Genomic DNA, 144,179 nt, shown 5'->3' on the forward strand with positions numbered 1-144,179 from the left:
TAAGAGAAAAGTGCTGTGTGAGCATATAAAGCTGGTATAACTAGACCACATTCTGTCATCCTTACAGGACCATGTGTTGTTCTTTTCTTTATACATATATTTTGTCAGAGGAATCAAGTGTTAGTAGTTAGGTGGTCTGTTTTTGTAATTGTGTTAAATCCTTTTTATATATTACTAGAATTCAAATCATTTGTTGAAAACTATACAGTCACCCATAGTTGTTAACTTGTACATCTTTTGTCGCTGGTTGAGAGTTGTCTCATTGGCAATCATACTACATCTTCTTATTTCTATATTTGGTCAAATTCGTTGGATTTAAGTGATTCCCTTGACCCTGGAATCTACAAAAAGACTACAGAGGCAGACACAAATAAAAGAGGATCAGTAACTAGTTATATGGTACACTTTTATTACAATGTGTGACAGAAGGTACATCAGTAACAACATGATGAATGAATTCTGATATTTATACCAGCTTGAATGTTGATAGATGGTTGTATTTTATCAGTTAAAACACAAATTATCAAATCCAAGGGTAAGAGCATAACATCAAAATGACATTTTCTCTTTTACACTACCTTCATTCAGATTGGTTTTGAATTTAAGGAGATAAAGGGTATATGTCATAACGCAACAAAGCAATTTAACAAAAAGACATACAGAATTTAATTATCATGATTTTTAATTTCAACAAAATATATGAATGATATAAAAATGACCCTAACAAAAAAGTCTTATAGTCATTAACAGTACTTGAGTGATGATAAAATAAAATGTCTTTTTATTATCAAAATCAATAATAAACAAGAATGTGTCCACAGTACACGGATGCCCCACTCGCACCATCATTTTCTATGTTTAAAGGACTGTGAAATTGGAATAAATTCTCTAATTTGGCATTAAAATTAGAATGATCTTATCAAAGGGAACATGTATACTAAGTTTCAAGTTGATTGGACTTCTACTTTATCAAAAACTACCTTGACCAAAAACTTTAACCTGAAATTTGCACTATCATTTTCTATGTTCAGTGAACCGTAAAATTGGGGTCAAAACTCTAATTTGGCATTTAAATTAGAAAGATCATACCATAGGGCACATGTATACTAAGTTTCAAGTTGATTGGACTTCAACTTCATCAAAAACTACCTTGACCAAAAACTTTAACCTGAAATTTGCACTATCATTTTCTATGTTCAGTGAACCGTAAAATTGGGGTCAAAACTCTAATTTGGCATTTAAATTAGAAAGATCATATCATAGGGCACATGTATACTAAGTTTCAAGTTGATTGGACTTCAACTTCATCAAAAACTACCTTGACCAAAAACTTTAACCTGAAGCGGGACAGACGGACGGACGGACGGACGGACGAACGAACGGACGCACAGACCAGAAAACATAATGCCCTCTACTATCGTAAGTGGGGCATAAAAAGTGATCATAGTTCTATGCCCCAATATAAACTTTGATGTTCATCCATTCAAAACAATTTTGTCTTCTTTGAACTTCACAAAATCTGTGAAGTTTCATTCATAAAATGTGTGTATTGTTAGTGCAAATATTGCACATTTTCAATTAAAACAGTTTTTAAAAATTTTATTGTTTTTTAATGTCCTCGCCCCCCTCTGAATCCTCCCCCTCCTCCTCGTCCTCTGAATCCACCACCACCACCTCCTCTTCCTCCACGGAATCCTCCTCCACGGCCGCCACCAAAACCACCACCACCACGGCCACCACCAAAACCACCACGCCCACCTCCTCCTCTTCCTCCTCTGAAACCACCACCACCTCGGCCACCTGTAAAAGAAAACATGGTTAAATATAAATATCAGTTGATTTTTCTAAAATCAAAAATCATGAACAAATCATTAAATGTAACATCCAGTCAACTGCACTTTATTTTGGCTTTTACAATTTGAGTTCCTTTCTCATGTATTTCATTAAGGCCAAATAAAAATATATGTGTGGTTCCAGTTACCCGACTGTCAATGACTGTCCCTAGTTGAAACCTAGACCCTAGAACCTTTTTTTTTCATTTCTGAAAAATAAATTTTCAAACGATCAAATTTTGAGGATTGTGAATTTAAATAATTAATTTACAAGATTGCTGTCATCTGAATTTCCATCAGAAGTATCCATTATGTGTAAATGCAACAAATTCATAACAGAATGAAACAAAATTGACTAAAAAAGGAACATGACTGTTTATTTAACAACCAAACTCATTTTATTGAAACAAATGTAACTGGAACCACACTTATATTTTTATTTGGCCTAAATATAATGCATTATTTATAATTTAGTTTTGGCAAAAATATAAAGTTCCATTTTCCACCTCCCAACCAACTTGATTGTGCCAAAAAAATCATATATTTTAGGTTAATCATAAGATAAAGTCCTGAACCTTGCCATTTACTGAATGTCAAATATTTCAAAATATAAAATAATTTTCCTACATGTAGTGTACCTTCCTTACTTTCTAACAAATGGCAGTAAACAAACTTTTACTTTTTTGGGTCTTCAAAATGGAACCTTTTTTAAATCAATTTCAAAGCAAATAACATATTCCATTTTGATGGCCCAAAAAAGTAAAAGTTTGTGCATTAACTTTTTTTTAACATAATCTTCAAACATATAGCCATGCCACTTTTATCTCATTAACTATACATATCAATCAGTTTAACTGAGGTCTGAAACTGGCATGTCAGTAACTGCTGCTAGTAGTCATTTGTTAATTGACGCATCATTGTCATTTTGTTTATTTTCTTTTATCACCTATTCTGATATTGGACTCAAGACTTCTTTTTAAATAAGTTTTACTGTGTGTATTGCTGTGTTTTTGTTTTTTATACATTAGCTAGAGGTATAGGGGAAGGATTGAGATCTTTGTGCCTGTCCCAAGTCAGGAGCCTCTGGCCTTTGTTAGTCTTGTATATTCTAATTTTAGTTTATTTATATATTTAAGGTTTAGTATTGTGTCCATTATAACAGAACTAGTACACATTTTTGTTTAGGGGCCACCTGAATCATGCCACCGGGTGTGGGATTTTCTAGAACCATTGGTGGACTTCGCCTATTTCTGCTGTCTAGTCAGGTGGTTGTTATTTGTTCTCAATTTTATATCATCAATGTTACAGAAAGAACGATATATGGGAGACAACTCTTACCTCCTCGACCACCACCACCTCTTGTTTTCCCTGCTGAGCCTGGAGGTTTAGGTAAAAATCTTTGTAAAGGTAATAACTTGGCTGGATCTATAAAAAACTGTAAATAGAACAAAGTCAAAATAAATTGTTTTGAAAAGGAATTATAAAGAAAGCCTTTTACAATATGACATCATAATAGAATTCTAAATGTACAAATTTCACATAGAAATGCATGTCATAATACTATTAAGATAGAAATATTTTTTCTGGCACTTTCCTTTACAATTTATGGAGCTATGACTCCTTAAATAAACATAATTTGTATTTAAAGGTAAATCTTAGTATTTTTTTTCCATAATTTTAATTGTTTTTGGCATAAATAACCTTGGCTGCCATCTATGATCCAAAAAGTTTTTATATTGATGAAATCTATATCAAAATTGGAATCTTTTGGTTACATCATATTTTGGATCGTAGGTGGCGGCCAAAGTGTTTCTAAAGCTTTTAGGTCTGAAAAATGCACAAAATCCTCATATTTTGACAAAATGTCCAAAATGGGCTTACTTTGGAGAATATTGTGTACTCTTATGAAAAGAACTGATATATTTAGCATTTAAACATTTGAAATAGACCCATTCACGAATCAAATTGAGACCTTTTTGGTGTTTTATGACAAAGTTGATATTTTAAGCCATTTTTTTCCATAAGTCCTTTCAATTTATATTTGCGTAATTTTTTGTAGAAATCATTGAATATAGCACACATAAGTAGTTGTGATTAAAATCACTCTTGTTTGTGTCAAGTGATTCATTATAAAACATGGTGAGTGCTGCTGACAAGACTCTGGTTTATGACCATTATAATATAGTTCCAATGGAATATATATACAATATGATATATTTACGAGTGAACAACTTTTAAGATTTCTAAGTTCAATATATCATCCTTTTGAAAAATCACCACATGAGTTGAGTTATTTAAAGTAATCTTAAAAATAATATGCAGTAATAAACTTACCTTAGATAACTTTGCAAAAGATTTTGCCTTCATATCATCTGATAATTTTACTGAAAAATACTTCAAATCAGTTAAGGAAATTATATCATGCATAACAGCTTCTTTGCTTCATAGTAAAATATTAAATTGTGTACACGTTTGATAACATTTGGTTAGAATTAAAATCAAATTAGAAAACGGACAATGGTTTAACTTATTTTGTACATAAATTAGGCTGAAAGTTTTCTCTTTTGAATTGTTTATCATTTGTCATTTCAGGGCCTTTTATAGCGGACTATGCCTAAAAACTAGCACTTATATACTGGGATTTAATTTTGTAATAATTATTGGTGTACTTATTGTCAAATAGTTAAGCACATACATGACATAGGTGAACCAATCATTTAACTGTTCAGTAAAATTGAAGTTTTCAGTATGCTTGTATGCAAAATTTGTATTTAACCATAAAATCAATTAGTCACTAGATTTTTTTTCCTTAATCAAATTTATTACTCATGATAATAACCTAGCTACAGTTAACTCTTGTTGTCTCGAACTCGGTTGACTCGAAATTTCGGATGAGTCGAAGTTTTCATGTGGTTCCGAACTTTATTCCATACAAAAGTATGTAAATTTACGGTCCCAAGGTTAACAAAAGCATTCAAAATTCATTGTTTTATCTCAAACTAATACACATATGTCAAAACATGACTCCCGAGATTTAAATGGATTGAAGAGTTAATCTGACAATACACGTGTAATTAAATTTCCGGTCACTGACCATTGTATTGATTTATGACATGCTATTTCCATGAGTGTTTACCTAAGATTATCTTTTATAGAATTTTTATATATGATTAGTGATACATTGTTAATGTTCATGAAAAAGTATTTAAAATGTTTACAAAACAATTAATTTGTGATTTACACTAATGAGCTTGGGTGTGTATAAAGTGAGGATTATGGCTTCCGTTGATGATCACCTAAAAACTACTCAAACGGCATCTTTAATCTTGTTATATTTTCTTTTGAAAAGAAAGAGTGAGATAAAACAAAATGAATAGAAATCAAAATTTTCCTAAATCTCTTGTAACCAGGAATAAACAATTTTGTCAGCTATAACCGACCTGAATAACGAAGCTATCGATTGGAAATTACTCTCTTGGAAAAGCTATAGGATTTTTTTTAATTGAAACAATTGAATAAGTAAAAATAATGCCATTATAATAATAAAAGACTGTGACATACAAATACATCAATCTGATACTAGAATATCGATCCCCTTGCCATATTCACCCAGATTTATTTTAGCTTTACCAAGCTAAGCAACAGTTGCGTCCATTAGATTGTCGAACTTCCGGTGTTTGTTTGAGTCGAACTACGTGTATCTCGAAATAATTTTCTGGTCTGGCTGACTTCGACATAACGAGAGTCAACTGTAATTGTATTTAGTGCAAAAATTGCTAAAGGATACAGATTCTGTAATGGAGCCAAATATTTCATCTACTTTGCCAATTTGTTGTTTGTTCTCTAGATACACTGGTGCATTGAAATATGGTACTTTCTCGTTGGTATTTAGGCATACCAGGTCATCCTCACATGTGTGTTCCATTGTGCCAATCTCTAAAATTGATAAATGTATAACCTGAATTATATATGTGAACTTAATTTGGCATTAATATATGAATATAATTATTTTCTGTGACTGTATCTTACATTAATTTGTAGGATCCTTTACTATAGATAATTTAGCTGATCTGTAACAATAACATCTTCATGCCTTATATATCATGTACTGTAGTACGCCGCTAGATTAAAACTGACGTGGAAAGGTAACACATGCCCACCGAAAGCTCTTTTTTTGAGAGCCCAGGTGGTCGTGTGGTCTAGCGGGACGGCTGCAGTGCAGGCGATTTGGTGTCACGATATCACAGTAGCATGGGTTCGAATCCCGGCGAGGGAAGAACCAAAAATTTGCGAAAGCAAATTTACAGATCTAACATTGTTGGGTTGATGTTTAGACGAGTTGTATATACATTATGTACACAGCCATGTATCACCATCATTGATGGCGATCCGATGGATACATCTGTTGTAGGGTTGTCACTGACTCAGACGTACTTATGAATATAATTATTTTCTGTGACTGTATCTTACATTAATTTGTAGGATCCTTTACTATAGATAATTTAGCTGATCTGTAACAATAACATCTTCATGCCTTATATATCATGTACTGTAGTACGCCGCTAGATTAAAACTGACGTGGAAAGGTAACACATGCCCACCGAAAGCTCTTTTTTTGAGAGCCCAGGTGGTCGTGTGGTCATGTATGTGAAGTTAGCAGCCGGTTCGTTATTCGTTATTCGATATTCAATATCCAACCGGCTGCTAGCAGCCAGTTTGATATTCAAAATTTAATGAAAAATCATAAGAAAATTAAATACTGGAAATCATTAAAAGCACGATTTCCATAGTCAAAAGGACTGATAAGATACGTAGGAATCATTAAATGACCTTTTCAAGCTGTCGCAATTTCTCGTTGTCCTCGAATATAAACCCTTTTCCGTGCGACTTATTTGTCTGTATGTAATATAGAGTTTTGTCATAAAAACGACTTCAAAGATGTACTTTTGTGTATAATGTTTCTTACGACAAAAAGAAAAAACAATAACTCAAGAATTTTTTTTAACTATAAATAGAAATATCTACGGAGGGCTAAGATTGTCACTTTTCAGTCAAAAAATGTCCAAATTTTAGGACAAAGGGCACAGGGTGATGGTGAGAGCCCCCTGATCTCTCAATCTTTCTAATATTTAACAGACATTTAGTCAATAGGTAGATACAAACGTGAGTAAAAGGACTTTGGGTACACTTCCTGTCTTCTATGTTTACGGAGCGGCCAAAGTGCCAGTTGGATATTCAAAATATATAGCGAAAACCTACCCGAGACCGCTTAAATGAGGTTGAGACCCCCCTGGTCTTTCAATGTCCATAAAATTCAACCAAATCATTGACTCTGTATATATAAAGATTGTATTAGATGGATTTTCCAGAAAAACGTCATCTTCAATACCTACGGAGGGCTAAGATTGTCACTTTTCAGTCAAAAAATGTCCAAATTTTAGGACAAAGGGCACAGGGTGATGGTGAGAGCCCCCTGATCTCTCAATCTTTCTAATATTTAACAGACATTTAGTCAATAGGTAGATACAAACGTGAGTAAAAGGACTTTGGGTACACTTCCTGTCTTCTATGTTTACGGAGCGGCCAAAGTGCCAGTTGGATATTCAAAATATATAGCGAAAACCTACCCGAGACCGCTTAAATGAGGTTGAGACCCCCCTGGTCTTTCAATGTCCATAAAATTCAACCAAATCATTGACTCTGTATATATAAAGATTGTATTAGATGGATTTTCCAGAAAAACGTCATCTTCAATACCTACGGAGGGCTAAGATTGTCACTTTTCAGTCAAAAAATGTCCAAATTTTAGGACAAAGGGCACAGGGTGATGGTGAGAGCCCCCTGATCTCTCAATCTTTCTAATATTTAACAGACATTTAGTCAATAGGTAGATACAAACGTGAGTAAAAGGACTTTGGGTACACTTCCTGTCTTCTATGTTTACGGAGCGGCCAAAGTGCCAGTTGGATATTCAAAATATATAGCGAAAACCTACCCGAGACCGCTTAAATGAGGTTGAGACCCCCCTGGTCTTTCAATGTCCATAAAATTCAACCAAATCATTGACTCTGTATATATAAAGATTGTATTAGATGGATTTTCCAGAAAAACGTCATCTTCAATACCTACGGAGGGCTAAGATTGTCACTTTTCAGTCAAAAAATGTCCAAATTTTAGGACAAAGGGCACAGGGTGATGGTGAGAGCCCCCTGATCTCTCAATCTTTCTAATATTTAACAGACATTTAGTCAATAGGTAGATACAAACGTGAGTAAAAGGACTTTGGGTACACTTCCTGTCTTCTATGTTTACGGAGCGGCCAAAGTGCCAGTTGGATATTCAAAATATATAGCGAAAACCTACCCGAGACCGCTTAAATGAGGTTGAGACCCCCCTGGTCTTTCAATGTCCATAAAATTCAACCAAATCATTGACTCTGTATATATAAAGATTGTATTAGATGGATTTTCCAGAAAAACGTCATCTTCAATACCTACGGAGGGCTAAGATTGTCACTTTTCAGTCAAAAAATGTCCAAATTTTAGGACAAAGGGCACAGGGTGATGGTGAGAGCCCCCTGATCTCTCAATCTTTCTAATATTTAACAGACATTTAGTCAATAGGTAGATACAAACGTGAGTAAAAGGACTTTGGGTACACTTCCTGTCTTCTATGTTTACGGAGCGGCCAAAGTGCCAGTTGGATATTCAAAATATATAGCGAAAACCTACCCGAGACCGCTTAAATGAGGTTGAGACCCCCCTGGTCTTTCAATGTCCATAAAATTCAACCAAATCATTGACTCTGTATATATAAAGATTGTATTAGATGGATTTTCCAGAAAAACGTCATCTTCAATACCTACGGAGGGCTAAGATTGTCACTTTTCAGTCAAAAAATGTCCAAATTTTAGGACAAAGGGCACAGGGTGATGGTGAGAGCCCCCTGATCTCTCAATCTTTCTAATATTTAACAGACATTTAGTCAATAGGTAGATACAAACGTGAGTAAAAGGACTTTGGGTACACTTCCTGTCTTCTATGTTTACGGAGCGGCCAAAGTGCCAGTTGGATATTCAAAATATATAGCGAAAACCTACCCGAGACCGCTTAAATGAGGTTGAGACCCCCCTGGTCTTTCAATGTCCATAAAATTCAACCAAATCATTGACTCTGTATATATAAAGATTGTATTAGATGGATTTTCCAGAAAAACGTCATCTTCAATACCTACGGAGGGCTAAGATTGTCACTTTTCAGTCAAAAAATGTCCAAATTTTAGGACAAAGGGCACAGGGTGATGGTGAGAGCCCCCTGATCTCTCAATCTTTCTAATATTTAACAGACATTTAGTCAATAGGTAGATACAAACGTGAGTAAAAGGACTTTGGGTACACTTCCTGTCTTCTATGTTTACGGAGCGGCCAAAGTGCCAGTTGGATATTCAAAATATATAGCGAAAACCTACCCGAGACCGCTTAAATGAGGTTGAGACCCCCCTGGTCTTTCAATGTCCATAAAATTCAACCAAATCATTGACTCTGTATATATAAAGATTGTATTAGATGGATTTTCCAGAAAAACGTCATCTTCAATACCTACGGAGGGCTAAGATTGTCACTTTTCAGTCAAAAAATGTCCAAATTTTAGGACAAAGGGCACAGGGTGATGGTGAGAGCCCCCTGATCTCTCAATCTTTCTAATATTTAACAGACATTTAGTCAATAGGTAGATACAAACGTGAGTAAAAGGACTTTGGGTACACTTCCTGTCTTCTATGTTTACGGAGCGGCCAAAGTGCCAGTTGGATATTCAAAATATATAGCGAAAACCTACCCGAGACCGCTTAAATGAGGTTGAGACCCCCCTGGTCTTTCAATGTCCATAAAATTCAACCAAATCATTGACTCTGTATATATAAAGATTGTATTAGATGGATTTTCCAGAAAAACGTCATCTTCAATACCTACGGAGGGCTAAGATTGTCACTTTTCAGTCAAAAAATGTCCAAATTTTAGGACAAAGGGCACAGGGTGATGGTGAGAGCCCCCTGATCTCTCAATCTTTCTAATATTTAACAGACATTTAGTCAATAGGTAGATACAAACGTGAGTAAAAGGACTTTGGGTACACTTCCTGTCTTCTATGTTTACGGAGCGGCCAAAGTGCCAGTTGGATATTCAAAATATATAGCGAAAACCTACCCGAGACCGCTTAAATGAGGTTGAGACCCCCCTGGTCTTTCAATGTCCATAAAATTCAACCAAATCATTGACTCTGTATATATAAAGATTGTATTAGATGGATTTTCCAGAAAAACGTCATCTTCAATACCTACGGAGGGCTAAGATTGTCACTTTTCAGTCAAAAAATGTCCAAATTTTAGGACAAAGGGCACAGGGTGATGGTGAGAGCCCCCTGATCTCTCAATCTTTCTAATATTTAACAGACATTTAGTCAATAGGTAGATACAAACGTGAGTAAAAGGACTTTGGGTACACTTCCTGTCTTCTATGTTTACGGAGCGGCCAAAGTGCCAGTTGGATATTCAAAATATATAGCGAAAACCTACCCGAGACCGCTTAAATGAGGTTGAGACCCCCCTGGTCTTTCAATGTCCATAAAATTCAACCAAATCATTGACTCTGTATATATAAAGATTGTATTAGATGGATTTTCCAGAAAAACGTCATCTTCAATACCTACGGAGGGCTAAGATTGTCACTTTTCAGTCAAAAAATGTCCAAATTTTAGGACAAAGGGCACAGGGTGATGGTGAGAGCCCCCTGATCTCTCAATCTTTCTAATATTTAACAGACATTTAGTCAATAGGTAGATACAAACGTGAGTAAAAGGACTTTGGGTACACTTCCTGTCTTCTATGTTTACGGAGCGGCCAAAGTGCCAGTTGGATATTCAAAATATATAGCGAAAACCTACCCGAGACCGCTTAAATGAGGTTGAGACCCCCCTGGTCTTTCAATGTCCATAAAATTCAACCAAATCATTGACTCTGTATATATAAAGATTGTATTAGATGGATTTTCCAGAAAAACGTCATCTTCAATACCTACGGAGGGCTAAGATTGTCACTTTTCAGTCAAAAAATGTCCAAATTTTAGGACAAAGGGCACAGGGTGATGGTGAGAGCCCCCTGATCTCTCAATCTTTCTAATATTTAACAGACATTTAGTCAATAGGTAGATACAAACGTGAGTAAAAGGACTTTGGGTACACTTCCTGTCTTCTATGTTTACGGAGCGGCCAAAGTGCCAGTTGGATATTCAAAATATATAGCGAAAACCTACCCGAGACCGCTTAAATGAGGTTGAGACCCCCCTGGTCTTTCAATGTCCATAAAATTCAACCAAATCATTGACTCTGTATATATAAAGATTGTATTAGATGGATTTTCCAGAAAAACGTCATCTTCAATACCTACGGAGGGCTAAGATTGTCACTTTTCAGTCAAAAAATGTCCAAATTTTAGGACAAAGGGCACAGGGTGATGGTGAGAGCCCCCTGATCTCTCAATCTTTCTAATATTTAACAGACATTTAGTCAATAGGTAGATACAAACGTGAGTAAAAGGACTTTGGGTACACTTCCTGTCTTCTATGTTTACGGAGCGGCCAAAGTGCCAGTTGGATATTCAAAATATATAGCGAAAACCTACCCGAGACCGCTTAAATGAGGTTGAGACCCCCCTGGTCTTTCAATGTCCATAAAATTCAACCAAATCATTGACTCTGTATATATAAAGATTGTATTAGATGGATTTTCCAGAAAAACGTCATCTTCAATACCTACGGAGGGCTAAGATTGTCACTTTTCAGTCAAAAAATGTCCAAATTTTAGGACAAAGGGCACAGGGTGATGGTGAGAGCCCCCTGATCTCTCAATCTTTCTAATATTTAACAGACATTTAGTCAATAGGTAGATACAAACGTGAGTAAAAGGACTTTGGGTACACTTCCTGTCTTCTATGTTTACGGAGCGGCCAAAGTGCCAGTTGGATATTCAAAATATATAGCGAAAACCTACCCGAGACCGCTTAAATGAGGTTGAGACCCCCCTGGTCTTTCAATGTCCATAAAATTCAACCAAATCATTGACTCTGTATATATAAAGATTGTATTAGATGGATTTTCCAGAAAAACGTCATCTTCAATACCTACGGAGGGCTAAGATTGTCACTTTTCAGTCAAAAAATGTCCAAATTTTAGGACAAAGGGCACAGGGTGATGGTGAGAGCCCCCTGATCTCTCAATCTTTCTAATATTTAACAGACATTTAGTCAATAGGTAGATACAAACGTGAGTAAAAGGACTTTGGGTACACTTCCTGTCTTCTATGTTTACGGAGCGGCCAAAGTGCCAGTTGGATATTCAAAATATATAGCGAAAACCTACCCGAGACCGCTTAAATGAGGTTGAGACCCCCCTGGTCTTTCAATGTCCATAAAATTCAACCAAATCATTGACTCTGTATATATAAAGATTGTATTAGATGGATTTTCCAGAAAAACGTCATCTTCAATACCTACGGAGGGCTAAGATTGTCACTTTTCAGTCAAAAAATGTCCAAATTTTAGGACAAAGGGCACAGGGTGATGGTGAGAGCCCCCTGATCTCTCAATCTTTCTAATATTTAACAGACATTTAGTCAATAGGTAGATACAAACGTGAGTAAAAGGACTTTGGGTACACTTCCTGTCTTCTATGTTTACGGAGCGGCCAAAGTGCCAGTTGGATATTCAAAATATATAGCGAAAACCTACCCGAGACCGCTTAAATGAGGTTGAGACCCCCCTGGTCTTTCAATGTCCATAAAATTCAACCAAATCATTGACTCTGTATATATAAAGATTGTATTAGATGGATTTTCCAGAAAAACGTCATCTTCAATACCTACGGAGGGCTAAGATTGTCACTTTTCAGTCAAAAAATGTCCAAATTTTAGGACAAAGGGCACAGGGTGATGGTGAGAGCCCCCTGATCTCTCAATCTTTCTAATATTTAACAGACATTTAGTCAATAGGTAGATACAAACGTGAGTAAAAGGACTTTGGGTACACTTCCTGTCTTCTATGTTTACGGAGCGGCCAAAGTGCCAGTTGGATATTCAAAATATATAGCGAAAACCTACCCGAGACCGCTTAAATGAGGTTGAGACCCCCCTGGTCTTTCAATGTCCATAAAATTCAACCAAATCATTGACTCTGTATATATAAAGATTGTATTAGATGGATTTTCCAGAAAAACGTCATCTTCAATACCTACGGAGGGCTAAGATTGTCACTTTTCAGTCAAAAAATGTCCAAATTTTAGGACAAAGGGCACAGGGTGATGGTGAGAGCCCCCTGATCTCTCAATCTTTCTAATATTTAACAGACATTTAGTCAATAGGTAGATACAAACGTGAGTAAAAGGACTTTGGGTACACTTCCTGTCTTCTATGTTTACGGAGCGGCCAAAGTGCCAGTTGGATATTCAAAATATATAGCGAAAACCTACCCGAGACCGCTTAAATGAGGTTGAGACCCCCCTGGTCTTTCAATGTCCATAAAATTCAACCAAATCATTGACTCTGTATATATAAAGATTGTATTAGATGGATTTTCCAGAAAAACGTCATCTTCAATACCTACGGAGGGCTAAGATTGTCACTTTTCAGTCAAAAAATGTCCAAATTTTAGGACAAAGGGCACAGGGTGATGGTGAGAGCCCCCTGATCTCTCAATCTTTCTAATATTTAACAGACATTTAGTCAATAGGTAGATACAAACGTGAGTAAAAGGACTTTGGGTACACTTCCTGTCTTCTATGTTTACGGAGCGGCCAAAGTGCCAGTTGGATATTCAAAATATATAGCGAAAACCTACCCGAGACCGCTTAAATGAGGTTGAGACCCCCCTGGTCTTTCAATGTCCATAAAATTCAACCAAATCATTGACTCTGTATATATAAAGATTGTATTAGATGGATTTTCCAGAAAAACGTCATCTTCAATACCTACGGAGGGCTAAGATTGTCACTTTTCAGTCAAAAAATGTCCAAATTTTAGGACAAAGGGCACAGGGTGATGGTGAGAGCCCCCTGATCTCTCAATCTTTCTAATATTTAACAGACATTTAGTCAATAGGTAGATACAAACGTGAGTAAAAGGACTTTGGGTACACTTCCTGTCTTCTATGTTTACGGAGCGGCCAAAGTGCCAGTTGGATATTCAAAATATATAGCGAAAACCTACCCGAGACCGCTTAAATGAGGTTGAGACCCCCCTGGTCTTTCAATGTCCATAAAATTCAACCAAATCATTGACTCTGTATATATAAAGATTGTATTAGATGGATTTTCCAGAAAAACGTCATCTTCAATACCTACGGAGGGCTAAGATTGTCACTTTTCAGTCAAAAAATGTCCAAATTTTAGGACAAAGGGCACAGGGTGATGGTGAGAGCCCCCTGATCTCTCAATCTTTCTAATATTTAACAGACATTTAGTCAATAGGTAGATACAAACGTGAGTAAAAGGACTTTGGGTACACTTCCTGTCTTCTATGTTTACGGAGCGGCCAAAGTGCCAGTTGGATATTCAAAATATATAGCGAAAACCTACCCGAGACCGCTTAAATGAGGTTGAGACCCCCCTGGTCTTTCAATTGACTAAATGTCTGTTAAATATTAGAAAGATTGAGAGATCAGGGGGCTCTCACCATCACCCTGTGCCCATTGTCCTAAAATTTGGACATTTTTTGACTGAAAAGTGACAATCTTAGCCCTCCGTAGGTATTGAAGATGACGTTTTTCTGGAAAATCCATCTAATACAATCTTTATATATACAGAGTCAATGATTTGGTTGAATTTTATGGACATTGAAAGACCAGGGGGGTCTCAACCTCATTTAAGCGGTCTCGGGTAGGTTTTCGCTATATATTTTGAATATCCAACTGGCACTTTGGCCGCTCCGTAAACATAGAAGACAGGAAGTGTACCCAAAGTCCTTTTACTCACGTTTGTATCTACCTATTGACTAAATGTCTGTTAAATATTAGAAAGATTGAGAGATCAGGGGGCTCTCACCATCACCCTGTGCCCTTTGTCCTAAAATTTGGACATTTTTTGACTGAAAAGTGACAATCTTAGCCCTCCGTAGGTATTGAAGATGACGTTTTTCTGGAAAATCCATCTAATACAATCTTCATATATACAGAGTCAATGATTTGGTTGAATTTTATGGACATTGAAAGACCAGGGGGGTCTCAACCTCATTTAAGCGGTCTCGGGTAGGTTTTCGCTATATATTTTGAATATCCAACTGGCACTTTGGCCGCTCCGTAAACATAGAAGACAGGAAGTGTACCCAAAGTCCTTTTACTCACGTTTGTATCTACCTATTGACTAAATGTCTGTTAAATATTAGAAAGATTGAGAGATCAGGGGGCTCTCACCATCACCCTGTGCCCTTTGTCCTAAAATTTGGACATTTTTTGACTGAAAAGTGACAATCTTAGCCCTCCGTAGGTATTGAAGATGACGTTTTTCTGGAAAATCCATCTAATACAATCTTTATATATACAGAGTCAATGATTTGGTTGAATTTTATGGACATTGAAAGACCAGGGGGGTCTCAACCTCATTTAAGCGGTCTCGGGTAGGTTTTCGCTATATATTTTGAATATCCAACTGGCACTTTGGCCGCTCCGTAAACATAGAAGACAGGAAGTGTACCCAAAGTCCTTTTACTCACGTTTGTATCTACCTATTGACTAAATGTCTGTTAAATATTAGAAAGATTGAGAGATCAGGGGGCTCTCACCATCACCCTGTGCCCTTTGTCCTAAAATTTGGACATTTTTTGACTGAAAAGTGACAATCTTAGCCCTCCGTAGGTATTGAAGATGACGTTTTTCTGGAAAATCCATCTAATACAATCTTTATATATACAGAGTCAATGATTTGGTTGAATTTTATGGACATTGAAAGACCAGGGGGGTCTCAACCTCATTTAAGCGGTCTCGGGTAGGTTTTCGCTATATATTTTGAATATCCAACTGGCACTTTGGCCGCTCCGTAAACATAGAAGACAGGAAGTGTACCCAAAGTCCTTTTACTCACGTTTGTATCTACCTATTGACTAAATGTCTGTTAAATATTAGAAAGATTGAGAGATCAGGGGGCTCTCACCATCACCCTGTGCCCTTTGTCCTAAAATTTGGACATTTTTTGACTGAAAAGTGACAATCTTAGCCCTCCGTAGGTATTGAAGATGACGTTTTTCTGGAAAATCCATCTAATACAATCTTTATATATACAGAGTCAATGATTTGGTTGAATTTTATGGACATTGAAAGACCAGGGGGGTCTCAACCTCATTTAAGCGGTCTCGGGTAGGTTTTCGCTATATATTTTGAATATCCAACTGGCACTTTGGCCGCTCCGTAAACATAGAAGACAGGAAGTGTACCCAAAGTCCTTTTACTCACGTTTGTATCTACCTATTGACTAAATGTCTGTTAAATATTAGAAAGATTGAGAGATCAGGGGGCTCTCACCATCACCCTGTGCCCTTTGTCCTAAAATTTGGACATTTTTTGACTGAAAAGTGACAATCTTAGCCCTCCGTAGGTATTGAAGATGACGTTTTTCTGGAAAATCCATCTAATACAATCTTTATATATACAGAGTCAATGATTTGGTTGAATTTTATGGACATTGAAAGACCAGGGGGGTCTCAACCTCATTTAAGCGGTCTCGGGTAGGTTTTCGCTATATATTTTGAATATCCAACTGGCACTTTGGCCGCTCCGTAAACATAGAAGACAGGAAGTGTACCCAAAGTCCTTTTACTCACGTTTGTATCTACCTATTGACTAAATGTCTGTTAAATATTAGAAAGATTGAGAGATCAGGGGGCTCTCACCATCACCCTGTGCCCTTTGTCCTAAAATTTGGACATTTTTTGACTGAAAAGTGACAATCTTAGCCCTCCGTAGGTATTGAAGATGACGTTTTTCTGGAAAATCCATCTAATACAATCTTTATATATACAGAGTCAATGATTTGGTTGAATTTTATGGACATTGAAAGACCAGGGGGGTCTCAACCTCATTTAAGCGGTCTCGGGTAGGTTTTCGCTATATATTTTGAATATCCAACTGGCACTTTGGCCGCTCCGTAAACATAGAAGACAGGAAGTGTACCCAAAGTCCTTTTACTCACGTTTGTATCTACCTATTGACTAAATGTCTGTTAAATATTAGAAAGATTGAGAGATCAGGGGGCTCTCACCATCACCCTGTGCCCTTTGTCCTAAAATTTGGACATTTTTTGACTGAAAAGTGACAATCTTAGCCCTCCGTAGGTATTGAAGATGACGTTTTTCTGGAAAATCCATCTAATACAATCTTTATATATACAGAGTCAATGATTTGGTTGAATTTTATGGACATTGAAAGACCAGGGGGGTCTCAACCTCATTTAAGCGGTCTCGGGTAGGTTTTCGCTATATATTTTGAATATCCAACTGGCACTTTGGCCGCTCCGTAAACATAGAAGACAGGAAGTGTACCCAAAGTCCTTTTACTCACGTTTGTATCTACCTATTGACTAAATGTCTGTTAAATATTAGAAAGATTGAGAGATCAGGGGGCTCTCACCATCACCCTGTGCCCTTTGTCCTAAAATTTGGACATTTTTTGACTGAAAAGTGACAATCTTAGCCCTCCGTAGGTATTGAAGATGACGTTTTTCTGGAAAATCCATCTAATACAATCTTTATATATACAGAGTCAATGATTTGGTTGAATTTTATGGACATTGAAAGACCAGGGGGGTCTCAACCTCATTTAAGCGGTCTCGGGTAGGTTTTCGCTATATATTTTGAATATCCAACTGGCACTTTGGCCGCTCCGTAAACATAGAAGACAGGAAGTGTACCCAAAGTCCTTTTACTCACGTTTGTATCTACCTATTGACTAAATGTCTGTTAAATATTAGAAAGATTGAGAGATCAGGGGGCTCTCACCATCACCCTGTGCCCTTTGTCCTAAAATTTGGACATTTTTTGACTGAAAAGTGACAATCTTAGCCCTCCGTAGGTATTGAAGATGACGTTTTTCTGGAAAATCCATCTAATACAATCTTTATATATACAGAGTCAATGATTTGGTTGAATTTTATGGACATTGAAAGACCAGGGGGGTCTCAACCTCATTTAAGCGGTCTCGGGTAGGTTTTCGCTATATATTTTGAATATCCAACTGGCACTTTGGCCGCTCCGTAAACATAGAAGACAGGAAGTGTACCCAAAGTCCTTTTACTCACGTTTGTATCTACCTATTGACTAAATGTCTGTTAAATATTAGAAAGATTGAGAGATCAGGGGGCTCTCACCATCACCCTGTGCCCTTTGTCCTAAAATTTGGACATTTTTTGACTGAAAAGTGACAATCTTAGCCCTCCGTAGGTATTGAAGATGACGTTTTTCTGGAAAATCCATCTAATACAATCTTTATATATACAGAGTCAATGATTTGGTTGAATTTTATGGACATTGAAAGACCAGGGGGGTCTCAACCTCATTTAAGCGGTCTCGGGTAGGTTTTCGCTATATATTTTGAATATCCAACTGGCACTTTGGCCGCTCCGTAAACATAGAAGACAGGAAGTGTACCCAAAGTCCTTTTACTCACGTTTGTATCTACCTATTGACTAAATGTCTGTTAAATATTAGAAAGATTGAGAGATCAGGGGGCTCTCACCATCACCCTGTGCCCTTTGTCCTAAAATTTGGACATTTTTTGACTGAAAAGTGACAATCTTAGCCCTCCGTAGGTATTGAAGATGACGTTTTTCTGGAAAATCCATCTAATACAATCTTTATATATACAGAGTCAATGATTTGGTTGAATTTTATGGACATTGAAAGACCAGGGGGGTCTCAACCTCATTTAAGCGGTCTCGGGTAGGTTTTCGCTATATATTTTGAATATCCAACTGGCACTTTGGCCGCTCCGTAAACATAGAAGACAGGAAGTGTACCCAAAGTCCTTTTACTCACGTTTGTATCTACCTATTGACTAAATGTCTGTTAAATATTAGAAAGATTGAGAGATCAGGGGGCTCTCACCATCACCCTGTGCCCTTTGTCCTAAAATTTGGACATTTTTTGACTGAAAAGTGACAATCTTAGCCCTCCGTAGGTATTGAAGATGACGTTTTTCTGGAAAATCCATCTAATACAATCTTTATATATACAGAGTCAATGATTTGGTTGAATTTTATGGACATTGAAAGACCAGGGGGGTCTCAACCTCATTTAAGCGGTCTCGGGTAGGTTTTCGCTATATATTTTGAATATCCAACTGGCACTTTGGCCGCTCCGTAAACATAGAAGACAGGAAGTGTACCCAAAGTCCTTTTACTCACGTTTGTATCTACCTATTGACTAAATGTCTGTTAAATATTAGAAAGATTGAGAGATCAGGGGGCTCTCACCATCACCCTGTGCCCTTTGTCCTAAAATTTGGACATTTTTTGACTGAAAAGTGACAATCTTAGCCCTCCGTAGGTATTGAAGATGACGTTTTTCTGGAAAATCCATCTAATACAATCTTTATATATACAGAGTCAATGATTTGGTTGAATTTTATGGACATTGAAAGACCAGGGGGGTCTCAACCTCATTTAAGCGGTCTCGGGTAGGTTTTCGCTATATATTTTGAATATCCAACTGGCACTTTGGCCGCTCCGTAAACATAGAAGACAGGAAGTGTACCCAAAGTCCTTTTACTCACGTTTGTATCTACCTATTGACTAAATGTCTGTTAAATATTAGAAAGATTGAGAGATCAGGGGGCTCTCACCATCACCCTGTGCCCTTTGTCCTAAAATTTGGACATTTTTTGACTGAAAAGTGACAATCTTAGCCCTCCGTAGGTATTGAAGATGACGTTTTTCTGGAAAATCCATCTAATACAATCTTTATATATACAGAGTCAATGATTTGGTTGAATTTTATGGACATTGAAAGACCAGGGGGGTCTCAACCTCATTTAAGCGGTCTCGGGTAGGTTTTCGCTATATATTTTGAATATCCAACTGGCACTTTGGCCGCTCCGTAAACATAGAAGACAGGAAGTGTACCCAAAGTCCTTTTACTCACGTTTGTATCTACCTATTGACTAAATGTCTGTTAAATATTAGAAAGATTGAGAGATCAGGGGGCTCTCACCATCACCCTGTGCCCTTTGTCCTAAAATTTGGACATTTTTTGACTGAAAAGTGACAATCTTAGCCCTCCGTAGGTATTGAAGATGACGTTTTTCTGGAAAATCCATCTAATACAATCTTTATATATACAGAGTCAATGATTTGGTTGAATTTTATGGACATTGAAAGACCAGGGGGGTCTCAACCTCATTTAAGCGGTCTCGGGTAGGTTTTCGCTATATATTTTGAATATCCAACTGGCACTTTGGCCGCTCCGTAAACATAGAAGACAGGAAGTGTACCCAAAGTCCTTTTACTCACGTTTGTATCTACCTATTGACTAAATGTCTGTTAAATATTAGAAAGATTGAGAGATCAGGGGGCTCTCACCATCACCCTGTGCCCTTTGTCCTAAAATTTGGACATTTTTTGACTGAAAAGTGACAATCTTAGCCCTCCGTAGGTATTGAAGATGACGTTTTTCTGGAAAATCCATCTAATACAATCTTTATATATACAGAGTCAATGATTTGGTTGAATTTTATGGACATTGAAAGACCAGGGGGGTCTCAACCTCATTTAAGCGGTCTCGGGTAGGTTTTCGCTATATATTTTGAATATCCAACTGGCACTTTGGCCGCTCCGTAAACATAGAAGACAGGAAGTGTACCCAAAGTCCTTTTACTCACGTTTGTATCTACCTATTGACTAAATGTCTGTTAAATATTAGAAAGATTGAGAGATCAGGGGGCTCTCACCATCACCCTGTGCCCTTTGTCCTAAAATTTGGACATTTTTTGACTGAAAAGTGACAATCTTAGCCCTCCGTAGGTATTGAAGATGACGTTTTTCTGGAAAATCCATCTAATACAATCTTTATATATACAGAGTCAATGATTTGGTTGAATTTTATGGACATTGAAAGACCAGGGGGGTCTCAACCTCATTTAAGCGGTCTCGGGTAGGTTTTCGCTATATATTTTGAATATCCAACTGGCACTTTGGCCGCTCCGTAAACATAGAAGACAGGAAGTGTACCCAAAGTCCTTTTACTCACGTTTGTATCTACCTATTGACTAAATGTCTGTTAAATATTAGAAAGATTGAGAGATCAGGGGGCTCTCACCATCACCCTGTGCCCTTTGTCCTAAAATTTGGACATTTTTTGACTGAAAAGTGACAATCTTAGCCCTCCGTAGGTATTGAAGATGACGTTTTTCTGGAAAATCCATCTAATACAATCTTTATATATACAGAGTCAATGATTTGGTTGAATTTTATGGACATTGAAAGACCAGGGGGGTCTCAACCTCATTTAAGCGGTCTCGGGTAGGTTTTCGCTATATATTTTGAATATCCAACTGGCACTTTGGCCGCTCCGTAAACATAGAAGACAGGAAGTGTACCCAAAGTCCTTTTACTCACGTTTGTATCTACCTATTGACTAAATGTCTGTTAAATATTAGAAAGATTGAGAGATCAGGGGGCTCTCACCATCACCCTGTGCCCTTTGTCCTAAAATTTGGACATTTTTTGACTGAAAAGTGACAATCTTAGCCCTCCGTAGGTATTGAAGATGACGTTTTTCTGGAAAATCCATCTAATACAATCTTTATATATACAGAGTCAATGATTTGGTTGAATTTTATGGACATTGAAAGACCAGGGGGGTCTCAACCTCATTTAAGCGGTCTCGGGTAGGTTTTCGCTATATATTTTGAATATCCAACTGGCACTTTGGCCGCTCCGTAAACATAGAAGACAGGAAGTGTACCCAAAGTCCTTTTACTCACGTTTGTATCTACCTATTGACTAAATGTCTGTTAAATATTAGAAAGATTGAGAGATCAGGGGGCTCTCACCATCACCCTGTGCCCTTTGTCCTAAAATTTGGACATTTTTTGACTGAAAAGTGACAATCTTAGCCCTCCGTAGGTATTGAAGATGACGTTTTTCTGGAAAATCCATCTAATACAATCTTTATATATACAGAGTCAATGATTTGGTTGAATTTTATGGACATTGAAAGACCAGGGGGGTCTCAACCTCATTTAAGCGGTCTCGGGTAGGTTTTCGCTATATATTTTGAATATCCAACTGGCACTTTGGCCGCTCCGTAAACATAGAAGACAGGAAGTGTACCCAAAGTCCTTTTACTCACGTTTGTATCTACCTATTGACTAAATGTCTGTTAAATATTAGAAAGATTGAGAGATCAGGGGGCTCTCACCATCACCCTGTGCCCTTTGTCCTAAAATTTGGACATTTTTTGACTGAAAAGTGACAATCTTAGCCCTCCGTAGGTATTGAAGATGACGTTTTTCTGGAAAATCCATCTAATACAATCTTTATATATACAGAGTCAATGATTTGGTTGAATTTTATGGACATTGAAAGACCAGGGGGGTCTCAACCTCATTTAAGCGGTCTCGGGTAGGTTTTCGCTATATATTTTGAATATCCAACTGGCACTTTGGCCGCTCCGTAAACATAGAAGACAGGAAGTGTACCCAAAGTCCTTTTACTCACGTTTGTATCTACCTATTGACTAAATGTCTGTTAAATATTAGAAAGATTGAGAGATCAGGGGGCTCTCACCATCACCCTGTGCCCTTTGTCCTAAAATTTGGACATTTTTTGACTGAAAAGTGACAATCTTAGCCCTCCGTAGGTATTGAAGATGACGTTTTTCTGGAAAATCCATCTAATACAATCTTTATATATACAGAGTCAATGATTTGGTTGAATTTTATGGACATTGAAAGACCAGGGGGGTCTCAACCTCATTTAAGCGGTCTCGGGTAGGTTTTCGCTATATATTTTGAATATCCAACTGGCACTTTGGCCGCTCCGTAAACATAGAAGACAGGAAGTGTACCCAAAGTCCTTTTACTCACGTTTGTATCTACCTATTGACTAAATGTCTGTTAAATATTAGAAAGATTGAGAGATCAGGGGGCTCTCACCATCACCCTGTGCCCTTTGTCCTAAAATTTGGACATTTTTTGACTGAAAAGTGACAATCTTAGCCCTCCGTAGGTATTGAAGATGACGTTTTTCTGGAAAATCCATCTAATACAATCTTTATATATACAGAGTCAATGATTTGGTTGAATTTTATGGACATTGAAAGACCAGGGGGGTCTCAACCTCATTTAAGCGGTCTCGGGTAGGTTTTCGCTATATATTTTGAATATCCAACTGGCACTTTGGCCGCTCCGTAAACATAGAAGACAGGAAGTGTACCCAAAGTCCTTTTACTCACGTTTGTATCTACCTATTGACTAAATGTCTGTTAAATATTAGAAAGATTGAGAGATCAGGGGGCTCTCACCATCACCCTGTGCCCTTTGTCCTAAAATTTGGACATTTTTTGACTGAAAAGTGACAATCTTAGCCCTCCGTAGGTATTGAAGATGACGTTTTTCTGGAAAATCCATCTAATACAATCTTTATATATACAGAGTCAATGATTTGGTTGAATTTTATGGACATTGAAAGACCAGGGGGGTCTCAACCTCATTTAAGCGGTCTCGGGTAGGTTTTCGCTATATATTTTGAATATCCAACTGGCACTTTGGCCGCTCCGTAAACATAGAAGACAGGAAGTGTACCCAAAGTCCTTTTACTCACGTTTGTATCTACCTATTGACTAAATGTCTGTTAAATATTAGAAAGATTGAGAGATCAGGGGGCTCTCACCATCACCCTGTGCCCTTTGTCCTAAAATTTGGACATTTTTTGACTGAAAAGTGACAATCTTAGCCCTCCGTAGGTATTGAAGATGACGTTTTTCTGGAAAATCCATCTAATACAATCTTTATATATACAGAGTCAATGATTTGGTTGAATTTTATGGACATTGAAAGACCAGGGGGGTCTCAACCTCATTTAAGCGGTCTCGGGTAGGTTTTCGCTATATATTTTGAATATCCAACTGGCACTTTGGCCGCTCCGTAAACATAGAAGACAGGAAGTGTACCCAAAGTCCTTTTACTCACGTTTGTATCTACCTATTGACTAAATGTCTGTTAAATATTAGAAAGATTGAGAGATCAGGGGGCTCTCACCATCACCCTGTGCCCTTTGTCCTAAAATTTGGACATTTTTTGACTGAAAAGTGACAATCTTAGCCCTCCGTAGGTATTGAAGATGACGTTTTTCTGGAAAATCCATCTAATACAATCTTTATATATACAGAGTCAATGATTTGGTTGAATTTTATGGACATTGAAAGACCAGGGGGGTCTCAACCTCATTTAAGCGGTCTCGGGTAGGTTTTCGCTATATATTTTGAATATCCAACTGGCACTTTGGCCGCTCCGTAAACATAGAAGACAGGAAGTGTACCCAAAGTCCTTTTACTCACGTTTGTATCTACCTATTGACTAAATGTCTGTTAAATATTAGAAAGATTGAGAGATCAGGGGGCTCTCACCATCACCCTGTGCCCTTTGTCCTAAAATTTGGACATTTTTTGACTGAAAAGTGACAATCTTAGCCCTCCGTAGGTATTGAAGATGACGTTTTTCTGGAAAATCCATCTAATACAATCTTTATATATACAGAGTCAATGATTTGGTTGAATTTTATGGACATTGAAAGACCAGGGGGGTCTCAACCTCATTTAAGCGGTCTCGGGTAGGTTTTCGCTATATATTTTGAATATCCAACTGGCACTTTGGCCGCTCCGTAAACATAGAAGACAGGAAGTGTACCCAAAGTCCTTTTACTCACGTTTGTATCTACCTATTGACTAAATGTCTGTTAAATATTAGAAAGATTGAGAGATCAGGGGGCTCTCACCATCACCCTGTGCCCTTTGTCCTAAAATTTGGACATTTTTTGACTGAAAAGTGACAATCTTAGCCCTCCGTAGGTATTGAAGATGACGTTTTTCTGGAAAATCCATCTAATACAATCTTTATATATACAGAGTCAATGATTTGGTTGAATTTTATGGACATTGAAAGACCAGGGGGGTCTCAACCTCATTTAAGCGGTCTCGGGTAGGTTTTCGCTATATATTTTGAATATCCAACTGGCACTTTGGCCGCTCCGTAAACATAGAAGACAGGAAGTGTACCCAAAGTCCTTTTACTCACGTTTGTATCTACCTATTGACTAAATGTCTGTTAAATATTAGAAAGATTGAGAGATCAGGGGGCTCTCACCATCACCCTGCATGTGCCCTTTTTTTGACTGAAAAGTGACAATCTTAGCCCTCCGTAGATATTTCTATTTATAGTTAAAAAAAATTCTTGAGTTATTGTTTTTTCTTTTTGTCGTAAGAAACATTATACACAAAAGTACATCTTTGAAGTCGTTTTTATGACAAAACTCTATATTACATACAGACAAATAAGTCGCACGGAAAAGGGTTTATATTCGAGGACAACGAGAAATTGCGACAGCTTGAAAAGGTCATTTAATGATTCCTACGTATCTTATCAGTCCTTTTGACTATGAAAATCGTGCTTTTAATGATTTCCAGTATTTAATTTTCTTATGATTTTTCATTAAATTTTGAATATCAAACTGGCTGCTAGCAGCCGGTTGGATATTGAATATCGAATAACGAATAACGAACCGGCTGCTAACTTCACATACATCGTGTGGTCTAGCGGGACGGCTGCAGTGCAGGCGATTTGGTGTCACGATATCACAGTAGCATGGGTTCGAATCCCGGCGAGGGAAGAACCAAAAATTTGCGAAAGCAAATTTACAGATCTAACATTGTTGGGTTGATGTTTAGACGAGTTGTATATACATTATGTACACAGCCATGTATCACCATCATTGATGGCGATCCGATGGATACATCTGTTGTAGGGTTGTCACTGACTCAGACGTACTTATGAATATAATTATTTTCTGTGACTGTATCTTACATTAATTTGTAGGATCCTTTACTATAGATAATTTAGCTGATCTGTAACAATAACATCTTCATGCCTTATATATCATGTACTGTAGTACGCCGCTAGATTAAAACTGACGTGGAAAGGTAACACATGCCCACCGAAAGCTCTTTTTTTGAGAGCCCAGGTGGTCGTGTGGTCTAGCGGGACGGCTGCAGTGCAGGCGATTTGGTGTCACGATATCACAGTAGCATGGGTTCGAATCCCGGCGAGGGAAGAACCAAAAATTTGCGAAAGCAAATTTACAGATCTAACATTGTTGGGTTGATGTTTAGACGAGTTGTATATACATTATGTACACAGCCATGTATCACCATCATTGATGGCGATCCGATGGATACATCTGTTGTAGGGTTGTCACTGACTCAGACGTACTTATGAATATAATTATTTTCTGTGACTGTATCTTACATTAATTTGTAGAATCCTTTACTATAGATAATTTAGCTGATCTGTAACAATAACATCTTCATGCCTTATATATCATGTACTGTAGTACGCCGCTAGATTAAAACTGACGTGGAAAGGTAACACATGCCCACCGAAAGCTCTTTTTTTGAGAGCCCAGGTGGTCGTGTGGTCTAGCGGGACGGCTGCAGTGCAGGCGATTTGGTGTCACGATATCACAGTAGCATGGGTTCGAATCCCGGAGAGGGAAGAACCAAAAATTTGCGAAAGCAAATTTACAGATCTAACATTGTTGGGTTGATGTTTAGACGAGTTGTATATACATTATGTACACAGCCATGTATCACCATCATTGATGGCGATCCGATGGATACATCTGTTGTAGGGTTGTCACTGACTCAGACGTACTTATGAATATAATTATTTTCTGTGACTGTATCTTACATTAATTTGTAGGATCCTTTACTATAGATAATTTAGCTGATCTGTAACAATAACATCTTCATGCCTTATATATCATGTACTGTAGTACGCCGCTAGATTAAAACTGACGTGGAAAGGTAACACATGCCCACCGAAAGCTCTTTTTTTGAGAGCCCAGGTGGTCGTGTGGTCTAGCGGGACGGCTGCAGTGCAGGCGATTTGGTGTCACGATATCACAGTAGCATGGGTTCGAATCCCGGCGGGGGAAGAACCAAAAATTTGCGAAAGCAAATTTACAGATCTAACATTGTTGGGTTGATGTTTAGACGAGTTGTATATACATTATGTACACAGCCATGTATCACCATCATTGATGGCGATCCGATGGATACATCTGTTGTAGGGTTGTCACTGCCTCAGACGTACTTATGAATATAATTATTTTCTGTGACTGTATCTTACATTAATTTGTAGGATCCTTTACTATAGATAATTTAGCTGATCTGTAACAATAACATCTTCATGCCTTATATATCATGTACTGTAGTACGCCGCTAGATTAAAACTGACGTGGAAAGGTAACACATGCCCACCGAAAGCTCTTTTTTTGAGAGCCCAGGTGGTCGTGTGGTCTAGCGGGACGGCTGCAGTGCAGGCGATTTGGTGTCACGATATCACAGTAGCATGGGTTCGAATCCCGGCGAGGGAAGAACCAAAAATTTGCGAAAGCAAATTTACAGATCTAACATTGTTGGGTTGATGTTTAGACGAGTTGTATATACATTATGTACACAGCCATGTATCACCATCATTGATGGCGATCCGATGGATACATCTGTTGTAGGGTTGTCACTGACTCAGACGTACTTATGAATATAATTATTTTCTGTGACTGTATCTTACATTAATTTGTAGGATCCTTTACTATAGATAATTTAGCTGATCTGTAACAATAACATCTTCATGCCTTATATATCATGTACTGTAGTACGCCGCTAGATTAAAACTGACGTGGAAAGGTAACACATGCCCACCGAAAGCTCTTTTTTTGAGAGCCCAGGTGGTCGTGTGGTCTAGCGGGACGGCTGCAGTGCAGGCGATTTGGTGTCACGATATCACAGTAGCATGGGTTCGAATCCCGGCGAGGGAAGAACCAAAAATTTGCGAAAGCAAATTTACAGATCTAACATTGTTGGGTTGATGTTTAGACGAGTTATATATATATATATATATATATATATATAAATATGCAAAAACATATCCTCATTTTGTCATTGTTATAAAGGTATTTCATGTTAACTTTGCCTTTTTTTCCTGAATATTTTGTGAAATCTTCAACAATGGACCACAAAATTGCACTGTACATAAGTCCAGTCAAACTAAGATTTAACCTCAAACTAATTGCAACAGAAAATGTTTTAGTTCTAATATATAGCATTATGCCCATAATATACACAGAAAAAAAGTCCCATAAAATCTAACTTGACATGCTTGAGGAAAATTCAAAATCAGCATTTTTAATTTCCTATGGAAATAAACATTGGAAGGGGAGATAACTCCACAAAAATGAGTCTTTTATGGTGAGTTTTTGGTTGATTTTCTTGAAATTTATGTAAAGTACGATACTTTGATGGGGTTTTAAGTTGATATTTGAATGAATTATGTAATCTTCTGCTCATGAAATGTACAAAACCAAAGTGTTATAGGTAGTTTTATTTTCTTTGTGCATTTTTCATTAAAGAAATTGCAAATTTAAAGCTCTGTGACCATTTTGAAAAAAATAATGTGAAAATTTGGTATTGTTTATATCTGTATATTATATTTTTTCGGCATCTAACTTGTCTAAAGAAACTTTAAACAAGAAAAAGAATAATACATGCTTAAATATTTTTATTAAATTTGAGATTCTTTACAATGACTTGTTGAAAAATTCAATAAATGGTCAACTAATGAATTAAGAAATCTAATTTATAGCTTGATAAAAGATAGGAAAACACCTTTAGAGTTGTTTGCTATACCCTACAGACCGCTAAATAATGAAGAATCAATACATTCTGATGAATAGAAGTGGTAAACATATAAATTTGAATCAATTTCAATTGATATTACTGCCTTTTTTTCAAAAGTTATCTCCCTTTTCAATGCAACTCTTGGAATTTTAAATGGTGTTTTTTTAAGTCTTCCTCAAATAAGATATTATGGGACTTTTTTCTGTGTATATTTGGGATATAATGCTAAAGATTAAAACTTAAAAATCTTCTGTTGCAATTACTTTCAGGTTAGGGTCAAATTTATGATGTGTTTGTAGATCTTACTTTACTGAACATTCTTGTTGCTACAATTATCTTTATCTATAATGAACTTGGCCCAGTAATTACAGTGGAAAATATTAACTAAAAATTTACAAAATTTACAAAAATTAATATAAAGGGCAATAACTCCTTAAGGTAGATACATGGTATACCACCATCTTACAATCACAGTAAAAAATTGATCAAGTTATTTGCCTCAATCTGCAAATCTGGAGATAGATTTTCAATTTAAAGGATAGACTGTTAAACAATATTAACAAAACTTGATAATTTACTGTATAATACAAAATATTTAAACTAATATCATTTGTTTTGCTTTTAGAATATTTTTTTCAAACGAGCCATTTAAGAGAAGATAACTCTTTTAGTAAAAAAATTATACTGGACTGATAGGGAATTTTTTTCTTTTTACTTGTAGGAAGAAAACAAGTTCGGTGACACCATGTTTTCTTTTCATTTTCTTTAAATATATTACAAAACCTATCTGTTCACAATTTATTTCAAAATTCTATCCCATAGATTTTTTTTTATGCACACAAATGTGTTTTTTCATGAACAACCCCTGTGAAAAAGAATCCCAGATAATGGATTTATCCTAGGTAATCCCAGGATTGTCCCAGGACGTCCCAGCCTTACTTTGTGGGTGAACCTGGGAAAAGCTGGGATATTCATTTTATATGGGACAACCTAGGATTCCCACAAATTATATGAGCTGGAAAAAGCTGGGATATCTAAGGACATCCTGGGATTATTGGAAATTTGTGGCAAGAGCTGGGACAGATAAGAATAGCACAAGTCCCAGAAATACTTAGTTGTTTTTTCAATTTGCAGAACTCTGGGATTAAGCAAGGACTTTCTAGGATTTGTAAAGACAAGAGTAAAAATGTTAGAGTCCAAACTTTTTATGTCTGAGAAATTTTTGTTAAAAAAGATACAAATTGTGAACATGTGCATGAACATTATCTTTATACACAGTAATTTTAGAAATGTTAAATAATTAAACTTGATTTGTGAAAATTAATTTTCTAGCCAATTGTTCAGTGAAAATTATGAATTTTAAGTACATTATCATTCAATCCATTCAGGAACTTTGTCCATATAAATTTGGTAGTCTGGCAATGCAAGGATATTTTGTGTTTCCATCAAGATAAAGCAGTTTTTCTTGGATATTTTCAACTAATATAACACAGTTTTTGGCATTCAGATCTTCAGGGTTCACAGTAATTAAATGACTGATAGACCTATGAACCAATGCCATTTCTTCCTTTAGTGTAATGTATTTCACAATTGCCGCACATTTGTTACTCTTACGGTGCAATACAAAATATTGAATAGATGCTATCTGGGAAGAATTGTCAGAAGTGCATGTATTAATATTATTTATCAACACTACATGGCCAATTCTCTTGGTCATTCTACTATAGATTTTGGAGAATATAACTTGGTCATTTTTGACTATGCGTCCAACTTTTGAAATTGTTCCTAAACTACTATCATCATCTGGCTGTGGTAAATTCAATACTTGTCTGAGTTGTCTTAAAATATCTGCTTCAAGAATTTCTGTCTTCATTCCCCCTGCAATTTTACAATTTTCTGCAACATGTTTTATTTTTATTGCTCTTCTTGTGTTCATTGCTTCTACGACAAAATTTCTTAATTCTGAGTTGGCCATTTTAGAACAATCAACAGTGAGTCGTTTTCTTGCCTGCATAGACCACAAAATTTGGGAACAAACATCTCCTGTACCATGTGCAGATTCCAAAATTGTACCATTCATATCTTCAAATGCGAAGCATGACCATGCCCAGAGTGGTCCCAATTTTCTGACATACGATGTAAGATGTCGGCAAGTATTGTGCAGATTTATTGTACAATTATTTACTCCATATAAGTTGCCAAACTGCATAATATAAGTTCAAAATATGTTCTGCATGATTTAACTGCACTGCAGTGATCTTGTCACTTAATAATATATATATTCCCTCCACAAGGAGGCAATGATGATTGAAGTATTCAGACACCATGATATCAATCAAACACGGTACAGAATAAAAAAGTAACCACATCTGGAGTTCGGATGCTTTCAAATGATGCATATTATTTTCAATTTTCCTTGGAAGTCTTGTAATGTCGTCAGTAGGCTTCATCTTCTTAAGTTTTTTGTCAATTTGTTTTATGGCCCTTCCAATGAAGTAAGGTTTACCAGCATGTGATGATGAAAACCAAAGTTTCATCAACATTTTGGTTACACCAAGTAAAACTCCATGCATGTAGTCTGGAACCAGTCCCCAGACCATATCAAACCATTCTAGCCCATGCAATGACGATACCCCTTTAACTCCCATCTCAGGCTTATTTGTCTGAAGCGCAGCTAGTCCACAAGCTAGGATTTCTATAAAAAAAAAATAACTGAACATGCGTTATCATTTCAACAATAAACAAAGACAATTGTCAATCATGTCAGTTATTTAATATGTTTCATGTTTTTATAATCATTGATATTTTTAATCAAACGCTTTCAATATTTCTTATTTCAGAAAATAAAAATATCCATGTTCATGGTTGTATGTTAAATACTGTGTGTAAAAGATTACACATGTACACCAGGTGCATGTTTTTTTGCTCTGTGTTGAAGATTTTATGACAGCCTACATCACTGCTTATTCATTTATTCATCATGATAATTACTTGTTTTATTGGGAGTAGTTGTCTCATTGGCAATCATACATAAATATATCTACCACATTATCTTATTTTTACATTTTTTATAATCATCATTTTACATGCATGACATGCAGACATGTATAATCTTAATTACCTGCTGAATTTCTGACTTTATACAAATCACTATCATTACGGTGTGGATAAACTCTGGTATGACCACGTCCTTGCTTCACCACTTCACCAGGATCTTCACATGTAATACAGCTGTTTTTTCCATTGTGTTGGGTCATTTCAGTCAAATACGCTTTTGCTTGCAAATCCATTGTACTTGCCAATAGAAGACCTCTGGTAAGAACTGTCTTACCATCTACAGATATGGATACCCCATTGTCTTTTAGGTCTATCATGTGTTCAATAAAGGGCTGCAAAAATGTCCTGAAGACCGGTTTACCTTTGGACTGCCAAATACCCCATATTATCATGTTTCTCCTGGAGAATCTTAAAACTGGTGGTAATTCGTTGATAACAAGATAGATTGGCCATATTGAAACACCGGATGATTTGAATAATGGAACACCATCGGTGTTGAAAAGCAAAGTGAAATTATCCTTTCCATTCATAAACTGGCCAGGCTTACATAAATCTCTGTACATTTCTCCTGTAACTATATCAGTCACATCAGTTGTTGCTTTACAGTCAGCACGGTACTTCACTATACTTGACCATATGCCCTCCCTTTGTAATATATCCTTTATTTGTTGTTTCACTGGTAGACAGGTAAAGTATGTTTTCTTTCTTTTCAGTTGCTGCTTGTTAATTGGCCCTTTATACCTTATGCCATTACATCCTGCTATTGCACATTGAAAAATGTCTTCTTCAGTATACAGTGTATAACATTTGTCACAGAATTCATATATGTGTCTCAGTTGAACCAATACAGGCTTTTAATTTATTAGGATCTTTGACTTTGTTTTCAGGGTTAAAAATGTTAAGGATTTTAACTACATCACGAGATCCACTCTCTCCTAAATGGTATCTTAACAGCAGGGATAGTAATGCCATGTCTTTTTCTTCATCATGGGTCAGTTTTGTCTGTGATTCTGAATTAGCGATTTCTGGCTGATCGAAACTTGAGTCATCACTTAATATGTTGTCCTCAGTATCAGTATCTAATTCAGAAGATGAAGATATATCTGATTCAAAATCTGCATCAATATCACTATCAGAGTCTCTAGAAATAGATGTTGCAGATGAATCACAATCAGATAATTCAGCAGCAGCTGCCTCACATTCCCATGCTCCTGGGAAAGATTGCATTGTCTTATCATATACATTTTGTACATGTATTTCTGCTGAATTGCTGTTCAAGACCTCATGTTCATTTAAAACAGATATGCTTTCTAACATACCAGTTTCAAGTTTGTTCTGGGAAGATGTGCATTCATTATATGAAACAGTATGTGCAAGTTCTTCTTCATGTATTGACGATGAATGACAACTTTCTAAATTTGATAAAGATGAAGATTCAGCAGTTTCTGATCTTGTTTCAAATGTTGTGGATTCCTCTTGGCATTCTAGATCTAACTGTCCTGATACTGTTACAGACTGGATACATGTTTCTTGGTCAAATTTTCTTTTTCGAAACGCTGTTGTCCTAGGAATTGGTACTGCAGAATTGCTTACGTAAAGTTTGTACTTCTTCGCTTCATGGTCAGCTAGAATATAAAAAAAAATTGGATGTCTTAATAGTTATTCAATGAAAAATATGTTTATCATATCAGTGTTTATTTTCATTACAGTCGAATGCAAATAATAAATATACTGTTGATAATTCATTTTGAAATTAATGCAATGTTTTAAAACAGGCCATTCCATTTAATTTCTGAACAGAAGTGGGGATAAAACACTACATGTACCTTGTCAAAGACCCTTAAGAAATTAAATGCTCAAGCAATTTCAATCCCCCAGATGCTCATGATGTTTGACTAGGAACCCATCAGAAATCCTTAAAGAAAATACCCCTCTAAAAAAAACCAAATATGTAGCTCTCACATAGATTATGAGCCAACACTTGAAAAATGTTACAAATGTATGCCCCAGAAAAAAATCCCCCTTTTTTTCAGATACTAAATGGAATGTGAATGGTCAATGATTTTCAACAAACACTATCTTTATAAAATTTAAAAAAAAGAAGAAAAATATATGCAAGTTTAAAAAATTATAAACTTGTATTTGAAGCTTAAAGAAGATCGGGAGAAAATAGTAAAAACTACACTATAATTTAGAGACGGTAAATAATTGTGAATGTCCGGCATCATGTGTGGTATCATGTTACATTTTTACTGGTGCCTTTTAACTTTCAAATGCATACAATTTACACAATGACGTCCTAGTTCTGAACAAAACAATTTCTAATCTTACGTTTTATGCCATGTATTTTTTCTCTATGGGATATCAATCTCTGTTTTCTACTCAACAGTTTGCCACAAATTTCGCACTCTTCGACTTCATTCATTGTTATTGTTTTCTTCCATTAAGAAAATTCTAGAGCGCTTCCGAAAATCACGATAAAGCATGATAATTCTAGAGAGTTTCCGAAAATCACGGTAAAGCTAAAACCGAAAAGGCAAATAACAAACCTTAATAATTATTTGTTCTTCGTGCTTTTGTGATGTTGTTTATTCCCATCTTCTAATAAACGATTAAAAACGATGATAATCCCTACCACATACGTATCACGTTTTAAAACACATCGAAAGCGCGTTAATATTATCGGTATTTACTCGTCGGTGTTTAGATGCATCTCTATTTCCCGTATTTGGTAAACAGAAAGTAACTTGACACCTAGCGCTATTTTCAAATAACTTGAACGACTACAGTTACAGCCACGATTACAAAGAAACAGAAATGCAAGCCCAGAATAAATTTGCTGTGATGTTATGGCCGACTGACAGTGGTAAAATGTCAGTACATAGTCTGGGGAAAATTAAAGAGCCTCTTAAGCCATGGAATGACTTTAAACTCGGCGACAAAGGAAAGGCATCATATCCCGGGTACAAAGAGTTGTGGGATTTTGAAATTTTAGCCATTGGTGGTAAGAACGCACGATACTTCCCTAATGCATGTATGAAAACAAAGAATGTTATGCATGTCGTCCTGATTAGAAATGCATGGAACAACAATAGGTATATCAAGAACAAGAAGAAAATATGAATCTTGTAAGTAAGATATTTATGGTCATGATTCAAATTAAAACAATCCTCATAAATATATTTTAAGACATTATATATTATTGTTTATGAAATAAAAGACATCTATACAAATGAACAATTTAATGATGGAAAAACAATGACATTTACACATAGATACCAAAAAAACAAAGCACTTAAATGCATATATTTGAACATGTTTAATTACCACGGTACTATGATTTCCCTTTTATGTTCAATCAAAATCTATTTGGTGTTATTAAACAGATATATCATGTTATGGCTTGGGAAATAACACAGTCCCTTGACTGGTATTTTTCGCAAAAACCCCTCCCTTACATGATATACATGTATCTGTTCAATAAACGTATTTACACTTTTGGTATTTAGCTGTATCTTGCCTCCGAATGACCTTATATCACCTCCGCAGTGGCGGATCCAGGGGGGGGGGTTCCGGGGGTGCCCACCCCCCCTTTATTTTTGCCGATCAATGCATTTGTATCGGGACATATGTTTTGCACCCCCTGACAATAATTTATTGTATAATTTGTTCCACTGTGGGAGAGTGCTAACACACGAGGACGGAATAATTTTAACTAACATTTAAACAACAAAAACATTGTATTAATATTTTATTATGCCCCACCTAGTAAATGTAGTAGAGGAGCATTATGTTTTCTGGTCTGTGTGTCTGTTCGTCAGTCAAATAGCTCCCTTAAGCATGTTAAAGAACATTTTATAGTTACAAGTCCTGTACAATGTAGTTTTATCAGTTTGAACTAATTACTTTTTTTAGAATGCAGGAAGTCCATGGACAAAAAGCTTACAGAGCTTATTGAAAAAAAGCAAGCTACTGCTGATACTGGTTTGGACAATACGGTCAATGCCAATAGAATTGATAGACCTGCCTTGGCAGAGACCACACCTGGACATACACCCAACAGAAAAAGAAAACAAACAACAAACGTGGGAGTAAAGCAAACAAGAACAAAAAAAAAAGAAAGATACATGTGGTAAAACTGTCAAAAAATCTAAAGGTAAGTGTAAGTCTTGACTTGTCATGATTAAACCACTGAAATCTCTTCATATACTGTAATTCATTACTAAAAAAGCTCTTCCATACATATTTATCGGACCACAGATGAATTATCACGTAGTGATTGGTTAAACGCTGTCACGTGGTGACCCCCTATGAGACCGTATGGGGTAAGTAAGTTTCATATGGGGTTCGTGACACGTTAATGGCGACATCATCGAAGTATTAATGTTGTTGTGTTTCATTGTTTATTTTTCAACAAAACGCCGCAAAAAAAGTCCAGCGTCCGATAAATTCGTTATACGGTAAACTACTGACCCCCCTACGAACCATATAACTTATAATATATTACAAGCAATTCTATATGTTAACACATTACATGGTATTTTTTGGTTAATTAACCCTATTATTCACCAGCAAATAACCTTTTGATTTTCTTGTTTAACTAGTGCCAACCGAATGATATTTCCTATAAAGGGTCCTTTTCAGGGCCATTAATATTTTACTAAAAGTTTCTACCTTTGTTGTGCATACAAGAAATTCTAATATACAAATGTATTTTCAAACATCAACTTTCTCTGCTCCGTCAGTGAAATAACTTTCTCATGTTGACAATTTTGGATAATCACCTTTTCTACGGTCCATTTTTTTAAATATTATCTATCTTACCAAATATATATTATACATGTATGTTGTAATTTCAGTAGACTCTCAGTGTGTTAAATTGTACAGGAGTTAAAATATAAACTATGAGTTCTATAAAATATATGTGCTATAGCATTATGGATTGGACATAACAATGGTCCGTGCAAAACGTTGGTCACACATAAAATGTACTAAACACAATTAAGCAAAAAAGTTGGGATGCAATACATGTATATGCAGCACTATTTACCTTTTGCAGATTGTTTTTCAGATCTGTATATTTTCTTTCACATTATTTTCAGGTGCCGAAAAACACGACAGTGATGATGAGGAAAATGATGGAAATTCACCTGCTGTCACAAGAGAAGCTATAAAAACAGCAGTTGATTCACTTCTTAGAAGTCGGAATGAAAAAAATCATATGACCACACCACCACTTGTTGCAGCCAAACCTCAACAGACCTCTAATGAGGATGATTCCCAGAGAGTTCAACAACAACCTTATGATCATCAGTCACATGTACCACATGCTCAGATATCGCAACAACATCTGTCTCACCAACCTGTTCAGCAACCAATCTCTAATCATAAGGAGCTACACTTACCAGTAACTCCCCAACTTCCACAACAAAATGAGTCATGTGTACCACATCCTCAGATATCGCAACAACATCTGTCGCACCAACCTGTTCAGCAACCAATCTCTAATCATAAGGAGCTACACTTACCAGTAACTCCACAACTTCCACAACAAAATGAGTCATGTGTACCAGTCACTCAACTGTCTCAGCAAAATAAATGGCATGATATACCACTTTATCAACAAATGTCTCAGCAAAATCCATCAATGCAAATACCACTTCATCAATTATCCCCTCAACAAAGTCAGTCATCTTTACCAGTTCCTAAACAACTTTTTCAACAAAATCAGTCGCAACAATTATATCCTTATAATTCAAACATGTTTAACCAGCCAAGTACATCAAATGGACAGAACTCCTTTCCATACATGAGTATGCTCATGAACAACAATGACCATCAATTTCAGCAGGACCTACAAGTACCACCAATTAGACAAAGCCTAGAGACTGCATATAATTGGCCAATCTCCAGCCATACCAGTTCCTTCTGTGAAAGTGGGACTTCTTTTGAACCCTTGACAGAACAGGTCATAAGTGATGATGAGAAGGAAGATACTGATGATCAAAGTCAATGTCACAAATGCTGTGACCAACTTAAATATTTAAAAAAAGAAATAAAAGAACTGAAAAAGGACGTTGAAAAACTAAAAAAGAAGTCTAAGGTGAGTGCAAAACATATTTGGCATGAAGGTTTATCCTCTGCTATTCTGTATTGAAACTTTACAATAACACTGTACAGGTTACACATAATTCATTTTATAATTTAAAGTATTTTTTCAGATTATTGAAGTACAAATACTTATTAGCATATATAAATGAATAAAATCCTTCAGTTGAGTGTTTTTCCTACAAATTGTTTGAAGGATGGGGCTTGACTGAAAGAATGGTGATCATGACATTTGAAGGGGGGAGGAATAATGAAGAGTCATAGGGTATTAACTTTTTTAAGGAGAGGGGCCTGACGTTAATGTATATGGACACCACCATGCATAAATCAAGAACTTGAGGGAAACACTGACCTCTTAACCTTTAAAACATAATCAAAATTGAAAAAAGACACAGTAAAATGTCAGTGCCTCCTTAATAATCTCCCTAAAGAAAACTCAATTTTAGTATGATAAATTAATTTTCAATTATTTATTTCAGAAAAACCAATCTTCTGACCTTAAAGATGCAGATCAGTTGGATATAGATAACAACCGTCAAGAGAACAATATGGTTAATGGATATACAAAGGTATTATCATTTTTTTTTCTCTGTCATTTATTTTCTGACTTCTGTGGTAAAAGATTAAATTTTCTCTTGCATATTTTTGCAAAAGTATTACATGTTCATTTTACAAAATACGCTTTCGCGTCGATCCGGCCCAAGTCGATCTGGCCCCACGTCGATCCGGCCCAAATGTAAAGTCGATCCGGCCCCAATAAAAAAATGTATTTATAAGGAATAAAAATAAAGATATTTATTAAAGTAATTCATAAATGTTTATGATTTTTATTATAATGTTAAAGGTGTACGGTAAAAAAAAATAAAAAAATATTTTCTTCAGATGAGTATAAAATAATAATAGATACTGGATACTCATATAACTTGTGTTTTTTCTACACACAACTATTCAAAATACTGTCAAATTTATGAAAAATATATCGATATATATAGCAAGATGTGGTGTGATTGCCAATGAGAAATCTCTCCATCCAAATAACAGTTTATAAAAGTAAACTATTATAGGTTATTATTATTCCAAGATCAATATGGTTATTTCTTACTTTATTATGGGGCCGGATCGACTTGGGGCTGGATCGACGTGGGCCGGATCGACTTGGGCCGGATCGACTTTGGGCCGGATTGACTTGGGGCCGGATCGGTTTGGGGCCGGAACGACCGGATACCACAAAATACAATAAATGCATTGAAATTCATGAGACTTGCACAAGAATAACTTTCCAAAAAATTATTTTGATATATTTTCCAAAATATTTATTCAGCCCTTTCAAATATTATTGCGAATCATTGTCAATCATACAATACTATAGCATTCCATTTTCATTAGTAATGTTTATGTTTGATTTTTCCTTTAAATTTGTAACTGATATAACACCAGTATGGAAATCTTCAGAAATATGTCAAGTGATAAACAAATTATTGCTTATTATATCTCTTATTTACCATTGATAATTCATACAATAATAAAACTAAAATATTAAAATAGAACAACAGCAATACAGATATTTATTACACATTGGGATAAAGATGTCAGCTCAGTGTACGCTAATGTACATTTGTACTTGTTGTGAAAAACTGTGCTAAACATCTGGTACAGATGTCACAATCAGAAGGCATTTTGATGATAAATGATCCCTATATGTTGCTTTGGTCAGCATAGGTGACATTACTAAATCAAGATATTAAATAATGAAGACTTTTTTCCCTTGGATTTCCAGGATGAAATTGAAAGAACAGTCAAATCCAGATCTGATGTTACACAGGCTGTTAAGGCAACAATGCCAATGGTTTTTAATGAAGAGGAATTGAGGAATTGCAGCCTATTAGGCCAAAAAAAGAATACAAAAATGGATGACCCAAGACCAGGCCTTGATGAAACCAAAAGAAGTTTCTTAGAAGGTAAGTTATTGATGTAGTGTAAAGGGTTGATGCATTTATATAACGGTACAGGTATAAAAAATCAAACCATAGACAATTCAGGACATAATGTAGTAAGCCACCAAAATAGATTGGTTTACAGCATAATTTGGTCAGACACAAGTATGATTATTTGGCATTTGATGACATGACTCAAAATACAGAGAATGCAGTCTAAAAAAATGATTAAATAAATATTTGACCGAAGATTGAATGACATGAGATTTTAACCAGTAATAAAAAATGAACAATATCTATTTTTCAACAACTGTAAATAATGTAATCTTTTTACCGCTATTTACATGATATATGAATCCTGGAACAACTAATGTGCAAAAATTGAGATTTGTATTAGTTGTTATTGTAATATTACACTCTGTTTATATTTTCAGATTTAATAGCCAAGGCCTATACTGTGGCAATAAAGGAAGTTAGAGGGAAAATGAGGGACAGGCTTAAGATGTTTGCCAGGAAATAGGACAGGAGATTTTATAATTGACAGTCTATCTTACATGTCTTAACCTAATTGTGACAAAAATTAACATTGACATTTTCATTTTCATTATCAGTATTTCATAATGGAATTATACATATCAATGAGTTTTTTTATGATATTTTATTCAATTTTTAGCTCACCTGGCCCAAAGGGCCAAGTGAGCTTTTCTCAGCACTTGGCGTCCGGCGTCCGTCGTCCGTCGTCTGTCGTCCGTCGTCTGGCGTCGTTAACTTTTACAAAAATCTTCTCCTCTGAAACTACTTGGCCAAATTTGACCAAACTTGGCCACAATCATCATTGGGGTATCTAGTTTAAAAAATGTGTCTGGTGACCCGGTCAACCAACCAAGATGGCCGCCATGGCTAAAAATAGAACATAGGGGTAAAATGCAGTTTTTGGCTTATATCTCAAAAACCAAAGCATTTAGAGCAAATCTGACATGGGGTAAAATTGTTCATCAGGTCAAGATCTATCTGCCCTGAAATTTTCAGATGAATCGGACGACCCGTTGTTGGGTTGCTGCCCCTGAATTGGTAATTTTAAGGAAATTTTACTGTTTTTGGTTATTATCTTGAATATTATTATAGATAGAGATAAACTGTAAACAGCAATAATGTTCAGCAAAGTAAGATTTACAAATAAGTCAACCTGACCCAAATGGTCAGTTGACCCCTTTAGGAGTTATTGCCCTTTATAGTCAATTTTTAACCATTTTTCGTAAATCTTAGTTATCTTTTAGAAAAATCTTCTCCTCTGAAACTACTGGGCCAAATTAAACCAAACTTGGCCACAATCATCATTGGGGTATCTAGTTTAAAAAATGTGTCCGGTGACCCGGCCAACTAACCAAGATGGCCACCACGGCTAAAAATAGAACATAGGGGTAAAATGCAGTTTTTGGCTTATAACTCAAAAACTAAAGCATTTAGAGGAAATCTGACATGGGGTAAAAATGTTTATCAGGTCAAGATCTATCTGCCCTGAAATTTTCAGATGAATCGGTCAATCCGTTATTGGGTTGCTGTCCCTGAATTGGTAATTTTGAGGAAATTTTGCTGTTTTTGGTTATTATCTTGAATATTATTATAGATAGAGATAAACTGTAAAGAGCAATAATGTTCATCAAAGTAAGATTTACAAATAAGTCAACATGACCGAAATGGTCAGTTGACCCCTTTAGGAGTTATTGCCCTTTATAGTAAATTTTTAACCATTTTTCGTAAATCTTAGTTATCTTTTACAAAAATCTTCTCCTCTGAAACTACTGGGCCAAATTAATTCAAACTTGGCCACAATCATCTTTGAGGTACCTTGTTTGAAAAATGTGTCCGATGACCTGGCCATCCAACCAAGATGGCCACCACGGCTAAAAATAGAACAGGGGTAAAGTGTAGTTTTTTGCTTATAACTCGGAAACCAAATCATTTAGAGGAAATCTGACAAGGAGTTAAATTGTTAATCAAGTCAATATATATCTGCCCTGAAATATTCAAATGAATTGGACAACCGGTTGTTGGGTTGCTGCCCTCCAATTGGTAATTTTTAAAGAAATTTTGCTGTTTTTGGTTATTATCTTGAATACTATTATAGATAGCGATAAACTGTAAACAGCGATAATGTTCATCAAAGTAAGATCTACAAATAAGTCAACATGACCTAAATGGTCAATTGACCCCTTAAGGAGTTATTGCCCTTTATAGTCAATTTTTAACAATTTTCATTAATTTGGTAAATTTATGTAAATTTTTACCAAATATTTTTCTCTGTTACTAATGGGCAAAGTTCATTATAGATTTAATTGTAAGAAGCAAGAAAGTTCAGTAAAGTAAGAACTTCAAACACATCACCATCACCAAAATACAATTTTGTCATGAATCCATTTGTGTCCTTTGTTTAATATGCACATAGACCAAGGTGAGCGACACAGGCTCTTTAGAGCCTCTAGTTATTGTTTACAATCAAATCAAATATATTCTACTAAATAAACTTTCAGCAATCATGATTGTTTTTTTGCAAACTATGTTGTCTAGTGTATTCAATAGTTTTCATACAAGTAAATACATATTCTTTTTACAATTATAATTGGTTGAAATATATAACATTTTAATGATTCAGAAGATTTTGCAGAAAAAAATTAGCCTGAGAAAGACTCACAGTCACTGCTTTATAAGGAAGATTTACCACAAATGATCATCAGATTTTCTGGGAAAAGCTGGGACTGGTATAGGACAGAGCTGGGAATTTATAGAATTTAGCTGGGACTTATATAGGATTATCATGGACATCCTGGGACTGAGGCTAAGTGATGTGGGATAAAGCTGGGATCGATATGATATAAAGCTGGGATTAATATTTGGGACAACCTGGGACTATAACTGAATTAGAAAAAACCCAGCTTTTAAAAAAGTCTCAGGATAACCTGGGATAATCCTTGTTCCAATACCGTCCCACATAATCCTAGATTAAAAACCTAGGATTATCCTAGGATAAACTGGGATCTTTTTCCAGCTTTATCCAAGGATTATCCTAGGAATTCCCACATTTTTTTCACAGGGGTATTATCTAACCAAATTTAGGCAATTTTCAACGACTCATTGCTTAAAAAATAGGATGGTGACCCATACTTTTTGTAATATTTTTGAAAAGAACATAGTAAAATCTTCATTTTGGCTAAGTATAAGAAAATTATGTCTCAAAAAATATTTACTTATGATCTACCTTATGGGGTCAATTGACAATTTTGGTCATGTTGACTTATTTGTAGATCTTACTTTGCTGATCATTATTGGTGTTTACAGTTTATCTCTATCTATAATATTTATCAAGATAATATGGGATGAAGTCCCCAATAATGAAGTCCCCAATAACAGTAGAAAAAGCTATAAAAAAAAAAAAAAAAAAATCGGGAAAATTTTCCCGAAATTTTCTTTGTACTGATGAACTGTAAATCGTTCAATTTTTTGGATGTCATGTTTTGAACTCCCGCATCTGTGAAGAAATCTACAATGTTCTTCCTTTTTCCGATCTCGTTTGTATGAAACTTTGAGTAAAATATATATTTATCAGTCTGGTATATAATAGGAAGGAACGCAATACCAATTTCATTTTTAATAATTCCTTGATCAGAAAAAACGTTACCTGATGATAGCGTTTCTTTGTGTACATTGTATTTGACTTTATAACTTAAATAACATCACAACTAAAATCCCTTACAACAGAACCAAAATCAGACGTTACAGTATTTCTGTTTCTTTTTTTTAACAAATATTTAAGTTACAAAAAAATAATTCATACAGACTTCGTCCCCATTTACAGGTAATGCCTGTCTCATATTAACCAAAAACTGCAAAATTTCATTAAAATTACTAATTCTGGGGCAACAACCCATAAACGGGTTGTCTATTTTGTCTGAAAATTTTAGGGCAGATAGATCTTGACCTGATAGACAATTTTACCCAAGTCAGATTTGCTCTGAATGCTTTGGATTCAGAGATATCAGCCAAAATCTACATTCACCCAATGTACTATTTTTAGCCATGATGGCCATCTTGGTTAGTTGGCAGGGTCACGCCACACATTTTAAAAACTAGATACCCCAATGATGATTGTGGCCAAGTTTTGTTAAATTTGGCTGAGTAGTTTCAGAGGAGAAGTTTTTCTAAAGAATACTAAAATTTTAGAAAAATGGACTATAAAAATTGACTATAAAGGGTAATAACACCTTAAGGGGTCAACTGACAATTTTTTTCATGTTTGACTTATTTGTAGATCTTACTTTGCTGAACATTATTGCTGTTTACAGTTTATCTTTATCTATTATAATATTCAAGATAATAACTAAAACAACTGCAAAATTTTCTCAAAATCACTATTTTAGGGGCAGCAACCCCACAACGGTTTGTCTGATTTGTCTGAAAATTTCAGGGCAGATAGATCTTGACCTAATAGACAATTTTACCCCCATGTCAGATTTGCTCTAAATGCTTTGGTTTCAGAGTCATAAGCCAAAATCTACATTTTACCCCTTTGATCTATTTTTAGCCATGGCGGCCATCTTGGTTAGTTGACAGGGTCACGTCACACATTTTTAAACTAAACAGGGGCGGATGCAGGAATTTTCGAAAGGGGGGGGGTGCAGGGGGGTGCAAAACATATGTCCCGATACAAATGCATTGATCGGCAAAAATAAAGGGGGGGTGCGCACCCCCGGAACCCCCCCCTGGATCCACCACTGCTAAATACCCCAATGATGATTGTGGCCAAGTTTGCCCAGTAGTTTCAGAGGAGAAGATTGTTGTAAAAGTTTACAGACGACAGAAAAAAATAGACTTTGCAGCTAAATGATAGCATTAAAGACATAAACCTTGCTACTTAAAAAGAAACAAAAAGGTCATTTTTTTCAATTTTACTAATGAAAAAATAATATTTAAACCTATGTGTTTAAAATTTTGGTAAAACTACAAAATCACAATTTGTGACAAAACTTTGAATTTGCTACTTAAATAAGTGATTTAAAAATCATTCATTTAAGTAAGTCCCCTGACTGATATATGTATGTGTTGCAATTCTATAACATGTATAAGGATCTCAGTATACATTAATTTTTTTCCTATACAAAAAATCTAATAGATCAATTACCAACGACATATTCTGGTGGTCCATAGTCCTGTTGGAACCTGCCTCCTCCACCCCCTCTTCCTCCTCCTCCTCTACCTAAAACACAAAGACAAAATGTGAGAAAAAAATCTTTAGTAGAAATAAAATAACATAATATCTTTTGATTGTACACTTCACAACTTGAAATTTGAAATAAAGATAAATTACTCCTGTTTTCTTTAATTTAGCACAGGTCAAAACTTACATATGGACCATAATTTGGTATTCGGTCTTTGGTTTCTTTTTGTATCCTTTTTTATAAGTTCTAAAAATTTAACTTTTATTCTGTGGGTTGTGTTGGTGTTAGAATAGTATTTATGGAACAATTGAGTTTTTCAAGAAAAAATTAATACATTTTGATTCACCGTTTACGTGACAGGAAACCAATCTTTATTTTCTTTATTTTGCACAATATATTTCAAAAGACATAAATGAACACCATTACTAGCTATATATAGTGTAACTTGCTTCATGTTTATATTTAAAATCTATTTTCGATGTTAGATTAAAGTTTTTTTTAAACGCGACAGGAAACCATAAGAAACCGAAAGCATTTATTTAGTTTTATTTTATTGCAAAATCTACTTAAAATAATCTGAACAGTATACTTTTTCTTAAAATCCATCTTAAATGTAACAGTATTATAAAACTCCTAAATATGTGCTTGTTTTGAAAATAATTAGTACAATTTATTCAGAAATTTCCATATTTTCTTCATTGATACAGGATACCATAATCGTTGTATCTTGATGTTTTAGCCAAAAAAATGTATTTATATTTGGTTTTGAAATTCCAGTTATATACAATTTATTCCAAATCATTGGCAATGTAAAATTCTTTAAATCCAGTAAAGAAAAAAACTTTAAACTTGGAATTAAAATCTTTAAAATAGGCACCATGTGATATTTGTGACCTGTACACCATCTACATGGTTTCCACATTTTAACCTACTTTAGTGGGCTAAAATCAATAAAGTACTTCCTTTCAAGTCATGCATGATAAAAGTTTACTTCTCCTTTGACAAGTTTATTGCATTTCTGAAAAGTGTTTGCAGAACATGAATAAAAAAAAATAATTAAAAATTGTGACAAAGATACCAAATTTGTACATTCCAAGTGTAACGGTATATTAACATGTATTTTTTATTAAATTATCTTAATTTACCAAAAATATCCAGTAATATTTACTGCTGAAGCAAAATCAATCCAACGAGCATCGGCACAATGATAAGAGACGTAATTTCGATTGAATTTTCCAAGGACCCTTTACATCGTTATCCGGAAACGAAGTGTGTTATAACATCGTCAAATCTGAAATCGATTTTGTCAAGTCATTGGGCATTTATTTTCACACAAGATCGTATGTAACATTATGCACATAGGAAAAATAGACCCCGGGCGCAATCTCTTTGAAAATTGTATTTTCCTTTTTGTAACAAGACGAAACAAGTCTACAGATTATGTTTGCTAACATCCCGTTGGAAACAAAAACAATGTTTAGACCTAGTATTTCGTATATCCGGCCGTAAGTGCGTGATCACGTTAGTCACATGTTTCACGTATGACTGGAAATGATTAGAACTTAACGACAAAAACAATTTTAATAAAAAAAAAGGAAATAACTGGACTTTTGTTTCGTGTGAAATGTAACGCATAACGATAACGTCATTTTCTAACTTAATTATTACGAAGAACAAAACTAGAATGTAAATCATCTCTGATTTACCTGTTTGAACATCTTGCGAGAGTTCATATTTGCATATTGATATAAAGAATTCTGTCACAACAAAGCAGATTACATCATCTAAAATTTGTGTTACGAAATCGGAAACGAAAGTAACACCAGTGTTCTTACACCTGCTACAAAAACACTTATAGTTCTCGGCATTTTCTTCTGACTATTCTTATTGGTCGATGTTCTTTATTATTTGAAAGCAAAAGTTACGAATTTGCCGGTGACGATTATCTATAAATCAGTCAGCATTGTGTACTTCGGAAGCAAAAAGTAATGCGAGAAACGACACAAAAATACGGTCGTATAATCTTTGAAATTTGTTAATTTCAATTTTTTTTCTAGGGAAGAGTAGCATACACTTGTATGTTGATAAAAATAAAGGCATCTTTAGATGTCGTAACAACTTTTCTTACAGAAATACACATTTTTATCACTTTTCTATCGTTATAGGAAACGAGCCCAATAGCAAATTATGGTCCATATGTAATTAAAAAAAAATTTGATAGAAGGAATTACACTGTCTGATTGATCTTTAAAATTTCTAGACTGAATTTTACTTTAAACCATATACCAATCAAGATCTAACATTATTCAATCATTCTGAACAATTATAGGAATGTGTAGCTACATGTACAATGTATACACATTGACATTTATAACTGTTATAATAAAATCATACAAAAGACCTACATGTACATGACTTGTTTGCTCTTAATACTGTGTAACCTTACAATGTTACAATAAATGTTTTAACTGACTACTTTATGTATGAAATTTCATAGTCATGATCATATGATTTTACTAAATGAAGACAAGATTATGATAGATCATCTTTAACAAATGTATATAAAAAAACGTCACCATAATTTTACCTCCTCTAAATCCTCCTCCACGACCACCACCAAATCCTCTTCCTCCTCCTCGGCCTCCACCCCTACCACCACCTCTTTCGAATCCCATAATGCTAAAAACCCTAAAACAACAAACATATTAAATTATTACCAATGTTCCAAGACTTGAAGAGGTTGTTATTCATCTTGATTTTTTTTAAGTTTACTGCTTCCAGTAGTATGATAATCAAAGGACTAGGCCTCATTTCAAATGTTACAGGTGAAAACCATCTTAAGATGGGTCTCACTAATTACCGACCAGAAGTGTCACAAAATGAATAGAAAAATATTTTAGTGACAAAAATTATAATTTAGAGACAAAAAACAAATTTAGCATTAAAACTCTACATAATATGAGGCAGGCATTACCTGTGAATGGGGACGAACTCTGTATAATTTTTTTTTTGTAACTTTTTTAAATATTTGTTAAAAAAAAAAACCAGAAATACCGTAACGTTTTCGATTTTGGTTCTGTTGTTAGGGATTTAACTTGTAACGTTATTTAAGTTATGACGTCATGTTCAATGTAAACAAAGAAACGTGATGCGTTAGGTAACGTCAATTCATAACACATAAGACAAAAAAATTATTAAAAATGAAATATTAGTATTGTGTTCCTTAGCTTGAGTTCCTAAATTTAACTAGACTACTCAATGACAACGAGACCGGAAGACGGAAATAGATTTCTGCGTTCTGCGCAATTGCTGGAATTAAAAAAAGCGACAAAAAAAGTTTGAACCATTTTGAGTTCATTAGTACATTTGTCGTACAATAAAAATTTCAGGAAATTTTTGAATTTTTTTTTATTGATTTTCTACCGTAATAGGGGACTTCGTTCCCATAGGGCCATATTAATAAATATTAACACATACATTAATTTTTTTTCTTTTAATATATATATATATATATATGTGAAACAAGCGGAAAAAAAAAGTTTGTTTTCATTATCAGTCAGGGGACTTATTGAAATAAATTGTGATTTTGTAGTTTTACAAAAATTTTAAACACATAGATTTAGATAATATCTTTTCATTAGTAAAATATAAAAATCAAAGAGCAGATTGCTCTGAGGGATACGATTGCCATTGTTTTCATTGACACATGTATACATGTAGCTGGATAATATTATTTTCAAAACTATTTCAACTGCACATGTAAAATGTAATTTACGTAATATTGTGTTTTACTTTGTAATATCAATTCCAAGTTTACTTTCCACAGCAGTCACTGAGACTCAGAGTGAGAGAAGTATTTCACTTCGTATCTTATCACCTATTTTCCTACGTTAATTCTAGCAGGAACCCCATTCCTAACTCTTTAAATATTTAACTTCCTTTGGGTCAGTGATCATGACTCCTTTTCGTACACATTCCTCGGTTTAAATTGCGATCGTTTTTAATATAATATGACGTTTATAGACGGAACGAGTTAATTTTTCTCAACGAAATGATTTGATTCAGAATTCACAGAAATGACTTCCGGAAGGGAGACAACTCAATACGATAATATGGAAGACTCCATTTCGCCTGAAAGGGTGTTGAAAATAAATCTTAACGATGTGGACTAATTTATTTTAATTTAAATGATGCATATGGGAAATATCAAACATGAAGATTATGAACATTACAGGAAAATTGCAGGGCTTTCCATTGAAGCCGGTAGCCGGCGGAAATCCGCCGTTTACCGTGGCTTCAAGTGCCAGCTACTTCACTGACAAAAATATAAATTCAAAAAGAAAAAAAATATCTATTTTCAAAAGTTTACAGGCAGCCGAGAAACGTATTGTCGCAAAGTCGCGGTCACGATAAACAATGATGAAAAGTCAGTGTTTACCTTGGGCTAAATATAGTTCACATGAATTCAGGTCACTGATTGGTTGTCTATTTAAAGTCAGAATGCATCGTTTCTTTTCAAAGATAACAAGAGAGACGTTCCGGTGGTCATTGAAGGATAACAATAGAGACGTTCCGATGGTCATTAACTCGTTGGCTTTTTTTGGCTTTTAAAACGTGAAGACAATGAGATAGGATGACAATCTTATGTTATGGAATAATATCAGTCAAATTAAAGAAAGTGTAGTAGATAAAATTGTTCAGAATCTGTAAAACAGTATCTTTTGAAGTTCATTTTTCAAAGCCCACGTGGTGTTCAGAGAATCAAGGTCAAAAACGAAAGTAGAATATTGTCGACTCGACCAAAATTAAATAACATTTCCAAATGATTTATGTATCCGACTTATTGAACAGTTTACAAAAAAAAGAGAAAATCAGAGGATATATCAATTTTCTGTCAAGAAATAATTGTATGATTTAAATACGCGTAACAGTCTTTAGAGAGAAAAGGGGGGTCATTTGTTTACAAATGCACGTAGTTGTGCAAAATAAATCAATCAAGATTTTTAACAAACCGGATTATTATATAAATAAATCTCCTTTAAAAGTAAATGAATTTTAAGCATAAGGTAATGAAAATAAAAACTATAACATAAAAAAAATGAAATTTCTTTGAGATTTTTTTGTTCTTTCAGAGTTTCTTTAATTTCATACATAAAAAATGGTCATTTGAAAGATGAAATTAGGTGCCAGGAGATTGTGAGAATGCAGGATTTTGCTCTATTTATGCCAGAACTTTTATGCCAGAGCTTCTGGGGGCCTTGAGCGGCCCCCAGACCCCCTGCCGTAAGGCACCAAGCTTACAGCTTGGTGGGCGTCCGGCTTCGCCGAACGCATGTTACAGCCGCCTATAATATTAATTGAGCCTTCTACTTCAATTTCAATGGAAAGCCCTGAAATTGTTTAAGTTTAATCCCTTTGTTTGTTTTTACCTTTTAATCAAGACAATCATAAGAATCTGAGACGGTCCTTAATGTTAAGAATAAAACAGTTGTCCTGAGCCACTGGTATAAGTCTACAGATTGCTTGAAACCAATTGTATCCCAAAAGTGAACTTTTTGCTTCTTTCAAGTAACACGGTTTATGCCTTTGATGCTATCATTTAGCTGTAAATTTTATTTTATTGAAAAAAATGCTATAATAATGGCTTAACTTAATGAACTGATACTTTCTTAACAGATTTTTCCCAGCAGTGGGAGTATTTTTCCTGTAAAGTTCAAGGTTTCATCTTTCAGATTATGTAATAAAATTCTACTGTTCGCGATAAAAATTTCACTGTTCTGGGGTGTAGAAATTGGTGGGGTTATTAGAATAATGATACTTAAAGAAGTGATTTTTTGGAAGGAAATTGAGGTATGATACTTGAACAAGTGATTTTTATGTCATTATCCTAGATTCAGTACAAGGTCATCACCTGACATGACCTGGTCATCCTAGACAACACAGGTGTTGGCCCTGATAATTTTAGCAACATAATTAGTCCCTGGATCATTAGTATTCTTTATTTAAAACTACAATGAAATTAAATCACTTAGTCTAGTGATAAACTTGTACTATTTAAATAGGTGATTATCAAAGAAAGACAACTCTTACTTTCAACCTTTATGAACATAATGTTACTTGAATCAGTGATTTAGAAAGTAAGATTTAAGTAGGTCCCCTGACTGATTATCAAGGATAACTTTAAGATAGTATACATGTACCTTCAGTTTACAGCATGGTAAATATCAGGAAGATTCATAAACAAATTATAACATATTACATAATCTTGATTTATTTCAGACTCAAAAGGTCAATATATATATGTTGCTAAAAAAAAAATATTGTCACAAATTAGTGCAACCACTTAGGAACAACAAAAACAGAGCTTGTGTGTGTAGTCAGTCTGTTACTGTCTGTGTACTGTTCATGTAACCCGACTTAAAATAATATTTTTTTATTCTATTCTAACTCTGAAATTATATGGTCATGATCAGTCTGTGCCAAAAACGTTTTGAAGCACTAGTTAGCCCTATGGGTTAGTAAAAAAAAAAACATTACTAGCCCAAATTTATATGTACTGGACTGAATAAAATCTGTGTCACCGTTGAGGATCACAAAATGATTCAAACCAGGTAGGGGGTTTGGGGACATGCCCCCCCCCCCCCCTTGAAAATTTTGGAATATTAGATGTAAAATCCTGCATTCTGAGGTTACATTTTTGTATCTGGAAGTGTATATAACTTTTCAAAAATGTAGTTTTTTCTCCATGTAATATGAAAAATTCTACTTTCCTTAAAAAAAACCTTCTCAAAACTGTTGACAAGACTGTTTAAGACTCTTTTCTTTGAATTTAAGACATACATGTACATGTAAAATAAATGTATACATGTACAAATGTAGATATAAACCCCTTGCCATCACATTTTGTTTAAATTAATTTCTCATTCAAATTTGACTTTGGAAGTTAAAGAGATCATCCTTTCTGATGCAAACCAAGAAAAGAAGAAAATCAATCAGTTACAATTTTATTCTTCTTAATTTTTCATATTATTTTTCAATTTGCTGAACAACTCCTGTTCAATTACAAATGCAGATACAAATTTACCTCCTTTTCCCTGCTCCTAACAGTAGTGATAGAGCATAACTAGATTCTCATACTGGAGCCAGGGTCAGGGATGACTGTCCATCTAATGAATTTTAAATTCTCCAGGCCTTTACAATAACTTTTTTTTCAACTTGTCCAGTACAGTACATTCCAAAACTAACTTGTCCGAATGAAATTGTTATTTGTCCAATTTTTTTTTATTAAAAATAACCTTTTTACACCTCAAGTTGATTAAAGGAACAAAACGACTTTAAACAATAGAACAGCATTTCTTTTGAAATACTTTGCAAAAATATGAGTCAAGTACAACTGAAGCTACATGTAGTCATGTCACAGGACTTAGGTTCTAGTTTTCATCATTGCAAGTCTCATCACACTCTGCACATGAGGCACCATCTGATAGGTCTGTACACTCATTGGATATATATCCTGTTTTTTTTAAGTTGAAAAAAGTTTATTCAAATGCAATCAATAAAAAGAAGATAAGGTCTGATTGCCAATGAGAAAACTCTCTGCAAAAGACAAATGACACAGAAATTTACAACTATAGGTCACTATATTGCACGTATTGTTTTTTCTACTTATGATCAAATATGATTTTGTGAATTTTATGGTAAATAAAAAAAAAGTATTTTTGTGAAAAAAATTACCGGTATGGTTTGTATTATAAGGAACAGAATAAGGTATCAAAATGAGGTACTGATTTGTCTTGGTCCTGAAATGTCTCCTGTCATGCCAAACTGGCTATCAATCATGTCTACTAAATATGTCTCCTACGGTGCCAAACTGTCTATTAAACTTGGAGCTAAAGTTAAACATGTCCAGGTGACAACTGTCCTGTAAAGTTACCTTATCTACAAAGCGCATCATTGATTCGGATCAGTAAGACTGGTTTCCAAGAATAGTATACCTTTTACCTTTGAAAATATACCCGACAATGAACCAGTTAAAAATTATCAATTGCAAGTTAGTAAAACATGTTGAAGAAAATGGTTTTGCATTTGAATAAACATAATACAGAAACTTGTGAAATTATTATTTGTTTTCTTGTTTTTTGTTTATAATTACGCTGTTCATCAAAGTTGGATTATTAAAATTTATTTTCTGCAGAATAATTGAACTTGTCCTGACGCTTAGTACAGCTTTTACTTGTCCGAACCTTTTTTCCCTCTGGTACCAGACAATCGGACAAGCGTTATTGTCGAGGCCTGTTCTGGGACCCGTTTATCCTCATATTTTTTTAGCCTCTGTAAATTGGTCGGACGTGCGAGACGGCCTTTTTTGGTGCCTTAAAGGCTTTCAAGGTAATGCACTATCCGACAGTGAAGCCATGTATAATCGATATTTGTGACCCAAATTATGTGTACACTTTCGAAATGAAAAAAAAAACTGGTTCCACTTTTTCAGAAAATTAAAGGTAACCAGTCACCGAAGTCGTCATAATAACCAATGGTCTAAATTGACCAGATGACAAGCGAGCTGTTACAAATTAATATCTTCCGACGCAAAAATGTTCATTTTTTTTTTATTTTCTGTTATGATTATATCTTATTCAGTCTATGCAACATAAATCAATCAATAATTACATGAATTACCAAAATTTGACATTTCGAAAACAGTACTGACAGGTTTTCGCGCTTTTTTTTTATTTTGAACAATACGTTATTAGGGAGACTGTCAAAACTGGTTTACCGTATTTTTGCAAGGAAGAGAGAATCAGTTTATAATATCGATGGCGTTGAGTGACATTCTGCGTTAACTTACGGTAACGATTAAAAAAGTGCAAACAGATATGCACTAGACCGTGTATGTTAACTAGTCCGAGCTTATTTAAACTAGATACAGGCTTCAGGCTACTGCTTAACGTTGCAGACTGCATGATGGTGGGGCAACGTCAACCAAGAGATTGAACAAACTGTAGATACTGCATCATTTCTGTAATTAGTGTCAATGGATTGGTAAAATTATGCAAAGTTGCATTTAAAAAAGGGGGGGCTTGAACCAAAGATTTTTTTAGTGAAAATGTAAAGCCATGTCCCGCATTTTGACAGCTAATGAGGTATTTGAGGTGTCATTTGAAGATAAAGAAGATATTAATTTAATAGAATGTAAATCTACAATGTCTTAAATTATTCATCTGTAGAATGTATAGTGGAGATTCAACCTGGCATGCTTTTGTGATCTCTGACCGTCTTCATGGCATGGGTCATGCTGCCTTGATGGCAAAACCTCCCTCTATAAATGTTAAAAATGTATATTATGATTTAGTTCGAGGAACTTCATAAAAAATTGATTAAAATAATGATCAAGAAGGTGGTCACCTGATAAGTTAATTTGTGGAGAAAATGTTCAAAACAAAACCATGTGCTGCCTGCGATAAACAGTTTCCGGTAAGATGTCGTAACATGTGTACGATTTTTTATATATAGAATATTTAGGTTTCATTGCATTAAAACTTTCAAAAAGATGATAAATAAAAATTTAAGGTCAAATTTTCAATACATAATACAAAAAATAATTAATTACGACAAGTATGTTTTTGTCAATCAGTTAAACGCTTTATATACCGACCGTTTTTTGTTATATAACAAGCACTCAAATGACATCATTATAGGAAAAACGTTTGCTGGTTGTCTTACTTATATATATTCCCCTGGTTGTCTTCATCGTCTCACATTTGAGGGCCCAACTTGAAAGAAAGGCCTGAAAAGGAGAGAGAAAATAAAAATGCCCCGAGACGGGAGGTATAAGAATTTCAATTATCTCACAATATTGTTTAAGTAAAATGACTATCTTACAAAACTTACCAATAAATTTAAGCGAAAGCGGAAAGGCTTCATCAGTCAGGGGATTTACTTAAATAAATCACTGATTCAAGTAACATTATTTCCATAAAGGTCAGAAGTTAGAGTTGTCTTTCTTTAATAATCACTGCTGGGAAAAATCTTTTAAGAAAGTATCAGTTCATTATGTAAAGCCATTATTATCATAGCATTTTTTCAACTATAGTCGCCGTCAGCTGAAATTTGTAGCGGTTATCAGTAAAAATAATCTAAACTATCAATCGCGTTCACTCGAGATATAGTTTTTCACATTGCATTCATAAATCGCAAAAAGAAAAACCACTACTGACCTACCTTTTAAGTGATCACACTGTAATAATCCTGACCTTCACATTTTCCAGAATATTTTCCATTGTAATTCCGCCATCTTCGTTTCTATGAGGATCATTTGCTTACATATGACATTTGTCACTGTACGCAGTTTCCTGAAATGTTCCTTTCTTTGATGTGATAAGGTTTCCGCGCTTTATGCAAATTTTATGAAATTGAACTCCACGGAAACACTTCCGGTAAAAACAATGGCTGATTCCACCATTCAAAATCGTCTATGAAAAAGTGAAGGTCAGGATTATTACAGTGTGATCACTTAAAAGGTAGGTCAGTAGTGGTTTTTCTTTTTGAGATTTATGAATGGAATGTGAAATGATATATCTCGAGTGAACGCGATTGATAGTTTAGATTATTTTTACTGATAACCGCTACGAATTTCAGCTGACGGCGACTATAAAATAGAATTTTCAGCTAAATGATAGCATCAAAGGCATAAACCTTGCACTTAAAAAGAAGCAAAATGTTCATTTTTTTATAATTTTACTAATTAAAAGATATTATTTAAATCTATGTGTTTAAAATTTTGAAAAAACTACAAAATCCCAATTTATGACAAAACCTTGAATTTGCTACTCAAATAAGTGATTTAAAAATCACTTATTCCAGTAAGTCCCCTGACTGCTTCTGATTTTGGTTCTGTTGTTGGTCATGTTGGTGATTTTAGTGGTAACGTCATTTTCAACTTTAAAAAAAAAAGCACTATCATCAGGTACCATTGTTTTTCATCAAAGTATTAATATGAGGCAGGTGTTACCTGTGAAAGAGAACAAAGTCTCTATCAATTTTGTTAAAAAAGAAACAGAAATACTGTAACGATTCTGATGTTGGTCCCTGTTGTTATATTCAAAGTCTCATAAATATAACAAAAGAGTTCTAAGAGAAAGAAAGAGATTTCTGCGCAAATGAGGGAAAATAAAAAAGTGAACGATTTTGAGTTCATAAAATTGTTTTGTACATGCATGACATGTCATAAGTACATTGGAAAATATATATATATTTTTTAATTATTGATTTTTCAACTGTTATTCAGAACTTCTTCCCCTTGTTAAAATAAAATACAGTAGTTATGATTGATATCTTTAAAACATTTAAGCCTTAAAATAAGAAGATGGCTTGTTATTTTCTTATCAGATACAATGTACTGCATGATCATGATATTATTCAAATAAAATATGACTAACTGTTCAGATGAGTTTCCCAGTTTGTTTGCTATAAAATTGTTCAATTTGAATTTTAAATTAAACCATAAGCAAAATTAATGAGAAAACAATAAACAAAAAACAAAGATAACACAACAACCTCCCATGATTGTCATTTTAGTAATGTAATATTCAGCTTTTTAAGAAAAAAAATAAAAACCTTAATTGTATTTTCTTTTAATGTTTAGATCTTACAGAAGAAGATCAAAGTCAAGATCAAGGAGTACTTCAAGGGAGAGAAAGAAGAAACACAGAAGTAGATCAAGAAGTCCTAAAAGAAGATCAAGGTCAAGAGAGAGAGACAGAGAAAGGAGAAGGTCAAGATCAAAAGAAAGACGTAGATCTAAAGAAAGAAGAAGGTCAAGATCAAAAGAAAGACGAAGATCAAGGTCAAAAGATCGTAGAAGATCAAGATCTAGAGAGAGAGACCGCAGAAGATCAAGATCACGTGATAGAGATAAGAGGAAGTAAGGGGATTAATTTTAAATATGATTTGGAGGGATGATAAGGTTGTGTGTGTTTTATGCACAAATGCATACATTACAAGGCCTAATATATATGGAACATAAAATAAATATATAAGTAGACTCATTTTCCATATGGACTGATGTTTAAGTTATCAAAAGAAAAAATAAGGAAACAGAGTTGGAACTTAGTTAAGGGCAATAACTCTTTAGATTAAGAACATATGTTTGTATGGTCAGTTTCCACAGTTCTTTTTAAGCAATCTTGGGGAAAACAAATGAAAAATAATCTGTGTTACAGAGGGCTTAAGGTTATATTCATGAAATGTTTTACATTAATGTACCAGGGATTAAAAAGAGTTATGTCCTTTCCTTGTGTTTGCGTCCTTAAATTTACAAAAATTGAAAGAACATGCATGTTAAGGGAGACATCAAAAGATCAATGTAGGATAAAAAAACTTAAATCGAATAGTTTGGGGGTGGGGGTCAACATTGCTGCAAGTTTTGTTAATCTAAAATCGATTTTACATATATCCGTATAGGTAAATCAATTTTTCCCAAATTAAGTTAAGAAGAGGGGTAGGGGGGTCAGCGAAAAAACTATGTGAATTAAGTTTTTTATCCTTCATTGAACTTTTGATGTCCTCCCTTTCTTTGAAATTCTTTAAAATATTGTCAGAAATTTATAAACCTGTGTTTATTTTGTGTTGTTTCACTAACACTTCTTTTTCTACATATGAATGATAATTATTCAGTGATTTTCATGTATGTTAAAATTGTATCTTATGTCTGTGTTTATTTTTTTTCCAGAAGATCAAGATCCAGGTCACCAAATGGGAGAAAGAATGATGATGACCGTGTTATACACAAGGAAGGGGCTCTCAATGTTAAAGATGAACCTCTTGATAAGGTTTGCTATACTCTTGAATGTACATAATCATACCCATGTAATTACTAGTAGTTTTAAAAAGTCTGTCAAAGGAAGGTATAAAATATTTAACTGTCTTACCAATATTTACAATTCAAAATACATGAAATATGGTATTTTGATTAAATAGAATTATATTTCTGTATGTTATTCATGTTATTAATTATATTTCATATATATAGTTGTGAACCTTATTGCAGTTTATCAAGCAATGACATTTTTTAATCTGTTCTTATTTTAGGAAGAAGAGCAGAAAAGATTAGAATTGGAGATGGATAAAAGAAGAAAAAGAATAGAAGAATGGAGAGCTGAAAGGAAAAAGAAAGCTGAATTGTTACCTGTTAATTTTGCCCCTCCTTCTAAGAAATGGTCTCTAGAGGATGATGATGAGGAAGAAGAGGAGGAACCCTCTCAGACAGGAGGGGACGGGGACGAGGAAGATCCTCTTGATGCCTTCATGCAGGTATATTATTCTGCTGGGGTTACCCAATATTGTTACTGATATCATTTTGGTATGCAAACCCTGAAGTTTTCAAATTAATTCTCTTTTTTTAAATTGCAGTTTTCGATTCTATAAAATGAGCTAAAGCACATAGCAGTGCTAATTGGTACTAATTGAATCGAAACGGTTTGATCAGGGATGGTATTGACTATATACATGTAGTATGGGGTTTTTCTCATTGCTGAAAGCGGTATAGGGAACTGTACAACTAAAACTAATAAAATATCACTTGAGGGATAACCGGAAAAGATGAATTTTGATCAACTTTTTGTATTTATTTTATACTTTTCAAACATCTTATTCTCAGAAACGTTAAAAAAAAAAAAACCATGAAGTGATTTATCCTTATGGTATGTTTTACATGTACATGTATCAACTTTGTGTTTTTTTTCCCCTGTCAGTGCTCAAACATGGCTCTGCAAAAATGATCAACACTACAATATCTACAAAAAATATATTACTGATTGCTGTAAAGCTAAAAAATAACATCTAAGTTGCATATCTTAGGCAGATGAGCGACTGAGGCCCATATGAGCCTTTTGTTAATTTCACCATTAGATATCTTTATTATAGAAAGATGTTTATTGAAATTGAAATAGTTACTATTTGATATTATCAAACAGAAAAATATATTAATTAAAGTAAAGTTATAGACACTTTTTGTGTCAAATTAAGGTCCCCTTATTCCTAATTCTGAGGAGCGCCTAACTCCCCTTTAGTTTCAAAGACATTTTTTTGTAAAACAATTGCCATAATACAAGATACATTTCATTTTCAGACCATTGATAAAAAATCAGAGAAAAAAGATGTGAAGCCTGTCAAGACAGAAAATGCCACTAACGTAAGTGATTGTTAGCTCTCAATTATTGGAGCATTTACTTGGCCAGTTAGTGCATAGTGTTAAGTTGTTTCTGACATCATATTTCAGATAGAAGCGAGAGAGATATATAAAGTAACCATACATTGTTCATTGTACAAGTCTTAGAATAAGAAGAATGCTTGTTTTGTCTTCAATGAAAGTGAATGATCAGTTTTGTTTCAGTACACATGTTACCTTCATCAATTTTATGCAATGATGCAGGTCTAGACCCGTTATTGGTTGTGTTTTCAACTCTATTGATGCAACACATTATCAATTTAAAAAGACATCATTTATCATTATTTTCAAATATTATATTGATCATCCTATGATATAGATAACTAATTTAGGAAAATAATTCCAAGAATAAAACTGTATCATATATACACTCTGCAAAAATGCTTTATAGGTGTAAATGAAAGATAGAAAGTTATTGATTTTGGGGGTTGAGTGCATGTTATACATGTTTTTTAGTAGGTAGGATACGCTAATTGAATATTCCAAATATATTAGATTTTTGAAATATTGAAATACAAATGTTTTCCCTAAATGAATGTGCTGTAATGGGAGCATTGATTGGCTCTTTACTTGTTTAATATGTTGAATTTTTTATTTTATAGGGTGAAACAAAGAAGTTTACAGTAATAACTGCAACCAAAAAGAAAGTTGATAATTCGATAGTGAAAGGAGAACTCATGGAGAATAATTTTGATGCTATGGAGGTAATATCTATTCTTAGGTTACCAAAAACCACATTGTAAAAAGACTTGTTATAGGTAATAAAAGACTCCACAGTTTTATCACAGCAACACATCTTTAATATCATTTGGTCCATAACAGTATAGTTAAAGTTAGCTTAAGAAAATTCTAGATATATAAAGTTATCGATTTAACTAGAAAAAATAGGCTGTAAAAAATGCAGTGCACATGGTTTTTATGCCCCACCTATAACAGTAGAGGAGCATTATGTTTTTTGATTTGTACGTCTGTCTGTTTGTTTGTCCATCTGTCTGTCCTGCTTCAGGTTAAAGTTTTGGTCATGGTAGTTTTTGATGAAGTTGAAGTCCAATCAACTTGAAACTTAGTACACATGTTTACTATGATATGATATGGGTTTTATCCCAATTTAATGGTCCATTGAACATAGAAGAATTCTTGTTTCTTGAATTAAGCACTCTGCTGCTTGTTATGACAAGCAAATTTGACAATGGACAAACAAAAACAAATTATGCCATAAAAGATAATAAGAAAGTCAATGTTATTGAGTTCAAAATAATTTAAGAATATGAATAACAACACAAAAAGAACTGCACAGAAATATCTAGAAGTCAACACTATTTTTTTGTGCAATTTTATTATGAGAATGAGATATAAAAATACAAATGTGATCATGTAGTCATTGATCAGAAATAAGTTAATGAACTTTCAAATGTATTTTTTGTATGCCCCACCTACGATAGTAGAGAGGCATTATGTTGTCTCATCTGTCCATTCGTCCGTCCATTCATTTGTCTGTCTGTCCCACTTCAGGTTAAAGTTTTGGTCATGGTAGTTTTTGATGAAGTTGAAGTCCAATCATCTTGAAACTTAGTACACATGTTTACTATGATATGATCTTTCTAATTGTAATGCCAAATTAGAGTTTTTACCTCAATTTCATTGTCCACTTGCATAGAAAATGATAGTGCAAGTAGGGCATCCATGTAATATGGACACATTCTTGTTGTAAAATTGAAATACATTGTTATCTTTCTTTCAGTATTCATCAGAAGAGGAGGAAGATGATTTAGATACCACAATGTTGAGGATTGCCAAAGAGAAAAACAAGAAAAAGGTAAACGTTATAACATGTATAATGTAAATATCCTTTGCAGCTGGAACTACTTACACACGTTATAACATGTATAATGTAAATATCCTTTGCAGCTGGAACTACTTACACACGTTATAACATGTATAATGTAAATATCCTTTGCAGCTGGAACTACTTACACACGTTATAACATGTATAATGTAAATATCCTTTGCAGCTGGAACTACTTACACACGTTATAACATGTATAATGTAAATATCCTTTGCAGCTGGAACTACTTACACACGTTATAACATGTATAATGTAAATATCCTTTGCAGCTGGAACTACTTACACACGTTATAACATGTATAATGTAAATATCCTTTGCAGCTGGAACTACTTACACACGTTATAACATGTATAATGTAAATATCCTTTGCAGCTGGAACTACTTACACACGTTATAACATGTATAATGTAAATATCCTTTGCAGCTGGAACTACTTACACTTCTGTGGGACCAAAATTAATGTCCTGTCTATAATAGTAGAGGAACATAGAGTGTTTTGGTCTGTGAGTCATTCTTTTCCTTCATTCCATTGTTTAGTCTACAGGGCTCACACTACTTGAGAATCATAGGGAGAAGTGACTTCTCTTTCTGAAACAGATAGGGAGAAGTTGTGAGATTTGAAAGAAAAGTGCTACTTTGTGGACTGCGCTTGGATTTTTCTATAGTTTAAAAAAAAGGGTCATATGTAAATAATGTTCTTGTTATATTGTTCAATTCATATCTGAGTATACAATTAAAGTAACAGTTCAAATTTAAAGTTGTTCTTGTGAGAAGCTACCAACTAAATATCTATCACTTAAAAGATTATTTTTTTTATGTCAAAAAGCTAAAGTAAAGAGATTATAATATATCAATTATAATTTAATTTAAAAAATATCTTGTGTATGAAATTCAGTGTTTCTCATTAAAAGATATATACAAAGTTAAGCTGGGCTATAATAAATTGAGTTAGTATAATAGTCTCAGAGTTAAGCAACTTTAATCAATATTTTGAAACAATCCATATAAATTATATGGAATTATATACGCTAATCAATTAGATGTCACCAAAAGTCTGTTAATGTGTGTGAAATGCAAAATTTTCCCTTATGAGATCAATATTCTTCTGTCAGCTGTTCCATCCATGCGTCCTTAGTTATTATTGTAAAAATACGGATTTCATTCATAGCTGGTCCAGTTCCAGTCCGTAGTTAGAAACAGTCAATGGTGGACTAATGCAAGAAAAATTAACAAAAATAAACGATGTTTGACAAGCTATTTGGAAAAGAACATGACGTTTTTAATGCAATAAATGGAATAAACATTTACTGGAGACAACTTTGATCATGTTTAAATGAAGTAACAAACTTATTTTCCCGCTGAAAGTTAGGTTGATGTAAGTTTTCGAGTAACAAGCACGGGAAGTGCATGAAGTTATAAAAAGTTGCCTTTTTTATTAAATAACCTGCTACACACTGTAAATACAATGCTTCAACATCATTCATCGTTAATTTCTGAATTTCTTTAATTATCAATAAAAAATTGATGTTTCATTAACTTGGTAAAAATTTTAAATGTCTGATGACGAGAGCGACTGCAAGAGAGTATCGTAAACAGCAGGGTGACTTGTTTTCCCTTTTGGGGTTTGGGGAAAGCGAAGTGACGGTCAGGAAAGCGACTTCCTCACCCTAGTCGACTGGTAGCGTGAGCCCTGGTCTGTTCATCTATATTGAATCTGGATCAGGTAGTTCACCCAGAAGTTGAGCATGTTCAGATCACATCAACTTGAAACTAAGTACACATGTTCATTTATGATTATAATATGATTTTTAAAATTATAGGCCACATTATAGTTCTGTTTCCTTATTTTTTAATTCACTGATCAAATAAACCCTTACATTCTGCTGTTAAACTTTTTGGTCAAGATAGTTTACCATGAAGTTGTGGTCACGTCACTTTGGAACTTAGTTCATTTTGATGTGAACTAAGAAAGTGTTGTGCCACTAAATATAGTCATATCTTGCTCTGAGCGTCACTGATGAGTCTTATTTAGATGAAACACGGGTCTGGCTTATCAAATTATTAGCCTGGATACTGTTGTGTCCCTAAATATAGTCAGTTTACCTTGAAAATGGGAGATAGCTGTGTAAAAAAAATTACAGGAAAGTATGTATTCTCAATTTTATGATTAATTAGTAAATGCCTAAAGTCAAGTGATTTTTTTTTTTTTTTTTTTTGCATGGAGTCATCAGGTCATGAAAACTTCAAGATAGTAATATTATGACTGTAATATTTTTTATGTCTATGACGAAATAACATAAAAAATGTGGTACACACTGAATAACGCATGTAGTGGGTTATTTAACAGTGTGCACCACATTTTTTATGTTATTTTGACATAGACAGAAAAAATATTACAGTTATTTCTTATAATTTAATTCTAAGTTCCATTTTAAACCTGCGTAAATCATGAAAAAACATTGATAACATCATGGTCACGTGGCAAAATTGTGTCTATGATATATATATATGATAAAATAAAACAATGTCAGCCAATCAGAAGACGCGTTACATCCAAAATTGAGTTTATATTATGATTACTTGGTTTTCTTCAGGAAATGATAACAGTAGACCACGACAGGATATATTACGCACCATTCAGGAAGAACTTTTATGTTGAAGTACCAGAGATTGCCAGAATGACTCCAGAAGGTAATCGTATCTTTATAAATTGTACTAGAAAAACAAACAAATATCATAATGTGACTAAGCACATTTTTTGTTTGATCTACACATTGAAAAAGTTTTGAAAGTTCTGTTACTATTTATCATTTCTTTTTAAATAATACTCCAAATTGACAACAACACTTCAAATGGTCTGCAATTTTATTTGCTATGGTCTACATGTTTCGACTGCAAGGCAGGCTTCATCAGGACTCATGCCGACGCACCAGGAAGTAGTAACCTCCAACAATGGCCAGGTTGGAAGAGAAGCCTTGCGAAGTGGTAGAAACCATGGGAAGTTTGTCCAATTAGATACCAAGCCTTTAGAACAATTTCATGTATCATATAATAGCAAAACAAACTCAAGTTACATTGTATACAAACTTTAATTTTCTATATTTATCTTATCTATCTATAACTCTGTATTGCTACTTTCACTTTTCATTGTTTCTCTCACCATGACGACGTCAAATTTAATGCACCACTTTGAGTACTTCAGGGATGAATTTCTGTATAAAAATTGTCCTGATGAAGCCTGCCTTGCAGGCGAAACATGTAGACCATAGCAAATAAAATTGCAGACCATTTGAAGTGTTGTTGTCAGTTTGGAGTATTATTTTAATGTTGCATTCATTTGCATAATTTGAACAACCCTGCATACCAAGGTATCCACTTCAGGGAATCTATCGAAATGATTCACACAGGCGTTGGTTCACCTCATGGAGTTTAATTTCTTTTTAAAATATACCATTCCTGATTGCAATTTTGCACAAGTAGTGAAGAAAAGTCCTTTGGTTTTATCACACATGAAAATACACTAAGAATAACATAGATTAGCTGTCCATGTTGTATATATTGGTTATATGAAAGTAGTTTGAGAACATGGTCCATGTAAAAAAAACCTGACAACGAAAATCAATTCTTGGGGCACTTATAACCAATCACAATAAGGGATTCCTCATTATGCAAATTATATAAAACGCTAAGAAAATTAATAGCAAACTGGATAATATTTGAGCCAGCAAACTTTCTATATATCATAAAACAATGTACCTGTTTCTTATGTTTACAGAGGTAGATGCTTACAGACTAGATTTAGAAGGGATTAAAGTACAGGGTAAAGGCTGTCCTAAACCAATAAAGAACTGGGCACAGTGTGGATGTAGTAGTAAAGTCATGAGTGTTCTCAAACTGTAAGTTACAATGTAATTTTAGTTGTGATTTTAGAATGTTGACCAATTTATTTCATGATGAAAATATAAATTGTTTATGTAGTATGATTGTCAAAAAGCTATCCTCCACCAATTGAAAAAGATGAAACTTGAACCAGCAGCCCAATTACAAAAATGATACTAAGAAACCAAAAGAACACCATACAGTTTACAAGAAATAGACAGGTGTCTTTACAATTTGTCAAACCTTAAATTAGGCTAAGTGTAAAAATTATGCGAATAAATTAAACAGAAATAGTCAAAAGATCAGCCATCATCACCTAATTTTTCAAGTAACAAGAAAACCCTATTTTTTTTTGTTATTTTCATGCTGCAATTCCGAAATCTTAATAATTAAGCGTATATTTGTGTGTTTTGAACATCAATCATAATGATAAATGCTCAATTTTACACATTTCTGTTTTATCTTTGCCCTTCCAGACCCTCATATATAAGCATCTGATATATTTACAGACATAACTATGAGAAGCCTACTCCTATCCAGGCCCAGGCTATACCCACCATAATGTCAGGTAAAGATCTGATAGGCATAGCAAAGACAGGAAGTGGAAAGACTCTTGCCTTTCTTATACCAATGTTTAGACACATCATGGATCAGCCACCGTTAGATGAAGAGGACGGACCAATCGGTAAGTTTTACTCTTAAAAAGTAGTAAATTACTTCATTGATAAGAATAAGAGGTATTAGTGAAGCAGCAAGTAATCCAATGATAAAAATAACAAAGAGAAATCTACTTAATATCTACAATATTAAAAGTTCTCTACAATAAACAGGTGTCAACACAATAAACAGGTGTCAACACAATACTGTAAACCATCTTATTTTTGTGAATTCTTTATTTCACCTTTAGCCCTTTCTAGCCCATTTTATGATTCTTCCAAGTTGGACTTATCACAAAGATTTATATTCACGTTATTTTTCTACTAGCAAAATCATGTAAATAAATTGCTTGCAAAAATTAGTTGGCTTACAGTATATCAAGCTCTTACTTCCCAAGGTAAAACAAATTTTCATTATGATTCACTTTTAAATCTTAAAAACAGGTAGTGAATATTTATTTGTAGATCAGAAATTGGATTACGCACCTATACCTTTTCTAAAATAAAATAATTATTTTTAAGTTCTGAGCAGCAATCTATCAGGCAAAAAACCAAGGACTTGTATATATCTTTAAAATATGGTAATGGGCTTATGAATTTTCTTGTTCTGCTAATGTTTTCTCAAGTTTTCTTTAAAGATGCAAAATAGATAAATTGTATTGATAAAATTGAGAATGGAAATGGGGAGCGTGTCAAAGAGACAACATCCCAACAATGCAGCGAAAGGCCACCAATGGGTCTTCAACACAGCGATAAAATACCTCACCTGGAGGAAGCTATAAATAATTTTATGATACATGTATTGAGGTACTAAAATTGTTGATCCTTTCACTAGCTATTATTACGATTCCCACTTCAGAGCTAGCTAGGTACTAAAATTCTTTTTCCTTTACTAGCTATTATCATGACACCCACTAGAGAGCTAGCTAGGTACTAAATTCTTTTTCCTTTAATAGCTATTATCATGACACCCACTAGAGAGCTAGCTAGGTACTAAATTCTTTTTTCTTTACTAGCTATTATCATGACACCCACTAGAGAGCTAGCTAGGTACTAAATTCTTTTTCCTTTAATAGCTATTATCATGACACCCACTAGAGAGCTAGCTAGGTACTAAATTCTTTTTCCTTTACTAGCTATTATCATGACACCCACTAGAGAGCTAGCTAGGTACTAAATTCTTTTTCCTTTAATAGCTATTATCATGACACCCACTAGAGAGCTAGCTAGGTACTAAAATTCTTTTTCCTTTACTAGCTATTATCATGACACCCACTAGAGAGCTAGCTAGGTACTAAATTCTTTTTCCTTTACTAGCTATTATCATGACACCCACTAGAGAGCTAGCTAGGTACTAAATTCTTTTTCCTTTAATAGCTATTATCATGACACCCACTAGAGAGCTAGCTAGGTACTAAATTCTTTTTTCTTTACTAGCTATTATCATGACAACCACTAGAGAGCTAGCTAGGTACTAAATTCTTTTTCCTTTAATAGCTATTATCATGACACCCACTAGAGAGCTAGCTAGGTACTAAAATTCTTTTTCCTTTACTAGCTATTATCATGACACCCACTAGAGAGCTAGCTAGGTACTAAATTCTTTTTCCTTTAATAGCTATTATCATGACACCCACTAGAGAGCTAGCTAGGTACTAAATTCTTTTTCCTTTAATAGCTATTATCATGACACCCACTAGAGAGCTAGCTATGCAGATCCATACAGAGTGTAAAAAGTTTGCCAAAGTATTTGGTATAAAGTCTGTCTGTGTGTATGGTGGGACTGGAATCTCTGAACAGATTGCTGAATTAAAAAGAGGATGTGAAATCATAGTGTGTACACCTGGCAGAATGATTGACATGTTGTCAGCCAATAATGGTATGTTATTAGATTTGGTGGGCGTGTCTTAATTATAAGTTGAATTGCATACTTTTGGTAAACAAAATGAGAGATAACTTTACTTCTAATCACAATTCAACCATTTGAAATCCAAACTTGTATTTACTAGATGCGTTTCTGTTTTCAAAAAACATTTTTCATATACACACACATTTTATGAAGTAATAGGGACTTTCAAATTTTAAAGGTATTTATAAAAGTTTTTCCAAATATTGTGTGCTATAACTTTAATATAAAAGAACTGTAATGTAATCTGTTACCCCAACATATTTTACCACAATTGTTTACTGTTGAACAAAATGTCTTAATTGGTCTGAAAGTTTTGGACTAACTTACTATTAACATGATAAATATCCCCCACAAAAAATATACAGATCTCCACTGATAGGGTCTAAAGTATTTTAATTTATTGAGATGACAGAGCTTCCATTTCTGCTTTGTTTACCTTAATATGACATAATTAAAAACTTTGACTTTAAACATTTCAAAAAAATTACACTCAGTTTGAAATGTGTAATCTCATTGGTTTTTTTTGTATGGTAGAAACTTCCATATTGCATGTATTGGGTAGATTTAGGTAGAATTTACATGTTCTTCAAACTCCTGATTAAATACATGTCTTTTAATAACTTTAATCAATAATATGTCATAATATGACATCAATTTCAATTTTATCCATAAATCATGAAAACAAAAGTTTCATTTTCATTGGCTTTGATGACCTGAAATAAATGTGGCATATATATTGATAAAAAAGTTACTTCATTTAAATCTTTGCTGAAGGCTTTGGACATTTGTGATATACCACCACTTCTCGTTTGAAACATCATCAGATGGGCTGGGTGGGGATTATAACTTCCACACATACGGTGTAATGTATTTACTTCTATTTGCTCAGGACATATAGTAACTTCACAGTTTATTTCAGCCAGTCTAATGAATACAGATCATCCAAGAAGATTTAAATGGTATCTAATTCATCAGGATGTTTTAAGACATGTTATTATCATGTTTAGATTTAAAATGGTGTTTGATATATGATATTGGTAATTCTGCAGTATCATATGTGAAGTTTATATGCATTAGTTGATATCTGTACCTATAGTGACACAGTAAAAAAAAAAGGAGAAAAAAAATGTTCAGCATACTATTGTTCAATGTTTTATTTTATACATGCAAGTATCTTTTAAATTGATATTTGCCAAACTGTAATTTTGGTTAATATGACATGGAAAATTGTTAAAAGGAACTTTTAACTTATAATTTGTATGAAAATTTGTATAAAATACATTTTTATAACGTTTTTAAAGCTTGCATTTTCTACTGGTAAGTACTGCACACGTTTTCTGTCTAAAAAAAATGAAATTTACAAACAAGATATTTATGGGAAAGGAAAAAAAGTTAAATGAAATAAAAAGTTGATTTATTATACTAACAGCCTTTATATTGAACCACTATATTTTCAGGCCGTGTTACAAACCTGAGGAGATGTACTTACATTGTGTTAGATGAGGCAGATAGAATGTTTGACATGGGATTTGAACCTCAAGTAAGTAAAGATAGAATGTTTGACATGGGTTTTGAACCTCAAGTAAGTAAAGATAGAATGTTTGACATGGGATTTGAACCTCAAGTAAGTAAAGATAGAATGTTTGACATGGGTTTTGAACCTCAAGTAAGTAAAGATAGAATGTTTGACATGGGATTTGAACCTCAAGTAAGTAAAGATAGAATGTTTGACATGGGTTTTGAACCTCAAGTAAGTAAAGATAGAATGTTTGACATGGGTTTTGAACCTCAAGTAAGTAAAGATAGAATGTTTGACATGGGATTTGAACCTCAAGTAAGTAAAGATAGAATGTTTGACATGGGATTTGAACCTCAAGTAAGTAAAGATAGTAAAGATAGAATGTTTGACATGGGTTTTGAACCTCAAGTAAGTAAAGATAGAATGTTTGACATGGGATTTGAACCTCAAGTAAGTAAAGATAGAATGTTTGACATGGGATTTGAACCTCAAGTAAGTAAAGATAGAATGTTTGACATGGGTTTTGAACCTCAAGTAAGTAAAGATAGAATGTTTGACATGGGTTTTGAACCTCAAGTAAGTAAAGATAGAATGTTTGACATGGGTTTTGAACCTCAAGTAAGTAAAGATAGAATGTTTGACATGGGTTTTGAACCTCAAGTAAGTATATATAGGTATTACAGGTTTAATGGAAGAAGACTCAAGCTTAAAATAATTCATTTAGATATCTTCTCCATAAAATTTAGATATAATGTCCTTACAACTGATTGTATCAATGGTAAAAATGTTATGAAAATTTTGGTACATTCTTTTGTATGCCCCTTATGTAGCGGAGGGGGCATTTAGTTATACCCTTGTGCCTCTTTACATCCATATGTCCCAAAGTTGGTTTCCTTTCTTTAACTTTAGTTTTCTTCAACCAAATGTTATGACACTTAGTTTCATTTGATTCTATACAAATTATTGTTCAGAAGTATTGCAACCATTAAATTTCAATAGTATCTTAACCCTTACCTATCACCCAAATAGTTTCACTAATATGGATGAGTTCTAAAATATACTAAATCTATTTTCCCCAGGTTACCAGGATAGTTGAGTGTGTTCGACCAGACAGACAGACTGTGATGTTCTCGGCTACTTTCCCCAGACAGATGGAGGCCTTGGCTAGAAAGATCCTACAGAAGCCTATAGAAGTACAAGTTGGAGGGAGGAGTGTTGTATGTAAAGATGTCGAACAACATGTGGTAAGTACAGAAGCCTATAAAAGTACAAGTAGGTGGGAGGAGTGTTGTATGTAAAAATGTCGAACAGCATGTGGTAAGTTACAGTGAAATGGACCGAAGAAATTGACAAGCATATTATTTCAGATTTGTTACTATTGTTATATTAGAGTTTTCTAAACAATTTTTTAAAGAACATATTCCAATATATTTGATTGTTTTCATAGTAAAAGGAACACAATAATGATTCAACAAAAAAAAGTTGTCCCATCCCATAAAGCCTTTGAAAATTAAAACATATCTGTTTTCATTCAAAACCATGGTATACCATATATATACTGTAATAATAGATAAAACACCTAACACTAAACATATGGGAGATTTATTGACTTTGAAGGTATGTGTAAGTGAGACTTATATTAGGCATGTTAGGTGTACAGTTTTTGGCATCAGTTTTTGATGTCAAAAATTATTAAGTTCAGTGATAAGGTTACAGGTAAATCATATCTCTGTGTCGACAATTAATGTATAAAAACTTTATCTTTTTCAGATCATAATTGATGAAGACCGAAAATTCTTAAAACTACTGGAGATTTTAGGTGTCTACCAAGAAAGAGGGAGTGTTTTGATATTTGTAGATAAGCAAGAACATGCTGACGACCTGATGAAAGATCTGTTGAAACATTCTTATCCCTGTATGTCCTTACATGGAGGGATAGATCAGTATGATAGAGATAGTATTATACAGGACTTTAAAACAGGAAATGTCAAACTTCTGGTAAGATCATTTAAGAATTGCAGCAGAAATCAGATTTCTAAAAGCAACTTTAACCCCATTTTAAGGACATTGATTTTTTTTATACGACCGCAAAATTTGAAAAAATTTTCGTCGTATATTGCTATCACGTTGGCGTCGTCGTCGTCGTCGTATGCGTCGGCGTCGTCGTCGTCCGAATACTTTTAGTTTTCGCACTCTAACTTTAGTAAAAGTGAATAGAAATCAATGAAATTTTAACACAAGGTTTATGACCACAAAAGGAAGGTTGGGATTGATTTTGGGAGTTTTAGTCCCAACATTTTAGGAATTAGGGGCCAAAAAGGGCCCAAATAAGCATTTTCTTGGTTTTCGCACTATAACTTTAGTTTAAGTAAATAGAAATCTATGAAATTTTGACATAAGGTTTATGACCACAAAAGAAAGGTTGGGATTGATTTTGGGAGTTTTGGTTCCAACAGTTTAGGAATTAGGGGCCAAAAAAGGGCCCAAATAAGCATTATTCTTGGTTTTCGCACAATAACTTTAGTTTAAGTAAATAGAAATCAATGAAATTTAAACACAATGTTTATGACCACAAAAGGAAGGTTGGTATTGATTTTGGGAGTTTAGGTCCCAACAGTTTAGGAATTAGGGGCCAAAAAGGGACCCAAATAAGCATTTTTTTTGGTTTTCGCACCATAACTTTAGTATAAGTAAATAGAAATCTATGAAATTTAAACACAAGGTTTATGACCATAAAAGGAAGGTTTGGTTTGATTTTGGGAGTTTTGGTCCCAACAGTTTAGGAATAAAGGGCCCAAAGGGTCCAGATTTAAACTTTGTTTGATTTTATCAAAAATTGAATAATTGGGGTTCTTTGATATGCCGAATCTAACAGTGTATGTAGATTCTTAATTTTTGGTCCCGTTTTCAAATTGGTCTACGTTAAGGTCCAAAGGGTCCAAAATTAAACTTAGTTTGATTTTAACAAAAATTGAATCCTTGGGGTTCTTTGATATGCTGAATCTGAAAATGTACTTAGATTTTTTATTATTGGCCCAGTTTTCAAGTTGGTCCAAATCGGGGTCCAAAATTAAACTTTGTTTGATTTCATCAAAAATTGAATAATTGGGGTTCTTTGATATGCCAAATCTAACTGTGTATGTAGATTCTTAATTTTTGGTCCCGTTTTCAAATTGGTTTACATTAACGTCCAAAGGGTCCAAAATTAAACTAAGTTTGATTTTAACAAAAATTAAATTTTTGGGCTTATTTGATATGCTTTATCTAAATATGTACTTTGATTTTTGATTATGAGCCCAGTTTTCAAGTTGGTCCAAATCAGGATTCCATATCAAGTATTGTGCAATAGCAAGAAATTTTCAATTGCACAGTATTGCACAATAGCAAGAAATATCTAATTGCACAATATTGTGCAATAGCAATTAATTTTCAATTGGAGTTATCTTTCTTTGTATAGAATAGTAGTTGATAATATATGTTGGAAATTTACCAGACATGACTATGATGTCATTTTCTATTTTTATTTGCCAATAACTTTATGTAAATAACTTCATTGGAAATTTGCCAATATAAAATGTTGCTGATGAAGCTTTTTTTCCTTATCTTATCTAAAATGTTTTTAGATAATGTATGTTGGACATTTGCCAGACATGACTATGATGTCATTTTCTATTTTTATTTGCCAATAACTTTATGTAAATAACTTCATTGGAAATTTGCCAATATAAAATGTTGCTGATGAAGTTTTTTTTATTGTTTTATACAATAAACAATGTATATTCACTTTTACTACCAACCAATCTTTATCATTCAGTGATAACAAGCACTTTATTTTACATTTTAATATCTTATGATGTATTTAAAAGAGTAGTTATTGTTGCAAACTCCATTAGAAATTTGAATTGATATCAGTTTTGGAAAAAGGGAAACGGGGATGTGAAAAAAAAAGGGGGGGGGGGTTTAAATTTTTCTCATTTCAGATTTCATAAATAAAAAGAAAATTTCTTCAAACATTTTTTTGAGAGGATTAATATTCAACAGCAGACTTGGGGTCAATTACATTGGAATGTAATTAATTAAATTACACATTACATTGCAAAAATGGTCAATTACACTAATTACACATTACACAGTTTTTGAAATGTAATTAATTAAATTACAATTACTTTACTAAAGTAATTAATTAAATTACACATTACATTTCATCATCATTTTTTTTAACAATATTTTACATGTTTATATAATGCATGTCTAAAATATTCATGTAAGCATAGTTGAAGTGTTGCATTTGAAAATCATTTAATATAGTTATTTTAAGGTTTTGTCAATTAGTCTGAATCTTCTGGTCTGAAAACAGCAATTGTAAATAGTCTTTCGACAGGAGCTAATGTTGTGCAAGATATTGCTTGATCAGGACATGGAAGTTTTATGATTAGAAGATCATTATACTGATAGGAGAGGGAATTTGTTCCCATTAACTTGTCAATACATCAAGGGGTATTTTGACATCTCAGAAATGAACTCATTTGAATTAAACATAATATGAATAAAAAAATTATAAATGAATTTAAAATATTTTTTTATTGTACTTTAAAAATATTAAAAAGTGTGCTTGTCATAATATTGAAAATAATTTTTAGTACAAACAATGTATATAATGTCTAAATATTAGCAATATTTTGCTAATTAGATAAAATATCAGTAATAGTGGCATTGCCCCTGGACATTTTAATCTGATTAATTGCTGTTTGTTTTTACAGCTGTTAATTTTTAATTCTATAATCCTTTTGTGTATACTAATTTGACAAAATGATTGTATGCAGTGATTTTAAATTCTAAATGAACTGTTTCAGAAAGATGTTTCACAGTGGCACATTTTATTGTTTTTGTTTAACAAGGTGTTTATTACTTATCAATCTATTTAGTTAAAGATCTTTCTTAAAAACTGAACAACCCATAAATATATGATTATCACATTTTTTAAATTATAAGACTATTCAAAAAAAAATCTGTAGGTCAAATAAATGATATACAAACTTGAGAACAAATACAGACTTCATATATTAAAAAAGAATTGATATTAGTATTTGAAAAATATATATAATGTTAAAATTTATATTATTAAACACAAATCCTTAACTGTAACACCATAAAAAGTACATGTAATTGAAATGTAATTCAAAAGTAATTGAGCATTACATGCTTTTTTCAATGTAATTAATTAAATTACCATTACATGTAATTAAAAAAGTGCTCAATTACACATTACATTCAATTACATGGAAAATTGTAATGCATTACACTTAATTACCATTACATTTTTAATTACCCCATCCCTGTTCAACAGCATAGTGAATTGCTCAAAGGCAAAAAAAAAACTTTTAAGTTCATTAGACCACATTCATTCTGTGTCAGAAACCTATGCTGTGTCAACTATTTAATTTTAGATTTAAAAAGTTTGAAGAAATCTTTAATTGATTTGTAAAATCTTGACATTTGTTTTGTGTAAAAAAAAAACATATAATGTCAAAAATTTGATCACAATCCAAATTCAGAGCTGTATCACGCTTGAATGTTTTGTCCATACTTGCCCCAACTGTTCAGGGTTCGACCTCTGCGGTCGTATAAAGCTGCGCCCTGCGGAGCACCTGGTTTGAAAATATTTTGTACTCCTGTTTAAGATTTGAATTAGGACTAGGAAATTGCCACTATGGATGGATGTGAAATATTAGGTTGTACATTATGTCATGTATGCAGATCTCCAAAATGGCTTAAAATAATACTTTTACATTAAGTTCTTAATTGTTGCCACATTATTTGCTGAAAATCATTTTAATTATTTTTGAAAGTTAAATTATTTAACCATATTCAACATGCAGTGCATGCATATAAACAACACGAGACAAAATAGGTGTGATTCTCATTTACAAATGATTTAGTTCATTTGACAACACGAAACACTCTTTTGTTAAATGTGTAATTTTGTACTTTTTTTCCATTTTTAATAATGTTGATCTAGACATTTGATTCCATTGTAATGGTATCCTCATCAATACTGGAAACAACAGGACATTGAATGTTTTTTGCCACAGTTACAGCCATAAAATGGTATTGATGTCCTTGCAGAAGTACCTATATCTGTCTAGACCACATTTCTGATAAGAATAATTCATCATGCATTCAATAATTTTAGAGATATATATATATATATATAAGGCCATTCAACAGAAGAAAGGCATTATGTTTACCAGTCTGTGTGTCAGTCTTTTGGTTGGCTTTTATCAGCTTATTAAATATAGTCAAACATGAAGTTGTGGTTAAATCTACTTAAAACTTAAAATCCAAATTATAAAATCATGGAGATTAACATTAAAGTGTAGACGTAAGTATACATTTATTTCCAAAAAACATGTATATCATTGATACAATACACATATCAACAAATACTTGTTTTCTTTCTTCAGATTGCAACGTCTGTGGCTGCTAGAGGTTTAGATGTAAAACATTTGATCCTGGTCGTTAATTTCAACTGCCCTAACCATTATGAAGATTATGTACACAGATGTGGGTAAGTTGGGAACTTTCTTTTCAGAGTTTTTTTTTTTTTATCAAAAATAACTTCTTATGAAAATTTACACACATTTGTTCTATAGTTTGTGCATACATTCTTCAGTCTCTCAAACTTGAATGCTATTAAGGTGGTACCTAACACTACAGGGAGATAACTCTGTAAAGTCAGCTTAACGTTTTAATTACGTTGTGTTGTACAGGGAATATTAAGCTTCTCAATGATCAAAATTGGTGTTTGTCAAACTGCTATATAACCAGTGTAATTTTTCTGACAAAACGGTTGGTTCACAATTTTTGAAATTTTTATATTTTTATTAACCCTTTCAACGCTATACACAGCATATGCCGCGATGACATACGCCGTCCGCCACTGCTATTCGCGGCATATGCCGCGATGACAACAGATTTTTCATAAGGACTCTTAAACCATTCGGTTTTCATTCGGGTCCTCTCTAATTTTTCCTTGTATGAATCGAGGATATGCAAGGTCTCATTTGCGCTTGAAATCCCGGCAATTTTTATTGTAAAATCATGCAGTAGAAGGAAAATTGAAGGAAAATAAAAACAAATATTTTGACAAATGCAAATGGCGGAAATCGGAAACGAAGCTGTAAATATGGAAATATTTCAGCATTTCTATGGCGAAACTGATGACGAGGATTAGTTAAAAGGTTTCTTGTTATCTCAATGTGTTTATTACATTCAATTCGTGTGGGAAATATGATTTGATCGATCATTACGAGACGTAGAAAAAGGGGGGAAAACGGAGGTTGACTGAAAATTTTGAGGACGGAGCCACTGATTTGTGCCATGATTACATAATACGTTGTGTATGGTGCAATACGCTACGGAATCAAGCAATTGGTGTCTTCTTTATTATATGGCAGATAAAAAAAACAAAATAGATGAAGACGAAAAGTAATTTTTATTCAAAATTCAACACAAATGTAACAAATTACACCTTTTACCTGTTAATTACCTGAAAATACAGGTAACCTGATAAAAATTTTACAGAAATAACTGCCTAACATTACAGTTCAAACTCTCCTGAGCATTTTTCATGCTATAACTTTTTCTGTATCTCTTATAATAAAAAAGATACAGCAGTCTGAAAAGGAATATACTGTTCTAATGAATGAACACAAAAAAAATGCAGCAGCAGCAGCCATTTTTCTATTTTTTTGTGTAGCGTTGAAAGGGTTAAAAGGTCAAAGTAAATACTTTGACAAAATTTTATGAAAATTAAACGAGCCAAATTAATTTTAGTGAAAGTGTTGGGTACCACCTTAGAATGTTATTTAATATTTGTCTGAAAATAAATTCCATCACTCAGCATGTTCTTTCATCTTCCATCTAGTATTTTCATCCATTGGACATTTTTTTGTAATTATACATCCACTTTTAAAAGGTGTGGGAATACTATTTTACCACTGTCTGTCTGTTTTCTGTCTCATGAATATTTTTTAGTCACATATTTCTGAGGAACTACATCATAAGGATTTCTGAAATTTGGTTTCAGGGTTCATATAAGTAAGCTATACCATGTAATGCGTGTTCAGAATCATCACTCAACAACTTCATGCTCACTGAAAACTTAGAATTTAGACGTGGGTATCATCAGTGAGCAGTGGCTTGCAGTTTCACTTGTTTGAAATATATCAGATCTTATCTATTATTACTTTTATTTCAGTCGCACAGGTAGAGCTGGAAATAAAGGCTTTGCTTTTACTTTTGTTACTCCAGAACAGGAGAGATATTCAGGGGACATAATAAAGGCTCTAGAATTGTCAGGAGCAGATATACCAGCAGAACTGAATACTATTTGGGAAACCTACAAAGTTAGAGCAAAGATGGTTAGTAATTTGAATCTTCTGAACATCCATATTTTCTGTGTATGATTTTTATAAGTTTAATGGTTAATAAGATCATTGAGCTTAATTCTAACATGACGTTCTTCATACGCTTTGAGTACACACCAATGATAAAATATGAACATATTGTTTTGGCTGTTCTGATTGTACTCCAATGTTATATGCATTTTAATAAAAGAGCTACCAGACGCCACAGAACGATATCAGCATTTTACAGGAAAATACACCTTGTGAAACTGAAAATCATCACAACAAGGACATGTAAACAAACGATGCTAAAATGTGTTATGAGTCAATTTTTTTTTATAAATATAAGACTTATTAGTGAAATTGTCGTTTTAATTTATTTATACCTATCTAAATACGTAATGGTTAATAGTTTAAGTTTGTCACTAATTTAGTTTGCTCCGTTCTTTTACGCAAATATAATTGTGTGTTTATTTATGGGAAAGGCCTTCACCTAGAGTGCTTTGATCCAAAAGAATTGCTGTATTTGTCCTATTAGAATAGAAATAATTCATGGGGGCTAGAATTATTTCTTAAATATTCTGATGTCACCATTTGGTGAATAGTGCAATTTTTTGTCAGAATTCAATCTTTGCTTTACTGAAAGCTTACTATGCAGCAATTTATTTTAGCAATCACCTAACTTTGTTTATGTATTTATATTGAACCAACAAAGTTTGCCTTATTCACATTATTTTTGTATTGGCATACTCATTTTAATTAACAGTACTTATGATTAGTGAGTTTATGTCTTTGAGATACATTCATCTAACAACAAAAAAGATTAAAGAAGTCACATAACCAATGATAAACCAGTATAGCTTGCTGTTGGGTGTGAGCCAAAGTTCTGTGTTGAAGGCTGTACTTTGACCTGTAATGGTTTACTTTTGTAAATTGTGGATGAAGAGTTGTCTCATTGGCACTCATACCACATCTTCCTATATCTATTCCTATCTCAGTCAGTCAAGACAAGATGGCAACAGGGTTGGCAAAACCCCGGGTTTTATGAGTATTGCCCAGCCCAGTTGGAAATACTGGGAAAACCCAGGTTTTACTGGGTTTTACTGGGTAATACTGGGTAATACTGGGCAATACTGGGTGATATAAAATACTGGTTTGAATTTCAAAGAGGATTCAGTATTCAAACACAAATGCAATACATTTAAAATATATATAAACCTATTTTTATTTATAAATAAGTTTACTTGTTTGAGAGTCTTATACATACATGTACAAAAGTACAAGTGTATACATCTGAGAAAGAATTATTCTAACAACTCTGATAAAAAAAAATTTTTTTCAAATTTATAACTAGTATAAAGAATTTAAGGATTACATGTACATGTAAGGAAAATTACTTTGAAACAATTTATATATGTACAAATGTACAAAACTAATTAATAAGTAATTATTCAGATTAGAACACAGATATGTTTATATAACAATAATCAGTCTTTTCATTTCTATAAGAGTTAATGACAAGACCCTGTAGGGGGGTTTATTTAGCAATTATGATTGCGTATATAGCAATTTAATTTACAATTCACTTAAACACTGCAATAAAGTATTAAAATTATTGAAACAATGCTTGGAGATTAACGTGGAATCCTAAATTGTGCAAATATTGTATTTTTCCTACATAGAATTTATGTGGAGAAGAGAATGAAATTGAATTTTTTAATCTTCTAGAAATGACTCTCAATGGTTATCTGTATAAAATGTATATATTTAGCTATAATACTATGAAACTACAACAAGTCTTTATTATTTTGTGTTGAAATAAGCTTAAAAAATCATATTAACCAGTATTGCCCAGTATTCCCCATTTCAGGGAGTATTGACCAGCCCGGGAAAACCCGTGTTTTCCCGCCCAGTAAAACCCGGGCGGGTAATACTTCGCCAATCCTGGATGGCAATGGATTGAACAGTCTTTTAAAGATCAGTCTCCGACTCATAATTCCATAAATAATGAAATACACAGATTATATTCCTGACTCTATAGATTTGTATTTCTTTATTTTTGTACAAAAAAAAAAAGGGAGATTTCAAATATTAAGCTGCTGTTTGAGAGACAGAAAATATCAGGGGGACATTAAAAACTCATAAGTTGAAGAAATTAAAAAAAACACCATTACAATACTACGGTTTCTTTAGTAAAACTAACATACTGTTTTCATTGATTAAGAGGCAGTTTTGCTAGAATAATTCTATCTATTGATAATCTCTTATGTCATTGCTCATGTTAGATAAAATAGTTTAAAAAAAAATTAGTTTTTTTGATAAACAGTATTCTTTTATTGTAGGATGGCAAGAATATACGGAACAGTGGTTTCCATGGACGAGGATTTAAGTTTGATGAGACTGAGGCACATCTGGCTGATGAACGTAAGAAGCTACAGAAGAAGGCGCTTGGTTTACAGGACTCTGATGATGAAGATGCTGGAGTGGATGTGAGTGATAGATATAGGTTCTATACTGCATCAAGATAATATTTCTTTTCTTGAATTACTTATATTGTTAAATTTAAAATGCCGCCCTAGGTCTTTGTAAGTGTTTTTAGTTATTTAGAATTGAACTTTTGCGAGTGGAGAAATATATTATATATAATGATGTTCAGTGGTAGAGGTTTTTTTTCATGATTACGGTTTATGTTGCATTAAGATAGTGAAATCAGAAGAAAGTAACAAAATTTGATGTCTTAGCTGAATTTTGACCAATGATGAACTCAGATTTATAAAACTACATTGATAGTAGAAAAATAACTTTTTGGGGAAAAGAGTAAATAACTACTCTCTCAGGGGTTAAAATATCCACTAGCCCGACACCCGGGATTAGACTATACACCTCGGGCAATTAAAACTTGTAATCCAATATGCCCAACTGACTAGTTACAAAAATTCTTGGCGTTTCGGAAATAGAAAGTGGAAAATCCCTTCATCACTATTCTATCTTAACCAATCAGAGTCAATTACATCACCTGGGATTCCAAGAAAGTTCTAACTCTGGGTTGACCGGTATAATGTATTGATCGTAATTCACGTACTTTCAAATAAAATAAAAATTTCAATAACAATTTCTCAGTACAGGGGGTATTGTACATTGCTTATGCCAAGATTTTCAATTAATGGTATACTTGGGTGTATGATGTAATGATCGATATTGACCTGTCTTGTCGGACAGCTGTTGAGCACAAAACCATGCACAAAATATTTCTAAATCTTTGTCAGTTTCAAAACGAATGTAGATGTAGATGAAGGGAGTAATGAGGCTGAAAATTCATCCCAAAAAATGCCAAATACTACCAGGAAAAGCGGGAAAACATTTATAGTGTCATGAACAGAAAGATTCCCCATGGGCAAGGTCGGCTGTTACTGATGATAAACAAGAGACGATGTTTTGAGAATATTGCCATTATTTTTCTTATAATGCTGATAAAAAGTCTGCTTTGTATGTGGGAACAACACATATACAAATTGAACCACTGGTTTCACATGACAAGACCCAATGAACATGTTTTCTGTGCCCGAAAATATTTACCACCCAATAGTACAATGGAAATCCAAAAAGATGTCTAGAGATCCTTGTAATAATTAATAAAACAAAAAATAATTAAATTTATTTTATTAAATACAGTGTATATTGCCACCTTCAAAACAAAGAACACCTTCTATGTATTATGCTGCAAATTCTGAATTTGTAAGGCATACTTGGGCTAGCAGCCCAGTTTTGATTGGCTAGCAACTATACTAACAGGGCTAGTAAAATCCTGCTACCAACAAGTCCTGGGCTAGTGAGCTGTTTAACAATTTTTTAACCCCTGTCTCTTGTATGCAGTAATACTGTTTTTCTTATGCATTTATGGTTTCAAACACTTTATTGCACTTTTTACAAGTGTAATATTGTCGTAATTCATAAATTTATTGATAACATGATAAAAGGGTGCACACTTTTTTTTCACTAAATGTCATGAGTTTTCTTTTCTGTATAATATGGTTTCTTGGAAATGTACTGTTTTCAATGTTAAGAGTGCTTTATGCTTTTGAAGTCATAATTGAAATGTTCTATATTCTTTAAGGTGGTACCCAACACTTTCACTAAAATTAATTTGGCTTGTTTAATTTTCATAAAATTTTGACAAAGTATTTACTTTAACCCTTTGACAAAAATATAAAAATTTCAAAAAATTTGAACCAAGCATTTTATCAGAAAAATTACACTGGTTATATAGCAGTTTGACAAACACTAATTTTGATCATTGAGAAGCTTAATATTCCCTTAAAAACACAACGTCATTAAAACGTTTAGGTGATTTTACAGAGTTATCTCCCTGTAGTGTTAGGTACCACCTTAAAAAACAATTTAATGGTTGATTTATCAGTAGTAACAGGATAAACATCATTTTATGTATGCTGATTGAATTTAGTTTGTAGATGTTAAATATTATAATGAAGAAATGTGATTTTTTTGTTAGAGTATTCATCAATATTCTAATATACTCCAGTTTGCAGATTTCAATCAGAATACAGGAAAATATCATTTGTAGTGTTACCTTGGCAATAGACACACCTAAATTACACAAAAAATTACTTAAATATACTTTTAACCTATCAAAATTGATCTAAATCTTGTTTATTTTTGTTTTTTAACTCTAGAATTCAGAGAAAACTGTACATGTAGTTATTTTAGAACTCTAATATTAATTTTGTCATAAAATATTTCAGATTGAAGAACAGATAGAGAATATGTTTGCAAGTATCAAACGTGTTACGAACGTGTCCCATCCTGTCTTAACAAATCCTACACAGAACCCAGCAGCCATTGCTCAACAGACAAATCAACAGAAACTAGAACTAGCCAAACGTCTGGCCGCTCAGATTAGTAAGAAGAAAGGACCTGATGCACAAGATATTACACAGATAGCTGCTAGATCTCTGATGACAGGAGAGGGAACTGCTCCTCTGGTTGCTGTAAGTCAGTTATATTAAAAATAAAAATTTGGGATGATGTGTCTTAATTATGAGGCTCCCGTAGGGTCAAAATGACCTGCGACCTCTGGGCTTTTTAGAGGCGACCTTCTAAAAACGACCTGCGACCTGGAATAACACTGACCTATGACTGACTTCCGTCCTCTGTGTTGGGAAAAACGACCTGCGACCTGTACATTTCCCTTAAAAACGACTCTCAACGAATTTAAATGCGACCTGAGGGGGGTATCCTGTGGGAGCCTCAATTATGTAACTATTCTTAGCAAAAAACAGATAAGATTAAATTTATGAAGTTATATTCTTGAATAATAATTATATTATGTAAATTCTGAAAGGTTTTCCAGCATTTATTATTGAAATTTAGATGAAATATGAGATTAATAATTGCAATTTCAGAAATTTCTGGAAAAACAAAATGCTATCATATTTTAAAATAAGATTTATTTTCTTTATCAAATTATACAAATCCTATAAATTTGTAAAAATAAAAAATCACAATAATTTCTCAATTTACAATAACATTTGGTCATTATATGCATATATCTACTTCAGTCTAAGACTATAGCTGAGCAGGTAGCTGAGAAGCTGAACGCCAAGCTAGGGTATAAACCTGTATCAGAGGAGGAAGATCAAGAGAACGCAGCAGACATGTTTAAACGTTATGAGGAAGAACTGGAAATTAATGACTTCCCACAAACTGCTAGATGGAAAGTCACATCAAAGGTATATAAACAAAATGTTTAAGATATATTTTTGTGCAGTTAATATGAATATTGACAAATAGCATCTGAGTCTCAACAATACTTTATAATATTTGGGAAGCTGAAACTTGAAGAAATATCATGAGTTGAAATGTACTGAAAAAAGACCAAAATGTAAATGGTCAGTGTTATGCTTGTGGATTTCCAATACAAAAAAAGATATGAAAAACATTTATGATCCATTTATTCATATTCACTCTTAAAATATTCAAAATAGTATTAAAACTAAAAAAGGTTTCTAGTTGCAGCAATAGCTATTGCTTTACCATTTAATTTTAATTTCATTGGTGGTCTGTTGGTATGCCCTTTATGTTCAATATCTGAAAAGGTCATCTTAGCTTCAAAATGTATTAAACCATTGAATTCTATTTTTACAGGAAGCCCTTGCACAGATCTGTGAATACTCTGAGGCAGGTATTACAGTCAGAGGTACTTATGTACCTCCTAAGAAGGAACCTCCTGAGGGAGAGAGGAAATTATACCTAGCTATAGAAGCCACCAGTGAAATGGCCATACAGAAAGCCAAGAAAGAAATCACTAGACTCATCAAGGAGGAGCTCATTAGACTGGTATATATTTTATATGTTATATGGACCATTGTTTTGCATTTTTTTTAGTGTTCTTAGTGGTTACGAAAAAGAACAAGTTTTCAATATTAGTACTCATTTGGAATCATGCAGAATTCTGAAATTGAACGTTTATCACAATTATTTTGATTCCCAATTGGTTTTGGTCGAATCTAACTGTTTTTAGATTTTTAATTTAGGGTCCCGTTTTTTAATTGGTCTACATTAAGGTTCAAAAGGTCAAAAATTTAACTTCGGTTGGTTTTAACAAAAATTGAATTCTTGGGGTTTTTTGATATGCCGAATCTAACCTTGTATTTAGATTTTTGTTATGGGCCCAGTTTTCAAGTTAGTCCAAATTGGGGTCCAAAATTAATCTTTGTTTGATTTCAACAAACTATAATTACATGGGGTTCTTTGATATGCTTAATCTAACCATTTATTTAAATTTTTAGAATTTTGGGGAATTTGGGCCTGTTATCAAATTGGTCCACATTGAGGTCTAAAGGGTCCAAAATTAAACTTTGCTTGATTTCATCAAAAATCGAATCATTGGAATATGTCAAAGCTAACTGTTTTTCAGATTGAATTATTGGGATTGTTTGATATGCTGAATCTGAACAAAGTCATGTAATTAGATTTTATTACAACCGCAAAAATAATTTTGGGATCATATAATGGTATTATGTTGTTGTCTGCGTCGGAAGACACATTTGGTTTCCAGAAAATAACTTTAGTTCAAGTGAATGGATGAAATTTAATAAGAATGTTCAATGCCACAAAAGGAAGGTTGGGATTGATTTTAGGGATGATGGTCCTAACTGTTTTGGAATTATGGGTCCAAAAGGGGCCCAAAACAAGCATTTTTCTTCTTTCAAGATATGAACTTGTGTATAAGTATTTCAGTTGCTCTAAAATTGTACCACAATCTTAAATACCACAAGTAGATGGTTTGGATTCATTTTGGGGGATATGGTTCCCAAAGTTTAGGTATTAAGGGCCAAAAAGGGACCAAAAACTAGCATTTTTGTAGTTTCTTGACAATAACTTGTGTGTAAGTGTCTCTCTTATATTGTACCACAAGGTTCCATATCACAAAAGGAAGGCTGGGATTGAGTTTGGAGGTAATTGCCCAAATCATGCCGGAATAAGGGGCAAACAAATGGCCAAAAATGAGCATTTTCCTTTTTTCAGACAATAACTAATGTTTAAGAATATGGTTCTCTCTGAAATCCTACTTCAAGGTTCCATACTACAAAGGAAAGGCTGGGTTTGAATTATGGGGGTTACAGCTCCAAGGGGGGATTCAAAAAGTTTTGGGGGTTCCAATTTTTTTTAAGGGGTTCAAAATTTTTCAAATTTCAATTTATTTTAAATTTTCAAGAAGAATCTTTAATTGCACAGTATTGTGCAATAGATTTGTAAGATCTTGACATTTGTTTTGTGATAGAAACCTATACTATGTCAAAAATTTAATTACAATTCAAATTCAGACAGAATCAAGCTTGAATATTGTGTCCAAATTTGCCACAACTGTTCAAGGTTCAACCTCTGTGGTTGTATCAGGCTGCGATCAGCGAAGTATTTCATTGATTATGGGCCCAGTTTTCAAGTTTGTGCAAATTGGGATCCAAATTAAAAATAGTTTGATTCCAACAAAAATTTAATTTATGGGGTTCTTTGATATGTGAAATATAACCATGTATTTAGATTTTTGATTTATGGGCCCAGTTATCAAATTGGTCCACATTGAGTTCAAAGGGGTCCAAAATTAAACTTTGTTTGATTTCATCAAAAATTGAATTCTTGGGATTCTTTGATAGGCTGAATCAATCCATGTGTTAAGATTTTGAATATTGGACCATAATAGGTAAATTTGAATTTTTTAAGTTCATTAGATATATTCATTCTGTGTCAGAAACCTATGCTGTGTCAAATATTTAATCAATATCCAAATTCAGAGCTGTATCAAGCTTGAATGTTGTGCCCAGACTGGCCCCAATTGTTCAGAGTTCAACCTCTGCAGTCGTATCAAGCTACGCCTGCGGAGCATTTTATTAAGTTAATTATGATGATTTATTAAGGACATAAGAAATTCAAAAAATCATGATACTCCTTAAAAAATTTAAACACATATACATCAGCTTCTTTAAAAAGAGCCTCATGAAGGAGAATCTTATTTTTTTACTTTAAAATTCATAGTTAGATTTAATTATCATTTTAAATCTACTTTTAGCTCCATCAAGATGTTTTGAAAATTAAAAAAAAACATTCATCTCTGTTTCAATTTTAGAATTGATAGAAATTTTAATTCTGTTCTTCTTTTTTACAGCAAAACTCATACCAGCCAATCAACAAAGGAAGATACAAAGTCATATAATGAGAAGGGCATAAGACACCCCGGACTTTATCTAAATATTCTGATGTATCATGTAATGAGTACCTCAGTAAATTTGTTTATAGAAATGTCAATGCTTTCTGTTTATCATGTAATCCAAATCATGAAATAATGTTTTAAGCACACACTTTACCTGTTTTTTAAAACTGCTATCTAAACTATACTTTTATTATACTGTATAGAAGAAATGTTTTATTGTCAGAAATAAAAAATAAATTGACAAACTATTTGATTTTTACCATTTTTTAGATGGAAGTTTGTTTGGACAATTCTGATTTTAATTTTAAGCCATTTTTCTCTATTCTCTATATTTTAGCACCCCATTATTTTCTATTCTTAATTTGTTTTCTACTCATCTTACTGAAGTATTGACCTATTAATTCCCTATTCAGACCCTCTGTTATTCAATCACTCATGTTGTTTGAATAAGGGATGTTTAACAATTGCATCAAGTATGAATAAAGACAACAGTAGTACATCACTGTTCAATATTTATAAATCAATTTAACTGAAACAAATCATGGTCACAAACCAAATCTGAGTGAAACACATAAGCTATAAGAAGAAAACAACGGAAAAACAGAAACAATGACCTGTTACAAAAACAAACACCAACAGTATTATTTTGGAATAGGTCACACTAGGTACTTATCAACGTAGATGGTAAACCACAATCTAAGACATGATAAAAATGTTGTTAGTTAGTTTACTGTTTAGACACAGTCACATTGTATAGATCAACCAATTCGTGATGTTATCCATAGAATTTAAGGAGTGTTTTTTCTACTCATTACTCTGTTGGAGCAGTTTCCACGTATGCAGCACACTCCTATATATGAAGTATGTATAGTGTGAACATGCAGGAGCTTAAAAGTATTAAATGAGATATTTAAACACCATACGAAGGGGCAGTGGGTATGTTAATGCTGAGAAATGGGGAATTGATATTTGGGAAGTTAAAATCATCCCGTTTGTCATAGATTTTAGTGTGAAGTCCATCTGTTTCAATATTGAGGAAAAGGTTAAGGTATGAAGCAGTCTTTCAGTTGTATAATTAAGTTCACCGAAATATATGAGATATGAGTACTAACTGAAATATTGGTTATTCAATGCTACCTGAGGGTAAAATTAAAATTTCACAAGGTGCTTTTTTCTCATTTTGAAGGTTCTAAATGCATTCTGCTTCATAGAAGTTTAAAAACAAGTCATACAGCAGAGGTGCACAATTAGTACCCATTGAAATAACTACTGTCTGTTGAATCCAAACTAAACAAATACATTGATCATCAAAAAGTCCAGCATTTTGATTATATCATCTACAGTATATTTTCTAATAGAATCAGTGTGGTTCTTAACAAAGTAAGAATTATCAATTTAACCCATAAGAAATTTATTGTCAATTTTATAGTAAAAGCTCTGTTTATTGAGATAGTAAATTTGATCTTTCAATTGAGCATTGGAAATATAAGTGTAAAGAGGAGTAAGAAGTAATAATGTTGCTGCAAAATTACAAAGATTGTGTGATCTAAGATTTAGGAGTAGGTCTTTATAATTTATAAGAATGCACATCTTGTTGACACTTCTGGTTTAAGGGAAGGGGTAATATTGGGGTGTTGCCATATAGAATTAGAAATGTATATACTGGGAGTTGCTATAGTTTTTAACAGTAATATCAAAATATATCTTTACAATTCTTGGAGGCCAATAACTGTCAAAGTGCTAATATAAAAATAAGAAGATGTGGTATGCTTGCTGATGAGACAAATCTCCATCAGAGACCAACACACATAGAAATTCACAACTATAGGTCACAAAATAACATTCAAAAATGAGCAATACCCTTAGTCAGTTATAAGAAATGACAAATGGAACACTAAGGACCTGATTTATGTTCAAATCAATGAACGAAATACAAATAACTTAAACAGCAATAAATTTTATGAATTGAACTAACTCATTTGAAGATTGCACATAGTTCAATCAAATTTCTACTGTCACTGGTTTAAAATCTATTTTGTAATATATCTAACACCTTCTTTATTATTTTGAGTATAATCAATATACAGTCATTGGACAAAAGTGAGTTCCCACTCAAACAATGTCCTATCATGTCAACTAAAATCGATATTTTTCCAAAAAATATTACCAAGTAGCTATATGGCCCATTTATATAAAATAGATATCATAAGATGTAGAAATGTTTAAATTTTTATCGCTTATTTGGCTATCAGGCCAATTAAAATTAATTGGTAGATTTTCATCCCTGCCCGCCCCTCTGAAATCTTCCCGCCCCGATTTTTTTTATTTTTGAAAAAAATACGATTTCCGGATTTTGTTCATTTCCGTTACCAGTAACCGTCGATAATTTCGTTTCATCTAAAACTTCCTGTTTCAAATTTCGGTTTCGTAATTTCTTAGCGTATTCTTACTGAATGATTTAGTCGATATATTCTGCTGATCTTTGGTGACAACATCATTTACCGATAATAGAGATTGATTACGAGAAGGGCGTGAAATATTCGGGTTACGAGTAAAACGCTGTGCCCAAGAACGCAAATCGACGTATGTCACAAATGACACAAATGTTTGTGAGTAAAACATGTACACAAATGTTTGTGAGTAAAACAATGTGGATTTATTTTATTTATGCAATGACTTTGTGTCAAGAAATTAGGACTGAATGAAACACAAAAGCGTTAGAATCGTGGAACACATTTGACTGGAATAAAGAAATTAGCACAAGCATGAACTTTTTAGATTGGTGACCGTATATTGAGTTAAACAAATCGACAAACATACACATTTTTGTCGAGCCTGCAACTTTTGTTGCAGAAAGCTCGACATAGGGATAGTGATCCGGCGGCGGCGGCGGTGTTAGCTCACTTCTTAAAAGCTATATATTTTAGAAGGTGGAAGACCTGGATGCTTCATATTTTGTATATAGATGCCTCATGTGACGAAGTTTCCGTCAGTCACATGTCCATTGTCCTTGACCTCATTTTCATGGTTCAGTGACCACTTGAAAAAAAAGTTCAGATTTTTTGTAATGTTAAATTCTCTCTTACTGTAAGTAATAGGATAACTATATTTAGTATGTGTGTACCTTGCAAGGTCCTCATGCCCGTCAGACAGTTTTCACTTGACCTCGACCTTATTTCATGGATCGGTGAACAAGGTTAAGTTTTGGTGGTCAAGTCCATATCTCAGATACTATAAGCAATAGGTCTAGTATATTCGGTGTATGGAAGGACTGTGAGGTGTACATGTCCAACTGGCAGGTGTCATCTGACCTTGACCTCATTTTCATGGTTCAGTGGTTATAGTTAAGTTTTTGTGTTTTGGTCTGTTTTTCTCATACTTTATGCAATAGGTTTACTATATTTGTTGTATGGAATGATTGTAAGGTGTACATGTCTAACGGGCAGATGTCATCTGACCTTGACCTCATTTTCATGGTTCAGTGGTTATAGTTAAGTTTTTGTGTTTTGGTCTGTTTTTCTCATACTTTATGCAATAAGTTTACTATATTTGTTGTATGGAATGATTGTAAGGTGTACATGTCTAGCGGGCAGATGTCATTTGACCTTGACCTCATTTTCATGGTTCAGTGATTATAGTTAAGTTTTTGTGTTTTGGTCTGTTTTTCTCATACTTTATGCAATAGGTTTACTATATTTGTTGTATGGAATGATTGTAAGGTGTACATGTATAGCAGGCAGATGTCATCTGACCTTGACCTCATTTTCATGGTTCAGTGGTCAAAGTTAAGTTTTTGAGTTTTGGTCTTTTTATCTAATACTATATGCCATAGGTCAACTATATTTGGTGTATGGAAATATTTTATGATCTATATGTCAGTTGTGCAGGTTTTATTTGACCTTGACCTGGTTTTCACGGTTTATTGCTCAGTGTTAAGTTTTTGTGTTTTGGTCTATTTTCTTAAACTATAAGCAATAGGTCAACTAAAGTTGTTGTATGGAAGCATTGTTAGCTGTACATGTCTGCCTGGCATATGGTTCAACTGACCTTGACCTCATTTTCATGGTTCATGTTAAGTTTATGTGACAGTCGTAATAAAGCTTTATATTTAGGAGTATCAACATAATATCAATGATTAGTAAAGAAGGCGAGACATTTCAGTGTGTGCACTCTTGTTAATTTATTAATTGATAGCAAGCTCTTAGATTTAGATTTAGCCTTAGTTTCGTTTTTTGCAGAAATAGAGAAAACATCCTCTGTCCCAATACCCACGATAGAGACATTAAACAACTTTATTTTTTACATTGTAATTATATATGCATCTTATATGCATCTTGCATATTAAGGACCAATCCTATTATTTAAACACTGTTTGAGATTTCATTTTATTCTGTACTTATCGTACTTGTGTTGCACACCAATGCATTTGCTTCATTTTTTTTATTAGGGCAACAAAACATTGCTTAGAAAACAAAATACATTTGATGTAGGTAGTCCAACTGAAGAGAGCATTTCTCCACACTTCTGCTGTTTACTATAAAATAGGTTTCTAAAGCGGCAATTACATGTAGAACAGATCAGAGATATATATTTATGAATTTGAAAAAGGCGGCAACAGCATATGGACTATATGTGTCTCAGTTGATACATGTACGTTACTCTTAGAGCTATAGCTCAAAGTACGTTGATTTTGTTGAACGAGGAATACTGCTTGCTCAAAAGTTGCTAAAACAGGGCTATGAATCAATCAACGTAAGGTCATCACTCAAGCAATTTTATGGTCGCCTTCATGAGCTGATTGTCCATTATGACAAAAGTGTGTCAGAAATCATATCTCAGTGATATTCTTCCTCAGTCATAACAACCTTTCACCATTACCGAACTGAATAAAGAAATAACATGACGGGTGCCGTATATGGTGCAGGAAATGCTTACCCTTCCGAAGCACCTGATTTCACTCCTGGTTTTTTAATAGTGGAGTTCGTGTTGTTTCCTACTTATTATTTGTAACTGTTGATGTAAATGTCTTTTGTTTTTATACGACCGCAAACATTTTAATTTTTTGGTCGTATATTGCTATCACGTTGGCGTCGTCGTCGTCGTCCGAATACTTTTAGTTTTCGCACTCTAACTTTAGTAAAAGTGAATAGAAATCAATGAAATTTTAACACAAGGTTTATGACCACAAAAGGAAGGTTGGGATTGATTTTGGGAGTTTTTGTCCCAATATTTTAGGAATTAGGGGCCAAAAAGGGCCCAAATAAGCATTTTCTTGGTTTTCGCACTATAACTTTAGTTTAAGTGAATAGAAATCTATGAAATTTTGACACAAGGTTTATGACCACAAAAGGACGGTTGGGATTGATTTTGGGAGTTTTGGTTTTAACAGTTTAGGAATTAAGGGCCAAAAAAGGGCCCAAATAAGCATTATTCTTGGTTTTCGCACAATAACTTTAGTATAAGTAAATAGAAATCAATGAAATTTAAACACAAGGTTTATGACCACAAAAGGAAGGTTGGGATTGATTTTTGAAGTTGAGGTCACAACAGTTTATGAATTAGGGGCCAAAAAGGGGCCCAAATAAGCATTATTTTTGTTTTTTTGCACCATAACTTTAGTATAAGTAAATAGAAATCTATGAAATTTAAACACAAGGTTTATGACCATAAAAGGAAGGTTGGGTTTGATTTTGGGAGTTTTGGTCCCAACAGTTTAGGAATAAGGGGCCCAAAGGGTCCAAAATTGAACTTTGTGTGATTTCATCAAAAATTGAATAATTGGGGTTCTTTGATATGCCGAATCTAACTATGTATGTATATTCTTAATTTTTGGTCCCGTTTTCAAATTGGTCTACATTAAGGTCCAAAGGGTCCAAAATTAAACTTAGTTTGATTTTAACAAAAATTGAATCTTTGGGGTTCTTTGATATGCTGAATTTAAAAATGTACTTAGATTTTTAATTATTGGCCTAGTTTTCAAGTTGGTCCAAATGGGGGTCCAAAATATAACTTTGTTTGATTTCATCAAAAATTGAATAAATGGGTTCTTTGATATGCCAAATCTAACTGTGTATGTTGATTCTTAATTTTTGGTCCAATTTTCAAATTGGTCTACATTAAGGTCCAAAGGGTCCAAAATTAAACTAAGTTTGATTTTAACAAAAATTAAATTCTTGGGCTTATTTGATATGCTTTATCTAAACATGTACTTTGATTTTTGATTATGGGCCCGGTTTTCAAGTTGGTCCAAATCAGGATTCCATATCAAGTATTGTGCAATAGCAAGAAATTTTCAATTGCACAGTATTGCACAATAGCAAGAAATATCTAATTGCACAATATTGTGCAATAGCAATTAATTTTCAATTGGAGTTATCTTTCTCTGTATAGAATAGTAGTTGATAATATATGTTGGAAATTTGCCAGACATGACTATGATGTCATTTTCTATTTTTATTTGCCAATAACTTTATGTAAATAACTTCATTGGAAATTTGCCAATATAAAATGTTGCTGATGAAGCTTTTTTTCCTTATCTTATCTAAAATGTTTTTAGATAATGTATGTTAGACATTTGCCAGACATGACTATGATGTCATTTTCTATTTTTATTTGCCAATAACTTTATGTAAATAACTTCATTGGAAATTTGCCAATATTAAATGTTGCTGATGAAGTTTTTTTTTATTGTTTTATACAATAAACAATGTATATTCACCTTTACTACCAACCAATCTTTACCATTCAGTGATAACAAGCACTGTATTCTACATTTTAATATTTTATGATGTATTTAAAAGAGTAGTTATTGTTGCAAACTCCATTAGAAATTTGAATTGATATCAGTTTTGGAAAAAGGGAAACGGGGATGTGAAAAAAAAAAATTGGGGGGGGGGGGGTTAAATTTTTCTCATTTCAGATTTCATAAATAAAAAGAAAATTTCTTCAAACATTTTTTTTAGAGGATTAATATTCAACAGCATAGTGAATTGCTCAAAGGCAAAAAAAATTTTTTAAGTTCATTAGACCACATTCATTCTGTGTCAGAAACCTATGCTGTGTCAACTATTTAATTTTAGATTTAAATAAGTTTGAAGAAGAAATCTTTAATTGATTTGTAAAATCTTGACATTTGTTTTGTGTAAAAAAAACAACATGTAATGTCAAAAATTTGATCACAATCCAAATTCAGAGCTGTATCACGCTTGAATGTTTTGTCCATACTTGCCCCAACTGTTCAGGGTTCGACCTCTGCGGTCGTATAAAGCTGCGCCCTGCGGAGCACCTGGTTTTATGAGTCTTTGGTTACTCCTTGGTTTTGATTGTTATTGTCTTATACACGATACCTTATGAATGTATTTATATGATATAAGCTTATTATTACACTTGCATATATGAATAACACATGACAAGAAGGTTTCATATGAAATAAAATTTAAAAAATAAAATCCTCCCACCCGCCCCATTTTTTTCAAAAATTTGGATGAAAATCTACTAATTAATTTTAGTTGGCCTCATATTATTCATTTTAATAGTCTGACAAGCTAAACACAAAGAAAAATATTTTTTGAAAAGTTTGCATTATATTCTAACCAAATAGTTATCAAAGGTACCAGGATTATAATTTTGTACGCCATACGCGCGTTTCGTCTACATAAGACTCATCAGTGACGCTCATATCCAAATATTTATAAAGACAAACAAGTACAAAGTTGAAGAGCATTGAGGATCCAAAATTCCAAAAAGTGGTGCCAAATACGGCTAAGGTAATCGACGTAGGTCCTGTAAGGTCTGATTTTTGCCTTAAATTTCAGGTTCATCTGATGAAAGATTTGGGACACTTTTTAAATACTTATGTGTCTTTTCCAGTTGATTCAATTAGTTTATGTGAAAGATTTTAACTGAATTAGCCATTAAAGACCCTCAAATTCAACCTTGAATATGAAAATCTATCAAATGTACCATAATATGTCATTTTTCAGAGTTTTTTTTGTCAAAAATGAAAGTGGCAACATCCGTTCACAATCTCAACCTTTATATATGTTGTATATTATCATCAAATACAACTTACATTTGAATATTAAGAGTGAACACAAATGCGGCTACTTCCATTCAAGACGAAAACCGTCTGAAATTTAACTCAAATGCTAAAATTGTGAAGATTTCAGTAATTTAGCATGACCTAATGATGTTTCTACCCGATATATGTGCATTGTATTGTCAAAAACAGCCCATATTTATGTAGCAGAAGTATTTTAATTTTCAATAAATAGGTAAAAGTTAACATTTTAACCACTTTGTAAAACTGCTACACTTTGCTTCTTAAAGGGCCTTACTTTACCTTCTTTTTTAATTTAAAAAAAAATGCGTTTGAGTTTAACCCATCATCAAACTTTACACATTTCTTCATCTTATGGAATCTATTTTATAAAAATAGCTAATAAAGTGACTTGGTAATATTTATATGAAAAATACTGGTTTCAGTTGAAAAGATCGAACCTTTGTTGAGTGAGAACTCACTTTTGTCCAATGACTAGTGCAGTGAGATGAAAATTCTTTGAAACCTGTTTGCTCACAAGCATTTGATTCTGTTATTTTTTTTTTTTTTTTCTCATTGAATTATATTCAACCTCTTTCTTTATTTAAAAAAAAAACAAAAAAAAAAAAAAAAAAAAAACAAAAGGTTTGTCTCACTACAAACAAAAAGAGTTTATCTGGACTAGTCTGAATTGTTATGAAATTTACTTGATTTAAGTCGGCTTTTGTCTGAACCATACATACTTTGGAATTTTGGATCCTCAATGCTCTTCAACTTTGTACTTGTTTGGCTTTATAAATATTTTGATATGAGCGTCACTGATGAGTCTTATGTAGACGAAACGCGCGTCTGGCGTACTAAATTATAATCCTGGTACCTTTGATAACTATTATTAACACCAGAAGGACATTATTTTAAAAATTCGATATGAATTTAATGTTTGGATTAGGCCATGTTTGGATAATGTTTTGTCAATTATTTCCATAAATTAGATATATATAATGTGACTAAATTGAAAAATTATCTCACCATAAAACTTCAGATTGTTTGATTTTGTGGACAGTGTCCTTTACACGAATATTCAAAAAGGGATCATATGTTAAAAAGTGATGCAAAACCTTATTATTTGAAAATGTGTTTCATGCCATATGCCCCTATATATAGTAGCCTCTCTTGGCGCATAGCTTTCTACATAAACTTAACGCATACACATCTATCTACAATAAAAACATGCATCTAATTGTTTCTGAAGTTTTGCATACCTTTCTTTGAAATCACTAGTTTAACCAAAATATTACAGCCTATATACAACATGAACAAGTTCCACAACTAGAAATATACATAATAATTAAAGTTTTACATCATGTGTTGGTGGGGTTGGTGTTGTTTATTCTTTAGTTTTCCATGTTGTGTCATGTGTACTATTGTTTGTCTGTTTGTCCTTTTTATATTTAGCCATGGCATTGTCAGTTTATTTTCGATTTATGAGTTTGACTGTCCCTCTGGTATCTTTCGTAAAAAATGTTTTCATTCGGTTTGTCCTACAGTTCACTTGAAAATCTCAGACTTAGGCTAGCGAAATGTAAAGTGAATATATAATAGACCTCAAAACTTGAAGGCTACAAATAAAGGCAACAGTAGAATACCGGTGTTCAAAAGTTATAAATCGGTTGACAGAAAACCGTTTAACAAATTAAAACCGATGGGCACACATCAATTATAAAAGTGATAAAGGGAACAACAGGACTGAAGTGCAACAAAAATAAACACCAACATTCATATATACACAACGCGAACATACATGTATAAACACACCATGTTGTGAGTGAACAAAAATCAATTGCAATGGCTGCAAAAACTGATAAAAAATAAATTTAAAAAAGGTTATTATTTAGTATACTCTAGACCTTAATCGACACAAGACTCTTCAGTTGTGCTCTATTCAATCAATTGTATTTTAAATTCAAATACAAAGAAGCTCAAAAGTATTTAAGACCGCCATTTCCGATAGTTTTACCACAATCTGGTTATGCTTTCCTTTCGGACGTAGAAAAAAACCTTACAGAGTCGAAGAAATGTTGCAATAAAAAAGCAGAGATGAAATATTTTTAATAGACTGTACAGCGAAACATGTGTACCTTTTGCAACTAACGAATCATAAAATGACGCCTGATTTTCCTGGCAGCTCTATTTCAAATTTATCTCTCTCCTTGAAATTTGAAGAGAACATACAATTTAACACAGGTGATTTTTTCGCTAATTCTGCATGTTCTGCTTGATGTGTAAATATTTTTCACCCTCAACTATAAACGTCACATCAGCTTCTGCAAAACTGAATTTCATTATCTGCAGTTCGCTTGTTGTTTAATTCATTTCAACAGAATCGCACATTGATATCGGTTTATCTTCTTCTAAAAAAAAACCCACCGTTACAATGATACATAGTATAGTTAAGTGAAAGGAAACTTTCTATAAATATATCATATTAATCACTACTCATACTTTACATGTATGAATTGGTTGACGGCTATGGAATATCTACATAGGTTCCAATCGTCGTAACCACAATCGTGTTATCTCTACCTCGATTGTGACCTAACGAATAAGAATTTCCACTTATTAGTAGTTGGCCAACAGTCACCTTTTTTGGTGGAGTCTGTGTGTTTTCATATTTTTTCGCTTTTCGCACCAACTTTTTCAGTTTGTTTTCAACTAATTAGTTTGAATGTTTCTTTGATATCTTGCGCTTTCTTTAAGGTGGTACCTTACACTACAGGGAGATAACTCTGTAAAGTCAGCTAAACGTTTTGATTACGTTGTGTTGTAAATGGAATATTCAGCTTCTCATTGATCAAAATTGGTGTTTGTCAAACTGCTATATAACCAGTGTAATTTTTCTGACAAAACGGTTGGTTCAAAATTTTTGAAATTTTTATATTTTTGTTAAAGGGTCAAAGTAAATACTTTGACATAATTTTATGAAAATTAAACGAGCCAAATCAATTTTAGTGAAAGTGTTGGGTACCACCTTAAACGAAACAAAAAGCAGCAGCAAATTTTAAAGGTCGTTATAATCACTCAACTCGGTGTTTCTAAACGATGTTTTTTTTACTTGTTCCAATCAGTTACCGATTTAGTCGCAAAGTCGATGTTTGCCTTACAGTATTGACCACCAAGTAAATTAAGAAAGTTAACATGATTCACAAACAGAAAGCGTCGTTTGCATTACAAAATTAAAACAAGTTCCAAATTTTAAATATTGATGAAAAAGATATTCCAAATCCTTCATCTCTTCATGAAAATCAACGATTTAACAAAATTATGTGTTGTATTTTTCGTTTTGAAATTAAACACATGTCTTGTGCTTTTAAATTTTGAAAAAGAGAGGAAGATGGATATATAAAAATATAAGGAATGTAAGCATTTCAAATACAACCATTTTCAGCAGAAAACAATATCGACCCTTAACATGCTGAACACATTCCATCATAAGTTTTTATTTCACTGCTATTTACAAAAATATTCAAGTTCACATACGACATTCTGGAAGCATGCATTTTGCCAAAATTTTCAAAGCCTGTTTGTGAGATATTTGTTCCTTGAAAAATTTGTAATTTACAACATTTTAGATGCCCAGCAACGATATGTATTCTTAAGCTTTCGAATGATGTATAATTTATTCGTGTATTATGTGTCAAGGGTGGATCCAGCCATTTTAAAAGGGGGTTCCAAACCCAGAATAACGGGGGGAGGGGGTCCAACGATATCTTCTCATTTAATTTATAATATATTGATTGTCCAAACGAGGGGGTTCAAACCCTGGACCCCTCCACTTGATCCTCCACTGCGTGGGTCCATTTTAGCAATTAACAAAGAGTTTCCTTGTGTATAATTCAAGGTTTAGTATGACGTCCATTATCACTGAACAAGTATACATATTTGTTTAGGGGACAGCGGAAAGACGCCTCCGGGTGCGGGATTTTCTCGCTGCATTGATGACCCATTGGTAACCTTCGGCTATTGTCTGCTCTATGGTTGGGTTGTTGTCTCTTTGACACATTTCCCATTTTCATTCCCAATTTCATTAGGAGACTTCTTGACGAAATGTCAATTGCCAATACAGGCAAAATTTAAGAATACCAAATATAGTCGTACACTATTAAACTTCTTAATTCATTTGCTAATTTCTGTTTTTGAAAAGTATATTATCTGGCAAAAAATAGATTTAATTATGAAATTAACAAAGAAGCTTTTAATTTTTATCTTTTGAACAGCGCTTCATTTCACGATCAATAACTGGTGCCATTGCCGTTAAAAATAGAGATGATTACAACATAAATTATTTGTAGAATCTAATTTCCCTTTAAAACATCAAATATATTTTTATTTAGACTTACCTATGAATAAGCTTTTGCACCCTTATTGAAAAAGATAAAGCCGATTTGACAAATTATGATTTATGATTGAAAACCAGGAAGGTATTTATCATGTTTATATACTAAATTATAGGGAAATGGTACTATTTATTCTGCCATAGGCGACAATATTAACATTTTCTAAATTTACCACTTTTTAAGATAAAAACCTGGATAAAACAGTTATATGTTGTGTTAGTACTTTATCATTCTGTTTTACAAATTAAAGCCAAATAGTATCATGACCAACTTCCGACGGAGCTTGTTTATGTTATCCATACCCAGCGCCATTTTGTACCAAATTTATGAAATTTTGGAAGTCTTTTCGAATAATTCTCTAGAAAATATTTCAATAGGTTTCAAATTTTATATTGTAAATATACACACTGCATTTATTCATAAAAGAAACGTTTTATTGTCAAATTGTCAGAAATAAAAAAATAAATTGACAAAAACTATTTGATATACCATTTGATTTAGGTCAGTTCTATAGGGATGTGAGTTGAGGTCTTTCAATTCTGTGATAATAAATTTTGTAAGCCAATTTGTCTCGCCTTGACGGATTCAAAAAGCACGACATAAGAATGCTGTTTCAGGCATCAACAATGTATAAGTTTATGATAAGGTCTAGTTTATGGTGAACCATAAGTGGTTGGTTAATGATATTTTATCTGCAGTTGTATTAGCATTGACACATCTTATATATTGAAGAGATTATTTGACCCTGCAACCTCAGTCATGGTCTTTTGACTTCGAAACTTTTGCTAAATTTATATGTATTAGTTGGTGATTAGGTCGGTTTATGGAGAACCACTAGTGGAAGAGACAATAACAATCAAAACCAAGGAGTAAAAAAAGACTCACAAAACCAAGGGACATTTATATCAACAGTTATAAATAATAAATAAGAAACAACAAGGAAGGTCAATGATATTTCGTTGGTATACAGTTGAATAAGCATTGTCATACCTCATTTCCGTGGAGAATATTTGGCCCTGCCCCCTCAGTCATGGTCTATTGCTTAGTTTACATGTATTAGTTTTTGATTAAACAGGTGAAGATTAACTGCTAATTATAAGTCAATGATATTTGGAATGCAAATTTACCAGTAAGGGGCATTAATGAAACGAGTAACAATTAAAAGAGGGACGAAAGATACCAGAGGGAGAGTCAAACTCATAGAAAGAAAATAAACTGACAACGCCATGGCTAAAAATAAAAAGACAAACAGACAAAAAATAGTACAGAAGACACAACATAGAAAACTATAGACTAAGCAACACGAACCCCAACAAAAACAAAAAAAATCAGTGATCTTAGGTTCTCAGGAAGGGTAAGCAGAGCGTGTTCCACATGTGACACCCATCGTGTTGCTTATGTTATTACACATCCGATGAAAAGAGAAAGGGTATTGTAGTTACGACATAAGGAACATATCCGATATTATCTGTGAAACGGTTATTTCATAATGGTCAAACTACTCGTGATGGCGTTAACATTTACGAAGGGGTGATTTCAATTTCACCATTTGGAACGTTTGGTTTAATAGTTTCCTTGTGTGTAGCAATCCTCTATCAAGGAAATCATGATAGGAAATACAAGCCCGGGTGTATCGTATCAATTGGCAGATATACACTCCGTATGCAGGCGCTGCAGGAATGTTGCTACATATAAATGGAAAGTTCACAATTGGGAAGCTGAAATAATCTCTTTTGTCGTAAAGTTTTGTTTTCAACCAACCATCATTGTCAATTTTGAGATGTAAGTCAAAATATGAGACAGACTTAGCTGTATTTGTAGTATCCTTTATCTCCAGTTCATTGAGATAGATTCGTTCAACATAAACATCAAATTTTGTACTATTTAGTGAGAGAACATCATCTCTATAGCGGAACGTAAAGTTAAAGGATATCAAGTTGCTAACTTCTTATCTTTCTTCCTGTTCCTGTATGAAGTCAGCCTCATAATAATAAAGAACCAAGTCGGCAAGAAGAGGGGCACAATTGGTTCCCATTGGAATTCCGACTGTCTGTTGAAAAACAAGTCCTCCAAAAAAATTTACCTATACAAGTAATGTTGAAAACGAGGCTATTTTGAATATTACCTAAGTATATAAGTAACTTTTCTGAATATTAATTTTATAGGTGTCCAATATTACAGAATTTACTAGCTTCAACAAGTTTTGACAGTCATCTTGTTATTTTCCCATAAAATATAAAATATAACCCTTCTGAAACACTAATTTTACTTTCTGATGCACTTATCTTTAATATTAAGGCGTCTCGGTCAAAGATTGGTATCTTGGGAGCATTACATTATCATTTTCCTCCAATATCTTCAAGGTAGACTGATATAAATAGACAGATACTTGTGAAATAATTAAAACTTGAAGTTATTTGTAATTTGTAACCCAAATCAATTACATATTTTTCTTAAATAAGCCTTCTTACTAATATTTTCAAAAATGTTTAAACTAACTTATTCAAGTAATATTTTAGCTCACCTGGCTCAAAGGACCAAGTGAGCTTTTCTTATCACTTAGACCAAGGTGAGCGACACAGGCTCTAAAGAGCCTCTTGTTGTCATTATTTTCAAAGTAACCCTTTATCTCTATACTCTTCTCAAATTTAATAAATTCTTTATCTTATGATATAAAATGTACACATTCATGAAACTTACATTAAGTCCATGCTTCTACTGTAATTTGAAATAACTTGTTTAAGTAACACCCCTGACTGCTTTCTGACATTTCTAAGGTTTCGTTTCCATGGAGATTATATAGCCCCATCCCCTCTTCGTAATTCATTGGCTTTGAGACTTTAACATAGTTTACAAGTGAATTTTTATGTTCAGGTGTGGTTAAAGCTTAAGGGGACGACTTTTAATTAGTCAATGGCATTTGGTATGCAGTCGTATTAGTATTGGCAAACCCCAATAACTTGGAGATTGTGTGGCCATGTACCTCAGTCATGGTTTATTGACTTTGAATATTTGCATAACTTATGTAACATGTTAAAGTATTGCTATATAATTTCAACAGTCATTTGCTTAATCACAATTACAAACCGGAGAGACATTTCTCTGCAATAATTTTATTCTCTATTCCATATTTTTAGCACTCAACTACTTTTAATTAGGTGTGTTAAAAAAACAAAGTTTCGAACTTAATATGACTGACCGTGCGACATGTTTTTGCAAACAAAGAAGAAAATGCTTAATTTATTTATTGAATAATTTTGATGTTATAACTGTACCTTTAATTAAAAAACAGTGTATACTTACGTCTCTTTCAATCTCAGTCTGTACAACTTTTGATAACTGCTTATACACAAGTACTATGGATTCATTTATTTTCGTGGGTACAAATTTTTCTGGTTTGAGGAAAAGTTGCAGTTCCGTGGATATTTGATTTCGTTGTTTTTAGTAAAAACTGCATATATACCTTAAGAAAATTGGTAAGTCGTTAAACATTTGAATTTGTTTTTCCACAGAATCCAATGAGTACCAACGATTAATAATGAATTTACAGTAGATAATAAAGACGACATTGCATGTGTAAATATATACAATTTATGTAACATTAAAAACAAAAAGGTAATGAACATGATGAATACTTTCATATAATACTGTTACACACTAGGATACATATTCTGGAGTACATTATGATGAAACATTTACGTCATTTATCAGCGAAATATCTTATTTTTATCTTGTTTTGTTTTTATCCTCTACAGTTATTCTAATTAAGTGAATCCTGAACTATGTGATATATAATCATATTACATCTTATTTTCCTTTTGTGAATACAATTAAGGTGGTACCCAACACTTTAACTAAAATTAATTTGGCTCGTTTAATTTTCTTAAAATTTTGACAAAGTATTTACTTTGACCCTTTGACAAAAATATAAAAAATTTTTAAATTTTGAACCAACCGTTTTATCAGAAAAATTACACTGGTTATATAGCAGTTTGACAAACACTTATTTTGATCATTGAGAAGCTTAATATTCCCTAATGAACACAACGTCATTAAAACGTTCTGCTGATTTTACAGAGTTATCTCCCTGTAGTGTTAAGTACCACCTTAATAACATGTATATTATACAATCAAATTTGAATATCCTTTTGCACGTTTTTTTTTAATTTTGAAAGTCAGCTGATAATGATCCACAGTAAACGGAGGAACCATGGCGTGATCCGTTAAATACATTAGATTTTGTCATGTCAGAAAACGACACTTTTCCATCCATTTCTAACAAGGATGCATTTATGTAATATAAAGACGATTGTTTCGTTATATATGAATAAGTTTGATATATCATGCATACGTAACTATCATAACAACTATAAAGGGAAAACAAAGTCAAAGATGTTTCAGGCTAAAGGACATTGTGTCTGCATACTGTTTTTGTCTCCACTATTTCAACCTTGGAGGTGGCCCATGATATGAATCTGGAACAGGCTCACCATTCTTAGGATCAATATTATCTTCCCATCTTTTCATCGCAATACGATTAAGCGTTGATTTGTCTATTTCATCGTATCCATTTGCTGTTGAAAAATATCTCCACACCTTCTTTGAAGCTAGTCCTATTAAGACGTCCAAGGTTTTCGATATATTATATTTTTCGGCCTCCAGTAGTCCTTGTATAATACTTTTACTGGAACATCCGTCAATTCCGCTTGATGCATATTTGTTAGCTAGACATGTGTCGGCCTTTTCCAAAATTTCGTTAACCTGATATTCATGCGCAAGTGGCATAACGAAATGGACATTATCATCTGTCAATAAAGAATGGGTGAATTTAGGTCAGAATGATGTGTTTATATCATACCATACACCAAACCTGAGCTACATATATATATATACGCAGTACCTAGATAATAGTAAACAATCTTCATTGCGGGGGTGTTTATACTGTTGAAACAAACATTACTGTACAAAATATGCTTCTTAAAAGTTTACAAGACTAAGAAATTAGAACAAAATGTAAATTGAAAATATTATTTATTTCATCAATATGATTTAACATGATGTAAAAGAGCGTATTAAATCTATGCTAAATCATCTCTGCAACGTAATACTAATTAGATATCGAACACAAATGATTAAGCTGACATCTTTTCATAAATTAAATATAAAAATCAAATTAAGAATGAACGTGTGTGCATATATAGTTACTGTTAGTAGATTTATTTACAAACACAAGATCTCTTTCAACAAAAAGACGAGTATGGATTTTAGTTTGTAGATTCATGATAACATGCTGTTATTAAAAGTAGATTTGGTATTAAAAATAGAACTTAACAAATGATATCGAACAATTTACTGCGCAAGTTTGGAAAGCGATCACACATTCACACAACATATTCGTGTACATCATGTACATGTATACATGTATTTTAGCATGTACTCTACTTGAATAAGAGGACGATGAAAAGCGACTGCCGATTATAAATCTATGTACAGTTCAAATGTACATCTAAATGTGTTGGCTTTCAAGGTTTTCATACCTCACAGGTTCACCAACATATTGTAGCCTGCAACTTTCACAAGTAAGAAAATGCATAATATATAACGTTTTACAAGCAAATGCTGCATACATGTATGTACTTTAGGTTGATAATTACCTTCTATGTCATCTCCATATCCATCAAGGGTGCATCTTAAAAACATAAGAAAATGATGCATGTTTTTTCCTGGCAGTTCTATTTCAAATTTATCTTTCTCCATGAAATTCGAAGAGAACATCGAATTAAACACAGGCGATTTCTTCATTAATTCTGCTCGATGTGTAAATATTTTTTCTCCCTCAACTATAAACGCAACATCGGGTTCTGTAAAACTGGATTTCATTCTCTGCACCTTGCTTGATGTGTCATCAAATGTAAAGGATCTGTACTGTTTAGGCGCTTTCGTCCAAGTTTAACAAAAAAAAAAATATATATATATATATCTAACGGCCATATTTCAGTATTTTATCGTGAACAAGTATTTTGCAGCCGTTTACTGCAGTCATTACATTAAATAAAAAAACAACAACAACACTGCAAATGAGTTGTTTAGATGCACGATATTATTTGATTAGTTGTTCTTGGCTTTGAACTCGCTGTCAGTAAATCTCAGATCTGTACTTAGATGTATTTATATGTGTATCTACTTGATGATTTTTCTTTTCAGCTGATTTTCATAGTTTGCTATTAAGTTGTACTGTTACACCACTGTCTTATTGCCTTATGCTAGGGGGAGAGTTTGACGCCCGTTAACATATTAAACTCTGCCTCAATCTGTATGTGCCTGTCCTAAGTCAGGATTCTACAAGTTGGTAGTTGTCGTTTGTTGCTGTATTACATATTCGGTTTTCGTTCAATATTTGTTTTCCACTAATTAGGCCATTAGTCTTTTAGGACTTTCTTATCCCAGGCATAGATTACCTTAGCCGTATTTGGCACAACTTTTTTTTAATTTCAGATCCTAAATGCTCTTCAACTTTGTACTTGTTTGGATTTATAAATATTTTGATATGAACGTCACTGATGAGTCTTATGTAGACGAAACGTGCGTCTGGCGTACTTAATTATAAACCTGGTACCTTTGATATCTATTAACACCACTGGGTCGATGCCACTACCGGTATACGTTTCGTCCCCGTGGGTATCACCAGCCCAGTAGTCAATACTTCGGTGTTGACATGAATATCAATAATTTGGTTATTTTTATAAATTTCCTGTTACAAAACTTTGAATTTTTCAAAATACTAAGGATTTTCTTATCCCAGGCATAGATTACCTTAGCCGTATTTGGCACAATTTTTTGGAATATCGGATCCTAAATGCTCTTCAACTTTGTACTTGTTTGGATTTATAAATATTTTGATATTAGCGTCACTGATGAGTCTTATGTAGACGAAACGCACGTCTGGCGTATCAAATTATAATTCTGGTACATCTGATAACTATTAACACCACTGGGTCGATGCCACTGCTGGTGGACGTTTCGTCCCCAAGGGTATCACCAGCCCAGAAGTCAATACTTCGGTGTTGACATGAATATCAATAATTTGGTCATTTTTATAAATTTCCTGTTTACAAAACTTGGAATTTTCCAAAATACTAAGGATTTTCTTATCCCAGGCATAGATTACCTTAGCCGTATTTGGCACAACTTTTTAGAATTTTGGATCCTAAATGCTCTTCAACTTTGTACTTGTTTGGATTTATAAATATTTTGATATGAGCGTCACTGATGAGTCTAATGTAGACGAAACGCGCGTCTGGCGTATTAAATTATAATTCTGGTACCCTTGATAACTATTTCGTTTCGATGGTTTTACATTTTGTCGTTTCGGGGTCTTTTATAGCTGACTATGCATTATGAGCTTTGTGAATTGCCGAAGACCATACGGTGACCTATAGTTGTTAAAGTCTGTTTCAGTTGGTCTTTTGTGAAGAGTTGTCTTATTGGCCATCATACCACATCTTTTTAACCGAATTTATACGACGGCTTCTTTTTGTTTTAGATTTGTAATAAATGTCTTTTTGTTTTAACTTTTCTAAAAACTACTTATGTTTTGATTATGTTTGAACAGTTCTTTTGACCAGCAAATATAAAGCACACACAAATGTATATATAAAAAAATACCACAACGTTTGTTTTTTGTCAAATAACTCACTGGCACTTACAAAAGATCATGCTTTTAATAGGAAAATATCAATCAATATTCATTATGATCAGAACATTACAAGATCATATCTATTTAAAAAAAAATCTAACCAGAAGAGAAAGCCCGCATGTGGTCCCAGATTACCAAAGTGATTTTTGCTCAAACCTAATACTACTTTAGATAAATATATACAAATTTAAACCGATCATTCTAAGGAACACACATCAAACATTTGATCAAAGACATCTATGACTATTTTCTTTATCTAAACACCATCTCTAGCTGGAATTCACTACCTGGTAACCTAGGACCACAGGCGCGCTTCCTTTTCTAATTATATTTTTTATTATTGTTCAGTATTATTACAATACCTCTAGACATGTTATCTGTAACCTGTCACTGGTATGGTGAGTCGGAAGCAGCTTATTTCATTGAGTTTATCTGTATAGTTTATATGAGACAAAATAGAAAATAGTTAGATATAGGAAGATGCGGTATGAGTGCCAATGAGACAGCTCTCCATCCAAATAACAGTCTATAAAAGTAAATCATTATAGGTAAAGTATGGCCTTCAACAACACGGAGCCTTGGCTCACATCGAACAGCAAGCTATAACGCACCCCAAAAATTAGAAATGTAAAACCATTCAAACGGGAAGACTAACGGTCTAATCTATATAAAAACGAGAAACACGTATGAACTACATAAACAAACGACAACTACTGTACATCAGATTTCTGACTTAGGACAGGTCCAAACATTTGCAGCGGGATTAAAAACGTTTTCATAGTACCAAACCTCTCCCTTTTCTGAAACAATAGTATAACATCACACCATAGAAAAAAAGAACCACCATAAAATATTAATTGGAAGGCTTAACTCAATAAAAAAAACGCAAATTAATATACAATGAACGAATAGATTTGATCTTCGATACCTGTATGCAAATTCATAGTTTATAAAATTAATAAGGGATAAATAATTAAGTTCAAGGTAAATTAACAGGTTTAAACAAAGTTAAAGTAAGATACCGCTGTGAAATATTAAACAATTTAAAGAAAACAATCACTTTTGAAAAAAGCTGCGTCAAATCCTACACATGTAAATGAAAATAACTTTGTCATTACGTATACGTGATCGCTTGTGTGTATAAAATCTTCCGTTTAGGAATACCAAAAAATGTCTTTAATATCAATCAAACTAAACTATCACTTGGTACTTATGGGGTAAATAATATGAGCAGGCATTACCTGTGAATGGGGACGAAGTCTGTAAGTTTTTTTTTTTTTTTTAAGTCAAACATGTTAAAAAGAGACACAAAAATACCGTAACGTTTCCGATTTTGGTTTTGTTGTAAGGGATCTTAGTTGTGACGTTATTCAAATTATGACGTCATATTCAATGTAAACAAAGAAACGCTGTCATCAGGTAACTTTTTTTTATAACAAACAATTTTTAAAAATGAATTAGTATTAAGTTCTTTTCTTAGACTGATAAATATACATTTTATTCAAAATCTCATGCAAACAAGACCGGAAACGGAAGTCGATTTCTGCGCAGATCTGGAAATTCAAAAACCTGACAAAAAACTTTTGTCACCATATTACAATAAAACTATACAATTAGAGCTGGATAAAACTTCCTGTACAGGTGCAAAAACAGTATTTAAGGAGAAATGAAATAATTTTAATGTTCATAGTACGCAGAAGTGAAAATTGGTAGTAATTCCAAATAAACAAAACTGGTATATAGACAGTGTCTCAATACATCCCGTTTGAAAAGAAAATACATGATCCTTACATAATCATTATAAATATACATAGATAACTTCAATGCAGATCAACAGATTAATATTTATGAAACTAAAATTTTATAATGATTTTCAAATTTATAATTGTAAACCCGAAATATCGATGTTATTGATAATTTAAAATGCTTCTAGAGCTAAAGTGTAAATTTTTTAGATTGCATATCTTGAATATTAAATAAATTGACAATCAACTGTTGCATTAATAATCCACACTTTTTAGATTGGGTTGAATTAAAATCTCCTAAATAACTAAAAATTAAGGAAAAACAGGTACGACGTTCTCCGTCTCATATTTAGTGCCAAATATAATCCCTCGAAATTCATATAAGCAGTAAACTCAACACGAAAGTCTATGACATTCGAGACGATTTTAATTTGGAAATTATTAATTTCCCCTACCTTAGTAGCAGTGTACCATCTTCATATGCATATGGAATTACATTTTTAAAGAGAGTGCAGCTGCTACTCAGACGCTAAAACCTTCCCTGTAAGATAAGACAAGAACGTACTAAGAAAGACTTTGAAATTACAAAAAATAAGAAGACACGTTCATTGAAAATCAGACAACTTGCAGACGACATACACTTTTTTTCTAATAACACACAAAAATATTTTAATATTTGGAATATGATTGAAATGTTTGCTACATTATCATGGCTCAAATGAGATAAAAAAAACTATAGGCATTTATTTGGATAAAACATAAATACTGAAAGCATCAACTGGACGGTATAACCAGTGAAATGTTTAGTTTGTTTTGGGGTTGTAATGAAAATGTGTTCAACAAATTACGGAATAAACAAGTGAAAAATTTAAGAGGAGTATTAGAAAAAAGCAGAAAAGAAATGTTATCTTGTTTCGAAAACAAACAGTTGTGGTAAATCACTGATTGTACAAAATATTACTTTTGTATACACGGTTTCGCACATAGGAAAAGAATACATTGTAAATTAAAAAAATAAAAAAATATCAATGTTTTTGGAAAAGCAAAATTGAAAATTGGACCATAATTTATTAATCTATGAATCGCTAGATGGTGGTCTTCATCAAAATAGTTAATATATGAATTAAATACATAAAATCGATCAATATTGAAAAATAGGAAACTCCTAATGTATATTGATTCGGTACGACATAGACATAAACGTGAACCAAATAAAACTGCAAAGTTGTTATGACGCTTTCCTAAATGAAATGTATATGATCTTGAAAACATAAATGCATTAATAAATCAATAATAGAGCTAAATTTTACAAATAACACATCTGGAAAGATTAAAAAATAATATAATTTTTACCTTTCACAGTTACATTTCCTGATTTATAACGAGACTCTTTACAGTATAAAAAGAGAAGATTACAAATTGGATTATTTATAGAATCTTTATCTTATTTCAACTTTGTACTTGTTTGGCCTAGCAACTATTTTGATCTAACCGTCACTGATAAGTCATATGTATAAGAAATGCGCGCCTGGCGTATTAAGTATAAGCTTGGTATCTTTGATAACTATTTAAACCACAAATAATCAGACATACCTGTAAGTTAGTTTCAGCACACTTTGTATACGATTAACGAATATTTCACGACTACTGTTTAAAAAAACCAGGAAGGTAACAAATAACACTTTCAGGGACGAAATATAAAATATAAAACGTTTCCGGAATCAATACGAAAAAAATAATGTTAGATGATGTTTTGTAAATTATTATCTAAACAAGTCTTACTGATACACATATAGATGAATCGACTGATGTATCCATGGCTGTTGAAGGAATGATTCCTCAAAACAAAACAGTCAGTGGAATTTTAAATAACAGAGACATTGATAAATGACGACAAAGAAGAAAAAAAAACGCCAACCATTAATCATTGATAAAAATAATAAAAGAAAAACCGCAAAAGGTTATAGCAACGCGTGTTCACTCCTACCTTGGCAATGAAATTCAGTATAAGTCAAATTGTCATTATCTGGGAAAGCTGATATCATTGGGCGTACCATCCTTGGAGTTTTATGAGACATCAAGTTTTTCAAGAAAAATGGACAGAACAAATTTTAAACCTGGTTTTGTGGCATGCCAAACCTCCCGATTTTATGGCAATGTTAGATATAACATTCAAATGACAACATTACAGGTGTAATACCACCATTGATTTTCCCCTATTAGTCTTTGTTAAATTTGCACTTTTCAAAAAAATGTGCAGAATTTATCTTTGTTTCAAATAAAGAAATATTTGGCATGAGTAAAGTTTTATCCTGTCCAGTTCTATAGAAAAAAATTCACATAACATTTCATTGCATATAAGAAAATAACCATCATTGGAAGTTAACCAATCAAATTTCTTCCCTTATTTTATCTGTGTACAAGATTTAGTCACCATGTAACCTCAAGATTACAAAATTTTCTATAGAAATCCCAAATAAAAAATAATTGTGTTTTGAAATACCTAAGACATATGTTTATGACCTGTAAATTTTTATATGCTTGTTTAGGTTATTTATCTATCAGTTTTTATTTTGTAGTTAGCCACTGGTTTTATCACTTATATCTATTATATAGTCATTTTATAAAAAAATACTGTTTGCAAAAGTATGAATTATTCTAAATAATAAGTATGTTCTTATCTCAGGCAGAAAACCATAGCCGTATTGGGCACAACTTTTTTGAACTTTTGGTCCTCAATGCTCTTCAATTTAATACTATTATTTGGCTTTCGAACTTTTTTCATCAAAGCGTCACTGGTTAGTCTTGTGTAGAGGAAACGCGCAACTGGCGTATTAAATTTTAAACCTGGCACCTTTTGCTGTAGTCCTATCATGTAAGGTGTAATACCACCAAATCATGGTACGTCACATCCGGTTGTATACGAAAGTAGGTCGAAAAAAATATTTCCTTGAATTTGACAGTTGTAGGTAATTAATCCTACATTTTATTGCAGTAAAACCATTTCTGTGTTTTTGCTAATGTGTTTCGTCTATATACCTTTTTGTGCTTTTTTGTCACATATTTGTTTGTTTTCATAGTGATTATGATTATAACACAAGGTTGACCATGTTGACTTCTGTAGTCCTATTTTGATATTTTTTCCTATTATGTCTGCTTGTTTTCCTCACACATCGTTGTCAATATAATGGAATTGTATGCAACTCTCGTACCAGTGAGAGGTTGATCTAACTATAAAACCAAATCATTCTATGCGTAAGAAACTGCCTGTAGTAAGACAGGCTTTATGACAGTTGTTATCTATTCGTTTGGTGTTTTAAGTTTTTGAATACATCTAGTCGTGATGTCTGTACAAGTCCGTTCTCCACTCTTGCAAAACTAAGATTTCGATCATGCTTAGTTAGATCTTTTGACCAACTGATAAATCCCATCAAATGTGTCAACTGAAAAATATTACCACAACATTTGTCTTTATGTTCAAGAACTCCCGCATACTGACAAAAGATAATCCTTTTAATCTAAAATTCTCAAAGTATATACATTTTGTTAGGAACATTTGAAGATCTTCCGCTTAAAATTCTTATGATGTACTTATATTAAAATGAATAGGATTTTAGCCAAAGCATTTGATAGTATATTGCATTACATTATGATTAAAACACTACCTTGTGTGCGCTTCTTGTAATTTAAAGATTTTATAATGTGAATATGTGTTCGTATTGTTCAGTATTAATACATTACCTTCAGACATGTTATCAGTAATCAATGGCTGGTATGGTAGGTTATTAACAGCTCATTTCATCGAGGGTATAGTTTGTATAAACCAAAATAGAAAATAAATAGTGTATGGACCTTTCATTATAGATAACTATAGATAATTTAGATAAAGACTAAGAGATAAAGATAAAGATAAAATTAAAATTTTGTAACACTGAAATTTAATAATGATTTTCAAATTTAAAATTGCACACCTCGAATATTGTTGATATTGACAATACATGCAATACAAGTATGTGCAGTGTTACAATTGCATTTTATGTTGATGATCTGTAAAATTGAGAATGGAAATGGGGAATGTGTCAAAGAGACAACAACCAGCCCATAGAGCAGACAACAGCCGAAGGCCACTAATGGTTCTTCAATGCAGCGAGAAACTCCCGCACCCGTTTTAATTTGCATATCACGAATATTGCGCTAATTGACAATTGACTTTTGAAGTTTTGTGTTGGGTTACATTAGTTCCAGCTGAAGCCCGCCTCCGTGTTCGGAGTCTTTGTGTTTAAGACTGATTGCTAGACTTTTGTCTGTTCTTTGGTAGGATTGTTGTATCTATGACACATTCCCATTCCCATCCTCAATTTTATTCTCTTTAAGATTTAAGTCTTTGAATATTTATTGTACTTCTTTACTTCTGAAGGTTTTTTTCCACAGTTGCAGAAAAGGAAAACGATACTCGAAAATATACTGCAACTACATTGCAGATATCCCCGAAAAACATAAAAAAAACATGTCGAAAACCAACAGATACCAAGTATACAATTAAATTGAGAAAGGAAATGGTGAATATGTCAAAGCGACAACCACCCGACCATAGAGCAAACAACAGCCGAAGGCAACCAATGGGTCTTCAATGTAGCGAGAATTCCCGCACCCGTAGGTGTCCTTCAGCTGGCCCCTAAAATATGCATAATAGTACAGTGATAATGGACGTCATACTAAACTCCGAATTATACACAAGAAACTAAAATTTAAAATCATACAAGACTAACAAAGGCCAGAGGCTCCTGACTTGGGACAGGCGCAAAATTGCGGCGGGGTTAAACATGTTTATGAGATCTCAACCCTCCCCCTATACCTCTAGCCAATGTAGAAAAGTAAAAGAATAACAATACGCACATTAAAATTCAGTTCAAGAGAAGTCCGAGTCTGATGTCAAAAGATGTAACAAAAGAAAATAAATAAAATGACAATAATACATAAATAACAACAGACTACTAGCAGTTAACTGACATGCCAGCTCCAGACCTCAATTAAACTGATTGAAAGATTATGTCTTCATCATATGAATATCAGGTACAATCCCTCCCGTTAGGGGTTTAGTATCATACTATCATAAAATATATGAGAAGAACATAACCCGTGTCATGCCAACAACTGTTTTTTTTAGAAATAAATGTGTTTAGTTCCGATGCAAAGACCCTATCAGTGAATCAATGTTAAAGCCAAAATATGCAATCTTTAATGACCTGACAACAGTATCGTAACTATATCCCCTTTTAATAAGTCTATTTAAAGGTTTTGTTAGTTTCTGAGGAGAATACTGACATTTTTGTGCTTTATAAAGAATATTTCCATAAAATTTTGGATGTGAAATACCTGAACGTATAAGATGTCTGCATGTTGAGTTATATTTACGAATTATTTCCTTATACCGGTGATAAAATTTAGTAAATGTTTTGACCAGTTTGTGATATCGAAAACCCTGGTGTAATAATTTTTCAGTAATACATAAATTTCTCTCGCTAAAATCTAATACATTGTTACATACACGAGCGAATCGTACAAGTTGAGATATATAAACACCATAAGATGGTGACAAGGGAACGTCACCATCTAAAAATGGATAATTAACAATAGGAAATGAAAAATCATCTCTTTTATCATAAATTTTTGTATTAAGCTTCCCGTTTATGATATAGATATCAAGATCGAGGAAAGGGCAGTGGTCATTGTTATCATTAGCTTTATTTAAAGTTAGTTCTACAGGATAAATTTCTTTAGTATACATACTGAAGTCGTCATTATTTAGAGCCAATATATCATCCAAATATCTAAAAGTATTGTTAAATTTTTGTATCAAATGTTGTTTTGATGGGTCTTTGCTAATTTTAGTCATAAATTGTAACTCATAACAATACAAAAACAGGTCCGCAATAAGTGGTGCACAGTTAGTCCCCATTGGAATTCCAATAACTTGACGATATACTGAATCTCCAAAGCGAACAAAAATGTTATCAAGTAAAAATTCAAGTGCATAAATAGTATCAAAGCATGTCCAATTGACATAGTTCTTTTGTTTATTGCTACTAAAAAATGATCTAAAAGAGTTTGAACATATGTACTCGCATTCCGACTTTTTAAATGCCCAGTTAATTAGGGATGTGAATTTTTTCTTAATAAGAATATGAGGCAAAGTGGTATATAGGGTAGAAAAATCAAAACTTTGAACAGATTCAAAATCACCAATATATGCATGCAATTTATCAAGTACTTCCAACGAGTTTTTGACACTCCAAAAGTAATTAATTCCACTATTTTCAAAGGCCTTATTTGAACAATTTATTATCAGGTTTTTTATTGTACCAAGTGTACTAGTAAGTAAAACAGACAATTTAGTAGTTGAACAATGGCTGGAAGATGAAATAAATCTATATTTGTAAGGTTTTTTGTGCAGCTTCGGAAGCCAGTACATAGTTGGGACTTTCATTGTGTTTGGTTCTGCTTGTAAAGAAGTAGCTAAAAGTTTATGTTTGTTACAGATGTCGTTTTCTGAAAATGAAGTCAGTTGGAATGTTGGTGAATTCGTGATTTCCTTTTGCAGAACCTCTATATAAAATTTACGTCAAACAATAATGATATTATTAAGTATACATTTTTATTTTACAGAAGTATAAATAGTTAAACAGAAAACTATATTTTAAAATGCGAACTGCTGATAAAGATGATAATTATTTTTATATCAATCGCCTCCGGAACACAGTTTGTGTTTATACTAATATGTATGAATTTGTTATATTATACACGTTATAAACATCGTTGTTTCATTAAATTATTAGAAAAAAAACATAACAATATAATTACAATGGTCACACAAAATAGCGTATTTATATAATATGTGTATGTACATTTTAACAATGATAACGGGTATCATTTATATTGATAATAATTATACTTGCTCTATAGCAAACTATGTAATCTGACATATGAGATATAACAAAAAAGTAAGAATCAAGATATTTCATTTTCACTGGCATATGCAAGTATTGATATTGTCGACCTAAGGATGAAAATGCAAACTAATTGATTTGAAGATATCTATTAATCCACCATTTTCTACATTTGAAAATGCCTGTACCAAGTCAGGGATATGACAGTTCTTGTCCATTCGTGTAATGTGTTTTATCATTTGATTTTGCCATTTGATTAGGGACTTTCCGTTTTGAATTTTCCTCGGAGTTCAGTATTTTTGTGATAATACTTTTTAACACACTGTTGTCATTTTTTATGGAATTGTATGAGCCTGTCAAACATGTGAGTGGTTTAGTTTGCAATAAAACCAGGTAAAATCCACCATTTTCTACATAAGCCTGTACCAATTTAGAAATATGACTATTGTTTTTATTCATTTGATGTGTTTGAGCTTTTGATTTTGCACTTTGATAAAGCCTCAGTCATACCTTACCGGACAGCACGAACGGACGCCTAACGGATGCAAATAAAAGTTGCCCGTTGACAAAATTGTTATCCGTTGTAAGTCCGTTGATGTACTGACCGAATAAAACGGACGTGTAACGAATGCATAACGGACACACACCGGATATGCAACGTACGAGAAACGGAAACGTACCGGACAGAACGGATGTCGAACGTACACCCAACGGACAAGTACCGTATAAAACGGACACCTGACGGAAGCGTACCGGATAAAACGGGTGAACAAGATATACAGAAAAATTAAATTTACAATAATAATATATGTAAATCGCATAAATATTCAAAATGTTTCTATGTAATTGGTTTTGGTTTGTTCTTTAAATGCCGCCAAAGGGCAGTGTCTCACCTAAATAAGAGCTGCTTTATTGTGAAGACGTGCCCTTACTCTAAGATCGATTATGAATAATAAGAACTCATGAACCTTAAGAAATCTGACATACCAATAATTGGCATTTCTGACGCAAAATTTTCAAATGGCATTTATCCGTTTCAGATCCGTTCATCATCCGTTTTATCCGTTATGCTTCCGGTAGAAGTCCGTTTCTCATTCGTTCAACATCCGTTTTATCCGTTAAACGTCCGGTAGAAGTCCGTTGGACGTCCGTTCAAAGTTTTGAACGTGCTCAAAAATTGCCACCGGACAGAACGGACGTCGACGGATAAAACGTACGCTAAACGGAAATACAACGGATATGGACGGACATCTAACGGACATGAACGGATTGAAAAAAAAGTTATTCGTTAAACATCCGTTCGAGCTATCCGTTAAGGTGTGACCGAATTTTCCTTTGAGTTTGGTATTTTTGTTATCTTTCTATTTGATATGGAGTTTTTTGTTTCCGTTTCCTAACAGCAACCAATTGCTAAATCAGTTTGGTACTTTTTAGTTCATTATGTTCACCAAATACGTTAAAAGTTGGCTTTAATATGGAACATTGTATTTTCGACACTGCTGATTTGATTTATATGTAGTTGTTGTTTGCACACCCATGAGGACAAACTAACACATGTAATTAGGTAATTGATTATTTTGAAAAGAAGAAAAAAGAAAAGGATGTCATTTACATTCAGTTTAGTGTATTCAAAACATCAGGTTTAAGGAAACATCTAGTTGACAACAACACGAACAAGCTACTATACCATAATTAACATGCCATGAAGGTCACAGATTTCTTTAACAAACCGAAGTTAAGAAGGGTTCGCTTTTTTACAGTCAAATATATCCATCTGGTAGCAATTCTCAGAGATGATATATCAATAAGTTGTGGTATTATATATATATGCCAATGGCTACACATGTATTGATTAGGTGGTTCATGAACCCTGGCTGCGGACATCTATATGTAAAACCCTTAATAATCACATGAAAGATAAACAATACTGCTATCGATGGTTTTTAAAGAAAACATTTTATTTGTCCTTTAATAGACCAAAAGAAGGTACATTTAATTGCTGTGTTTTCAGTAATAAATATATCGATACTTTACAAAATTGTAACCTTTAAGATTTTAATACCGAAGCATAGGGGTTACTGGATCGATAATAGATGCATATTCACGATGTTGAAGAAGAGGGTCCACCAAGGCGGCATTATGCGTGGAATATTAAAAAAGTATATGCTTAACCATATTCATAGATATATTAGGGAGCGCAACCCCTAAAATCTATGTTGGTTTGGCATTGACAGTCTACCAACAGAGGCGACAACCCTAAATAGTAACCCATGACTATTATACATATTTTAGTGCTTGAATACGTATAATTAATTCATTTAAAAGATATGTACTAAATGATTGTTTGTCTTTCAAAATTTAAAATCCACCGATAAATTATGTATTTCTTACATAAGATGACGATCAAATTTACAATTTAAATATAAACTTGATAAAAACCTGTTTGGTAAGAAGTATCAAATATGAATACAACTTTGCAGTAAATGACAATACAAATCATAAAGAAAAAAAAATCAATCGCCGTTTAAAGAATTTAAATTACCTGTGCAAGAGCAGACTGCAGAATTTTTAAGGTTTCTCATGGACATATAAGAACAACTCTAAATATTTCGTCATGTACATGTAAGGACATAATCATTTTTAGGTTGTTTCATTGATTTTTTAGGTGAGCCATATTATTTATTTTATTTTCGTCACTTATATATATAATTGAAAAGACTCACTCATCTCAAAACCCACACCGTAATGAAAACGAACCCAATTACTATTATTTATAGACTATTAACATACCGTGACGTTTTACATGGGTTCATAAGATATATGAACCTGGTGTTCAAATGCTTAACAAAGAAAAATTACAAACATCTATTATTTTCTATCAGAATTTTTCAAAGACGTCTGCTTTCCTTTGGTTAAAAAAACCCCAATTTTTTGCAACACTCATTTTTCAAACCTTATCTCTTTTCACGCACATGTATATTCTGTCACTTTTGAAACCACGAATAAGATAGCAACACCTTTTGTATTTCTGTTTAACCAGAGAAATATCAAACCACATTATTTGTATAACATATATATTTGTTTCTAGTCAAACAATTACATAGAAAATGTACATCAAAAGGAGGATGTCTTACATGATATTCATAGTAAATACCACTTAACGTGAAACCTTTTTTTATAAGAAATGTATCTTATACCAGAGTTCTGGTGTAAAAACTGATAAATGGATTGTTTTATTTGTCAACACATCTTCTGTTCACAAGAAGGATGTTTTATTCAAAATATATTTCTCAAGCGTGGTAATAGCTATTCGTTGGTGTGTGTTTTGTTTTTTTGCATTTAAACCTACAAGTTTACCTGTGAGAGACGCACAATAAAAAAATGTTAAAACGTGTACATTTACACAGCACTATTAATATAATCAAGTGACGAGTAGGCTATTGTTTCATTATAAAGTAAACACGTTTCCACATTTGTACCCGAAACGCTCCTATAAAACCCTTGTCTTGTGAACTACAACAACGTCAAATGTGGAAGGTCTAATACAGATTTGAAGAATCACAATGTCCAAAGTATACAGATTAGTCAGAGTTTGGACTTTTCAGTAACTTTTTTTATTGAATTCAAAATCATAATGCCCCTTGAATATTTATGCAGTCTTGTGCCCCAAACCCTCAAAGTTCGACAGAATATAGCTTGTGAAATGAACAAGATATCATTTAACCTATTTGCATTTTGATACTGAATTCCCGATCCTTCATTACCTCAACAATGAAACTTTGAAATAATCTTAACATGTCAGTTCGAAAAGAATTTATTATCGAAAATGAAATTAAAAAAAATATATCTGTTTGTTATTTTCCTAAGCGACTCTCATACAAGTGAGAGGTTTGGTAAGCAAAAAAACAAACAGGTTTATAGACTTTTCCTACATAAAATAACTGCTGTACCATGTCGGGAATATGGCGTTTGTTTCAATTTGTTCAGTGTATTCGAACTTTCAGTTTTGCGATTTGATAACGGATTTTCCCTTTTGAGTTTACGTTGGATTTTTTTTTTTCTATTTGACTTTTTTCATCATATTGATAATCATGTTTAATCATGCACAATATCACCATGCTTTTTTCATGTCTTTCGTTTAGATATATGATATGGCATCATATCAAGAATCATGTGACATCTGCGTCACGGGTCATCCACCATCCATAGCTATCACATGGTGCCATGAATGTGTAGAGAAACTATGCGATAAATGTTCCCATCGTCATCGTTTGTCATCAGTAACAAGCACACATAGTATTTTCACTATGATGGACTATGAGAAGCTCCCAGATATAGTTCGTACAACTAAACTGTCCTGCAAGGAACACAGTGAAAAATTAAAAATGTATTGCTGTGATCACGAACTTCCGTTGTGTCGAAAATGTATCCTTTCCACTCACAGAAATTGCGAAAACACTGCTATACTTACTGACGCTGCTAAAAATGTAAAAACATCAACATCAATGTACTTGTTATCGAGAGGCCTAAAGGATGTTACAAACAATCTGTCAAAAGCTGCAATTGATCGAGAGCATAATCTGACAAACATTAGTGCTGAAGAAGATAGAATAATGCAAAATATGTCATTGAATAAAGATCGGTCAAACATTTCTAATGAATTAGCATTAATTTCCAAAAAATATAAAATGCAATTAAAAGAAATTATTATCGAATTGCAGAAAAGAGAAGTCAAAATGCTAGAGTTAGAAAAGGGTTTCACATATATCAACAACTATGCGACTGACATTCATGCATTTGTGTGCATGCTAGAAATGAAGGAAATTGTACATGAAGAAGAGATATATCTAAATAGCATTTACAGCGAAGGTACATTGGATAATATCAATATTTCTCTCTCAAGCAGTAGGGACAAAAACACTTTTGCTGAGAAAGAAATAATCGTTAGGAAATCAGCAACTCTGGTAAAAATTGCAAAGGAAGAAGACACACAGGGACAGATAATCATGCAACGTGCATCGGCTTATGATAATATCAAACTTGAAATGACAGACTTATACAGCATAGAAAGAAAAGGGGACATCACTGGGTGTTGCGTTCTTCCTGGTGGGAAGATAGTTTTGGCTGACAGTTCCGGAGAACTTATCATTCAAGAAATCAATGGTTTGTCGGTTACTATACCTACAAACAGAGGTATATTTGATGTTTGTGCTATCGATGTAAATACAGTTGCCTACACCAACGGAATGTCTTGCTCTCTTCATATAATTGATTTGAAAAAGAATACAGTAATTAAAAGTACTAGTACGACAAATGCTTGCTGTGGAATAACCTATCGCGACGGGAAAATCATGTTCTGCGTGAAAGATGATGGTATTTTTACAACGAACCGGAAACTGAGTAATCCTAAACGTATATTCGAAGACAAATTACCATGGGGGTCATATGTCACAACTTCTGAGGACAAAATATTTTTTACAAACAGTAAGGAGAGAACTGTTGCTGCAATTAATTCCAATTATCAAATAATATGGAAATTGCCTTTCGAAGAATATAAACCTTTTGGTATTGTAGTAGATAGCAAGGGAAATGTATACGTTACAGGACATATATTTCTGATCGTTATTGCCAGTGATGGAAACAGAAGCAAAAGGCTAGACGGTCGAAATGATGGATTATATCAGCCATGGCCTTTAGCCTATGACGCGGAAAATAACTGCATTATTGTTGCAAATCTTACCCAAGGTCCCGTTCTTGTTTACAGTATAATCTAATAGTGTTAAAGTATCCACAAGGCTGCGAAAAGCAGTGTAGAAAAAAAAATGGCAAGCCTTTAGTAGGAGAGGAAGCCGATGTAACTGAAGAGAACAAGAGGCCATCGATAAAAAATATGATCTGAACACAACAGCCACGAACAGGATCAAACTCATGGTTGACAGGCAAATTAAAATATTAATTTAATTAAACCACTCGATTACCGAGACCCCGAGTAAATAAATAATACAACATAGTTATTTTAAAACAAAGTTACTACATCGTAATTGTTCTCTTAGTGAATTTGACGATGCTTGGTGTATTCGTTTGTATTTGTTATAACAAGCACACTCTTACCAGCAAACGACCTACTGATACTCATGATAGAAACAGTAAGGATAGTTTACTATTTGCACATACAGTACGTTGATTACGTCCGGTATCAGTTCTTGTTACTGTATGCGTATTTTTCGGAGTATTGGAGAACAAATTAACAAAGGCCATGGTCAGCTTGGCCGTGATTTAAAGTTTGAACTTTCTAAGATATCCTTTCATACTTACTTTTAAGTCACATTTTGATGAGGATCATTCTGTCGACAGTTTCGGTCGATTTAGTAACTTTCACCTTTTTTGGTTCAACTAAAGAAAAAATAAGTGTATTTTCATATAGTACTAAAACAATAACAAGGTAAAACAAAAAAATCATAACTTCATACAAACATAATTTTTCGAAAATAATGAGAAACTAAAAGAAAGAGAAAGAACCACATCAGAATGAACACTTCTTGCTCTAATAATAACTTCAATACTTTTAATTACCAAAACCTATATGGGTTTGCTGTTAGAATTTTATTTCGTGCTTTGATAATTTAAATGTGTATTAGTATTATTATACATTAATGTTGACCTTTCTATTTAATGAATACATTTTTATAAAATGAATACAATTATGATTCATATAAATCATTATTGGGTCATTGATTTATAGTTTAGTTTGTATATACTGTTAGGAATAATTACATTGTAATAAATCTATCCTTCAAAAAGGTTATTAAAATGTTATGTGCCTCTATCATGCATGTACACTGCTTTAAACATTATAGTAATTGATAGATGCGAATACTTACAGGTAAACTTCATTCTAATTTGAAATCCTGCGTATGACCGTCAAATTTGAATGCATGTACTAAAAGGTGGAGTGGAGTGGAGTGGAGTATTGGAGTGGAGTGGTGGAGTGTTGGAGTGGAGTCATGGAGTGAAATATACTTAACATATCCAAAAATTAATATCAATTCAAAAATCATTTATAATTGTTTGGGTTTTTTAAATTGCAGCACACAATGATTTTATATTATTTCATTTGACATATTTGATTGTTCATCAAAGTTGGACAATGTTTTGGGTAGTATTTTATGACAGCTTAGATGGAGGGGGGATAATGTTGTTTATCATGTTATTTATTTTACTGTCCTGAATTGTGTATTTCTAATAAGAAGGGGAAAGCAAAGGCCCAGTAACCTATGCAGTTAAGATTAACTTTAGACAAGCTCACAAAACTGTTATTGAAATACACACATTGCTTATGTTAATTTTCAAATTGTGGTAGGTTTAGTCCCTAGTTAAAAAAATGTATGTCTTATTCCCGGCAAAATATGTTAGAATCAGACAATAATAATAATCTGAGGCTTAAAAAATCATCTTGTGATAAAACATTTTAAATTATTAATATTTTTGTTATCAATGGACTATGATATAATAAAATTAAATTGTCAATCAACATTTTCTCTTTGAATTTTATCTTACATGTTAATTTAATGGCTGCACTATTTAAAATAGTTTGTTTCTTCCAATCAAAAATAGATAAGGAAAATGTATCTAGCCACCATCGCCTGTCTATAGAACCCATAAAACTGTCATTACTATAAAAGCGCTTCCGACGCAAGAAATTAATAAACTGTTGTTTTCAATATTTTACATCACTGGATTGATACCTCTGCTGGTGGACTATCAGTCCCCGAGGGTATCATCAGCTCAGTAGTCAGTATTTCGGTACTGAAATGATTTAACAAACTTTACTAAAATTGTCCGTTTATAAATTTATAAATTATTAACTAAGGTTTCAACTCCCTCAGGCAAAGTTGGCTTTAGATAAATTTGGCTATCTATTTTAGATATTTTTTTATATAAAGCTCTTTCGGTACTTATACATCTTCGGATTTCAAATGTTTGGCTTTGAGCGTTCCTGGTGAGGGTAAATCCAGAAAAGCGCTTCGGACGCAAGAAATTAATAGCGTGTTGTTTTCAATATTCTATAACCTCAGAAACTAAAAAGTAAAATCACAAAAATACTGAACTCCGAGGAAAATTCAATCGGAAAGTCCATAATCACATTGCAAAATCAAATGACAAAACACATCCAATAACTTTAATAGAAAAGAAATGTTGTTGTTTTTGATAATTTTGATGAAATAAACAAATGTTAAATCAGTACAAACCACACATTATATGTTCTGCATATTATGAAAACATTTTCAACAAATTTTATTGTAAAATGAAGACTTTATATATTGTCCTGAACATTTTTTAAATGTTGAATTGCGATCAATTTTAGTAAAAGCAAATGCTCATCTGATAAACAAACTTTGCTTTATTTCATTATGGATTACAACATCTTTGAATTCAAACTAAAGATCCTTTTCTCTCACAGTCACCATTTAAATGAAAATATGTGTTTTGTAGAGAATCGGATTGTTTCAAAATTTTAGATCTTGGACTTATATACATTCTATGATTCTATCTTTTAAACACAAGATTATTTGGATCCTTTCTATGTTCATCTGAAAATGATTGTCCACAGCCGAATCATTTTCTTATTATTCTAGCTATTAAGTAAGATGGAATAGTTGTTTAGATAAATCATTTCTTTGAACTTCAGTGTCTTGTCTTTAAAATTACTTCACAAGAATGTTGTTAAAACTAATTGTTGAAAGACCCCCTCCTAAATTTTATAGCACCGCGGGTAAATTATCACGTTGTGATTGGTTTAACGCCGTCACATGGTGACCCCCTATGAGACCGTAGGGGGTTAATGACGCGTTAATGGTGACGTCATATATTAATGTTGTTGTGTTTCATTGTTTAGTTTTTAACAAAACGCAGCCGAAAAAATTCAGCGAGCGATAAATTCGTTATACGGTTAACTACTGACCCCCTACGGATCCATAGAGGGTTAGTAAAATTCATAGGGGATTCGGCCTCCGGCCTCACCCCCTATGGATTTTACTAACCCTCTATGGATCCGTAGGGGGTCAGTAGCGAACCATATAACTTATAATAGAAATCTATTAAATCTTATTTTTTTTTAATATTGTTTGGAGATATAACCTTAAAAATGCCTATGACACATCCAAGGTGCATTATATTGGTATAATGAACATGAATGCAGTTGGATGCTGTTGAAACATTTATTCTGCGATTTTTTATAGCTACTCATGCATACAAATATATCTTATCAATTGGTTTAATTTCCTAACTCCATGTTTTCACTCCTTGACTCCACTCAAAAAAACTCCAGCACTCCATTACTCCACCACACCACTCCACCACTCCACCACTCTAGTCCACTCCACTCCACCTTCTAGTACATGCTAAATTTGAAATCTCTTAATATGACCTCAACTGCTGAATGGTTTAACCTCTCTGCATTTTTTAGGTGTCTGTTCAAAGTCAGGAGGCTGTAGTTCAGATTTGGAGAATGAGAAAATCAAAAATCGTAATGATTTTGAAACGACGGATAAGATTGTTAAGTAACAGATAATTTTGCTGTAACAGCTCCATGTGCACATACATGATTATTTATACAGAATAATAATAGTAAGCACACGTTTGTAAAGTTATTTAGCACACACACACTAAAGAATATATAGGCAATATCCTTGTTGATATTTGATATAAATATAGTAGCTTAATTGATTGATTTCAGTTTGCTAAACGACAACTTGTCAGTGTACAGCAAAATTATCTGTTACTCAACATTCTTCTTCACCGTTCAAATTATCATTTAGATTTGTCAATTTCTTCATTCTCCAAACTCACAGTAGTTTGCCACATCCATTCAATATGTTTTTCCCATTTAACAAATTAAGTATATGTCTACATTGTAGGAAGAGTTGTATCCCTCCGTACACAAAGCAAGGGGAACGAACATGGCGTAGTGTGAGAATCTGACGGGTTGTCAAGGGGTATAGAAATTTAAAAATCCTTTTTTTAATTGATTTGCGTTTATTTTTGTAGTTATGTTGCCAAAATTGTCCGGAACGGGAACTCAACATTAAGGGCATACGATACAGTTTTCAACCTGTATTTACAAGTTGATGAAAATTTGCATATAGGCTATTTTTTACCTGATTAAATCAAATATGTCATAAAAAATATACCTTCATGAGCTACTTTTTGAGTAAAATGAGGTCGAAATTTTGTATATTTGCTCAAAATTCAGATTTGTGTCCGTATTTTCTTTTTCGAAAGACCGACGTAACTTTTTTGCTTTAAAAGATAAACACAAATTGTTTTTTGTTAAATAATCGGTAATTTCTGTATTTTATAACTATGATCATTAAAAATTATGCAATTTTTATTTCGAAATAACTCTATATTTATCAAATGTTCATGAATAGAGGAAAAAACGTCATTTTTTGCTGCATGTTTATTAAAATTAAAAAAATTGCGCTATTTACAGTTTTATAAAATTTGGGTCACATAATCTCCTTGCAAAATGAAACAAATTGCTATTTTAAAAAATAGGGGTCCATGCACTCGTTTTCAAATTAAATCAGTTTGAATGATAAAAATCAGTCGAAAAATGCATCTTTTCCCGATATGTCATAGTTTGACGTCGCGAAAATAACATTTTACGTTAGCAACGTCATTACCTTCCCTGTAACTGTATCGTATGCCCTTAAGTCAACTGACTCCTTAGCATCCTACATTATATATTTCATGAGACTATGTATGCATTTGAAGACAGGGATTGGAATGTTTTTGATTAATTCCCCTTTGTCCATAGTAATGTTTTATTTTGTGATGTCTGTGTAATGTGGTATTTTATTTATTGTTAATTAAAAGCCCCAACATGCCAAAATAAAAATTCAAACAAATCAAACGAATTAAAACAAATTTCATATTCGTTATAATTACTTGGTAAAGGCATATCCTTTTTTCATAAAATGGTGGATTACATGTGATTTTATAGCTAGCTAAACCTTCCACTTGTGTGACATTCGTATTATATTATGATATTATTACGTAAGTATTTCTGTATTGGCCTTGTTATTGGTCCGAGGCTTGCTGTATTGGCCTGAGGCGAAGCCGAAGGCCAATACGGCTGGCCGAAGACCAATAACAAGGCCAATACAGAAATACACGTAATAATATCTTTATTAAATAACTACAGTGTTACAATATTTTCTTAATATCATTTCAAGAGATAAATTTTTTTACCTTGAAGTGGAACTATCCAAATCTCAGTTTGTTTCTTTGTATTAGATGCAATACATAATGATCTGGTGCCGTTTCCAGGTGTCTTCAGCATTTTCTCATCTGATGAATTTTTCTACCCTTTTCAGTCACTATAAAGTGTTACAACTTAAATTTAGACGCAACACATAAATAGTAATTGGAAAGGTACTGCCATTGCATGTGTTATGCAGAAACTAATTTAAAATCGATGTGTACAATCGTGAAATTATGAGGTCGTCAAGAAATGAACTTTGTGATATCTACTCGTTCCCCAAACCTGAAATAGTTCTATCGTCTGCTTTCAAAATACCTTTTAAATGAATGTGACCGTCTTTCGCCTGAAATGTATGCCATACTGACATTTTCAGCATGTTTAAGATCACTATTAAAAAAATGACAACTGCGTCTTCAAAACAACTGTTTACTTTCAGTTTGTGTTTATCGTGACTTTCGATGTAAAATCTAGAGACGTTCCGAATTCCTGCACTTGTGTCAACTCGGCCAATATAGAATAACTCGGCCAATACAGAAAAAAATCTGTATTGGCCGAGTTATTCTGTATTGGCCTAGTTTACACATTATATTGCATAGGCAGTTTTCATCATATTAAGTCCAATAACAGTGTAGTTAATTAATAAACAATAATAATGAAAACTATGGTTGAACAAAACAAACTTAAATAATAGGTAAAAATGTGTCAACATCAGGGGTATAGCAGTCAATATTTGTGTTTTTATTTTAATCACTTTAATAACAAACAAATATATGTTATAATAGAGAGATACAAAACCAAAAGTTGCATTAGAATCTGTGTTCCACTTTGTTTGTACTTCAATCAAGCACTCGAAAACAATACCTCATACTTGTGACTTTTACAAAGTCATTTCCTGTCCTGTCTGCTTGTTTTGTTCATACATTATTGTCGTTATTATGGAATACAATGTCATACAAGTTATAGGCTTAGCTTACTTAAAAACCAAGTTTCATCCATCATTTTTACATAAAGAAATGCCCGTACCAAGTCAGGAATATGATGGTTATTTATCATTTGTTTGGTGTGTTTTAGTTTTTGATGTTGTCATTTGATTTGTCGCCAACCTGTCAAAAAATGATGGTCATCTATTTGCCAGTCTACATTTTCGTGTGACTTAATTTGCATAAAAAAGGGCAGTGAACTTTCAACATAATTTTCAGGTCTATAACTAAGATAAACAAAATTAAACAGGGAACATTTTTTCGTAGTGTAGTGTAATTATGTAATTGGTCCGAGAACACAATTAATTCGTAGTGCATTTCTTTTAGAACATAAATGAAAATTAAAAAAATCCCACCTGCGCTTTCTCAATGAAATTTTTACAGTGTGTTGTACTACTTTTGGGACAAATTATATCAAAAATATAGAAAACTTCATCGCCTCTAACTCAAAATATGGACAATTTTGTGTTTAGGGTGTCTTGAAATCTTTTGACAGCTTCCGAAGTGCTAATTTTTAACCTTTTTCAGCTGGACCAAATCACTACTTTCCTGTAAAATTCTGGACCCAAATGTTTTTACAGTGTAGTTTTACCCCCCTACTTACAATTTGAGGCATTAAACATGGAGAAATAAATTTGGAAGGGGTATAAAAATTATTGGCAAGTAACCCACTGTTAACACTAGGGACTATATTCGTGAACAACGAAAATCAAGGGACGACAATTGTGGTCTCGGACCTAATAGGATAGAAAGAGTTGTCAAATCTTAGAAAAACTTGGTATGACCAAAGCTTAATAAATTATAACACTGCTTGCAAAGTTTCATAACAATAGGATATATATTATAGACAATATGTTAAATTCTATACTCATCTTTGCATGTTAAATTTTGACGTTAAAATTGAATAATTTCAACTATCAACATTTTGGGCTTTGAAAATTAAAATATGGCAAAAAAATACTTTTTAAATGCCCTAATATATCATTTATTATGTACTAAAAGCAATTGAGTACTCATTTGATTTATGAGACTTAGCATAATTATTCAAAAGTCAAATTTATATCAGCCTAGGCCTAAAAATTGAGGTTTTTCAATGAAAGGGGGCTTTACATGAAGATGTAATATTTTCCAGCAATTTTAAATTTGTGAAGCTTTTTGGTTATAAATAATCCTTGCATATGTATTAAATGTACTTTAAATGGAAAGAAAAGTCACAAATAACATATCATATTAGTTTAAAAGGGTCTTTAGCCAAGTAAGACTGGAAAAAAATAGGGGTCAATTTAGGCCGTGCCACATATTCACATTAAAAAATGCATATTGAGGCTACAAGAAATAAAAAATTGTGTCTTTTTTATCATTTCTATACTCATGTGACATGATACAACAAATCTGAGCACAAAAAGGCTTTTGCAATTAACCTTTCTTACAGAAAGTATGGTCTGATATAAAGATTTTTGCCTTTTTAATGAAAAACTTGGATGCAATTTTAGTCTCAACAGGCTTATATTCAAACCACTTGCTATCCTACAGAAGAAAAGAAAGATATTATGTGAGATGGAACAGGTACAATAGACATTGTAAAGTGCTTTTGATACAAATTTAGTGAGGTCTTTATTGTGGACTTCAAATTTTATGTACCAAGAACCCCACTTTTGACTTCATCCAAACGGGGCGTTAGACAAGGGTCATTTATACAACACATTTTGTACATATTGTCTGAGATAATCTCCTTTTCTGTAGATTCTGAGTTCATAAACAAGTGAAGGAACTAGATAAAGGCATAGAAACACAAGTATTGACACATAAAAACCTGTCAGATAAAAAGTCAGGATGCCATGTATGCATCAATATTGAAAAAGCCTTAAAATGCCTATTTTGACCATAAAATGCCAAAATTGGTCATTTTTGCAGAAATTCTATAAAATAAAAGTTTAAATCCTTTAGTTTCATGCTATTTGACAAATTGAAACCACCAAATCATTTAGGGAAGTTGCCAAAGTACAGATTCTATATTTACAGACTTCACCTCTTAGGTCCGAGAACACAATTAATTCGTAGTCCATTTCTTTTAGAACATAAATGAAAATTAAAAAAATCCCACCTGCGCTTTCTCAATGAAATTTTTACAGTGTGTTGTACTACTTTTGGGACAAATTATATCAAAAATATAGAAAACTTCATCGCCTCTAACTCAAAATATGGACAATTTTGTGTTTAGGGTGTCTTGAAATCTTTTGACAGCTTCCGAAGTGCTAATTTTTAACCTTTTTCAGCTGGACCAAATCACTACTTTCCTGTAAAATTCTGGACCCAAATGTTTTTACAGTGTAGTTTTACCCCCCTACTTACAATTTGAGGCATTAAACATGGAGAAATAAATTTGGAAGGGGTATAAAAATTATTGGCAAGTAACCCACTGTTAACACTAGGGACTATATTCGTGAACAACGAAAATCAAGGGACGACAATTGTGGTCTCGGACCAATTGACATACATTAATTGAAATTCTTAGTAAAAGTTATAGCTATAAATGTAAATGCCGGAAAACCAATAATATTGCAGACAATCAATTCAAATTAAAGACTGTTATGTCATGGTATTCCAAATGCTTATCCGGTACATGTTGATAAGTTTTTGAAAAATACCATGTTTTCATCCATAATTTATAGTCAAATCTGTTATAATTATAATATTAAGGTAGATAGGGTGTCTTCCTCCATCTTGGATTTTGAAATACTAGAAAACAAGGTCTAGATCTTTGATGAAATGTGCAAATTTTTATAGTAGTAGGTAATTCATGTGTAAGAATTTTCATTATAATATAGAAAATGCCATGTTTGATCATATTTATGATTATATTTTACAAAAATAAGAATCTTTTTGTTTGATTCATTTTTTTCCAACTTTGTCAAATAAGGGGAGGCAACTCAAATGCAAGGGCAGATAATCCAGATAGTGTTACTTTTACAATAGAATGTGTTAGGAATTTACCCATTTTTACATGTAGCAAGAAAACAAGTTCGGTGACCCTATTTTTTCTTTTTCTTATCTGAAAGCATAATATTGAAGCTATCTTCTCATATTTTATCTCAAAATTCTATGGTGTGGTTTGCGTTTTATGGCGGGAAAATGGGATTTCCATGCATAATCTTTACAAAATCTTGACAATTTTGAACAACCTGTAGCGTGAAAATAAGTCCGGTGACCCATTCTTTTTATTAATGTTTTTAAACAAGCAGGATATGAACTACATTTTGGCAAATTATTAAAAGATTCTATGGATTATAATTTAGACACCCCATCTACCTTAATACCGGATAAAAATTATATTTTACCACAATCATCAAGACAACATGAAATGTTATAACATTAAGTTCAAACTGTCGTTAACCACAAAAACAAGTTACTAATAATTGACAAGACAAATCATTGCTAGGAAAGATATGTAAACCATGTCTTCAGATTGTTTACCTGTTTAATTATTTATTTGTTTGATTGATTAATAATTTTGGTTCTGCACAACAAGGCTACACCATGAATATGAAATGGGTAATATGAAATAAACACGAGATTAAAAGTGTCCAGTTAGGACACAGAGAAGAAACGAACTTCAATTACCCCTGAAAATTGATGGACAGTTTGGATGGTACAAACATTTTGTCTTAACATCAGCCTTCATAGAGTCTGCTGCTGAAGAGGTCTTTTTTTAGGCTACGAGCGTTACATTCTCCCAGAGGAAAAAGCAGAAAGTTGATAAACCAGCTAGGGTTATGTCAAAAAGTTCATCGGATGATACCAAGACCTTGTTCATAAATATTCTGCATCTTCTTCAAAAATAATGCCTCGAACAATTAGTTCATAGTTACGTGTTATAGTGTTCTTTTATTTGTCTTTTACAATTATTACTTTTACTGTTTAGTCCATTTTTTGTAATATCCATTTTGACGTGGCTCGATACATCCCATCATTGTGGTATTGTACTATGGTATTTTGTTGTATTCTTGATCTCGTGTTTGCTTATATCATTATATGCTTTCAAATTGTCTATATACATTTTAGTTTTCCTATTTGACACATTTGTTTGTTAACAGTTATTAAGATTAAAACACAATGTTGACTGATGTACGCATATTTTTGACATGTCTACCTATTATGTTCGTTTGTTTGTCACTCTGACAATATAATTAAAAATACAAGTGAAAGGTTTATCTAGCTACAAAACCAGTTTTGATCCACCCTTTTCAACATTAAAAATGCCAGTACCAGGAATATGACTCGTTTGATGTGTTCGAGCTATTGATTATGGCATTTGATTAGAGACATTCGAGTTTGACTTTTCTCAGAGTTCGTTATTTCTGTTATTTACCTTTTTCTTATTAGGTAGCACTCCGCAGTAAGAAATGATAATTAAAATTGAAAAAAGGTTTAAAATTGTCTTCTATTTCTGCGGGCTTTCGAAAACATTAATTCACTCTTAAATTAAAGTTATACATTTTCCTGATATTCATATGATGAAGACATAATCTTTCAATCAGTTTAATTGAGGTCTAGTAGTCTGTTGTTATTTATGTATTTTTATTTATTTTCTTTTGTTTCATCTTCTGACATTGGACTCGGACCTCTCTTGAACTGAATTTTAATGTGCGTATTGTTATGCGTTTACTTTTCTACATTGGCTAGATGTATAGTGGGAGGGTTGAGATCTCATTAACATGTTTAACCCCGCCGCAATTGTGCGCCTGTCCCAAGTCAGGAGCCTCTGGCCTTTGTTAGTCTTGTATAATTTTTAATTTTAGTTTCTTATGTTGATTCGGAGTTTAGTATGACGTCCATTATCACTATACTAGTATACATATTTTTAAGGGCCCAGCTGAAGGACGCCTACGGATACGGGAGTTTCTCGCTACATTGAAGACCCATTGGCGGCCTTGGGCTGTTGTCTGCTCTATGGTCTGGTTGTTGTCGCTTTGACACATTACCCATTTCCTTTCTCAATTTTATCATATGTATGTTATTAGTATCTTTCCAAAGATATGATTTTCAAATGTTACAATGTTTTTTTTTTTTTTTCGTATAAAAGGTAACATTATGCATTTCTTTAACATTATATTTTTCAAAAAGGGGCACATATTCCACCACAATGTTGGTCAAACTAAAATTGCAATGCCTATGAGTGATGAGTTTTCTGAAACTGGTGACAATAATCAACCAAATTTTCTTCCTCCTCATTTTTTCGTAAAATTTAATCACAAAGATCGTGCGACAAAAAATTGGAAAACAAGTTTATAATAAGTGCCGGAACAATGTTTGGTATGGATATGAAAATACGGATGGTCATACAGAAAACAGCCCATATTACATACATTACACAATATTGATGTTCTTATGAACCCACTTAGAAGGCTATTTTAATCTTCAGCTATCTAAAAAAATGAATATGTTATTGCACTCTGACCATCTTTCATACTTGTAAATTCCACAAGAACCAAAATGTGAAAGTACACCGTGACACCTAAATGTGACCTTAAACTATACACAAAACTTTCCGTTTACCGTAATGGCTTCAGTGAGAAAAAATGCTCCGTATGATAGTAGGGTTCTGTGTGTACATGTACATGACTACGATGGAAGCTTTTATATCGGTATACATGTTAAATGTATCACCAAATTCAATCATATCGTACATGAAATTATAAAAGTGTATGAGGTGAATCCATGACAAACGATTACACTCAATACAACATGAAAAAAATATGTGTGTATATGAAATTGAATAATACAATAATAATATTACTAGTATCGTGATAAATCGCTCATCACAATCAAATGACATGTTCATATTTAATTTGCTTACTTTATTTATCACATTAAACAAATAAAGCAAGCCAGAAATATAATGTATTAGAGTATTAAACCCCTCACTACACATAATCATCCATATTAGACAGTAGGGTATAAAAGGGGGACGAAAGATACCAGAGGCACATTAAAACTCATAAATCGAAAATAAACTGACAACGCCATCCCTAAAAACGAAAAAAGACAAACAGACACACAATAGTACACAAAACACAACATAGATAACTAAAGACTTAGCAACAGGAACCCCACCAAACACTGGTACACACACTGATTTCAGGTGCTCCGGAAAAAGTAAGCAGATCCTGCTCCTCATGTGGTACCCGTCGTGTTGTTCATGTTAGTACAAATCCCGGTAACAAGTCTAGGTCATATTTGTGAAAATGGAACGGGATTGCAGTTACGACATTAGGAAGGTATGCTGTAACAGGCTTCTGTATGACTCAGTCATTATAGTAAAACATCAATGATTATGCTCGACACGAAAATATATTTATTTATAAATTATGATATTAAATCTGGAAAAAAACTCACCATGCAAACACGACGAAAGTTATAATTTACGTGAATCACTCAAGTTGAAAACATTTCTCAGTTAAAAAAGAATATACATAAAATTTACTATATTCAGAAATGTTAAAAGGTTATTGAATTGATTTGTTTTAACCCTTTCATTCCGTTGCCTAGTTTTCTTCCCCTCATCATTTAAAAAAAATATTGTTACTGTAACAGTATTGGTGTTTATAGAAGTTTTAGGGAAACTACCTTTTTGTCAACAATGTAAACAATTGATGTCAATACTTTAATGCAGCTAGCCCATAATATGAAAACACTCCTTTGAAAATTTGTTTTTTATTATGTCAAATGTAAAAATTAATCACATGCTTGTAGTTTTTGTTGTTTACCTGCATAATAAATGTCCCGGAACACAAGCATGGGTGTCATTCGGTTTAACGAGAGAAATGATCGTGAACGAATATCTAACGGCGGTCAAGTATTGAGAGACGATCGTGAAAGTTCTGGTAACGGATCGTGAAAGACATTTAATCGAAAGACATATGAAAGGTCAATACATATTCTAATTTAATTAATTACACAGACAAATTTACGACAAAATAAAACTGTCTGTCAAAATGGTTCAACATTATGATCAGTATGTGAGAATATCCAGTTTTAAAAGTACATAGTTATTACAAAACAACAAAAGGCAGATTGCTTCTCGACATTTCCATGACATAAAAAATGTAAACAAACATGATTTTTTCACAAATTCGACTAGATAAACTACTTTAATACGATAAGGGCATACTATTTGAATTAATCAAATGGTTCTCATAGTTATATTGTATAACGTAATCTGAAACTTGGTAAATAAAGAACTATTTACACAAAAAATGATTTTTCGGATCGTGAAAGATCACGTACCGCATTTTTGAAGATCGTGAAAAGGATCGTGAAAGATCTGATGCTACGAAGACGTTCAAATTATTCTTCAATTATATCATAATTAATATTTGTTATTGGTATTGAGAAAAGCTTTAAGCTTTTCACAGTATTAATATTTTCAGAAAATGAAATATCCACATTTTGTATATTGGACCCTATAAACTACATGTCCGTCAGGCAGGATTCACCTGACCCCGAATTTGCCTTATTTCGTGGATGAAGATTCATTTTTGTGTTCAAGTCCTTATCGCTGATTCGTTAAGCTTTATGATAACTGTCTGTTGTTGTGATTGTGAGGTGTACATTTTCGACTTCTGCAAGGTTTCAAATAACATCGAACTCATTATCATGCATCATTCGGCAATGCTCGTTTTATGTTGTCTAGCCTTCTGGATATATACCTGTATGCTATAGCGCCATGGTATTTCGTGTATGGTGTACATGTCTGTCTGCATGTTTCATATATGACCATGATGACGTCAATTGTATTTGATATATTGATGTCTATGTCTGGCTGGCGGTCAGGGTTCATATACTATTGACCTTATGTTTCGAATTGATTGGCCAAGCATAACTTTTACATTTGTCAGTTTCTAAGGCACTGTAAGGATCGGAACACATTTATTTGGTCTACGGGGTATTTGTAGAGATCTGTATGTCATGGTTCATTTGACCTTGCACTTTTTTTATGAACCATTGACAATCATAATTTAAAAAAAAGAAGAAGATGGGGTATGATTGCAAAAGAGACAACCTTCCACAAGAGACCAAAATGACAAAGATATTAACAACTATAGGTCACCGTATGGCCTTTAACAATGAACAAAGCCCATACCGAATAGTCATCTATAAAAGGTCCCGATATGACAATGTAAAACAATTCGAACGAGAAAACTAATGGCCTTATTTGTATATAAAAAAAAATGATCGAAAAACAAATATGTAAAAAATAAACAAACGACAACCACTGAATTACAGATAAATAAATAATGTGGCGGGGTTAGACATGTTAGCAGGATCCCAACCCTCCCCCTAACCTGAGACAGTGGTAAAACAGTACAACATAAGAATGAACTATAAAAATCAATTGCAAAGGCTTAACTCATCAGATGGACAAAAATACATTAACCGCATTAAGCGCATTTGACACTTCTAGTAAAACCCTTGATATTATAGACGTTCCAAAAATTAACTATCATAAGTAAAGCAGACGAGACATTACAGCATTTGCGCTCTGGTATTCTATAGTCTGTAGTATATAGTTAAATCAATCCACATCTGCGTTGTATATACAGAACTTAAGAAAGTACTGTTGCACAAAATGTTGGTTATCGTTCAATCTTAAATTACTCCCGAAAGATGCTGTTTTGCTGTAATATTTTGTTTGATGGATAGCATTTTGGTTTAAACGTTGCATATCCATATTATTGGCTAAATAGTGTCGGTCTGCCTGAATTGCACTTGACCGATTCTCAGAGCTGAATCTTTCAAACTTATTTAGAGACGTTTTTAGTTGTTGTTTTTTTAACTTTCGGGGTAAAGTGTTGAATTAAAAAAATGGCTTTAATGTTCATCCTTATCAAAATAGTTACAGGCTTCAATCAGTTGCAGGTTTATCAAATGGTAAAAGAAATTCTGATTTCTGATTACTAGTAATAAGTCTGGTCACGCATTATCTTTCGCGATCAAAATAATGCGTTGCCTGATCTTTCACGATCAAGTTGGATGGATATTCAACAAATTTAAGGTTTTCATGTACAAATTAATGCTTTTAAGAGAAGAACATACCTTCGTTTTACTGTACTATCAGATACACCAAAGATTAAATTTCAAATATATCATGATAAACTGAAGTATGACCATTATAGGTACAAAAAGCGTGTTATTTGTAATTAATTTCATAGACATGCATTGCACCTTTTGTGTTTTTTCATAAAGTACTGCATATTTTCTTTATCTTATTTCACAGTTATGTTGAGGAAGTTAAATCATTTTGACAGACATGTTTTTTTTGTTCGGATTTTATGCGCGTTTTGAAAATTATACGATTTTTTTCAAAGATTCTGACCTAGAATCTTCATTAAATGTCTTTCAACTCAATGTTTAAGTTTTGATTTGGAAAGTTTTATTCTTTAAATATTTAGTAAAATAAACCATCACTTTCGGTATTATTTTCTGTTCAGAGGCTTTAATGTTTGAAGGGGTGTTGACGTTTGTAGAACGTTACTGTGGCATGCATCAGATTTGTTGGTGCATGGGTCTTTCATTTCTGTATTCTGTTTCCATTATTTGTTTTACCCATTATTTTCTATCCCTTATTCTTTAGCACCCCATTGTTATCTTTTTAATATTATAGCACTTCGTTATTCTTATTTTTTTGTCTTTTATTGTCTCATTTTAGCCTCCTATAGCTGTATTTTGACCATTATTCGCTTTGCTATAGTCCCTACCCATGAACCCAATGCATTGTACAAAATTATTTCAAATTAAGATTTTTTTAGCTTGAAATGGAGATCCACTTTTATATTGATGTCTTCAACCCTGAAGATAAATATATTTCCGCGTAAAAGGGATTATTTTTTTGTATTTACGTTTATAAAATTGCATCCGTATAAATAATATAAACTTTCAGTCAAAACACAGTTACATTGTAAGTAAGAACACAACATAAATCTATATAAATTAGAAGTAATAAATATATAGATACTTCAGTCACAAGTTGTTGTACAGAACATGTCTAGGTCATGGGGGTCATTATAGTGTGAATTATGTCGCACTCCTCAATTCGTTGTCAAATTCTGATAAAATATCATCGTAAAAACAACATTAACCTTAATGACCCACAAAAACATAAATATAGAGGAAAGGTAAAATAAAAAAAACAAAATTATTTTGAAAGGTGATTATGACTACTTAAAGTACACAACACAGCACCAATGCTTTAAGACATCAACCTAAGAGAGGCATAGTGAATGAGAACAAAGTCCGAGGTTTATATCCTTCAGTAAATAGATACATCATTGTATTGATATCAATGCTTTAATTTGAGAATACACAAATACCCTCAAAATGATCTCTACACATTTGTATTCTTGGTTCTACGCATGTATTCAACATTTATATTTTTTTATTGAATGTTTTTCACTAAAAAAAATTTTTCCCCTCATTGTTATCAAGAAGAAACTTTTAGTTTGTGTAATTCTTTGAACAAAGGGAAGAGGATAACAACCATTAAAGCACTCATTTGGATGAAAAATTTCAGGTAGGGATTTTTCTCAGGCCCCTGTATATAGTAACTAACGTTTTTATAATAATTTATGCATAATTAAAATTACGTCTATATCAGGAAAAGTTTAGATACACGCTATTATGCAATTGTAGCCTTTGTTTTAGGTCGATGCATCACCCGTCAACAGGAAGACGTGTTACCCTGTCACGAGGAAATACTGACCTAAGAGAAGCATATTGAACGAATACAAAGTCCGAGGTCGATATCTTTCCCTTATATAGATACACCATCGTATTGACCCCAACTCTCTTGACCATAGGTTATAATTTTTACAGTGTATTGATTAACAACTATTACCTGAACAATGTAATATAAAACTGGGGGATTTCTAGAATATATTTTTAGTGGCATGCAGTATTCCCTGTGCAATATGTACATGTAGTTTTTAACCAACGAAAAACTAAAAGCAACTATTTAAAGTATTGTCGTGGAACATCAGTAAATGCAATTGTACATGTGATCAAGTTTTAACGAATCACAAAATTAATCCTTAGAATTTTTCGATTAATGATATATTATAATAGCCTGGTTTATTCAGCAAGACTATATTCATACTCTACTCTCCCTGCATCTCAATTATGTTGAAACAGTCTGTGTTCTACGATAAATATTATTTATGGTATTCTTATTCTCCAACGTAAAATATAACATGAACTTTAAGAAATAGAGAAGGGACAGAAGATTTTCTTGCTTATTTTTTTTAATTTATTTTTACTTTTGTACTTAATTTAGTTCAGCAATATCTACTAGTATTTCATCCTGTTTTTTGTAAGTTTATTTTTCAGTTCGCACGTAAAATGCCATAAGTTTCATTTCCTCCATCATATCAAATTGCCGTTTCCTTATCTTTATTTCATGAGATTGTACCCAGTTTAGTCGTCCTTTGTATGTCACATATAAATAGCTTAGGCCGTGTTCACATTGACCTAAACTCGGTGTTGTGTAAGTGCAACTCACACGTAAACTAAACAAAATTACGTTCCCATTGATAAAACTCAATGTTTACATGTAGTGTAAATCATGTTTTGTCTACATGCAGTCGATACTCGATGTAGGCCTTGTGTAGATTAAGTGTACACAAAACTAGGCATTTAAAACATTAGTTTCACCGTGCATATTTAAGGAAGAAACGATTTTTTAATAAAATTGATATTTATAGCAATTATTTATGAAGTTCTTTACAGAAACATTTGTCTCAACTTGATATATTTATTTGTTTTGTTTAGAAATAAAACTTAACGTAGCTTTATTAAGCCCTTATCAAGACCCAAAGCAGCATCATTGCTGAACACATAATTCATTTGAAAATTAAAGTCTTTCCGAATTGACTTAACTTACACAGAAATATTTGCCACTGGTCTTTACTCAAACAACGATTCACTCATAAAATTACTTAAAAAGTGTGAGGTAAATGTATTGTTTGTCTAGTATCTCGGATCCGTGAAATTACACTTAAAAAGAAAAAAAAAACATTACCCACTCCCTTTGCCAAATACTTCTTGGAGAAGAAATACCATTTGAACAAACAGAAAAGACAGAAATATAGTGATCCCTAATATATCAATCCCTTTTCGTCTGTAAGCACGCTGTTGCAGTCTACGTTTTCTAATGCTTAATCGAGACATCTTTAGTATCTTTAAACTACTGCAAATCATCAAAATGGCTTTCATAAAGAAGCAACCACTTAACTTCAAAAAAGGGGGGGGGGGGGGGGTATTTTGTTTATTTATTTGAGTCAGAATTTTGCCCCGCAAACGTTTTATTCCGTTGTTTTTTTTCGATGCTGGTAATCAATTTTTTCTTCTTCAACATTTAACACTTTAATGTATGGGGAAACTCTTGATTCAGAATATTTTTTATCATCTGTAGAACCAGAATTGTTTTCTTTATCCAATTGGGGTTCGGAATATTTCCATTCCCCCTATTTAGAGTCAAATGGTCGTTCCCTTACTGCTAGAAAAGTTGTCCGAAAATGTTTCATTCGATTCTACGAAATGAACATTTAAATGACATAGAGTTTACAAATGTGAACAAATCTTATGTACAGGTAATTAAACAAGGTGTATAGATGTGAACAAATTTAATGTGAAACCAATGTCCAGTTCATTAAACTAATTGTAAACAAGTTTACTGTACATGGAATTTGGTGTGAACACGGCCTTATTCGCAATGTACGTGTACGTGACGATTGCGGTATTAATGATCGCATGAATCAACATTGTTAACCGAATCGCATAATAAACTATATTCTAAATGTATTTTTGTTAGTACTTATTGAACGATTCCGAGAATAACTTACCTTTTACAAGAATTGTCGAACGTTCAGGAATGAAGGGGAAATCCTGTAGTATTTCTAGATCTATAAACAATAATTTGATGTATATCCCAAAGGGTGAGGCTTTTGATCTCCGTACAAAAGATCCTGGTACAAGTTCAGATACACGTAATCGCTCATAAACAATGTTTAAAATTTATTTCAAAAGAGTGAAATGTTGCATAACTAAAATCGCAGCTATATATAAAGGAGCTTGACAAGAGTGGAAGGACGTAGCCAAGTATATCTTGTCCAGGACTCAGAGAGTAACAATAATCTTAATTACTAAAAAGGTATTGTATGATAGGATATATTGATACTATGCGTCTTAGCTGTTCATAAACTTTCCATCTTTAAGCTTTAAAAAAAGTGTTGCAATTTAAATTTAAATTCCGTCAGGGTATGATTATCAAGTATTGAGTATTTACATCATCGGGTAAGTTAACACACATTTCTTGAAATGTATGCCCTTTTTGTTCACGAACAAAATGTTTGATAATGACAAATCTTCTGTTTTCCATGTTGAATTGGTATTTTTAGAAACTTTAAAATAACTTTTACCCCCCCCCCCCCCCTTACTTCTTCATTTGAACTCTTGTGAATATTAATTGTCTCATTGACAATTATATCACCTTATTTTATGCGAATTATTGACATTTGTAATGAAATTTCATAGAATATAATGACCCCTAGCGTCTTTGTGGTATATTTAGTAGTGTTTGGGTGGATTTTCACCCACACATTGATCTATCTATATAATAATATGGAAACACAAATATTTCTGTTTTCATTATTTTTATTCTTTCTTTGTTTGATTGAAGACAGTCTTTGAGATAATTTTAGTTTCTGATCAATTCATGGTTTACTTTTCTAAATTGTTACACCGATGGAGAGTTGTCTCATTGGCACTCATAGTGATACCACATCTTCCTATATCTATATGTAACATACACTATTGAAAATATTACATTTTAATATTGTTTAAAAAAAGACGTGTCCGTGATTACTCTAATAGCCAAGTCAGGCCTTAAATGTTTATGTATACTCTACGGAGCAGAAACTGTATTCGTTATACCCATTACGATTCAAATCACATGTAAGCATTTTGCTGATGTCATCTGGTAATGTTTGAAATGTACCCTCTGATTTTCCGAACTCCGAAAAAACGGAAGCGTTAGGTATAAATACGCTATGAAATATGCTTTTATAAATGTAAAAATATTTACTACTGTATACTATGTTTTTTTTTAAAACTGTTTGAATGTCTATATTCACTTATTTTTTCCTACATTGTTGATTATAAGTTCCATAACGAATAATAATGCTTCTTTTACTTACGTTATAAACGCATACTGATGGAGGTTTCAAATAGGTGCAGATTAAAAAAAGCGAAAAACAAATGAAATATTGAGTAATACATGCATTTGGAATAGTTATTTTAAGGATTCTTAAAAGATAACCATATTTACCGCTAGAATTTCGCGAAGAGATTTTTATGATTTCCTTAATAGCAGTAACTCAAATACAATATGGTTTTTGTTTGTATGTTTAAATATTAAGCATTCCGGCTATACCTACGATCTAATTTTTTACATAAAACTTGAATGTCTAGTGCAGATTACTACGCGGTGTGCACATTATATAATCATAAGCTCATTTTTGAACGTTTAAAACAAGCTAGTTTATCTAAATAGGGATGGAGTTAGACAACTCTTTATATCCGATAAGGTTAGGAATATAATTATTACGAGGGCAAATTGTTTTTAAAAGACAAATTCTGGGGTCAATTTTGAGGTTTTTGCTATTCTAGATTCTAATAAATACATACATTTTCTCCACATTCCGTAGATCAGTTAGTGAATGAAAAAACTCTCTGGTGTCTTCGAAGTTGTTTTTTTTAAGGCAAAGGTAATTGCTATAGTCTAAATTCAAATCGCAGTTCAAATGTCCATCATACTTCCCGTTCGAATTTTGGAGTTGGCCTTTTAAAAGGCAAAATTTTACGGCTGTCCGTATTTAACATTTTCCAGAAGCAGTCCAAATTTCCCACATACTTCGACTTTCATTATAGAGATTTTTTATTACGCAGTAACTTGTTTTCATACTGAAAATGCCTGAAATATTTGCCACTGGATTTTAAACAGAAGGCGCTTAATCAATTTCGTGAACGCTTACCAAATTGTATGGCGTCGATCTAATCTTTGATCATTTTGGTTAATGCTCTTAACAAGCGCGGTGTATTATTAACTATGGTTTACGCCAGTTTTGTTTTTTGTTTTTTTAATAATAATTGAATGAATTGAGCATGAAAATAAGTCGGGTGTAAATTCTTTTATATTATAAATTATACTGAGTTTGAATGATAGTTTAGTTCAATAAAATGTAAAGAATATTTATGAATAATAATTAATTCAATGTATTTTTTTGTGTATATCGATTTCAGTGACATTGTACACAGTTGATGTACAATAATACCCAATCAGATTGATAAAAGGAAAGTCCAGTGGCAAATATTACATTTCAGATGAATAGTCTAAACATCTAGCGGCAAATATTACTTTTATATTAAAGACTAGATCATTTTCATTTATATGAACATGTATTTATTTTAACTTGACCGACAAGTCGGATTTAAAACGTGTTAGCCGACATATTGGCAGTACGCAGAAATAATGGTCAACCTGGCCGCCTACACATGTTTTTTTTATTAAGACCGAACTTACTGCACAGTGTCTCCTTGGTTGCAGAGAAGATACCAATTTGTTATACTATGATACAAATGTATTTTAAACAAACAACATATAATTTTATTTTTAGTTTGAAGATCCCTTATAATTCATAAACATAGGACAAATAAATCCTTCTACTAGTATTATTTCAGGATGAATTTACAAGTACATGTATGTTGATACTTCCTGTAAAAGAATTTTCTTTTTTTCAATATACTAGTAGTTTTATTTTTAATAAATATCGCAAAACTATTTTTCCATAACGCAGGTACTTTTATTTTGCGACGTCACAGAAATGGAAAATTCCCATGCAAGAACAACTTTAGCATTCATACAAAAAAGGAAAAATATTCCTGAAACAATTACACTCGATGGGACTAATTTAACGATACCAGAAGTCCTTGCAGTCAGTATTGAGCCAAAATTGAAAGTAAATATTTGCAAGAAATCATTAGGAGAACTAGAAGCAAATGCAGCATACTTAAAAAAGAAGTTAGAAAAGGGACTCGTCGTTTATGGGATAAACACGGGGTTTGGTGGAAGTGCCGATGTTCGTTCGTGGGAATTTCAGGACGTACAGAAAGCGCTGATTCGTCATGTTAATGCTGGAATGGGGCGGTTGTTTCCAACCGACAAGGTCAGAGCTGCGATGGTTACAAGGGCAAATTGTCTTTCAAAGGCATACTCGGGAGTTCGTTCTGAGGTTGTCACAAATCTGACAGATCTAATAAATACCGATATTGCTCCCGAAGTTCCACTTCGTGGTTCCGTAAGTGCCAGTGGGGATCTGATGCCTCTAAGCTATATTGCAGCAGCAATAATTGGAAGAAAAGATTTGAAAGTGTCTAAAGGAGGGAAGATAATGTCTTGTCCAGAGGCTCTCGCAGAGGCAGGGATATCACCAGTTGTCCTTGGACCAAAGGAAGGACTTGCAATAATTAATGCAGATTCATTCTCTGCCGGATTCTCAGCTCCAACTCTGTATGACGCAAATCTGCTTCTACTTCTTACTCAAGTATGTACTGGATTGTCAATTGAAGCTTTGGAAGGAAGAACGGAAAGCTTTCATCCTCTTATACATAGCTGTCTTCCGCATATAGGTCAGAAAGAAATAGCAAGTAACATGCTGTCAATTCTAGAAAACAGCAAGCTAGCTATCACGACTTTAGACATGAACCTA

The 144,179-nt window shown here is 33.1% G+C and overlaps 2 protein-coding genes and 2 long non-coding RNA genes across 5 annotated transcripts in view; 2 read left to right on the plus strand and 2 right to left on the minus strand.

Annotated features, from left to right (window-relative positions):
• Window positions 1–388: 388 nt before the first annotated feature.
• Window positions 389–54,594, minus strand: LOC143044350 (uncharacterized). The gene is made up of 7 exons (XM_076216307.1): window positions 54,525–54,594; window positions 47,707–47,807; window positions 45,083–45,157; window positions 5,620–5,768; window positions 4,167–4,226; window positions 3,171–3,267; window positions 389–1,800 (listed from the first exon to the last, which is right to left on the minus strand). The coding sequence occupies exons 2-7, from the start codon at window positions 47,792–47,794 to the stop codon at window positions 1,610–1,612; spliced, it is 660 nt and encodes a 219-aa protein (XP_076072422.1). The 5' UTR covers window positions 47,795–47,807; window positions 54,525–54,594; the 3' UTR covers window positions 389–1,609.
• A 209-nt stretch (window positions 54,595–54,803) lies between these two features.
• Window positions 54,804–86,541, plus strand: LOC143044352 (putative ATP-dependent RNA helicase DDX46). The gene is made up of 21 exons (XM_076216308.1): window positions 54,804–54,947; window positions 56,764–57,042; window positions 57,850–57,949; window positions 58,209–58,430; window positions 59,248–59,310; window positions 59,949–60,050; window positions 61,088–61,162; window positions 63,789–63,885; window positions 64,970–65,090; window positions 65,583–65,758; window positions 67,408–67,608; window positions 69,096–69,178; window positions 70,237–70,401; window positions 70,928–71,155; window positions 75,622–75,725; window positions 77,418–77,580; window positions 79,908–80,054; window positions 82,326–82,571; window positions 83,142–83,312; window positions 83,728–83,919; window positions 86,249–86,541. Exons 1-21 carry the CDS (start codon window positions 54,931–54,933, stop codon window positions 86,294–86,296), a joined length of 3,000 nt encoding a protein of 999 aa, XP_076072423.1. The 5' UTR covers window positions 54,804–54,930; the 3' UTR covers window positions 86,297–86,541.
• Window positions 86,542–101,954: 15,413 nt separating this feature from the next.
• LOC143044353 (uncharacterized) lies at window positions 101,955–109,863 on the minus strand. 2 transcript variants are annotated; one of them, XR_012968652.1, is made up of 5 exons: window positions 109,760–109,863; window positions 108,622–108,707; window positions 106,784–106,853; window positions 104,380–104,661; window positions 101,955–103,530 (listed from the first exon to the last, which is right to left on the minus strand). It is a non-coding gene; the product is annotated as an uncharacterized LOC143044353 (long non-coding RNA). The 2 variants fall into 2 exon arrangements; XR_012968653.1 differs by lacking the exon at window positions 109,760–109,863 and adding an exon at window positions 109,520–109,728.
• A 30,615-nt stretch (window positions 109,864–140,478) lies between these two features.
• LOC143044354 (uncharacterized) overlaps window positions 140,479–144,179 on the plus strand; it is a 6,401-nt gene continuing 2,700 nt past the window's right edge. The window contains exons 1-2 of the long non-coding RNA XR_012968654.1: window positions 140,479–140,563; window positions 143,268–144,179. The exon at window positions 143,268–144,179 is cut by the window's right edge and continues 808 nt beyond it. This is a non-coding gene — a long non-coding RNA (uncharacterized LOC143044354). The remainder of the gene's footprint in view (window positions 140,564–143,267) is intronic.

Source organism: Mytilus galloprovincialis, chromosome 9 (genome assembly GCF_965363235.1).
Source record: "Mytilus galloprovincialis chromosome 9, xbMytGall1.hap1.1, whole genome shotgun sequence".
In the NCBI taxonomy this organism is placed as follows: Eukaryota; Metazoa; Mollusca; class Bivalvia; order Mytilida; family Mytilidae; genus Mytilus; species Mytilus galloprovincialis.

What these genes read in the sequence shown, in the direction of transcription:
- LOC143044350 (XM_076216307.1), bottom strand. Translation starts at nt 47,794, where the DNA reads ATGGGATTCGAAAGAGGTGGTGGTAGGGGTGGAGGCCGAGGAGGAGGA. An exon ending in CTTTTGCAAAGTTATCTAAG is followed by an intron (nt 3,268 to 4,166) that starts GTAAGTTTATTA and finishes TTCTATTTACAG; the next exon opens with TTTTTTATAGATCCAGCCAA. An exon ending in AGGTGGTGGTGGTCGAGGAG is followed by an intron (nt 1,801 to 3,170) that starts GTAAGAGTTGTC and finishes TTTCTTTTACAG; the next exon opens with GTGGCCGAGGTGGTGGTGGT.
- LOC143044352 (XM_076216308.1), top strand. An exon ending in AAGAGAAAAACAAGAAAAAG is followed by an intron (nt 61,163 to 63,788) that starts GTAAACGTTATA and finishes GGTTTTCTTCAG; the next exon opens with GAAATGATAACAGTAGACCA. An exon ending in TGCCAGAATGACTCCAGAAG is followed by an intron (nt 63,886 to 64,969) that starts GTAATCGTATCT and finishes TTATGTTTACAG; the next exon opens with AGGTAGATGCTTACAGACTA.